This window comes from Lutjanus erythropterus, chromosome 17 (genome assembly GCF_056507025.1).
Source record: "Lutjanus erythropterus isolate fLutEry1 chromosome 17, fLutEry1.hap2, whole genome shotgun sequence".
Classification (NCBI taxonomy): domain Eukaryota; kingdom Metazoa; phylum Chordata; class Actinopteri; order Lutjaniformes; family Lutjanidae; genus Lutjanus; species Lutjanus erythropterus.
The window spans coordinates 20,521,892-20,659,860 of record NC_139333.1 but is presented as its reverse complement, the minus strand read 5'-3'; the positions used below and the strand labels follow the sequence as shown (position 1 = coordinate 20,659,860).

Genomic DNA, 137,969 nt, shown 5'->3' with positions numbered 1-137,969 from the left:
AGAAACGCAGGAATGAGATACTAAAGCTTCTGTCACATCTACAAGCCACAACCCAGATGATCCACCTTCAGTCCCCTATCACTATTCTCCAGAGATTTACATCTGACATTTGGCACTTTTACTCACAAGATGGGTCTGTTCTGAACTGGAACCAATGTTCCATGAGGGAGGGTACAACTCAGTATGACGAAACTCTTTCAAAATGTCTGTGAAGTCCTGCCTTCCCCCTGGGGCTTAGAAAGACTCTATCCAGTCTCTACTTAATCTACACTGCACTTCATCGAGATGTGAGGGACTCTTTTCCTTCAGACGGGTCACAATGAAGCAGACAAACAGCTGGTCCTTTGTCTGCATCTCAGTATACATGCACATTGCGCACACTGAGTATAAAATATCGAAGCGCTGTTGATTGAACAATGCAAACGGGTGGTGAAAATGATTGCAGTTCACAAGTCCACAGTTAAACAAGGCAGGCACCTTCAGGACGTATGCAGGATTAGGGCGATGGCGTTGACCATTGCCCCAGTCTTAACCTTTCTCAGGCGAAACCAAGACACTCAGTTACATTGGTGGCAGCGGTGTTTCTTTCCTGCGGGCTGCTGTTTGTGTGTTCTTGGTATTTACACAAATATCCTCTTAGCCTCCTAATTATAGCCGGCTGGCTAACTTTGTTTCAAGCTTCAGAGGCTGAACACAACAAAGTCTCTCCTGCCAGGGATATGAGAGTTGGTCCGTCTCCTCCCTTCACTGGTGACAGGAGTTATATCAGCTGAGTGAGACAGAGGTTGCTGTCAGAGCCACGGTGGGAAGCGGTGTGGAGCAAGTTGGCTGCTCTGTTAAAGGACCTTCTCTGATCTTCAGAGAGCAGCCTAATGATCAGATTTTTGTTTTGTAGTCCGGACAAAAGTGCACCCAAGGTTATTGTTTCATGTGAAGCAGAGCAGAGAGATGAGTGAGGCCCAGAGTTTGCTTGTGAAATATGAATGGAATCCAGCCTGGCAGGAAAAATGAGGGTTATGGACGGGTGACACCGAGCAGTGTGCTTGTGTCCTGTGCATGCTTTGACCCTACACTCTGCAGACACCTGCATCTTACTCAACAGGGGAGTGACAGGCCATAGGCTCTGTGAGGATCTGGGAACACCAAGGTCCAGGCTTTGACAGCCTCAGCCAAACCTGAAGATGCTCCTGTAAAGCTACTTGATTTTCCTCGCCACACACTCGGTTCCTGGTCCACTCGAGCATGTGGTGTAAAGCTGGCTTCAAAGACTGGTGTGTGTGTTCCACTACAATTCCTCACACCAAGAAGGTCAAGAGGGGCTCATCTGGACTGGATAGCTGCTCTTGTTCTGACTTTCTTCTCATTTGTTATCTCTCCTCGTGTCCCCTCTCTCCTCCTGCTCCCTTTGTCTCTTTCTCAGCCAGCCCATTTGTATTCATTTCCTCAGATGATCAGAATCAGATAGCGCTACTTAGCGAGGATGTAATCAAAGTACTGTGCTTGAAATGAACTTCAGATAAAGTAGAAGTGAAGAAGAGAATAAATAAAAGCTCTGTATACAGTTAATGTGCACAGAATAAGGTGCCAGCTTGAGAATTATGACTGATGCAGTGCTGGGATAGGATAGGCAATTCATTTTTTCCTGTACCACCACAGATAAATCAGAGAAAACACGTTGGTCTCATCTGCACATCGCTCATATTAATGGGCCTTTTGCATTAAGTTTATGACATCTGAGTGCACTGATAAAACACACGCGTGTCTTAAAGGGCAAATGAAACACACTCCTTAAAGAGTAATGTGCAGTGACCATCTTCTCTTTCTCCATGTGCCTCTTTCAGTTCACACCAGTGGGAATATACAGTACGTATACACTGTATATCTGTGCCTCTACACAAGGGAAGTAACATGACACTGAACAAAGCCTGAAAAAACTTGTCATTAAAGCAGGATTTGTCAGCCTGATTAGAATCAGAATAACTTCACAGTTTGTATGCGGGGTGATAAGTAAAATGTGTGTTTGGTTAGTTAACACAGGTAAATACAGGATTGCAGACACTAACTGCTGTGTATTTGCCAGTCAGAGGTCACTGCAATTTAACATCAAGACTAAATTAATTGGTTTTCAATTTATCACTTGTCAAAAGTTAATTAAATGTGAGTTCACTCTATTGATTATTTCTGAAGGCCGGAAGTGAGTGTAAATCTGCTACTTCTTCTTGGCAAAGTGAAGTTATTTGCTGTAATATTTGAGTGACTTCACTACACCAGTAAGACCTGCAGTGGAGATGGGTGGACCACCACCCTGAAGAAAGAACATTGCTCATATGAACTAAATTTACCTGCATTTTAATATGTATTCTATTGAATGAATCTGACTGTATAATTGCATTCTGTATGATCAAAAGTTGGCTTTCCTTTTCATCACCAGTTCGACTCATTTTCTATTTTTAATTATTTGAATGAAGGATATCATGATGCATGTATGTAATAAAGCTCTAAAGTATATCTTTGTTCGATCGTATTATAATTGATGTCTGAATATTCTAACAGTGTCTGTTTGGCTTTAAGGGTAGATTGATTTGGTACTAGACCTTCATCAGTCCTGACAATTTGCAGATTTTTTTTTTTTTTTGATGAATTGTTTTATTTATAAAATGTTAGAAAATTGTGAAAAAATGCAAGTAGTAATTTCCAGCTGCCTAAGGAGATGTATTCAGATTGCTTTTTATTCGACCAACAGTCCCAAACCCAAAGATATTCAGTTTACTATCATTACAAACACAAGTGTAAAATTCTCATGTATCAGAGGCTGAGAGTGCTGTACCTTTGCTGTGGCCTTAAAGAGGGGTTAGGCTGGGGTCATCTTCCTCAAAATGTTAGAAAACAGTTATGAAATGTTACCTGATACTTTCGAAGAATGAAGAAACTGGTTTACTTGTTTCTTCTTTTCGATCAGACAGAAACTTCTGGGGCTGCAGTACAATATCTACCACATTTCTTTTAATTTGTCTCATACTGTCACAAGCAGTGCGTGTGGAAAAGTTCCTTCAGCCTTGGCCAAAACCTGCGTACAAGTACCTTGTGAAATGCCAAAAGTATAGCTTAGGGGGAAGTTTATGTTTCAGTCAGTGCACACCAGACTTTGGACTCTTTCACACAGCAACATACTGGCGTACATTACATGCCCATGTTTTGATCTAGTTTATAAGATGAATGGTTAACTTTGTTATTGAGAGAACGGGATGTCAGAGGCATTCAGTCACCTCAAAGTCAGCTGCCAAATTGCATTGCAGTGAATGTTTTTTCCTGGTAAGACTGAGATTTGCACTTTACCCTGTTTTGTAGTTGAATATTGATTGACTATTGACTAACTGATTTGATATCATCATTGTTTATGCAAACATGAGGACAGGACTGAACTTGTACTTAATGCTTGACTGAATGCATATTTATTGACAGGGATGTTTTGGACACAGAAAGAAATGTCTGATTATGTTTTTGTTTTCTCCCTCTTTTCTCCCTCTTTTCTCCAGAAAGCCCCTCAAGACCCAAATGTTGCAGCTTTCACGGTGGAGCCCATTCAGAGGGAAGCTGGGGTGGTGGTGCCCGACCCGGGCTACCTGACCAAAGTCAGAGAACTTTGCACCAAATATAACGTGAGTCTAAAAAAAACAACAAAAATGTCATTAATCTGTGTCTGAGCTTAGAAAACTCCCCAAAGACATTGTGACAAGGCATCAAACAGTTCAAAGGTACAGTACTGAATTATTTCTGACAGCATCCCTGTTGAAAATCAATATTTGGTAAGGTAAAAATCTCTTTTAATAGGCTTTAGTTTTACAGATGACTTATGACCTGGTCAACTTAATTTCTCTGAAGTGTTTAAAATAAATCCAGAGTTGCATTTATCTGGTAAATCCACCTTTAAATACACAATTTCTCTGAACGATTTCTATCTATCTACAAATGGCCATCTTTATGTAAAGGATATTAGAGCATTACTTGAATTTATTATGTAATTCTGGTCTTTCTGAATGCAGAATTTGTTCATTTACTATAAATTAGTAACAGGAACCTGAGAGCCTAGTCCACAGGGAGTCTTTGTGCTAGTCAGACTGGTTCAAATTAACAAATTAAAACTGAGCTGTATTAAAAATGTAATACATTGCAGTTTGTAGTGGATTTTTCCTTAAAGGCGCTTTTCTACATGTAGGAAAAGATTCTTTACAAGTCAAATGAAGCATCTAACTTTATTTGATCTGATCTTGAATCTGATCTTTATTCAAACAATCCCCACCCCCTGGCTATGACACATTGAAAGTATGCTAATGCCTTCATGGCAAACAACCGCTAGTCAAATGCACACTTGATGACATAATTACCCTGAAACAAGCTGTGCAAATGTGTCGATGTCATCCAGGGGGATGTCACAATATGTTGAATATCGTGCTAAAAAAATTATTATTATATTCTATATTCTATTATATTCTGAAATGTCTTGTTTTGTGACTTCACCTCTCAGCACCATGGAGGTTCCATCGTGGTTTTATCATATTTTGAGTTTTTGGTATCATTACATCCCTGGTAACTACAGGCAACCTGCATTATTATAAGTAATTTGAGTATCTGTACATTGTTTCATTGAACTATTAGATAAATGTTTTATCTCCTAAAAGTACAAAGCACACAGCAAACAAAGCATTCAGGTGTGTCCTCTTATCACACTGGCAAATACTTGTTCGATGTACCACTAGATGGTGCTGTGATCTTACTGAAATGAAACTAAGGTTAGGCGCATAAACCAGACAGGGTGTACAAACATGTATTAGGAAGGAGTTAAATGCAAAATAACAGGAAGAGATGCAGGGATGAGAAACCAAAGGTTCTTACTGAAAAACTGACGTATGTAGTCACTGTCAAACCTACAAGGCACAACCTGGATGATCAATCTTTATGCCTGTCTCACAGTCCTCCTGAGATTGGACATATTTGACACTTGTCACACCCACAAGACGAGCTGTTCCCAACTGTGGATCTTGTGGCAACAACCTCAGGGTAGTTGACTGAGACAGTTGAAGGCTTTCTGCCCCCTGAGTGCTGACCTTCAGCCAGAGCAAACCCTGCTGAACAGACTGCATCCACTTATAATTTCTCTACAGCAACAACAACATATACAGCAGCAGCAGTGGCACTAATAATGAAATATAGGTCTGACTCAAGTCATGGTATCAGATGAAGATTTCATCACCAATAAATATATGTTGTGGACATGAACTGAGAATGCGAGACGGATAAAAAAAAAGATAAATTTGATGTGAAATAGGGACTTGCTGGCAAAGCCTCATCGAGTCGTTGTTGTATAACAAACTCAAACTGTGAGATCAGTTCTCATTAGTCAGCAGTAATTAACACAACCACATGGTCTCCCATTTTCTCATTCGCTGCTTATCTAAAACCAGAAGTTGTTTAGAGAAAGTTATGCGTTAGACGGCCAGTATTTCATTTTCAAACAGATGTACAAGAAAACATATCGCATGCTGTTAAGGATCAATAAAATCCACTCTTAATTAGTTTAATGCTTCGCACTTTTAATGGCGTACTCCTGGCCAACTCCTCATTAAAGGCTTTGTATTGAGTGGATTTTTTTTGGAGGGGTGCTTTTATTTATCCATAGAAGGCCTGACTGTGCTACACTTTCTGCAGCTTTCATCCACATCGTCTGGTGTTCCTCAGTGGATGGGGTTCATCTACTACCAGTTTTTGGCCTTATTCTAGAAAACACAATAAGCTGTTGACAGCCATACACACACTCCGATTCTAGAAAAGTGGAATGACTGGAGATGCTTGAGTCATTCTGTTTTTCTGCGTCAAAATAGTATTTTTTTTTTTTTGTTCAATCGTGCAAACACAGCCTCCCTCTTTTGCTCGACCACCTTCTTGAAAAGGTCTGCATTGCGATATTTGTGCAAATCCTTGACATCCAAGTCTTTTATGATATTCAAAAGCGAGCCTGTTTCTCCTTCCGACCAGAAATGTGAGCTTTGCTTTTGTGCTGGCATGTCTACCCAACCTGGTAAAAACCTCAATTTAGACACATATTCAGACTGTGTGTACATGTCCAAAATAATGCTCCTAAAACCTGAATAATACTGGGATTTTCCACATGTCAGATCCAGAATATGCTGTTTATATGACCTGTATCCTATATAATAGTGTGCGTGTAAACATTATGATTGACAGCTCCTGAAAAAGTCAGTAAGTGGACCATGAAGTGCAAGTAAATTACTTGCATTCAGATATAGAATTTTTTTAGGGTTTTTTCCTATCTGAACTTCACTGAAGTAGAAATATAAAGTAAGATTACATGTAAATAAATAAATATACTTTCCACCACTACAAGCTCTAACCTTCTCTAACCTTCAGGCCACTGCCTAATGATCAGATTTTTGTTTTATCAGTCGGGCTGTCAAAACAAGCCTTGTAGTCCAGGGCGAAAGTGCACCCTGCCTACGATGTAGGACAGGTTATTATTTCATATGAAATGGAGCAGAGAGATGAGCGAGGCCCAGAGTTTGCTTGTGAAATATGAGTGGAATCCAGCCTGGCAGGAGAAATGAGGGTTATCGGTGGGTGACACCGAGCAATGTGCTTGTGTCCTGTGCATGCTTTGATCCTACACTCTGCAGAGAGCTGCATCCCACTCAGGAAGGTGTACCGTATTCCACAAATGAGCTCCAGTTTTGGCAGGGGAGTGACAGGCCACAGGCTCTGCGAGGATCTGTGAACGCCGAGGTCCAGGCTCCGGCAGGGCTTTGACAGCCTCAGCCAAACCTGAAGATGCTCCTGTAAAGCTACTTGATTTTCCTCACCACACACTCGGTGCCAACAGTCAGCCTGGTCCATTCGAGCATGTGGTGTAAGGCTGGCTTCAAAGACTGGTGTGTGTTCCACTACAATTCCTCACACCAAGAAGGTCAAGAGGGGCTCATCTAGACTGGATGGCTGCTCTCGTTCCACTCGTTCAGCCTCTTTGTTCCTCGACTCTTCTTTGTCTTTCTCCTTTTTTCTGTCTGTCCGACTGACTTTCTTCTAATTTGTTATCTCTCCTCGTGTCCCCTCTCTCTTCCTGCTCCCTTTGTCTCTTTCTCAGCCAGCCCATTTGTATTCATTCCTTACATAATGGAGAAATCAGATTGTGGTACTTAGCAAGGATGTAATCAAAGTACTGTGCCTGAAATTTAATTCAGGTAAAGTTGCAGTTAAGAAGAGGATAAATTATAAGGCTCTGTATCCATTAAATGTGCGCAGAATAAGGTGCCAGCCTGAGAATTATGACTGATGCAGTGCTGGGATAGGATAAGCTATTCATTTTTTTCCTGCACCACCACAGATAAATCAGAGAAAACACGTTGGGCTCGCCTGCCAGTGCTCATATTAATGGGCCTTTTGCATTAAGTTTATGACATCTGAGTGCACTGATAAAATACATGTGCATCTTAAAGGGCAAATGACACATAATCCTTACAGATCCTTACGGAGTAATGTGCACTGACCATTTTTCTTTTCCTCCGTGTGCCTCTTTCAGTTGTACATAGTATATATATATATATATATTTATTGATCAAGCGCAGCAAGGTCCTCAAAAGGACATGTCCCTCCCTGCAGATCTGAGGCAAACTTGGCTAGTATGACTGACCTCATTTATTGAAGGACATGTTTGCAGTCCTTACGAATTTTTAGAAAGGCAAACACACCACGGTTGTAGGAGTTAAAGTCTCACAACATTATAAATCTTTAGTTATTTTTCATCACTACATGATGTAAGAGAGTTTTCTTATGCAAACAAAACATCACAGGTGCCATATACAGACTAGAATTACTGCCTCGCGGTTGTATGCTTCTGGCATCCAGTCAGGGTTCAGTTTATATCTGTCTGTCAAGACTCATTTAATATATGTTTTGTTTTTTTAAATGGATGTCATCACTATATTGACATGTAGGATTCCAGTGAGAAACATGGCGTCTTCTCCTCATCATTTCATCATCATCATTTTATCCTGTTAGACATTTGTCATAATTTGTGTGAATTCTCAAATTGTGCAAGTGGACTGAAAATTTCAAGAATTTCCTCCCAGGGGTTCCTGAGGTATTGCATTCATGATAACAGGATGGACGTGAAGTCACAGTGACCTTTTAGCGAGCCGTTCCAGAGCTGCAGTATCGAACTCACAAGGATGGGGGGACATGAGGTCGCGACGACTTTGATGGACAACCCAAAAACATAATGCCTCTGGCCACGGCTGTAGCCTGACTAACTATGCAGAATTCCTCTCAAGTAAGTATTCGTGTAAAATACTAATGCATCAAAACAGAAATATCAGAATAAATACAGACAAATCATTATGTTTGACATACAGACTAATCACATATTAGAAGAAGTCCAATCTTTTATAGGGTACAAAAAGTGAGAAATGAATAACAAAAAATAAATAAATAAATAAATACAAAGATATGAATAAAAGAATCAGAACACCTGACATATGGTACAGACAAGACACACTCACTGCAATTAAACTATCATTTATATGTACCAGACTCTTTTTTTGTTTTGTGAAATACACCATACAGGTGAAATCACCTGTAGTGAAGCTAAATTTAAAAAAAGTGAAATATTTTACCCAAATTTACATTAATGTATTTTCTTTTTAGGTCATTTACATGTTCCCATAGAAAATTATGATGCACATTTAATTTCCATAGAGAGCAAAATGAAACTGGGTGTCATCACGCCGCACTGATCATGCAAGAAGCCGCATAAATCACAGTGAAGAGTATCTGATGCATTACATTTCTGTGTGCATCTCTGGCCCCCGTGGCACTGAATGCAAAATGCCTGGCAGTAACTCTACTATATGCAAGAGGGGAATGACTCATCTACCTGTTGTTCACGTCTCTGGGCATCCTCTCTTCACTTTCCATTAGAAAATAAACTCAATTACAAATTCATTTAATTTTATTATCCACAGCCGGGAACATTGCCGTCTGGGTTTTTGATTGGAAAGACATAATTAGAGTCAATGGACTACCACTGGTTGAGCTTCGCTTCACTATAATGAATGAAGAAAGATTCACAGCAGAGGTAAGAGACGACTAAAACCAAGACCCTGGGCGGTGAGTCTGCTGCCAGAGTGTGATTAATGCGACTGATTTTCAAATTCGTGTGAGCCAGCTCTATCAATGTTTCCAAAACGCCTAAAAGAAATGAAACATATGCACGAGATGCCAGGATGCAACGAGTGGATGTCAGCGCTTCGAAATCATCAGTGGAACTGTGAGCGTGATCACAGTCAGGGTGGGTTGCAGTAGCCTGCATTAACTTGAAACACTATTGAACCAGGATTTTTAGCCATGCTAGCAGCATCATGTTAGGGATCGGTCAGTCTCTACTTAAATATCTGACTAATAAATGGATTGCCGTGAAGTTTTGTATAGACATCATGTTGTCATGAGGATAAAACCTACGCGCAATGACTCTGCCAGGCCCTGACCTGCGTAGCACCACCAGTATTTAGTGAAATTAGGTAGAAGCATTCACATCCCCCTCAAGATGATTTCTTATAACTGTGATGATCCCTTAACCTACCATTTAGTGCCACCATTAAGTTAAAAATATGTTTTTTTTTGTGCTAATTAGAATATATTTGCAAAACAGCTGAGGTAGCGTGACTTATAGATGCTTGCATCTTGGTGATGAATAGAGCAGAGTGGCTGAGTTCCCTGCATAAATCAAGGCGAGGTTTGATGTTGATTCTAAATATTTAGGATGGAGCAGTTTCTGAAAAGAGTTTGTCATAGAAAATTGGAATTGTGGTTAATTGTGGGAGTTTCAAATTTCTTGTTAAAGCCACATGCAGCTAACACAGGCATTGCTGTGTGTCTTTCAAATAGTTTTATTCAAATATGTTGACTCCACGGTCTTTTGTCAGTTAGTGTGTGACAGACATGAGACCACAGCGACCTTGACCTTTGACCGCCAAAATCTAATCAATTCAAACTTAGGTCCAAGGGGAGCTTGTGCCAAACTTGAAGGAATTCCCTCAAGGCGTTGTTGAGATATCTTGTTCACGACAAGGGGACATAGGTACAACCCCTCCAGCCACAGCCATTGCCAGTGTGGAGGCATAAAAATCAATAATAGCAACTTTTAATGTGATATAATTACGTAAACGTTCTTTTAGGTAAAGGACGATTCATCCTACAGTCAGTTTGTACTAGTCCAATAGGAGGTACGAGGCCCACATGTAGCGACCACGACATTGAGACCGCAGTAAAATGAGGACACGCCACCACTAGTGGCCATAAAATATGCCTATGGGTATTTGGAAGACACATAAGCCGCAGACAGCACCAGTCACAGTGGCTTTGCCTTTTTGCCGCCTTCTTGTCTCTACACGTCAATCAAAGTGGCAGTGGTCAGTTGAGACAGTACAAAAACTGATGCCCTGTGAGGACTTGGCTTTACGCTACAGACTGACCACAACAGCTGCAAACAAAGCCTCAGTGTTTACGGAGTTCATGGCTGAGGCTAGGGAAGAGGAGGAGGCAGCAGGAAGGAGGAGGCGGGCAAGAGGAGAAGAGATCTCAGCTTCCACTGCTGGGGGGGAAAAAAAATGACCAGGGGAAATGGGACCATAATGGTGCCCACAGGAATTCAAGTCTTAGGCCTAAAAACATGGAGCTGTCATTCTGCACATCCTGGGAGAGGATTCAGGCACAGTTTACGTAACAAAGGAGAAACTGTGTGACACCTGGGGGAAGGAGAGGAGGGAAAACGGAGGAGGGCAGATGAGAGGGATAAATTGCCCCTGTACTTAGGGTGCTTGTTCCATCAACAATAGGATGGGAAGAACTGGGCTGTGTGTAGCTCTGGTCCAAGGTGGTGAATCAAAAGAAAAAAATGTGTTTGTGTGTAAGGAAGCAGAAGCAGGAGGACTCTTCCCAGGAAGACTGGCAACCTAAAGTATCACGCAGTGACAAGGAGACTACAAGCTTGGATTGGGCAAGCTGCCACAGAAGCTCTCAGTGTCATAAAGGATAAATCATGACACTAAGCATCACTGTGGCTCTCTTCGTCTGATGCAGCACTAGTTCCCTGCGAACAGCGAAGCTCGGCAAACATGAAATGTCACTTTTTAACTTCAGCAGCTTCTGTCAACGTCTTTCACGATGGAAGCCATCAAAGGTGCATTAATGCCGGCGTATTTAATGTTAGCATGGTGCAACACCGTGTAAAAAAAGGCTGCCCTTGGCCCAAGGGCGGAGGGCTCTCCTCTCATCATCAGGCTGAGGTGAAATGAATCAGCACTGTTGTTCCTGTTCATTGTCTGAGCTAATTAATTACTAATGAGGGCTGTCAAATTTCATTTTTGAAACCCACTCATCTACTGTAAGTAAAGTGGAATTAATGACTGCGGACTGTCTGGTGTTTCTGGTCAGAGACAGTACATAAACTGAGGCTGGTCGCTCATTTATTTTCATAACCGCAGGGCTTTCAATGTTTTTCAGCCATGTGGGGGCTAGTAGGGTGTTTTTATTTGGTCCAGACCAAAAGAAAAAAGCGCTACATCATTCTATTTTATTTCTGCTCCTGTCCCATGAACTTTTTCAAACAAACCAAGTTTTAAACCGCAGTAAGTTTTGATGACTGATGTGTATATTTATACTCTTTGCTGAGAAAAAGAGTTCACAAGGAAACAAAGCAATATTAGTAATATTAGACTGCAAATAGACTGCATGTTATGAATAAGGATTAACTGGTAGAGACAGGATGAAAAGCAAGCAAAACAGTTATTAATCAGGGAAAATAACAGTGCTAAATGATTTGCTAAAATATATGTAGCCTATATATGACTTATATAATATACGTCTTCTGAAGACATTTCATGGTCAGTAGATGGATTTAGCTTTTGAAATCATGCTAAAATCACATATCTGCTATCATAAAATCCTGGGGATGTTTCAGTTGCAGGTTTTACAAGTTTCTAGCCACGCACTACATGCACTTCTAAATTTCCTTCATGTGTTTTTCTTTATGTATTTTATGTGTGAAATAAATAAAGCAAAGCTAAAGCAAGACTGTATTATAATGCAAAATTATTACAAACACCTTAAATCAACATGCCTCTGACACACATAAACACCAACCACAAATTATAGGTTTCACAAGGGCAGCACACCCCATTTAGAGCAGACTCGATATTAGAAACACCTCGCAGCATAACCACACAAATTATAGCCTGTGAAACGCCTTTTTGAAATGATTTCGACCAAAGCTGAAGAGTGACGGTATATTAGACTGCATCTGTTCATAGGTGCACCTAATAAACTGTTCTTAACTGTTCTGTGGATTGTAGGCTAATCAAAAGTCAGTGTCTTACAAGGACTATTTCCTGCACGTATTCCTGCTCCAGTTTAATATGGTATTATAGATGACATTATTTATCCATCAAATTGGGTGTAACACTGTTGTAATTTTGTTACCAGCAGAGTATATTTGTCAGAGCTGTGTAGGATGTAAAATGAGCAGTGACATCCTGCAGCAGACAGAGGCTCAACCAGAGAGTGATGCTTTAATTAAAAGCTATATGTCATTTCCTCAAAAGCAATCCCTCTTGACACATGGTAGGTAGGAAGGAGCAGACACACACGCACACACACACACATTCCCACACACGAAAATGATTACAGGAGTGGCTGACATGGAAATGACAACCCCGTCTCCTCCTTAGTTTGTCAAAACATGACAAAGTGTGTGACATTCCTCACACACGCGGCTGAACGTGCGGGACTCCATTTGCAGACGGAGGAAGTTGCCAGTTATTGTTAGACTGGAACACATTCAAATCACAATTTTATTCCTCGTTCGTCTTCCTGTATTCAAATCAAATCCCTCGCGGGGAGACGCTGATGAATACAATCACACAGTCACTCGGAAAATTCTGTCATTACAGCTTCCCCTGACTTTTTAACTTTCAATTCTGGCTCATGCTCCTCCTGAATTCAAAGATGTTCTGCTGAGCTTTGATCCTTAAGTGTCCTCCACAATCCTGCTGATGCTGCACATTCAGACCTCACGGTATGTTAGCAGCACACTAGCCTCCTTCCACTGGGAAAATTTAAAGCAGTCCCCTCTGCCTCATACTTCTCCTCCGTACCACAGCTACATGCCCCGGGGCTATCAGCACAACTGGCTCTGACAGCCCAGCACTAGACCTGGTGATGCTACAGTACGACGACACAATATCCGCCTGTCTTTGCAACAGCCTGGGGACGGATTACCCACTATGCAGTATGTTGACTCTTCTGAGTTCACAAAAATCCTCCCGTTTTCATTAGAAATTACCCTCTGAGGTGGAATCTGCAGTGTCCCAGTAAGCATTTATTTGGTCAAAAGACAACTGGAAGTAAAACTGGGCTAAAAGTTGACTGAAAAGACATCTAGGTCACATAAACTGTTATCTCAAAAGCATTTACAAGAGTATATTTAAATATGAAGTGGTTCACATTTGCATGTCGAGATTCAGAGATGCTGTTGCAGTGACCCAGATGTTTAACAAAACTTTCCAACCAAATATACCCAAGTTTTAACTTGACTGTCTAGACTGTCGACATGTAAGTCACCAAATCCATGTGTTTTAGGGATGCTCTCCATTAAAGGGACAGTTTGGTATCATTTAATGCCGGGGTTGTGTGAGTTATCAGTAGAAAATTACATGGCAGCTGACACGTCCTCAGGTTGGTTTTGGGCACCTGAACTGAAGCTACGCAATGTACTGCAAGTCGATCTCGCCAAATCAACCAAACTCCAGTGATGAGATTAATCATTTTACCCCCACAGAACACTGGAGCTGCATCAGTCGGTTAGTTTGTTTGTGTTACTGTGTGGCCCAGAATCTGAACCATCCTTTCAAAACACTGCAGTCACACAATAACACAAAGACACAAACAGTTTTGAGTTAGACAATGTGAAAAAATTGTCAGCATCTAACTGAACAAACCCAGTGATGTGTGCATGCTTGTTAATGTTTTCAATATAATTAGTTTACCATAACGCTGCAGTGGACAGACAAGTAAAACAACTAAATAATGTCTTAGAAAGTATCAGATGTCAGAGAAAGATTACCTAGAGACAGGGGTGTTTCCACACTTTTTGACTGGGGTGGCCTGAGTGGGGCGCTGACTTATGCAGGGGTGGTGCAATTGTATGCACACACACCCAAATGCACACCATAATGCACCATTTCTAATATCTACTTGAATAACTAACATTACAGTATCTTGTAGCTTCTTACATTCCTCTATATAGATTTTTTATTTATTTATTTATTTTTTAAAAAACACTACCTCTTTCCTCAGGCTGTCTCTGAATACTTTTGTTTTCATCACTCATTATTTAAGTGAATTAACCTTGTGAAAATTAAATGAAGGCTACATTCTAAGGAAAGCAATGCACGTTTAAAAATACTCAAACAGTTGGTTGAGACTAAGCTCCTGCCTCTCACTGGACAGATAAGTAATAATACGTGAGGATAATTTTTCGGCAGCTGGGGTGGCTAGTAAGGTTTCAGGGGTGGCCAGTGCCCCCATGCCCCACCTCTAGAAACGCCCCTGCCTAGACATTCAATATGTCAGGATATGCCACGTATTTCTTTAATTTTTTTGTGTGTAGCGACGCCGATCATTGATTAGCAAAGACACAATGTACAGTAATTATTCACCTGACTGGCCACAGGATTTGGGCTTCGAATAATAAAATAGCGATATGGTCTTCTTATTTTATGTTTAAACTGGCAAAGACCTCAAATTTGTATTGACAGACAGTCAAATTAGAGTGGTTGACTTCATGCAAAAAGGGGTGGAAGTATTACTTAGGAGCAAAGTACCTCGACGGGTTGCTCTCATCCAAGTACCTCATGCCTACAGTACAAAAATCAAAACTGTCCCTTTACCCACCAGGGTTTCTCTCTCAGACTCTCTCAATACTTCTCCACTGGAACTGGTTAGAACATGTCTAGCTTGAAATCACTGACCTTTTTGTTAACTGCAATTTAATGGGGTGATTAGGTCTACTTCGCTCTATTTTCAAAGTATACATCCATCTTCCTAAAAGTGTTGACACTGCAATAACCCTGCCTTTCAGCAGGCTCCTCACAATACCCGTTTGCTTACCAGCAAAGCACCAAACAAGCACAGCCTTGACATTTTCGTGCACCACCTCATGAAATCCATAAATTCTGTGTATTTATGATTGGGCTGCCCGGTGCTCATAATGAGACTCGTGAAATGTTTGCCTGGCAACACTTTGACCTGCTGACCAAAGGAAAACATACAGTACAGCAGTTATTCAAGTGGTGATGTCACGCCGAGGTATTTACTCGGATTGGTTCTTTCCATGTGCATTAGCGTTATGTAAGACTCAATGAAAATGCCACTCAGAAAACATAAAACCTTGACAGTACAATGACAGATCTGTGCCTGTTTATTTTCAGTAGTCTTCCTGAGGCAGACGTAGCCTGCGGCGACGGTGGTAGGAGACCGCCCTTCACAGAAGAGTGACAGCATTGGCTGTTTGTTCACTTAAAGCTCCACAAATCAATAGTTTCTATATTAACAATTGATTGGATGTCTACATGTGATGTCAAAAGGAACTGGCAGTCCCACTAAGTAGGGCTGTTTAGCCTCTTTTAGCTTGATGGTTATTGTTGGACCGACAAAACATGTGACTTCTACATGGGAGAGCACGGTTCACACCTCATCACCTGTCTTCTTTTGACCGAGACACGGATCTGCCCCTTACCTTATATTTTTTGGCTAAAGTTATCACTATATTGATGATACAGATATGATTTCAGTGAATACATTGTTGAAGTGACAGCTAACGTGGCTAACGTATAGCTTGACATCTTGCCTCATTTAGTATTCAAGGATCATGAATATGTAAATAGTCACAGACCTCTCCGCCCCCCCCAACCCCCACCCCCCTGAAGCTGCACCTGGCTTCTCCTCTGTTTTGCTAGCTAATCACGGTAACTAGCTACATCTGGGTCCCCTATTGTGCAGGGCATCGGTGCTAATGATCCGTGTAGTGCCACCCCCTTGATTAATGGGGTTGGTTGCTTAGGTTAAATGCCGTCATACACCCAGCATGACTGAATACCATTTTTGAGACAGCCTTTGCTCGCCGCAGTTTCAAAGCAACAGTGTTTATTACATATTTCGCTCCTGATATGTCTTTTAGTATATGATTTTCACTGAAGGGGTCTTTAAATTATGGGAAAAACCTATTTTGAGGTTACAGTGACCTTTGACCTTTGAGTCAAAGTCTCATCTATTTAGTGTCGAACTGTGAAAATGGTGATAATCTCCCATTCTGTTCCTGATACGGTGTTATGGCCAAAAAACTGTATTTGCGGGATGCTGTGATGTCACAGTGAAGTTGACCTATGACCTTTTGGGTGAAAAACAAAGAATAACTTCAATGTTATATCCCCATTTGACATCTACATATGTGAAATTTTGTTACCGCATCAGTTTTTCTTCTTGACCTTTGAGTGAAAAGTGTCACCAGTTCACACCAGTTAGACCAACTGTGAAATATGGTCATTAATTATTGAGTTATGGCCAAAAATATGTTTTGAGAGGCCACAGTGGCCTCGACCTTTGACCACCAAATTCTAATCAGTTCATCTTTGAGTCCAAGTGGACATTTGTGCCAAATTTGAAGAAATTCCCTCATGTTGCTCCGGAGATATCACGTTCTCAAGAAAGGGACAGACATTCGATCTCTCTCTCTGAGATTGAAGTCACAAATTTATGAGAAAAAGTAGGGTTTTTATTTTTTGGTAAAAGAAACACATTTCTTCACTACATTATAAACAAAACAACATACAGATTTTGATAAGGTTATAGCTTTAAAAGAACTACAACGCAGCTGTACAACTATCGCTGGTTACTTATATGGCCAATATATCTTAAATTTTTTTTTCTTTTAAATTTATGACTTTAATCTTGCTTTTTTCCACAATATTGCCCCAGTCACCCAGCTCCATAATTCTTTATTTTTTTTTTTATTATTTTTTAACAACAATGGTCCTAACACACCATTGTAAAGGTCTTTATAGACATTAAGCATAGAGGTGTCAGATAAAAAAAATGTTTATATATGCCTATATAAAAAATTTTTGGTGCTACATGTCAAATGAGTCATTTTGGAGGGCACTGACAAATGACCTATTTTATTTAAAGTAATATTAAGATTTGTTGGGTGTTATGTCATTTTCAGGCTGAATGCGAAGCAAATTTGAGAGCCGGCTCAGTCACTGAAAAAGTCAATAAAAAGGTGCATGAGGATGCAAACAGATGTTCTAGACAGGATGAATTGAGGCATCTGTGCAAGCTGAAAATGTTTTGGTAAGAAAAAAGTGTTTCCCCGAGGCTGTTTGATAAGAGACAAGAGGCAGAGGGAGAGGAGTCCGGAGGGAAATAAGAAGAAGAACGGGAGTTCTTTGTAAATTTTCAGATCAATCGGCGTCTGAGCTGTCACACTCCCACATACACACACACACTCGCTCCGGCTAATGTCTGCACAGTCAGTTCATTGCCTCTTTGTGGTGAACAATCTGGCAGTCCGGCGGTCAAATTCGCCCAATCAGCCAGGGTGGAATTTCCCTCTGAAGACACATTAAAGCCAACTTTCAGACCTCAGCAGAGTCATCAGCAATCAGACACTTAAGAGACAGACTCCTACGCTGTTGCATATTGGCCGGTCATCTCCCTGCATTGTGGCCAGTCACCTTTCTGACACAGTTCAGCGGTTTGTCTGGGCAGACAGGGAGGCTCTGTAATGTTTCATAATCAAGCTTATCCATCCGAGCGTGGCGAGCAGCTGGACTGAGCTGATATTAGTATGCCCCTGGTGTGGTTTGGTGACAGAAGCTGGAGCTCTTGCTACCCCCCTCCCCCCCCCCCACCCTCATTGCACGGTGTCAGATGGAGAATTTTATGTGGCAGAGGGTGGAATGAAATGCGCGGGCCCTCTCCAGCAAACTTGGAATGGCTTTGTAGCTTTTACTGTTTTTGAGATAACTGATGGTCAAAGCACACGTCAGTCTGAGCCGGGGAATACTGGCTCAGACAGCTTGTTTGCAGATGCAAATGTGATCTGATTTGTGGGAAGCCAAACACAAAATTGGACCACAGGTTGACTATAAAAGATGGACAGAGATTTCAAATGAAAAAAAAAAACGTGTGATTCTAAATCTAGTCCCTGACAGCGAGTGTGGAAAAAGCAGGTGGGCTGCTGGTGTGGAGCTGTAATCTGACAGGCTGTGATAAAATCAGGTTTGGCATTTGGATTGCTGTACCTGGAACAGCTTTCTCTTCCCTCCACCGTGACAGATGCTGCAATTAGTGATAGTGACGACTGCCAACTGCTGACACGGCTTTGTATCACCCGCCCGCCTCCACTCTGTTTGTACCTTTTTTGGGGAGGGAATCATTAGCTTATCTCGACACCTGGTTTCCAACAGAGAACAGCCAATCACAGGGGCAAGACAGGTATTCTCATCCAGTGGGAAACAGCTTGACAGAAGTCGATTTTTTAGGACCAGACTCTTAATCCAAGGCCAGTACGCTTCTTAAACATGCAGACTGCACCACAGTCATGGAAAATACTTGTGTCCAGTTTGTTGGTAGGTGTCTGTTAAAACTGTATAACAGGATACCTGTGTTTACCTTCGTGTACCTGCCAGGAAATAAGGCTGGGACGATACACATACCTCCTGATTCATGATACTCGGATGCTGACTGGATACATATTCCATTCTGAAATATTCCAATTTGATATTACAAATTTTTAACCTTTTTTAAACCCTTTAGGCACATTACTGTTTGCTTTTTTAAGAGCAGATTATGTGGAAATGTTGAATGAAACACTCCGAGAGATTGCATGTCATGATTCTTGTCTACAAAAACAATGCACATCACATGTCAGTAAGTCTTTGAGTTTTATTTCAGCAGCATCATGGATATCCTGCATATAAAAGTAATAAATTAAATACTTTTTGAAGTAAACTTTAACAGTTCCTCCTCATCTAGCTGGTGCCATAAGAAAATAATAATCAATAATTTTTTACCAGTGTCTGCTTCATGCTACCAGTCAACTCTCACTGGTGAAATATACTGGTGAAATGAAACATTTTTGACAGCTTAATCACAAACAATCTTTTAGCTTGTGTTAAGTGGACATTAAGCACTATAATACACTCCAAAGTGTCCTTGTCCTTGTGTGGCATTCTTTGCCTCCTCCTCACCTGTTATTTTCACATCTTGTCATGAATTATTGCTTACAAAACTCAACCTTCAACAATATTAAATAGTTGTAATTTTATCTGTCCACTAATGCTTTGTGTGGAGGATTCAGTAGTAGCTAATGATAACGTCAAAGGGGGAATAAAGGGAGGCAAGATAATTATAATAATCTTTGTTTTCAGATTTGGGCTTTTAAATGTCATTCTATGAATGCTATATTACAGCTGTGTTGAGAATGAAGAAGCACACAATAACAGTTACACGCCTTTTTCAGCCTAACACCAGTAATTTTCAGGAAAGGGCAGTGCCTGAGACAGGAAAGAAAGTAAAACCAAAAGAAGACCAATGACCATAACGCTTTCTACAAAAATACTGTTGTCGTACCAAATGGGTCATGGTTGAATTTGCATATACAGCTGCTGCAAGAAAATACCCAGCCAGTGATATCATAATTTTAAAAGCAATGTACTTGCCTTTTAAAACTTAAAAAAAAACAAAACGTTTTTATGAGACAGCTAGGAGAGAACATTGATCATGGTGGAAATCTGTTGCACATTACAATACTTTAAAGTTCTGTGTTTCCAATGCTATGCTGAAAAAATGCTAATTAGGTTTAGTGACTAATTCCCCACAAAATCTGTTTTGTAAAGGCCTATTTTTTTTTATCAGCTGGGAACACCTGTCCTCATAAACTTGCAGATTCACTCACAAAACAAAAGAGTCAATCACTATATTTAGAATTCTACAGCAGTTGTGCAACAGAAACCAAAACCCATCATGCAGAATTTACACGGGCTGCACAACAACACCGTGTAACAATATAATTGTACTTGAATATCACAGTGAACGTACAGGAAAACTCACCAGAACAAACTTACTGTTGTGTCTCACAAAGCTCACTTTCAAGTCGGTATCCTGAATCTGAACACATTCCAAGAGCTGGGGGAAAAAAAACCACAGGACCAAAATGGCCCTACAGTGGAAAACCTTTTTTTCCCCCCTGCTTCTCTTCTTGTCCATCCATTAGTAGTGAATTCATTGGTTGCCAAGTCAGGCCCTGAACTCCAGATAGATAACAGGTAATGTTATCCACCTTGACATTTCCCGAGTAAAATGCAATCTCTGGAATTTAAGCTACATTTCTTCCAACACAGGCTCTCTACCAATCCTGTTTTCCCTCCTCTTTTATATTGATTTAATGCGGAGACAAGAGCGGTAAAAGGCAGGGATAGAGGAGGGAGACGCGCCATCATAGAAGCAAGGCTTTCTAAAACATGTTTTCGCTGCATAAGGGCGGGGCTTCTAGTGACAGAACATGATATTCTACATGATATTTTGTGGTGTTACTGCGTGCAAGAGAGGCTGCGTAGAAGAGAAAGGACTGGGTCAGTGGCTGCGTGAACATTATTGTCTGCCGTGATGAGCTGCAGAAAAAGATGAACAAGGACTAGTGCTGTTTCCATTCACTCTTTTTTCAAGAACACACACACTGGGGAAGGGCGAGGAACGTCTTTCACATCAACCCTTGTAGATATTGAGAGTTGTATAGTCAATGCAAATGTTGCAGTTTTTGTTGTTTTTGCAAGCTGTGAATAACTCTCGTTGGACTGATGCTTATCTCTTCTTTTTTTTAACCCAAAAGCACAGGGGAATGGAAAGAAATACAATTTCCAAGAGTACAAAGAACTTGTCAAAGTCCTTGGAGGGAAAGAGAAAAGAAAGCAGCCGAGCTTGTGTGGGCAGCATTAGTGCAACATCCATCCCTGGTGAAGGGGGTGGACCGTGGAGGACCCCAGCTCTTTGTTAGGATGTGAAGGATGGACAATGCCTCTACTGTGTGCTGAGAGCAGGAGCCATGCCGCTGCTGGTTCCATAAGACTGCCAAAGCTTGTTACAATTATGCCTTTCTTTTGTCATGAGCTGTCTTTTTCTATGATCTTCCCCTGTGTCCCCCGTGTTTGTCTTTCTCACTCTTCCCCCCCCTTAAAGACTTTTTGCCCTTTTAAAATCTCACCTTTCACACCGATGGTTTTTCTCGACACCTCTCCTCAATCGCAGACCTCTCCAACCTGACAAAGCCTGCAGTAATCCACTGGGGACGTCTGCAAACACCCAATCATCCTACAGTAAATGCCAATACTGTTTTTTCAAATTGATGAATAAGATGCCGTGCTTTAGGAATAGGTGGTGTGATTATAAATGTATAACTGACCACGCATTTTCTCTGCTAATATGTTTTACCTTTGCAGAGATGTAGATTTGACACTTGAATATAATTCAGACCTCAAAAAATGAGAACTTAAGACTGAATTTACTTGGACTTGTCTTAAATTCCTTGAGACTTGACTTGTCCTCAAGAATTGGATTTGGCTTGGGCATGTCTCAAGTCTTGAATGATGTGCAACTTGACTTTGTTCCATAAGATCTGAGACTAAACTTGGACTTGACTTAACTGACTTGACACTTGAAATGGATTTGGCTCCAGATTTAATTTGAAATGTTTTAGAAATAGATTAATTAATTTGCGGCGACCTGACACAATTAAAACGTGATAACTTAACTCTTGACTTGGTCTCATCTACAAAGATACGTTTTGACTTGTCTTAAAGGTACCGCTCACCCTCAAATCAAAAATACCCATTTTCCCCTCTGGCCCATAGTACTATTTATACATCTAGATTTTTTTAGCTGTGAATTGCAGAGTTTTGGAGATGTCTAACTTCTCTCCAATATAATGGGATGAAAAGAAAAAATTGAAAAATTACTTGTGACTTGACGTGGACTTTTCTTGAATTAAATAAGACTAGATTGGAGGTGTCATGAATGATTTAACACTTGATTTGGACCTGTCTGAAACTGTAAGTTTTGGCTTCGCCTTGTCTAAAATCTAACTTGGATTTAAATGACTCGAACTATAACTGTCTCAAATAATTACAGCTTCTACTTAGACTTGTCTTGAATTACTTGAGACACGTAAACCCACAATGACTTGAGACCCTGCTTGGACTTACCTCAAAAGACATGACACCTGACTTTAAACCTGTCTCCGATTACTGGAATTTAATTTGAGATACAACTTTTCCCCAAAAAAACCTTTAAAGCAGCCCTGGAACACAGAGCGCTCTGGTTTTACATGTTGATAGAAGTCAGGCTGTGGATTTATTTACTTCATACACAGCCGCAATTCTCTGAAGAGTAGGGAAAAAAAAAAAAAAACGAAGTAGCATGTATAGTGTATAAAATGAGGTAGCTGCGCTTGTGCTTTTAGATGCACTTGATGTACTAATGAAAAAAGGATACATAAAATACTTCACATAAATGTAGAAGCAGCCAGCTGTGGAATATGGCAGCCATTAAAGTAGAGAGGGTATTTTTTATTGAACAAAGCCAGGACGACCGCTGAGGAGAGCTTCGTTTTACTTCAAGAAACTTTTAGAAACAACCCTCGAGTCTCATATTCAGCACACTATAAAATGTGAGTAGCTCTCCGTGGGAAGAAAGATGAGGATATGAGGAAGGCATGTGTGGATACCGGTGTGTGTTTGTATAGCGTAATGAAGGCATCGAGATCAATGACTTGTGTATCTCTCTCTTGCAATCTAAAAAAATAGTGTACATTTAATTGAGTTAGTGAAATGAAATGCCTTTGCAATATGCATCATATTGATTTTACGCCGCTGTATTCGGCCTGAGTGGCTTGTTTGTTTAAAATTAAAACAAAGACAAAACGGCCAGATGCCTCAAAGACGGAGCAGGCAATGGAGTTGTCTGTGAATCTGCTTTGTCATCGCTAAGGATCATTTGAATAGAGCTGCAGGCAAATAGTTTGTTTTGATGAGAAAAACCAGAGGATGAACAAAGGAGTGAGGACAAGGACACAGGGTTTATTGTGAGAGTCAAATGCAGTTAAATTCCTTAATTTCTGAGCTTTTCATTTATGTTAAGACTATTGACTGATACAGCTGTGTCACACAAGACACTCGCTCAAAGAGAGTTTGTGCAACTTTTTTTTTCCCTCCTCTGCCATGCTAAAGGAATCCGTGTTGCCTTCCAGACGCCTCAGGACATGAATATTGCATTCAGTTCAACCCCAAACACTGACATTATTTATGAAGGCAATCATCATCAGCCGTGAAGCGAGCCCTGTCTGCCTGCACCGAGCAGCTGACCTCCAACAGTCTTTTTTGTGTTTCAAACTGAAGCTCTTTGTGGGTTAATACAGCAGGGATTCAATCGACACATTAGCATGTATTTTTCTTATATTTGTCACAAAGCGTCAATTTATGTGATTGCACCTCCTGTGGTGGTTAATGATCTGCAACGTGTACATTTTCCCATCATCCTCGGCCGTGTTATTACGTCCCGTTTCTGCGCGGTTTCTCCCCCTCAGCAGTTTGATGAAGATCTCACCTCTTCCCCAGACTGTCTCTGTGTCTTCATTGTGTGGTTGATGAGGCTGTCAAAGAGACAGTGTCTGGCCAAGTGATGAGACGAGACAAGGGCGATGACTCGGCCCAGTCAGTCTCACCTGCAGCCCCTGGCAAAGTCAGGATGTGTGTATGTGTGTGTGTGTGTGTCTGTGTGACTCATGTGTGTTTGAATCTGTATGATGGAAACCTCAGGTACTCGCTTTTATCTAAACCCTTCAAAATCACTGTGGAGAACAATTACTGGGCTTCAGCCAGATAATTAGCTGTCGGTGCTACTTAAAATGCAGTCGGTAAGTATTTGGACATCCACACATTTTTTGTTGCACGCTGGCTCTGGTTCCTTTCACAGAGGACTTTAAGTGAAACCAAAGAACGGGTAAAACGTTGACCTTCAGCTGTACATTGAAGGTGCTTACATTCATATTGGATAAACAGCGTTGTAACTGTTGCCCTATTATTGCCCTAATGAACTGTCCAAAAATTATAGACCTGGTTAAAGGAGCAATCTGCAGCAGTACACGTCCAAAAAGCCATATAGGATTGTACCCCAAAAACAGAGTTGTAGTTCCTTCATAATAAATATGCACAGATGATTAGTTATATTAAAAAACAATAGAGTGAAAATATAGAACAAAATAAATACATACATAATCCTGTAGTGCATTTTATGAGTTTGTGCAGGTTAAATGTAAGCAGCAGCAACAAGACAGTGATGATAAAGTAGTTGATATCCTGATATTAAAAGTTCAATATCTGGGAAACATCGTCTATCAAACTTGTCTGAGCTTGAGCACGAAGCAACAGAGATGTAAAACACAAAGTCCTCCTCCGCTCGTCCTGCAGGTTTATTTTAGTTTTATTAAATAGGTTGAATCCCCATTTGATATACAGCCAGTGAAACGAATCCTTTGCAGCCTCAAGGAAGCTAAGGCAGGCTGCAGGGACGCTGCAGGAGCGCAGGACGAGTGCGACATTGCAATTTGACAACAACAAGCGACGACAAGTCCTACACAAGTTGAACAGCTGTTTATAAGTGTCAGTTGTCCGTCAATGTAAAGCTAAGCCTGGTGTACGAAAAACAAAATCCCACTGCTCTGAAAATACACACTCTGCCATTTGAGTTCAGTGACTGCCTGTTTCACTGCCTGCCAGACTTCATTAACATATCGCTCAATTTAATCATTAAAAGTATCTACTCTTTCTAAAAGATTAATAATGACTCATAAACAGACATTTATGAATTACAGATTACTTCTTTAACTATGTATTAACAGAACTACGCTTGACATTCTGCTCACCCAACGAAGGAGGATGAAGAAAACATAGAAGCAAAAAGACAAAGAAGAAGTAAAAGAGCAAAACAAAGTAGAAGAAGAAACAGAAGCAGAAACAGAATTGCAGTCCAAACACTGCTGGCCAACATATTGCTGGCCAGTTTTAGCTTCTTGCAGACATTCTGCATATACTACAGTGTATATCCCTGGCATCAAGAGGCTGCAGTACAGAAATGCCAAAAATATGTTTGAGATAATTTAGAATCAGTATTACATTACACAGAACACTGGTAAGTTTATTTTTCAACTGCAAAATGTCCAGCTCAGTAGCCATGTCCAACATGTTCTCACTCCCAGCTCACCAAATATGGCAGCATGGTTAGTGGACATACGCTTCAAACTGTGATGCTGTGGATCCCCGTCCAGTGTCAGTTTAAAATGCAGGGCTCCACGGTCAAGTAATTATGAATTGTCCAGGTGGACTTTTGAAACAAAGCACAAAAACTACTCAGGTTGTCACACATGTCGAGCAGGATACCCAGAAAAAACAAGACTGAGTCCAAAAATGATGACTGGAGGCAGAGTTGGTGTAGTTTTAAAAGTTCTCATGAGCAGAATAAAAACCCAGAAAGGCTCTCCAGTGGGCGTGCAGACATAGGTGTGAACCAGAGAAGTAGTAGACCCAGAAGAAAACCCTCAAGTAATGAAACACAAATACAAAGAAAAATAGTGGCAAGAGGCAAGGACGCTCAACAAGAAGGATTAAGTGGCAAAGAAAAGAGGGAAAGACACATGAATAAACACACAAGAAAGGCTAATCAGGGACAGGTGAAATCGGTCAGTAATCAAAAAAATGGATAAACAGACAAAGACAGGAAGAAACACAGCAGAAAAAAGAGCAAAGCTGGTTCACACTTGGAGAAGAAACAAGAAACAACTAAACCAAATCCCAAAACCATGACAGGCATGAGTTAAGAAAACAATGACGCAATGCAACACAATGCAACAATAGCGAATGAACTGGAACATAAGTTATATACATAAGTAAGAAATGTAACTTACATAATGTCTTAAAAAAAAGTCAACAGTGACTCTTGGTTTCATACAGGACACACACCACGGCCTCCTGGATGAAAATTCTGTGTTTGTTTGACAAACTGGCAAAGAACCAGTTGGGTATGTTTGGGCAAAGAGCACGTTTTGGATTCTAATATTTGACACGATGCAACCCACACAAGTCACATATGCATGTAAGTAACATAAAGTTGCATAAATATATAATGTCTTAAAAAGAAGTCAGTGTTGGGAAAATAACTTTGGGATCCCACTGTCAGAAAAGGAATGGGACATTTTCTAGGGTTCATTCCTCCTCTATATGCTCTATGTTCTTGTATAACCAAACTGAAGTTCATATGGACACTTTAAACCCTTATTTATAATTTCTAAGCAGCGTATAACATTATAATTTTTATATCACATTATAATGTAGTTCTAAGCAGACACAAGGACATTTTAAACCTTTATTAATGTACAGCATTTTCAACAATTTAAACTTCTAGGAGGATATATTTTATATAATAACGCTGAAGTATATATACCAGACAGCATCTAGTTATGGATGCTTTACAGGGTGAGTTGAAGTGTTGCTGTATAAGGAATGTGTTTATATTAAAAATTAAACCATTAGCTGATTATCATTTAAAACTCTCAATACCATATAAAAAATCAAGCTGTAATAATAATAAATGGCATTTCAGGAAGAAGATGCAACTAAATCTGAAAGTATCAGATCCTCAGACGAGGAGTTTGATAGTTCAGGTCGGTGTTTCATTTCGAATCTAATATGTTGCAGTACAGAGAGTCAAAAACAACGGAAAATGTGTTATCGTCCAAATTCCTCCGGACTGCACTGTATGAGCAAAGTAGGTCAGGAGAAATGAAAAGTGGAGCTGGGGAGGATGGTTGGTGTGAAGTGATGAATAGAAGGGAGTTGAGCTCAGTATGAGTCATCATGGGTGGTGAGGTGGTAGGCAAACAGCCGTCCTGTGTCAATAATGAAGGAGGGACTCTGTGAGGAGCGGAGCCATCATGAGGCAATCTGTGAATTATCAATTCACGGCAGCTCACAAATGAAACGGAAAATTTAAATACGCTCTCACCTTTAGAGAGGGACGAGTGACACCGAGAGGTAAAGATGAACTTTGCTTAATTCCCACAGCTTGAAAGCAACACACACACACACACAAACACAGACAGCACAAAAGCGTCTCGCTAAAACCTCCTTATTGACTTTAGGTTGTTAAGGTGCCACACTAGCTTTCACTGTAAATAGCCCACCAGGGTCGAACGCCTCTCCTAATGAGCATCTGCACCACTGTCAGCACCACAGTACACGTTTGATGGCAAACATTGTAATGCATTATTCTGTTCAAGTAGAGAAACAACAAACAATGTCGGGGGAAAAAAAAAAAAAAAGAAAGAAGAAGTCCAGGACATGCAATCAGGCCCTGCAAATCCAGAGCATGAATAAAACATTAGCAGAGCAGGAAGACTTTGCATTGTGAAGTCTCTCCGTGGACTTTTTACTGTACACAGAGAAAGTCTAGCAGGCAGTGGGTGATAATGCACAACGGGACACTTTATGAGCAGTTCATTTTTGCTCTGCAGGTACTCTGCTATTCATGCAAACTCACCACGACAGTTACACAGTGGCTTGCAGACTAGTCTGTAAATATGGCATACTGAGAGATTTTGTGACTGCACTGTCTAAGCTTAGCCTCCTGTGGATATTATTATTAGACTTGAAAACCTATTTTATAATCAGCTTCTTACCATGAATGATGGGATCCTGCATGAAACCACTATTTTTTTTTGCCAAGGTTAGAGCAGTTAGGGGTATTTAACAAAAGACAAATTTCTATATTTGTGTCTTTGACTGTACTTTTTTTTTTTTTTACCTGGTTGGAAGTGGGCAGGGCTATGTTTTCTAGTAGAGATGTTCCTAATGACTAATTTCTCTCTCAGTGAAACCAAAATTTAAATTTAGACTTGTCGACCAGTCTGAAAATAAGAAAACACTCAGGGGCGGTAAACAATGTCATGACAGCACACATAAAAATCCTGGACCTGTGTCATATATTTTGTTGAATTTTGTTCTTAAATTATCCCAGATGTTTCCAACAGTGGTCAAACCCAGAGAAACCCATTATCTTTTCAAGGAAACAGTGTGTTTTCTATTAGCAGCTAGTTGCTACAACCGAGACAACACAGGATACATTGGATACGTCAGAGCTGCTGGTTGTATGAGATGTCGTCTTTGTCCTACTTTCATATACATGCAACATAAAACAGGACAAAATTAATTTTTTTGAAAAAGGAAAAATGTGTGAAGAAACAACATTATAATGAGGTACTCTAGCACTGCAGAGATGTCCTGGCCTAAAAATCATGTCCTCCAGATGAAAGAAAACATGTTTATTTGGTACAGACGCTAACAAATATCACATCATCATGATTTTAATATTTTTAAAAAATGAAAATTGTGATGCAAAAATTATGCATTGAATATTGCTAAATTCAATCAAAATAATTGCAATATGATTTTTTTTTTTTACCATATTGTGCAGCCCCAGTAACAGCAGACACCAGTGCATTTAAAGAAAAAAAAGTCAGATGTCAATCCTCTTGATGAAGAGTCTGTTTTGTTTTTCCCACAGCCCCAAAAACAATTCAGTCCAATCCAAGTCACAATCACAAAAGAAAGACAACAGAAAAAGTCTGCTCCAACCAGACCAAATCAGGAAATAAAGATTGAAACAACAGCGTCTGTATTCGCAGTTCAATCACAGAGATTAAATACAATATATACGTGTGTACTCATGGTACCTTTGGTCAGTCAGTCAGTCAGTAATTTAGTCAGTCAGGTTTGGAACGTCGGCCTTCTGGAAACTCCTGGAGAAACTCTGACTGGGAAATACACAGTCCACTGGGTTATTCCTCCTCCTGACACAGACTTCTACTCACAACGAGCTGGCAGCAATAATGCAAACTCTGAAACACAATCTGAGTTAAAGCTGGCATGTCTCTCTTCAACTGACCATAAAAATACTGATAATTACTTTAAGCAGCTAGTATTTCTGCAGACTAGCAATGGTAGCCATGTTTAATTAACTACACAACTAATCACGTGTCTACTGTTGAAACTCCTAATGAATGTTACTTAGAGGAATCATTTGTACTATTTTCCTAAAATGTATAGAGTGATATTACATAGTCCCTTTCAGTCATCACCTACGACCCAGTAGAAGTGTGTGTTGGTGGCTGTATCTGCAGAGACTCTACCTGTATTTCCTTATTTTTTCTCATTATTTTGCTGTGCTCAGGACATTTCACCATCCCAAAATGTTAGTATTTGACATCCTGATGTGTTTACAGCTCACAGAAATCCTCCTGACTCTACCTTTAAGGATGTTTTTTCCAATTTTTAACTTTCACTGTTGCCTAGCTAGTCGTGGATATTTATAGTTATAGATAAATGCTCATGATGTTACCACAAAGTTTTAACCTCTGATCTTTTTTTAATTGGTATGGTCTCCTGAGAAGTGTTTTTTTGTGAGTTTTGGCATTAAAGTTATATTGAATGCGCCAACACACGCAAAGAGAAAGAAAAATGAAAAACCTCAAAAGGAATTCAGTATGAAAACACTCCATTTCCACAAAGAGAAAACTCTGAATTAAAATTCGCCAGTTTAATTTGTTAAAATGTGAATCTGTGCCCACATTACTTTATCCAACTCTCTCTCTTTGCCATGTTTTTACATGGTGCATTACACCCAGACTTCATGGAATTTCAGCCACAATTTTCATCTAAAATAAGTCAGATTTTCAACCAGATGTATGATTTAATGACCTCTGGCATGACAAACATCATCAGATGGTGGGAACCCTGGTGACATGATGAAATATGAAAGTGGAACTGTGGCCCGTGGGTGCTCTCTTGACCGTCTGTCGCTCCATGAAGGTGCCACGACTCTATCTGCAATTTTCCTCCAGCCCCGTGAAATCTATGAGAAGTTTGCTTTTCCACTCAGCCTGCCTGCACCTTGGTGACAGGCCTACCCAGAGTTTACATCCACGAGGGGCCCCGGGGTTTTCATATTACAACATCAGAAATTCCTGCGGCCTTGTTGCACAGTACTCCGACTGTTCACAGCTCCTGCCAAGTCCATAGTAACAGACAAGCCTATATTTAGCCGTGTTTACGGGCTGTTGGAAAACGCTTAAAATAGTTTGGAGGGAGACACTTCTCTAATGCAGCCCCACAGGGGTCCATGAAGGATTGGGAATATCTAAACTGCACAAACACAGCACTTATTGTGCTGCAACTGAATCTTGGCACTGGAACATGGACATTTTCAGTTTACCTGAAAGTCTGAGGGAGCTGTGAAGAAGTCCAGAATCTAAATTGAAAATTTATTAAAACCTCATTGAATCATTTAGTCCCTAAAGGTTGTCAAAGAGGATTTTTCCTGCTTTGCTAGTGGATACAGGAGCTTTTTAGCCCGTGGCTATGGGCTCAACTCCAGCCAAAACGCTGTGGACTTTTAATGCAGCCTTTGCCCCGCTCCTCTTATCTAACCACTTCAGCTCTCCAACCTCGTCCAGAGGGAAGACTGTAGCTTAAAAAAAACAGTTTGGTGCCAGGCCAGCTCAATACCTACAGGAAACAATGACTGACAGTCCTCAACATCAAAGGTTTAACCCCGAGTTAGCTTGATGCAAGAGGTTCAGAGACACAAGAGGAGGAACATCAAAACTCCAGGGTCTCTAGCCTGCACACACAGCTCAGATGAATGTCAACCATCTTTCTACATTTTAGATGAGACTTTGAACGGCATGCGCAATCAAAGGCTCAAAGGGAATTATAATATCATGAAAGACACCCGAGCTGCACCTCCAACAATATACTGTACATTACTGTTGAATTTTTAACCCTCACATTTACAATTGCTTTGAGAACAAACCCCATTTTGAGCTTCTTTTTAAACTTGGCATCAGAATGTAACACAGCAGCAACACGTTGTCTCCATCGCTATCCTGGGTGATCTTAAGTATATGTTTATAGCCTGTTGTGAAATGATCCATGAATAACGAAGCATTTGAAATGAAATGTTGTGCAAACAAAGCACTAAAGATGTTGGAACTTGTGAGCGAGTGAGCAGAGGCAGTAAAATTACACACATTCCTCATTCAAGTAGAAGAGCAGATACTTGTGTAAAAAGAAGAGTCTAGTATAAGAAGAAGTATTGACTCAACTTCTTTATACAAGTAAAAGAGAAAACGTACAGGCTCTGAAATGCATAGAAGTAAAAAGTTGCCCACTGAAGGACTTTTCTATTGTCTGTTTTTGTGCAAAGGTAAACGAACCTCACTGTTTATCCCCGGCATTTTATCTCGTCTTTTACATCATTTTTGTATTGTCACTGCTTGTTACATAATTTTCAACTTGTTATGACTTAATATATTTTTGGGGCTTTTTCTGCCTTTAATTGGGAAAGGAACGCTGAAGTTATGACAGGAAAGGGGGAGAGAGAGTCTCAGCCTCAGTAAACGAGGTTCATGCTCTACCAGCTGAGCTACCAGGGCGCCTCTTTTTATGCCTTTTACATCTATTTCGTCTTTTTTGTTTTGTTAAGTCATTTTTTCATTTTGTTACATCTTGTTATGTCATTCTCTCTTGTTGCATCGATTCTTGTATAACCTTGGGTGTGCACTTATTTTGCTAACCATTTGTTTTTGTTAAAATATTGAATGGGTGTAGATAAGGCCCAGGGTCAGAACATCCTGCCATCAAACAGAGGGATGGACACACACACACACACACCTCATATCAAACGGACACATGCATGCATTTAAGCACACACACTACATGTTATGTCTGTTGTGTGTGATATGCACTAACGGATGCACCAAAGATTTGTAATTTCTGTGTGTTATTGTCTCCATTTAGCTTGAAATTGGTCTTGACATTGGGAAGGGGGCACACAATGATACAAAATACAAATAAGTAGAAAGTACAGATATTTGTGCTGAAAAGTAGTGAGTAAGAGTAAAAGGTTGTTATAAAATATATACTCAGGTAAAGCACCTGGAAACAGTACTTAGTTATGACCCACCTCTGTGCATGAGCAATAAAACTCTGCAGCTGAAGTGTGCAAGGAATCAGAAGATTGCTGGAAGCTGAGATAATGATGTGGCATCCGCAGATAAACTGGTGGTTTGAGCCAGTAACAGAAATTCCCACTATTGTAAACATGGGCGCACATCGACGCTATATTTAGACTGAATTCCATAGAGTCTGTTTAGATTATGCCAGCTCTTTGTTGATATTATGGATACATATCACAGCCAGGTTTTCCACGAACGGACAGAAAAATGTAATCTGTCCATCTCGGCGCCGACAATTTTCTTGACAGTCCATTCCAGTCTACTGATCCGCGCCTAAATAGAAAATCTCTCCCAGTCTAAGCATGGTGTCCACAACCGTGGGGCTGCAGACCACCTGCTTCATACACTCGGCAATAACCTTTAACCAGCTGCAAAATCCACAACTAGTAAACATCGAAACTCAGCCTGAAAATTGTTTTTCCACCTGCAGGAGCCATAAGGAGGTGGAAATTCAGGCGTGCACAGATATTGGGAGCAGAAAGGTGGAATGGTTTTTTAGGGATTGCGTTGGACTCAGGGTGGCATGGTGGTCCTGGCTTCGTGACCCCTGTGTGTGATGGTGTGATGGTGTGAGGGGACTTTTCAGACAGCGCCTAATATCTAGCCAGCTGGAACAGGTTCCCAGAGCGTTCTTGGCTTGTTCACGCTGCTGTTGACAGTGAAGGCAGCGCCCTGATTGCTTCCCTCCTTCCCTTCATCCCCTCCCTCCCTCCTTGTAGCACTTTGGACCTGAATAGCTGATCCCGTGAAGCGCCGAGATGCTGATTATGCTGAGCAACGCGTGCTGGGAGAGCACCAATTACCCTGATGTGCCTTTTCATGTTTGCACATTGTTGAGCAGCACATCGGCTGGGGTCCCAGGTGTCCACAACAGCGCACATGTCTGGAGAGGCTGCCAGTGACAGCAGAGGTGACTTTCTCTGAAGGATGACAGGGAACGATGGACAGCACAGTCAGGACTGTCACAGGAAACATCATGAATATGAATAGTAGAGCGGAAATGTAGAGAACAGCCACATGAAACAGGCGCAAGCCAACTGTCGCCTCCCCTTCACAGAGTCAGGAAAATATTAAAGAGGAAAAGCAGTGTTTAAATAATCTATGAAAACATTTCTTAGGGGTGAGTCTATTTGTTTCTTTTTTGTTTCATTAACAACCTGCACACAGTGTTGGAACAGAAAAAGTCAATGAAAACTGTCTGGTTTTGCTAGAAGACAAATTTCAGGCAGGATAATAAAGACTGAGGTTTTGAATGAGCACTTAGATCATTTTTATAGCTTTGGCACTTTTGACTTTAATTAATGGGTATTGTATTGTATCGTCAGCATGTGGTACTGAGTGGTACAAAGTATCAACGTTTTGATACTTTTGACGACCTTATAAAATCTGAAAGTTGCCCTTCTCATTTTCCCACAGAGTAAAAATTCAAAATGAATTAACAAAGATATAAACACAGAAAAATTTAATAATTTTAAAGGTGTAGTTCAAAGATTTTAGAAAAACCTGTTTATTCCTACTGTTTATTCCTACTTTTCCTAAACGTACCCAAGTAGTTTTTGTACAAAAACCTAACCAAACTGACTGAAAACTAAAAACAATTTCTGATTTTGATCCAGTCATCCACCATAAGCTCCTTGCTAATTTCTCACAGCCACTAATATCTACACTTGTGCTCAATAATGTGAGCCCGCCATTTTGCACCGTCACGTTTCTACAGTGGCCCAGAACAGACAAACCAAATGCAGACTTAAGATGCACCCTTTTGCGTTTTTTCGTGAGTTCTATATGCTTGATAGGGGAGGGTGAGGCAAGTTGGTTGCAATCCATAATCTCACCAATAGATGCCACTAAATCCTACACACTAGTTCTTTAACATTGCACAGTATTTAAGTTGGGAAACTTGCAAGGCACATTAAAAGAAAGAATTTTAAAAACCAATGCAACTGAGGCCCAAATCCATGATTTTAAATTCCTAGTATGGATCAATCTACAAAAAGACTGAATCCTATTTTTCCCATAATGCAACTCAATACCAGGGCTAAGCAATTTTGAAAAAATATTATATTAGTGAGTATTTTCACTAATACAATTAAATAATAAAAATAGGGCTTGCAATAAGAGAGGAATTTGTGATTATCATTTCCACTGAAATGATATAATAATGATTCTGATGTCTTTTTTGTGATGATCTGTACCAAATAAAATATTATGTGTAGGCATGGACAATTCTGCAACATGACAATATTTAATTTTAAATGTTTTTTTGCTACACATTTTGCCTAACAAATGATGCGCCTACTGCAGTTTGAAAATGGCAGTCGGTCATACTGCGATTTTGATAAAATTTTGATTAATTGTTGAGCCCTAATCAGTACCGTCTTTTGTTTAGACTTCCCCTGACTCATAAATGCATAACTTTCAAACTCCACGCTGTAGTTTGTAACAAAAAAACACTTTATACAACTGTTTTCACAGGCCGATTAGTATAAACCATGACAACTAATCATGCATAAAACTGTTGAAATGCCCCTTTAATCAATAATCAGAAGGCTTGTCCGTTAATATTTCCTCAATCTTCCATTTTATCCAGGGGTTAAAATCCTGCTTCAAGTACTAATATCATCTTCACACATTAGCATTAACCCCACATCACAATTTGGTTTAATGTGAACGGCTGCAATAAATAGATGACCTCATCTCAACTGTGCACCAGCGCTCTGACCTTTGAGGTCCTCTGTGCTGTTAATAGCCTCACTGGCAGCGAGCTGATGCAGCTTCTCGCGTTCCCCTTAGCAGAAGAGAGGAAACATGCGAAAGGAAGCAAACTGCAGCATTTAAATTCAGAAGTGGTAGGCTGTAATTTATTTATTTTTTTCTGTAGCTGTATGCTAAGCTGCCAGATAACTGCATTCAATTTTGTGCATTAAATCGTTTAGTATCCATCTCAGAAAAATGGCAAACTGTAATGCTTTTATGCAGCTTTATATAATGAATACAGGAAATTACAAGTTGATATGTGTACATTAGGAGGAACGAAAAAAAAAAGTCTGTCACATTTTTTATCCCTGTTAAAGTCCTCTAATACCATAAGCTTAGGCTGAGTCACAGTATGCATTTGTGCAGTTACTGAAATAATCATATTCCCATTTGTTAGAATCAACAAAGAGAGCACACATACTGTAAGACTAAAAGGATTTATGGTCACACTTTATTTTATAGTACACTAATAAGCTGTTACAAACTGTTTGTTTGTATCAAATTAGACAAAAACTAGAAATAAAATGTTCATTATTAGACAGTAGTTATACCCCGATTAGACACAATACATCCATGGGTGCACTAATATGCTGCAACAAGCAGTATTTTGTATCAAAGTAGATGAAAACTAGAAATAATATGTTCTTTATTAGACAGTATTGACCCTCATTAGACTTTCTTTGGGGGTCATCTGGGGCAACAATGGAGCTGTACTGTAAACTAAAGTGTATTGTTTCCCACTGTTAGATCCTTATTAATTTGCACGGCAAACTGTCTTGTCATGACAGTGTGAACAGTACAAATCACATGAAATCTGATCTTTTCAAATCAGATTTGGGCCACTTTCATTTGTGCTCCTACATCAGTTACAGGTCTGATTTTTTGGAATGCGACCTCTGTGAACAGTCAAATTGGAAATCATACGACTTATGTCCTACTCGTGCATCTGAAGTGTCTTGAAAGACTTGTGGAGAGATGCTGACAGATGTAGTTAAAAGTAGTCCCCCGACAACATGCAATTTTTGGATGAAATCTCTTTCTGTGCAGCCAATACCGCCACTCCTGCTCCGACTCTGCATCCACACATGAGTTCAGGACGGTGACCATTTCACACTGGAATCTGATAAGGGCTGCATTTAAAAGATAGTGTGAACGGCCAAGCTAAAGATGAGAGGTGTAAGCAATAAATCAGAATGAGCTCTAAGGCTTGCAGTGTGAACACAGCCTCAGAGAGAAATACAGACACATAACAGCAGAACTGTACTGTAAAGTGACATATAGACATGGGTCTAATAAAGTGTCTAATAATAATACTAAATACATATTATTCCTGGCTTTTTGTTTAATTTGATATTAAATGCGGCTTGTTACGTCTTATTAGAGCCCCGTAAAATAAAACGTGACCATATTTTCTATAATAGGTCCAAACCTGTTCGTATCTGATAATGTCTCTGTGGACAATTCATCTCAAAAATTGATTTGTTATTGTCTCCACAGGTCACAATTTCAATCAGATAGTTCAGGTGTTCAGTATGTGAAGCAGGTCCACAGCGCCGGTTTGACTTTGGGTTATAAAGCCAATGATTTGCTTCAAGGCTTGTTTGAAAAAATATCAATTTAATTTTTTGAGGCCGCTGGAGGATGTGCAGGCGTGGAGCTCTGCGGTGCTTCCCAGAGGGATCCAGCCCATAATGCCTCTATCTCACCTCCCGGGCTGAAAAACAATCATGTGTGAGCTGGAGGTCTCTCCAAGTGTCTGCCTCCAATAATAGCACCTGCCCCTGTCTGCTGGAGGCGTGCGAGCGACCGCGGCGGCCATGTTCGAGGGTTTTACAGGAACACTTTTTGCCATCACCGATTCCAGCAGGAAAAGGCTGAAATGCTCGAACAGAGCCCTGAGCTCAGGCAGTGTTATCACTGTCTGAAGTTATGAAAAAGACATACATGCATGTTTCCATTAGCGGCGTCACAATATACCAGTATTGATGATGATTCTGACATTTAAAAAATGGAACATTGATGTTCATGTTAATAATACATATAATATGTAAATAATCCAAGCCCTCTTAAACATGTATGCTGTTAAATCAGTTACAGTTACGGTTACATAAGCTCTCTCTGCCTCCCTTTGCTTGTATTTTATTAAAAAGAGCTAAAATGCACAGTAGAGGTTCATCTGATAGACTTTACTCTCACTGGCAACCGTTAATCATCTATTCTGATCAGCTGCCTGCCAGTGAAATCTTACAGTAGTGACATGTCCCAGTCCTGTTTGGTGTGTGTGAGTGTTTCGCTGCACGTTCATCACCCAGTCCCACCATTCACGGATACACACATGCATGGATGTAGGTGCTAAATCATTGTAACTAATGTACTTATATATTTTACTTTTTTTCTGTCTCTTTTTATTTGTACATCTATTCATTTTAATTAAAGATACTTCTTACATCCCTATCTATTTTTCTTTTGTCTTTTTTTTTTTTTTTTTTACTACAATTTACTATGGCACCATTGTCAAGTTCTATTGTCACTTATTTACCTTTGCTGCTATCTTTATTGCTATCTATACTACCAACCAGGTCCTTTGCTGAGGGTGGAGGAATAAGAGGGTCCTGGGCTGGGAAGGAAAAGTCCTTGTGGGCTATTTCTTTGTGCTGTGCAACATTCTTCTTTAATACTGTGTTGTTTAAAAAAAAGTTAAGACAGTGATGATTATGATTATTATTCTTGTCAAAATTCATGTAGATATCATAATAATATTGTTAATGTGAATTCTTTTGGCCGTAATGGTCGTGTAGTGAGAATCTGAAATTGTGACAGCCCTACTTTGTACTTTTAAAGCAGCTATAATTGATATTTTTGCAATAACAAGAGGTCACATGACTACCTGTATGTCAAAGGGTTGGATTTTCAGATTTTCTTCACTCTCGCCGCTCTCATTGGCCTTGTTTTTTCTGGCCCAGCTGGCAGCTGTTTTTAGTGACAAAGCTCCAAAAGCTGACTGCACACTACCTGCCCAACACTAGCTGGTGACTATGACGAGGTAATGAAGAAAAAAGAGGCACATTTAGCCTTATATTTCCCCCATGATTTGGTGGAGACCAAAATAGAGCTAAAAGAGGAGTGGAAATTGGACTTACGTTCATCAAGTGGGGAAAAAAAACATGACTCCAAATGAATGGTCCATATCTGCAGCAGTGTTTTTCCAACCATTATCTGGGAGGGTGTGGGTGTTCCTGTATAAAAGCTTCCCAACAACTTTATTAATTTGGCTCATAACTGAAGATGGACAGGCGTCAACCCCACACATCTGAAATTCAGGCCAAAATATCTGTGTTTTTAAAACGTACCCAAACCTTTTTCTGGCAGCAGCGCCGAGGATGCTGGAAGCTCTGCTGCTGGGTTTTTTATCACAGTTTTCATGAAATGTCCCCAGTGACAAATTACCATTCTTTCAACATTTGGGCTGGACCTTTCTACTTAAATTCAAATACAACTGGAAAAAGTGCTCAGAACAACCTGTCCAAATCCAAAGAAGAGAACGAGGGATTAGAAATAATGAATGTACATTGACTTTTTTGTAAAAAAAAAAAAAAAAAAAGTTTTGAGTGGATTACTGGGACATTGGGAAAGAGTCTGCTGGTAATATGTTTTTACATATAATAAGGTTTTATGCTTATGATGCTTTGTTTAGAGCCTGTTCCATTGCCACCAAGTGTCCAAAAAATAAATTGGTACATCTTTAATACTACATTGTACTTATTATAAAGATGTTTTTGCCATGACAACTTAATAAGGTGATAATATTTTACAGAATGCATTTGTATTTTGTCATCCTTATGTACCCAGTGATGTTTTTATCGGCTGCTGTAGTGATAAAGAGCTCGGTAAGGTGCAACAAAGGCCCCTGTCTGGATTTGAGGATGATTCAGTTATGTACATTTCCACTATCCTCACTCTTTTCATTCTCTAAGCTTTCTGTTGGAGTAGAGACCTGTGACGGTGAGTGGCAGAGTGACTTGAAAGCTTTATCTACAGAAGAAGAAGCAGAGGCAGGGACCACGACATTAAGGTATTCTAAAAAAAAAAAAAAAGTTTCCATAAGCCTGTATGGATGGTGTTTGCTATTTTTCAGTATGCCAACTTTTCCACCTCAGCCAAGCGAAAAAACATTTGATTCTCTCTTTCTTTCTTTTGTAATTTCCACTTTTTTTTTAATACTCAAATTGAATATGCGCACTGAAACAGGTGAATGTACCTCCAGTCTTCTGCACCAGCTCTCTGCTGGCTAGGTCTCTGTTTACCTTCTGAATACAAATGGAAACGTTCCAGTTTGATTCAGGCATGGTTACAATCAGGAGGTTATATTCGGCGCCGAAGCCACTCAAATGAAAAGCTGGGAGTCATACTGTCATTGAGGAGCATCTTCTAGTATTCATTAAAGGTGAGCAGCAGCGTCTGAGGAATGTGAAATCAAGGCTTGGGTATTGACTGTGCTGCTGCTTAAAGCGAAAAAAACAGTACAAGTTAATTTAGGCTGCATCATTAATCAGAGAAATTGGTTTGATTAAAGATTTCAGGTCGGGAGTGTGAGGCTGATAGATGATAGTTTTTTAAAGGTCAAAGATCAGCAATCCCATGTGTGATATTTAGCTATAAACAGAATAAGCAAACACGAGGGATTATCCACAATTAGGGATGAATCCTCATGAATATTCATGAGCGGAGGTTGTAAGTGTAACAGAATCTGCCTCTTTATCAGCTCCATGCAGATACTTACCTGGGGCTTTTTAGGGACTCAGAAGCCTCTTTTGATCTTCGTCGGTATCTCCTTCAATTTATCTTTCCTCAAACTTTCACTTTGACAGAGATTCCTCTGGCCGATTATTTTATATAAATCACGCGGACACTGCAGGGGCCTCATTTATAAAACAGACTTAATTTTGATCTCAAATGTGCAATATGTAAATGTTGCTGCCAGCGGTCGCTCTGCCATTAAATCAATAACAAAAGACGTAGTTGGAGGACTTTTTGAGGTAGCGTGGGATCATGGGAGTTGTTATCTTCACTTTCAAACAACCACCATAGCTGATGAAAGTCTTCCTATGACTCAGGGAGAAGTCATGGTCAGGAACAAGGAAATATTAACGTTTTATTCACATTATGTTTAGTCACTTTTTTTTTACAACTTGCAAGTAGTGAGCAGAGGTTAGCAGGAATCACAGTTACCATGGAAAAATTATGGATTTCTCTGTTTGAACATTGTTAGAAATATTTCAGACCATGTAAGTGCACAACTCAATAAACTACAGTTGATGGTTGCTGATCAGTGAAAAGACGGTTTTTGTGAGTTTTATTTTGTTTCACTCTGTTGAGTTTAAATGAAGCCCGTTTTATGGAGTTAACAAGGCGATTTAAGAGAGAAACTTGATTTCAAAAGGTGATTGGTTTTATATTTGTCTGGGAATGTTTCCTTTCCTGTTTATTTTGTCACGGCGCCCAAACATCCCCCAGCTTTGGTTTTATCACGTCTAACCATAGTTTTCCAAATTTGGACTTCTATTTCAACTCTAGCACCAAACAACACAGACAGATTACATTTTAGCTTGAGTATGTGACCTACTACTCTGTGTTTGCCTCCAGTCTTTCCTTTGTTTTGTCACCAGCTAACACTGTGATGCAATCATGGCTTTGGCCTAAAAAGAGTCTCTTTAGTCCACTAAATGAGACGTGTTTCCCGGCTTCTTCTCTATCATTGCTGTGTTTTCGTCTTCCAAAATGTTTGCTTTTCTCTTTTCCCGTATTTATGCAAACATTATATAAGGGAATATTCATGATCGCACACCTCAAGCAATGTATGAGCAATATTTATCGAACTCATTGAAGTATTTACTTGTTTAAAAGCACGTAGACGTGAGAAATGACAAATGAAATTCGGAGAAACGGAACAATATCTGCCACCATCTAATCTCGCTCTGACATCCTGTGTGTGTGACAGCTGTAACGAAGCATGTGGCCTCTTCGCAGAGCAGGATGAGACGTAAGAAGTGTCCATATTTCAAACACTCTGCAGATGTTTTCCAGCTCGCTAACTTGATTCATAAACAAGCAAGTCCGTCGATCCAACAATTTGTCTCCTGCTCAAACTGCTTCCTTGTCATGTCCAATAATTTTGTTTTTGGAATTGCATAAGCGCTCTTGCCATTACATCTGCACAACACAACACTGACCTTTTCTCGGATAAATGAGCAGGAAACTCTGCGTAGATGTTCTGAGACATTCTGTGCCGACTGCTCAAAAACTTGGCCACCTAAGAGGGCATCAGCGCTGACCAGAAACCAGTTTCCAGTGAAATGTGGCCTTCATACTTTCCACATTAAAGAAACATGAGCATAGAGAAATGTTCAAATCCACATCTTCTTATAGTTGGAATCGTACTGACAGGCAAGAGAGTCCCTCGCAGGTCTGTATGCGGTCCCGTACGCCCGAGATGATATTTCCATTAACGCACCATAACAGGCCACGGCAGCACAGTTGAAGACGCTGATCGATCCCACACTCTGATGTTCTCTATCAAAGGGAAGAAAGCTGGGACGCGGCCGTTACACTGCATGTAATAACGTATGGTTGCCTCAGTTACAGCTTATGCATTTATAAACAAGAAAGTGGGTTTTCTTACCAATACTCCCCATAGTTCATTCTGTTTGAAGTGTCAGAGCTTGTTCTGTTGGTGGTCAAAGAAAAAGCATCAGTCCCCTAAAGGATCTGCTGTCTCGTTCGATGGGTCTGTCATTTGAAAAGTGAATTCTATCACCGGACTATACTTTTATGACTTTCCTTCTATTTTTAGATGTATTTTAAACTTGTAACCATTGTTTCAAGAGTCAGGCCTTTCTTTTAATTTGTTTTCTGTTTTAATTTTGTTTTCTGTTCTGCTATTTAACACTAGAATTGCAAGAATTACATAACTACTAGAATGGCCAGCTGTCATTTTAACCTTTGACTTTCAAACTCTGATAAATACCAGACTAGGAGATTAATACATTTATCGTGTTAGTTTATCTTTTTTAAAAAAACGTGAAATTGGTTTATAAATGTATCAAGCCATCATATGTAGTAAACCATAATGATTACATATATTTGCAGCTGTATTTATCTGCAGGATAATAACCATCAGTGATCTGATTCAAATTTTAGATTAATCTTGAATTTCTCAGAGTGAGAAACAGTTACATGTTATTTGTAATAAATAAGGGTACTTTGTTTCAAAATTTGAGAGCTTTAATGCAAAAAATTTAAAGGTGCTGGAAAAAAAAAAAAAAACTCAGCACCATCCCTAGTCTCCCATACTTCATTTTAAATTGATTGTTTGTATTTTAATGTCAGGAAATTGAAGAAATTGAGACCACTTGTTAAGTTTTATTAACAGCTAAGCAACTAAGATGCATCTCCAACTGTGCAGGCAGTAACAACATTACTGAGGCAATTTCTGTGTGGTCAATATGACCGCCTATGGTTGGAATAGGTAAGAATAATGACGTTTGCTTTGCCTTTTGTGTAATTTACACAAAATATATTTTTTAATTCAGCAAAACACACCGCCAAACTGCGATTAGTCGGCTACATGATTAAACGTTGCCATCCTCACTAGTCGGCACCAGAAATAGTAGTCGGTTGAACTATTTAGCAATATTTTATTCATGCACAATGTCAGTTAGCTGTTGCCTCTAAGGTGCTATGCAGACTCCTGCCACTAGCTGGGGCTGCAGCCTGATCAGACGGCAGCCCCTCTCGTCCAGTGCGCACGCCACGATGACTTACCCAACCCCAGGTGTTTTTATCAGCAAAGTGGGGCAGATGACAGCTTGTAAAACCAGTGTGGCTTGGCAGTGTTTTGATACAGTCAAAGGAAATAAGGTTGAATGTAGGCTGTGACATAATAAACAGGTACATAACCACTCAACTGGAGCAATGTGTGACCACATTCAGCATAGACACAGACGTTTACCTGCAAGCAGAGCAGCCGCTGCTGCTGGCGCTGCTAACGTTAGCCACACTGTGTGGCAGGCCGGCAGCTAACATCAGCACCAGGTAAACAATGTTGTTTACCCTCAGACACTGTGATCCTGTTTGGTCTGAAAAGGCGAAGCATTTAGTGAGTTGTTGTCATGTTTTGTGGGTTAACATGCAATGTTTGTATAGCCACACATTTCATCAGCATTTAAAATATGATTTGGTGAATGTAGACTATGACTAATGGCTTCAAATGGCTCTTAATACATACAGTATTTTTTTGGACAGTGTTCAACTTTATCAATTAATAAATTGTGCTCAATTTAAATTTTTCAAGTGTTTTCTTCTTCTCAATTAAGTTATCCTTAGAAATAAATGAAAATATGAATGGGTTAATAAAGAATTATGAGTTTAATAAACTCAAAAAAAGAAGAAAATTCACCAGTAGTCAACAATTTTAAGTTAGTAAAACTTCTACATAGATTTTAAGTAGTCACTACTCATTATAATTAATTAATTTGAGTATTTGGGTTTACAGTGTTCAGTGAAGCTGTTCTCTGGTAGTTATGAAAAAGATTCTGTTTCTGTTATGAGAAGTCTTCACTTTTTTGACATGTGGTGACACTTATTTATCTGTGAGTCTATGTATTACCACACCATCCCTTTTGAAATCCGCTCTATTTTCCTGACTTTAAAACATGTTTTGAACAGTGTCCTTGCTTCTAACAAGTGCCTTTATTTGCCATGATTCTTTTTAGCCTCTGATCCATGCACATTATTTTTTTTTTATCTGTTTCTTGTATCTTGGCATGTTTTTGTGACTTTTTGTTTTATGTGTCTTGCATTTTGATATGTTTCTGAGATGTACGTTTTTTTTTATTTTACTACCGTTTGCTGTCTACACCTTTTTTTTTTTTTTGCTCCCCTTTTGAACAGGACTCCTTGGCAAAGATATTGTATCTCAATTGGCCCTTCTTGGTTAAATAAAGGGTCTAGAGGACAAAAAGTCTTGCATTATCTTAAATGGTTGCACTTGATTTAGTTTAGAAGAGGCTGAAGTTATTAGGCAGAAGGTTTGTTTGTTGTACATTAGACCCTGTATTGTGTGACTGTGGAAGTCAACGGATTCTGCACCAAGAACATGTCACAAGGCTAAGACAAAAACACTTAAATTTTTATATGATACCAACACCATTTGTCACAATCTTAGACTGATCATTTTCAAAATCATAATCGATTTTTAGGGAAAAAAGTATTGGGAAATCAGATTAATAACATATTTTACAAAAGCAATTTTTCAAGTGATAAAAATGATAATAAAGTAAATTATTGTCATCTTGTTTTAGTTCAGCTTCCTTATAACTTTTAGGTTGTGTTGTTTTTAAATGTTTGAGGTTACTTGTGTTGTTGCTGTGTGGCACTTTCCTGACACAAAGAGTGAATCATCTGTATTTTTATCTACAGGTGAAAGGTTAACACCCAAACATCACACCACATTAAGTTTCATTTCTGCCATTCTCCTTGGGTGTATTAAACTCTCACCAGTCTGATGCAGAAGTGTGTGTCTGAGCGCAGCTGCATGCTTGGTTTGTGCTGTTAACTGGCACAAACATCTTGCGAAAGCACTGAAAACCTTTAGAGGTGATGATAGTTTTTTTTAATATGAGTCAATACCAAATCAATAGCTTGCGAGTATTAACGCTGCAGAATCGATCCGCCCATCCCTTTAGTGTGACATATACAATGTGCACTGTGAGCCTGACCAATGAGAGCAGCAGATCTTTTGTGCACAAATATAAGGGTGAAGAGAAAGAGGTCCCTCCAGCCTGTTTACCTTTGCACGTCATGCAAATTATAACAGACCGCATGCAGGTTATGATTGGTCGGGGTTCAAGATGCAGTCTGACATGTCTCTCGCCAAGTCATGGCAGGAATTTAAGGTCTCACTCGGCTGCATAAATAAATATATAGCAAATTAAAACCCTAAAATACTTAAAAATCCAACCTACTTCACCAGAGTAATACCACATGCGTGTACTTTAGCTTGACTCATCAATGAGGATTGAAAAAAACATGTTTTTAACTGCACTTCACGAGACACAACATCTCACATTATTGTACTGCCTTTCTGCTGCTGCTTCTTCTGCACAAAATCATTTCTGTGATCTCTGTAAAATGTGGCTGTCTTTGCTCATCTTTGGTTTTGGTTGCAGGTTAATTCACAGCGTCTTCTTGTAAACAAAAATGAATTATTCCCCAGCAGCAGTTATATGCATCAGGATAAGAATCTCAGAGAGATCAACTGCCAAGCACACAGCGGAAATGACATCTAAACCAGTGTTTGGTGATAAACAGCAGAAAACAAAGAAGATTGCTTCTGCAGCGCTGAGGCGGGAGATGTAACAGATGTGGTTTCGGTTCAGGGCTCAGTTCATCATACATAATTCGAGTAATATCAGTAGTAGAGTAATGAGCTCTCTTAAAACCACTGAAGTGCTGACAAACAGCTTTAATGTGCATGTATATGTAAACTGAGTCACTCTCGGATGGAAAACGTGCGGCGGTTGTGGAGAGTTTGAGCCCGCTCTGCCTGTGTTGTGGGACGCAGAGCTGAGCCCACTTTGAACTTTATGCCCCAGTTTCTCACAGTCAGACACAGCAGGCATCGTCCCACTGTTCCCCCATGAAAGCGGCTCGGACCGGCCATTATCCGGCAATAAAGCCTTTGGCTACGCTGTATGGTGGCCAAAGCCCCGGGGGATGAGATAAGACGTGAGGGTGGATTTGGCTCTCAAAGCTGTAAATCTTTTTTACATGCCCTCCCCCCGGCTCATGTTGGAGGCTGTTGCTGTCTGAGCTAATTGGTTGAAAGGGCTCTCAGCTCGGAGCTATGAAAAGAAAATGAGCGGCGGAATCTGATTGGCTTTGCCTACACATACAGAAGAGGAGTCCGGAAAATGACAAAAGTATGAAACAGGGGAGCTTAGAAGTTAAAGAACAATAACAAGGCTTCAACAATATATCCTGATACAAAACAGAGAAGGAAGAGTTCAACATTCTGGGAAATATTTGTCTTCCTTTATACATAAGAAGAATATATATCTGTTTTTCCAAGGGTTATTTTGCAAACATGCTGGATCCATTGACAAATGTCAAGTTGATGGATTCAGTTTCATTTTCTGTGGAGCGCAGGAGTCTGGCTGCATAGTGCATGATGGATAAGGCATAGGCAGACCAGTCACCATATGCTAGTGTGCATGAACAGGACTTATCCCCAACATTAAACAAGAGTCTGCGACAGGCTTGAAATGACACTGAGCTGGATTCTGTGTATCTGCACCATTGGATTGATCTGTATGTTAAATCTGAAGCTAGGAGTAGCAGAGTCATGCTGGCTGTAACTGTGTCGTGGCTGGCTAGTCCAGATTCACACTGCTTCCTGAAATACAGCGAGCGAGCAAAGCTGAGCTGATGGAGCACAAAAAATTTACTAGTGATATTGCAGCAATCCTTCTTCTTGCAGATTTTTCCCTCTGCAAATTAGTAAGTTAAGTAACCAAGTTATTTCTTAATACCTAACATATTTTTCTTATGTCAGTCTTGTGTCTGTGTATTTGGGGGACAGTTAACTTATTTACTCCCAAAAGCTCCCTGTTTTCTATCCAAACCTTCCACGTAAAACGGGTGCTGTGGTTTATTTAAGATGCGCCACTTCTCAGCCTCGTAAATTAGTCTCTCTTCGTCATGTTGACTGCTGTCTGGAGGGGAAACATCAAGGACGTCAGGATTTCGTCCAAGTAAAAATGATTGGTGAAGTAAGAGGGCAGAATTTTGCAAAAGTAGAACCGGGGTGAGCGGCTTCACATCACTTAGCCTGTTCACTGACGCAAGGAGCAGGTTAGGACATCTTCAATCTGATGTTCATTCACATTACTTCCAGTTCCGAAACAGTGTCAGACCAAATGCACAGAGGTTAGGGTGGTATTGATCTAACTCTTGGCAAGGGAGTAAAAAAAAGCAAAAATGTCAAACTATTCCTTTGCTAAATCCAATCAGTTCATACTCCCAAAAAATACAGCCTAATCAATTAACACTGTGTAGCTGAAAATATTTAAATTTGAGTTTGTGGTTGTCTTAGGGCTTTATGACTCAGCGTCTCGAAGAAGAAGAAACAAGAGGGAACATTTCAAAAAAGTACTGCAGGTCCTGGTAAGTGTGAAACCAATCAGAGTACAAGCTGTACCACAAACACCTCAGATACACTCTGCAGGTACACTGTACACTGCTAACCTCTTAAAAGCTACAGTCTGTACAGTCATCAGGATGTCTGTTTGCACCACATAAATCCAGACTGCACAATCAGTCCTCCAGTCAACTTTGTGTGAATAAAGTATGTTTAATCTGAACATATCTGAAGCATCTCAACTGCTGCCCAGTGATAGGCTTAAAGTCTTAGAATAAATCAGTCTGCAAAGATTTTTAAATTTGTTTGCGGACGATTTAGACGCTGGCTCTTTACACCAGGACTTCTTCATATAAACAGTTATCTAGGTTTTCGTAAATTAAATTGCATATAAAAAGTATGTAGAAAGATTCGATTTAAACCTAAGTACCAAAAAAAATAAAAAATAAAGAGATAATGGCAACAATTTTAATCAGAGCAGGAAGTGTGCAAGAAGCTGTGTTTTGGAAACAGCAGCTTGGAGGGGAATAATGACCTTGGCCATGTGCCCATGTCTGTTTCAGTCAGCAGACTGTGTGCTGCTGCTGTGAGTGCTGCTGCTACAACACCTGAATGAGTGTGAAACAGCAAGCCATCACAATAATGCTCGAGAGAGACGAGGTCTCTGTGTGTGTGTGTGTGTGTGTGTGTCGATGTGTGTGTGTGGATTTGTAGGTGTTGGTACAGCATTGATTTGAAGCTTGCAGCCAGTTCTGAGAAACAGATTCATAAAATCTTATCTCTGAATTACTCGCTCCGACTTGAAATAAGCCAACAAGTCAGAATGAAACGAGACAAGTCGTTTGCGATGATGAGAAGCCCGAGTAACCCCCCGTGGCGGTTTCTAATTTGAGCTGTTTTTAATTATCAGCCACAGGGGAGTCACATCTGTCAGAGGTCATTGTCTCTGACTTAACTTCGGCTGTGATTTTGCATTTTGACCACAGAAAATGGGAACAAAACTGATGCAATGAATGGGGGTACAACATTTTCTTAAATTATGTGTCTTTTGTGCTGAAATGATGAAGTCAATTAATCGAAATAAAACAAACGGCTAACAAAGACACGATTTATTACAAAAATTACACATTTTCACCTGTTTTTCCTTGTTTGTGAGTTGCATTTGTTTGGGTTTTTAAAGCTATACAAGGACTTTCATGTTGTGTTGATTCTGGAGATGCCTGTGAACACAATCAGAAGTGACAGGTTTGAGATACGGGATTACTTTGCATCATTTGGTAATTATGAATCTTAGGGAACAAAAATCACATTGGGGGTTCCTCAAGGGTCCATTCTTGTGCCTCTTCTATTTAACATCTACAAGCTCCCCCTTGCTCAGATTATCCAATATTATAACATCTCAGTGGTAATTTTGACAAGAATTTTAAATTTTAGTGAGTTTTAGTCACATTTTAGCCGTTTTAGTTTTACTCACAATTTTATACTGTCATTTTAATCAGAGAGGTTGTTTCTTCTCTTTCTTTTCTTTTCTTTTCTTCCCACCTGAGAGGCCGCTGGTGAAGATCAGCACACACTTTGCTAGATTGACTAGTGCTGATTATCGTGATCTAATTAGGTCGTCCTCCCAACTATTTCATCTCGTCTTTATTATTCAAGGCAGAATGAACATGAAATTCATCATAAATTTTGTTTCAAATATATTTTTAATTTACATCGTTGTCACAATGCAGTCATGAAATAAAAGTCCGTCAACAAATACTTATCGTCACTGACATTTACTGAATAAGTGCATCGAACAAATCAATGAGTGGATGTGGCAGGTGACTGAGATAATTGTTTTTGGCTCTAAAGAGCAAGGAAGTCAGCTCTCACCTTGAATCCATGACACTAAAATCTACAGATCAAGCCAGAAATCTTGGCGTGGTTATGGTCTCGGACCCAAATTTCAACAGCCACTTAAAGACAATTACAAAATCAGTCTACTACCACCTTAAAAACATAGCAGGAATTGAAGGACTAAGCAAGACAGAAAAACTTGTGTGTATTTTCAGTGGGCTGGACTATTGTCATGGTGTCTTCACAGGTCTTAAAAAAATTAATTAATGTTTAAATGTTTTCTTAATGTCTTATATTTATTTCTATGTGACTATTTCTACGTCCCTGTAAGACACACTGAATTGCCTTGTGTCTGAATGGTGTTATTTAAATAAACTTACCTTGCATTGCCTTGCGTTTTCATTGCCATGATAACAAAACATAATGTCAAACATAAATTATCTAAAGAAAAATTGTGCTGCTTCTGCTGCTTCTTTAACTGCCTAATGGCATTAGAGACATCGGTATTAAATTAAAGATGATAAATCATAACCAGCTAAAAACTCTCGCAAGTAGGTTGAAGTGTTGAATAAGAAAAAGGAATTTAAAGACGTCACGCCGCCGCATTTTAAGGATTGAATGATTAATCAATCAGCAGCAGAACTATCAACAGATGAATCATTAATGACAATAATCATTAGTTTCAGTCCTAATCTTGTTTACTCCTCAGTTCAGTCAGTAGTGTCCTGCCTAACCATATTTTCCATTTCACAGTTGCAAATGAGCAAATCCGTATTTTTTTTTTTGCCAATTTTGTCTGATGAACACTTTGTGTCCACCTTCCATTTCCTCTCCCTCTTTCTCTTGATACCAGTATTTTCCATTTCACAGGTGCAGGCGAGCACAATACGTATTTTTGCCAATTTTTTTTTTCTTTTTGTGATGAATACTCTGTGTCCACTTTCCATTTCCTTTCACTCTTTTCTCTTAACTCCTGCCTGATCCTCCCATCCCTCCTGCTCGATATATTCTCCCAGTTGTGAATGAATGGGACTCAGTGTTAATGGAGGATGTGAAGTCACCCCCTTGGCAGAGGAACACAGGTTGGCACCTGGACGGAGCAGCTGTCTCGCTGTTTGTGACTGACAGATTGCAGCTTGGGAACCCGGACAAGCAGCCACACAGCCGGGCAGACGGCAACCTGGACGCCGGCCATTCAATTAATCTCCACCATCATCAGCCTCACAGCCATTTTGAGTCAGCCGCTGCTCCGGTGCAGATTTACTCACCTGTGTTCCTACTCCAGACCAGTGGAGTGGAGCCCAGTCAGACAGTATCACCCTTTTCCATTTCTACAACCGAGGAGAAGCGCAGACGCACGTCCAAACGGTTTGACGATTCAGCTGGAATGCTGAATTATACGCAGGGCTGTGTGTCTCTCTAATTTAATAGATCAACATTTGACAGGCCTCATAACTTAAGTCCAGCAAGATGTATTTCTCCTGTAATGTGATCAACTAATCTGTTGCACAGAGGTTGACTTTGGCTCTTGAATGAATATGAATGGCTGTATTTTCTTGAATCGTTAACCTCAAGACTCTTTCTTTCGTTGAATGTGCCTTTTGCCTATAATCTAAAGTTACAGTGCATGGCTCCATGAATGCATTACTGTCTGTCAGCCTGCTGACCCAAGTCACTTTTCATTTGTCTTGGCATGTTTAATTCAAACACCGACGAAGTGTGTTGAGGTTTAAGCTAAATTTTAGAGTGCTGAAACAATTAATGGATTAGTTCAGATCGGAAAAAACAACATTTTTTTGTTGAATTTTTTGCTTATCTAATGTGAGGGTCCACGTAACACTTGTCAATTAAACTCCTCATATGGAAAAAAGTAAAAAATAACAAAACATTAAAAAATATTTTGTTTATCAGATCAATGTAGAGCTACACTGAAAAAATATTATGTTGAATTCACTTTTTTAAGGCAAGAAGTTGCATCAAATAAATTTATCTAAATCCAGATAATTTCAGCTTAAATATATATATATTATTAGCTTAAGTATTTTGATTAATATTTACTGTATTTTTTATGTTAAGTGTACTGAAATGAATTATGTACATTTAAATCAATTAAATTGTTTAATCTACTTAAATATTCTTAGTTATTATTAATATATATTATTATATATATATATATTATTATTATTATTATTATTAATATAACTTTCAATTAATTCGATATTCAGGCAAATAAATTAAACCAAACATTTTTTAACTCTTACTTTATTTTCATGATCCAAGACAAGATACAAGACATTTTTTTGCAAAGAAGAGTGTCAGTGATTCACATTTTTACAACAAAATGTCTGTTTTTTAAAAATAGTGCAGGCCCAGGTAATTGCATACTGTGAGTCAGGAGGTATCGGTGCTATATATGTCTGTATAGATCCTCCAACAGCTTACTGATGTATTATCTAATCAAGTGCGGAGGTGATCACACATGACTTGGGTCTTTAGTCTTAGCCGGGGAACTACAAAAGGTAGTTCAGGTTCAGTTCAGGTAGGCGGGAACTGTGTCAGTTGTTCTTTTGTAGGTGAGTGTCAGGGTTTTGTATTTGATGCAGGGAGAGAGTGGAAGCTAGTGTGGCGATCTGAACGGTGTGGTGATGGGCTGACTTTGGGCTGGTTGAAAACCAGACGTGTTGCGGCATTCTGGATCATCTGCAGAGGTTTGAACGTACATACGTTTTGAAGATATTAGCTCAACTTCTGATTGGCATTTTTCTCTTTGGCACAGTGGTTCCCAAACTGGGGGTCAGGTGCCCCTGGGGGGGCCAAGAGCAACTGCAGCAGGGTGTGGATGACCAGGGGAGAAATATAGAGTGAAACAAAGTTAAATGAATATGATTTATGTGGAGAAATAAACAAAGAAGAGTTTGCTGGTGCTATCATGCTGGCCTTTATTTCACTCAAACTCATCCTGAATATTTTTTTTTATCAGTTCTTTCCTCAATTATTGTTAATGATTGATAATAATTGTGAAGTGGCTGGGCGTGAACTTTTTCGGCTTCTAAAGGGGAACATGCCAGAAAAAGTTTGGGAACCACTGCACTAGCACAATAATTGCTAATGAAAATAAGCACTATTCATTACTCTAAAATGTTTAAATCAGCGCTGCTATTGTGATGAAAATCATAATATATATTTAGTTTTGTTTCACAAAAGGCAATAAATAAAAGTTTACTTTTTCCCTTTGTGTCAAGTACTCATGTCCCTTTAGGAAGAACCCAAGCTCGTCCAATTTTATGCGCTGCTGTGCTCAATAGACTCAGCACCTGCTCTCACTTTACTCATCATTTGGAGATATAACAGCTCGCTGTGCCTCATAAGTACACACGGTCCACTGTAATGGAAGTTATCTTCATGCTCAATCTGCATATTGCATTTTCCTTGAGAAATTCATGGGCTTTATGACCTTATGCTCTTTGAGAATCTCTTGTGATCACAGAGCTAAAAAATCCAATTTGGTTTCCGCGTGCAGGCTATGAAGTTTAATGAAATGGTTGCTGTTAGCCACTCTGCTGGGGTATCTCTGCATGCTTGAGTTCAGAGAGGCATCACGCAGCATGTTAACCAGTCAGAACCGTGTTAATTTTGCCATGGTTAAACGTGGAGGTGAGCAGTCATCATGCCTTAAATTATACAATGCACGGTGCAAATCTTTTGCATTAATCTAATTATCTGTATTTGATCTGTGACCGGAACACCAACGAGGTCTTGTGCCTGTGAAATCAACTTTAATGACACTTATTTGCATGGAAATGGATATTGATTGGCAGGAATAGCCACACATCTATACCACTGCTGTGCCACTGAAAACATTTCTCATTCACTTCTTACTCTGTTCTCTCAGGGAGGACAGCAATCACCACGATAAAAACGTGATTTTGAAGCTAAAACTCTACAACAGAGTGCGGCGCCTCCTCCGAGCATGACTTCCACCAGCGGGACAGGGGTATGCAAAGGTGAGGATATCAAAACCGGATACGGTATCAAACTGTTTCATATGAAGCAGAGGAAATGTGATCCCCTGTGGTGCACACGCCACAACACTGTGCACAAGATTTGAAGTGAGCTGAATGAAAAATAACGTGCATCCACACTCTGGCACACAGCAATGTAGTGCAGAATTCACAACTCGGCATTACTTCAAAAGCCTCTATGTGGTCTCCCTCACTTCAAACATAAACATCACAAAAATATACTCCTCAAGCTGCGTCTGTGGTGACTGAACCGAGAGCATGGGGCTGCTGTTGCCTGTCAAACAAGAAGAAAGAATTATGCTGAACCAATGGCGCTAAATAATACAGATTTGACTGACAGGTTTCCATTACTCTAATAATTACTCCGTCTTAGAGACTAGTTTATTTACCTGACCGTGCCATTTAAAAATCTCATTAAATCCCCACAAAATGCAAATGGGAGCAAATGATACGTACTTCTATTTACCTCCAGCCATCTTTCAGTTCGTGTTTGTGTCTCGGTTCCTATTTGAATTCCTTTGTCGGCTCATTAAAACCTTCAATCCCAAACCAGTGAGGTTTGTTTCCTGGCGTGTTTAAAATTTTCCTCAGGAAGAGACGAAGTGCTGGAAGAAGAATGTCCACTGAAATACTGTTTATTTCCCATGTTTGTCTTACAAGAATGTGGAAATGTGAATATTTCCTGCGAAAACATGTTTCTCCAATATACCCTGGCAATAACCTACAGAAATGGCATTTCCAATAACATTATAATCCCATTAGCAAAGCCCTGGTGCCAATTATTATAGGATATGACAATAATATATATATATATATGAAACCATGCAACGTTTGCAGAATAAATGCATTCGTAACCACGGAAACTGCCAAGGAGCATTGTAAATACACAGGGATAATATTTGAGTGGTGAATGCCAGGAAAACAAGACATTATCTTTGCTAAGTTATACATTTAGTCAACCCATCCCCATACTGACTGCTGTCTGCACTGTCTGTATTGTACTTTGGAAACTGAAATGTGCTTTTCTCTCTCAGCAAACACGCAATTAAAATCTTGAAAGAGAGCGATGTTCAAGGTTAAGACGCCGACAATTAGACCGTTTCTATTCAGCGAACTTCTGAGGCTTGATAAATACATCAGTGTAAATGGACAAATGAACGGGCAGGCCTTCAGTTTTCTGCGATACGTCAAACACCACAAAGCCTCTTCATCACTTCATTTTAAAGCAAAGAAACAGTCAGGGTGATGATGTGTTTTGGCACAATGTTTGGGTCTGAAAAGTTGTGTGTGGGTGTGGTTGTGAATGAGACGCTGAAAAGAAGGATACTTTGGCTGAGGGCTGCAACAAATCATTGCTTTCTCTTGTGATGGATCTAGCAGTTATTAGTTTGTTTTGACTTATTGTTCAGTTTATGAAATGTCAGACCATAATAACATCCTTCAGTTTCTCTGGGCCCAAAATGATGTCTTCAAATTCCTTGTTTTGTCCAACCGAATATCCAGAACCCAACAAAATTTGATTTACAACAAAGAAAAGCAGCATATCCAGGCATTTCTGTTTGATAAAAATCTCAATATTCACAACATACATTTATTTTCAGTATCAGTTAAAGCAACATTATGCAAGAACTGGTATTTTTTTGCAATTTGTTATCCCACATGCATTTTTCTGATTACATTACTCAGTGAGTCGACAACTTTGCAGTGCAACAACACAAAACATGGCAAACCAGCTAATATTACTTACTGGTCCAGCAGCAGGGAAGGCAATTTGGCATCTGTCTTGCAGTCTTTTATTTTGTGAAACTCTCTGCAACATTTAAAATTTAGTTGCTCTCTCTTTTTCTCATTTTAACATCTTCCATCAATGTCCTCTTTGGTCTCTTTGCCTCTGCTATGATATCCATAGAGGCTGCTGAGCCCAGGTCTAAATCAGTCGTCCGGTCACTCGGCTCCTGTGCCGTTCCAGCACCTCTCCCTGTCAGTATAAAGCCATGGCTAACTGAGCTAACTAGCTAATGGAAGCTACAGTTAGCAGTTATTTTGGCAGTACGTAAAGCTATCTGTCCATCAGAAAACTCCATAAATCACCAAGAGTTGAGACAGACCAGTTGCAGAACCTCAAAGGGAAAACACAAAAAACATTTTCTTCTTAAAATATGAACCAGTTTCACCAGAATCAGTGTGTGACATAGTGCCGTCAGACATAACGCACTCAGATCATAACCACAGCTGAAGTCACATAGTACAAGAACAGGCGTGCGGGGTGCAGAGTGGGGATGACAGAGGCACCACTGTCCCCATTACGAGTCTGTGTAGCATCAAAATTAATTCGAAGCTGTTATTTTAAGAAAAAAAATGTTACACAACGTTGCTTTAATCTGCTGCTTATTTCCTCAATTAACTTTTCAGTCTATAATATGCTACAAAACGCCATTTACAATTATTGAATTACTGTCACGTCTTGCTTGTTTTGTCTGACCAACAGTCCAAACCCTACATAAATTCAATTTACAGTTAGTTTTGACAAATGACAGGGTGAATCCTAATGTCTGAGCAGCTGTAACCAGAGAAACTTCACTTTTGCTAGAAAAACAATGTAAACACTTAATCTATGATCAAAATAGCTGCACATTAATTTTCTTTCAATGCAGTAGGCTAATTGAAAACTAATTGTTGTTATCTACTAATTGTCTTGGTACCTGTATTTTTCTTTCAGCTTGTACGCATGCATTATTCTGTGTTGTGTGACATTATTGTGTTGTATACCCTTGGGGAGTGTGTATATATGTCTATTTCTGGAAGCTGCATGTAGGTGTGCCGTTATGGGAAAATGGGTGGTGACCCTGCCTGGTAAGCTGATGTATGACATCCTCTCCAGCACTACAGGATTCAGCTCAATTGGCTGTCTCCAGACACAGGATCTCTTCAAGAAAATAAATAAATAAATTCTCACAAGAAGCAGCCTCAATCACAAACAGGCCCCCATAAATCAAATGTGTATTTCAAGGAGAAAACTCGTCTGGTTTCCCTCCAACAGCTCTTTGGGCTCAGCTTAGTTTACGCGTGATGCAGTTTATTGATTTTATTGACTATTTCAACAGAAATATTACATTTTTCCGTTCATCCACGGATGTGAAAAGAGCAGCCTCCTAAGCACAGAGAGGTATGACGGAGACGATGGAGTGTGGCAGCCTCGATCGAAATTCCCGTTTGCCGAAGTGCTGAGGCAGCACTGTTCTCCGTGGAGTCAGGTACTGATGTCTCCCTCTGATTGTTGAGTGAAATATCTTACAGAGATTACAGCAGATTAACACAGGCAATCATGTTTTCCCTTTTGATCTGTGCTAAGGACACGCATCGGCTTCAGTCATCTGAACTTAGAGGAACCCTTTGGTCTAAGAAGAACAGCGGTGCACTGGGGGTGGTAAATTTAGCCTGCTCTGTGTCAAGCCATAGGGAGACTTTGCATAATTTATTCACATGATGTTAGTGCATATCAAACCAGACTTGAAAAAATGATGAGTTAATTTAAAGTTTCCCTCCAGACACGTTTTAAAGTACGTAAAAATACTCTGCTATGATTAATATTTAGTTTAACATGGTTAAACTAAAAGATATTTTAAAAAAAATTAAAGGTGCTGGAAGCAAATGCACTCTTTGTTCTTCACTGAGAACTTCACACATTCACCAGTAAAAGAGCAGTGTCTATTAAAGCTATAATATAAAACATTTCCACATTAAAATGTCTACAAATACTAGAGATGTATTTGTTTGAGTTTTGTTCTTATACCAAATGTTTCCAACAATCTTCAAACGCAGAGAAATCTATAATTTATCCTGCTGGCCATTGCTAGATAGTTGCTATAATTTCCAGCAAAACATGCAATAGATCGGATACATCAGACAGTGAGGAAAGAAGTTGGTGCATGCGACTAAATGTAACGTGAATAAAACTTAAATATTACTTTGTCCATGAACATGATTTGATTTATGGTAGTTGTTTAAGCCACTTCACACATCATAAAGCTTTGTCTTTTGTTACTGTTTTAATGTGACAGAGACCCATAGTGGCAACGTTTACATATTGTGCATTTAAGATGGCAGTGGCGTACACAGCTAATGCTAACTCTCCTTATCTGTACTGACTAGCCAGCTCTGTATTCGAGGTTTCAGGTTTCTTTGCTTGCATTTCATATTTGTTACAAACCAAATCTGTCTTTCCCGGGGAACACTTGAATCTCAGATTTTAGAACACAGACATCTCCGTCTTCCTTAAGGCAAAATAAAAACATGTCGCTAGTGACAAACTCAATAAGTCAGTAGAGTCAAGATCAGACATTTTAGGGGACATAAACATAAGAAAACACATTGTTGTCTCTTCCACTAGATCTGAGAATTTAGTTCCCATCAGATGAAAACTGACCAAAAATATTGTCTTTTAGATGCTGCATTTATATAGTACTAACTTGTTTTGCCAAATAGACTTTGAGAGGAATGTCGAGGGGCAAGAGCTTGTGAGAACATTCCAGTACTGTGTTTCTGTACTGCATTTAAGTCATAGGAAGGTGGTGGGATGTGCATGGTGGGTGTATGATGGTAAGGTTTAGTCAACAAACGCTCTTTGGTTAAAAGACTGCTCCATCGATTTAGCATTGCTCTCATATAACACTGTCAGACTCAGATTAGATTAATCTTTTAAAAAATGATCAAAATCGATGCAGCAGAAACAGAGATATCTCCTTTTTCATGCCATGTAGTCTCCTTCCCTGTCAAAACCTGATGCCTAACTTGACACTTGACCGCTGACAGCTCCGTTGGAGATTTGGGTCTGTTATGCTAGTAGGAGAAAATGTAACCTGGAGCTGTTAGCCTCAAGCAAAGAAGAGATGGCTACAGAAGTCTTGTAAATTCACTTCTTTCTAACCTCACACCGCAAACTTTTAAACTTGTAGACTCGAGCTGCCAACGATGCTTTGCCCCAAATAACATCACAATGTTATTTTTTTTTTTTTTAGATTTTGCCCCCTGAATTTGGTGGAATTGTCCTTTAATTCTATATCATACATATATAGCATATGATATGAAAAATCTTGATATTGGTGAATGTTAATATCATTTCATGTTTTAGTCGCTGCTAAAGGATATGTGGAGAAGAAATTCAATATCTTGAAACTTTATATTTGTGACCTGATTTTCATCTTCAGTAGGAATAAATGAGCTCATGGCTGAGAGCCAGAGACAGGGTAGGGAAGTCAGACAGTATTGAGAAACAGATTAACACACTGATGGTTTGGAATTGTTTATGAGATTTGTCGATGGTAAGAAAAATACAGAATAAAAGCCCTTAACGGTGAGCACCTTGCATCACCCTCCACTTCGAAGCGAGAAGAAGAACTTTGCTCTAAATGCAGCAGGCTGTATCTGGACCCAGTGTCTCGGTGTGTCTGTTTGGTGCTACTGCAGAAACATGGTGGTGTAACATGGCCTCCATGGAAGAAGACCAGTGCCATAAATGCAATATGAGAACCTAGATCGGGGACTGCCGCTCAGCCCCGCTTCCAATTTTTCCAAGTGGCCATTTGTGGTATTGCGGCCAAAAATTCCCCTGTGGCCCAAAAAGCATTTTCACCAAAAGCCACCATTACAAAACAGATGTCTGTGAAACTGTTGATAAGAAAAGTTGAGAAAAGTGCTTAAAAATCTCTGATCATGGGCAGGGGAGAGGGGACGAACACTACTGCGCACATTCAGTAGGCTGAATAACCACGAAGTAAACCGAGAGGCTAAAAAACTTTCTGTGAGTTCGCGCCAGGCGAATAGTTCTCATTGGACTAAACGGGTGTCATCTTTGTGTGCTGTATTTACTTCATTATAATACATCCATTCTGTAGAATAAGCAGCTCATTCTCTAGTGATTTTACGCTAATAAAAACATATTCTGCTAATAAATCTCCACAGATCTTACACACCGAGTCTTTAAATGCTAATTACATTTAACATCAATATATAAATAAAAATAATTAAAAAGATTTAAAGTTAGAGTTTCATTTGATATAGATATGAAACTTGTGTTGTAGTATTTTTTCAGTATTGACTTTCAGGCAGAGTGAGTTTTTTTCAGCAGTATGTTTATCAGTTAAAGATGAATAAAGCCATTTTTCTATCTGAAATTGCACTCCACGGTCTTTGTTCAGCTCTTATAATGGTGCTGAATGGCTTGTACAAATATCATTAGGGTCACACTGTAATCGCCGTGCAGCCTTGACACACACACACACACACACACACACACACACACACACACACACACACAACATGGAATAAAAGAGATGAGTAATTCTCTGGCTGGAAAGAACCGCACGGCAACAGCTGCCTGAGCTGCTAGGACTTAAAAACTTAGCAACAAACACATTTGCACGGAGGACAAAATAAAGACATTTCATCCCCTTTTCATTACCAAAAATATCGGAAACATATTGTATTCCCGGGAAATAGTGAATCATTCGGTGAGGTCAGCTTCACTCTTTCTTATATGATTTTATCAGACATCTTTTCCACCCCCTCTCACTAACAGGCATGTGTTAAAGCTATTATTTCTAATCTCATTTGACTGTCCTGCTGGGTCCTTTGCAACATATTAAACTCTTCCCATTTTGCAGAATCCAAGAAAACTCAGAGAAACTGTTGTAGAGCTGACTGTGGTGTGCTGTTCGTACAAATACTCCTTAACAGAAGAACTGTGAGGGGGGGGGGGGGGGTTTCGCTCTGCTCAGAGACTCTTTGCTGAGTTTCCTTTTCTTGATTCAAGCGGGAATGCAGCTCCCTGCCGCCAATCCAGGTGAGATAAGAACTAAAATATCACAAATCCTGGGATGGATGTTACTCTCAGGAACAACAACAGGTTTGTTACGGTGAATTGGCTTGAAAAGAAAAGAGCTGAGATAAAAAGCTTTTCTGAAACACTTTACAATAAGGTGTGCAAAAAATTTGAGTGGTTATCAGAGAACGAATGAGGAACTAACTGAGTAATGAGGGACTACTTAGTAACTACACAGTATAATGCATCACATTACTTGAAGGAACATAAAAAGGTAAGTAATCAGTGATAGACTACTTAATAACTTCTCAGTATTATGTAGCATTTTACATGAAAAAAAAAGGTAATTCCTGATTTGTTCCTTGTTTGTTTCTTAACTAATCATTCAAATATTTCATTAAAATCATATAATCTAATTTAATAATTAAAAAAAATGATGAAGGGTTACTTATTAACTAATTGTTCACTTGCAGTTGTTACCTGGAAACTGCAAAGTGTTATCAGGTTTTCAATTTAATTTCATGTTACTCCAGTTTCAAGGACAGACTGTATGAAACCAGACACGACCAATCTTCAGAGACTATTTTGTGGTTCTTTGATCAAATTTGGAGGCTTACAAGTCAAGTAGTGCAGTGGAGAGCTGCAATGGTATGAATTAGACTTGCTTGCCACCAATACTGTGCAGCGACGACGCTGATTTGATAGTTGCAGTAATGCGTAACACTTAGAGGTAAAAATTTCAAGCCTGCTGCAAAATATTAGACGAACACTTTCATCTTTGCTGTCTCTGAGAAAGCAATATTAGAATGTGTGTGACGAAATGAAGCAATTGAATGCTACGGCAAAACTGAATTACCTGAGGTTCTCGTCCAAATATCTGGTAATTCACTTCAGTGGAATTGGCTCGAAGGTGAAAAAATTGACAGGAGGGTTTCAGGAACAAGCTCACACACAGGAACTCATGTATTTCCTCCCGCTGCCCTCTTAACGTGTGTGATGAAACAAACGCAGGTATGCAATTTTCTAAGCTCAGAGCACACAGAGAGTGAAAAATAAAAAAAAAAAAAACCCAAACAATATCAGCGACTTTTTGGCGTTTGTTGTCTTTTCAGTTATTTCCACGGGGCTTTAATGGAGGCAGAGGCTGAGTGTTGCTGAGAGGCATGTCTGACTGCAGACGTGGGGCACACTGCTGCAGGCACGGTGACTCATATGTTCTGGATGGCTTGCTGAGGAGACAACCAGCCATTGCGCAATCACTTCATCACCAACATCATCATCATCATCACTATCATCACCATCATCATCATCATCACTGTTGTTGCCATCAGAGGCTCTGAGGAGTCGATTAGATTGAGATCATCCCCGTGTGAGATATACAGCAGGCGGACACAAAAATTCATATTGTGAGAAGATGAGATGTTGTTTATTGTAATAAAATCAGACACATATACTGGCAATAATGCACGGTGGGGGCTTGTAACTACGTACATTTACTCAAGTACTGTACTTAAATAAAATACCATAAAACTGAACTTGAGTATTTTCATCTTGTTTAATTTTCTACTTGTACTCCACTACATTTATCTGACACCTTTAGTTGTGTGTAATGTAACAATATGTCAAACATTGTGATATTGTGACAACATTACATGGTCAATTATTTTGTTTTTATTAATTTTATTTTACTTTATAAAAGGGGAGCTACTGACTGCTGCATTGTTTTTGTTTTGCAGTTGTACATGCATAAATGAAAAAATCATTGCCAAAGATTTTTCCTGCTGATTTTTTGCCAGTCTCTAGGTTGCTTTTATTTTAGTTTGTTAAAGAAGTAAAGCAGAAACATTTTAACTTAAAGGAAAAAAACAAAACAAAACAATGATTGTAAAAAATCGGGTCATTATTGCAAAATAAACCCCACAGGATGGTGCAAGGGGTTTATTTTGCAATAATGACCCACTCACTATAGATGATCCCTTACATATAACAGTAACAGACAGCTACTTTTAATACATACATTTTCCTGATTATAATTTTTTATAGTGTTTTTACTAAAACAACATTTTAGATGCTGGACTTTTACTTGGAAAATTGTGGCATTAGGACTTGTATTTATGAAAAGGATCTGAATACTTCCTCCATCAGTTTCAAACTAGCATTTAGAAAACGGCATCTGAAGGCTTAATGGTAGCCATTATGATGCTTGTGTTTGATGATGATGACACTTGTGATGATGATGATGATGACTGACTCAGCAACAGACCCATGATGGCATCACTGAAACACGATGGAGATAACATTTTTCCTAGCTGAGCACACTGGTAGTAAAAACCACCTTTTGCAGACAGGAATGCGGCCGCATGCGGCTACACCATGGTCAAGCTTTCATTTATTGTCTGAATGTCTCATGATGAATCATCTCCCACGTCTCTGGGTCCACAAGTCTCCCTGTTGGACTTCATCACACAAGAGCTGGGGGTAGGCAGATAGTCTCTGTCTGCTCCTGGGACGCCAGTGGATAAACACCCACATTCTCAAATCAATCTCAAATTATTGCCTTTTGCTTTCCCTGGTAATTGCAGTGCACTCTGTTATTATATTTCTTTGTCTGGGAGGCAAACACCTTGTTATTGTCTAAATTTTCTAATATTGAGCTCTGGCAGTTATATTGTAGACACCACTGACTCACCACAAGGTTAAAGCACAGCAAAGGAAACCTATCAAACACACAGACATAATGTAGCCTACTATAAATCCTTCTTTGCCTTAATGGATTGAATAACCAGCCAGTGAGCAGCAGCTGTCTCAGAGGTCTCCGTCTCCGTCCCCTCCCCCACTAACCCCCCCCCCCCTTTAACCAACCCCTCTACACCCTCTGAGGAGTGAGCACCACAATAATACACTGATGGCCCAACAGAGACCTCAGCAATAATGTTTTTATAGTGTTTTGCATTTATTCAGTTCCTGCAGAGATATATAGCACAGGTGAGCTTAAAGGATCAGTTCACCCAATTTAGAAAAGGCATATTTTCTTATTTACTGAAAGAGATATTAAGCCATGCACATGGTTCATGGTCAACAAATCCTACAAAAAGATCAAAACCAACAAAGAAAAAATTCTGCCAACAATATTGCCTGTGCAGCCAAAGCCTTATTCCTCTGTGCCGCATACCTTCGCTATGCAGTTTCCAGCTGTTTTAAGAAATTAGTTACACTTTTTAAAAAAATTAAACTACAATCTCCCCCAGGCTGAGGAAGTATATAAATGCTGACTTGTATTTGTATGCAGAGGCTCTACACAGAGCCTGCGTCATAACCTACACAAGTGGCCTGCACCATTGTGAGCATTTATACTTGTGCGCCGGTGTTTCTGTGTCGCTCTACAAGTATTTAAGCATCAAAATGCCAGTTGGCCATGAGGTTTCTATAAGACTGTATCAAGTGTCTTTGCTGAAAGAATTGGATCATGTTGCAGTTGGAGTTAATAAATGTTGAACAACAGTTTCTTTTACTGAAATTACTGCAATGCAGAAAAGTGAGTAGACATTGGAGGAGGAGGTATGTGTGACCATTGAACTGATCAAGACAGAAGGAGAATGATTTTTTGTGTTCGTCTGGCCACTGAGAGACATGGGCGAGGAAACCTAACAATCATAGTTGTTGAGGTCTGCGGTCTGTGACATATAGTTACATTTCTGGGAAGGCGAACGTCAGGCTATACGGTATAGGGTACAAAGCTTTGCTGTACCTACATTTTTTCTCAACATTAAAAATAAAGACTATCACCAGATTTCTCAAGAGTGAAGAATAACTTGTCTTTCCAGAAACAGTATCGTTACCCTAAATAATCCATATCAAACAGTTTTAATGGCATTAGAGCTGTCTTTAAGTGATTTACTGATGAATATATTATACAGTTTCTACCATCTCCATAAACACGTCTTATATATGGGTTGTTAGGTCGTGATTGTTATATTATTTTGCTGCGCATATAAAGTGTATGTTTAAAGCATGTAGTGAAAAAAATAAAAATGTGATCATGCACTTTCTACTAATGGAACAGTCTAGGAGGAATAGTTATTTAATTAGCGGGAGATGGATATGACATGCAACAAAGGTCCCTGGCAGGAATCCAACTGGGAATGCTGGCAGCTTTATGGCATGCATCTCAACCACTATAGCCACTGGGACGTCCTTTGAATTCTGTTAGTGCAATCTTTCAGCAGACCTACTGCGAGTGCTACAAATGAAATTCCATTTACCTCCAATGTCTTTGCATGGAATCAGAAGTCTGAAATGGGTGTCTAAAATCCTGGGCAAATAAAACCCAAGAATCTTATTAAAATAAGTTAAACAAAAAATGTAAATTTAATTTTCATCAAACCACATTTTATATTCAGTATTCCAATGTTAAGTGCAAGAGTTGACTTCTAAAAACTGTCAGCAGAGGAAGAAAGCTGCAAATGCAAATCCTTTTCATCTAAGCTTTTTTTTGGCAGATGCTACCTGTTGTTGAGTAGCTAATTTGGCTATTTGCACCCCAGATGAAACAGCCAGTGTGGCTTTCTACACCTGGGTGTATATAGCTTAACACAGCAGAGACAAGGACCCATGTGTCAGTAGCAATAACACTATTTGGACCCAGGGTGTAAATAGCCAATGTGGCTATTTAGTAGCCAATGATGCTACTTGTACCCGGGGTGTAAATAGCTAATGTGGCTATTTGCACCAGGGGTGGAATAGCCAATGTGGGAATTTCCACCCAAGTATACATGCTAGCACGGCAGATGCAAGAACCCAGGTGTCCATAGTTAAGATGCTACTTGCACAATAGCCACATTAACTATTTACACCCACATGGCACAGACAAACCATATTTTACTAAACCTAAGTCGTTTTGTTTCCTAAATCTAACCAAGTACTTTTGTTGCCTAAACGTAACCAAACTGCAACTGCAAATTTAAAACAATAATTTAAAAACTGTAAATAAGTCAACTAAGTCTAAAATCTTTGTTAACACTGACTTATAATTTCTCTTTAGACTTAATTCTAGTCACCCAGGACAGGACACAAACACAGCTCCCCTGCATTCATCCTTCGCCACCTCAAATTCACAGAAAAATGTCCCTCCCGGTTGTGTATAGCTGAATGGCACAGCTGGTCTCTGATTCCAGCTTCTAAAATGGGAATATTTTCTGGTTTCTTATGACGGTGAACTGGATGTCTTTGGATTGTGGTCAAAACAAGACATTCAAGGATGTCATCTTGGGCACTGGGAAACACTGATTCACATTTTTCTGACACTCTGCTGAGAAAAAGTTTGACAACCTCGTGAGAAAATATGATATTTGTGTGAACTGACCCTTTAAACGTCCGTTTTATGATGTTTATTCCTATGAAATTCTAATAAGAGGCAGCTTTCCCGTTTGTGCGGAGATTACAGTCCTACAGCTCTTCTGATGAAGGGACCCCTGCTTGCTCCCTCCCCCTTTTTTGCTCCCAGTCACCCCTCACCCTTTTACCACCCCGCCACAGAGAGACAGAGACAGACAGAGAGAGAGAGTCTGACTCCCACCGTCCACATCGGAAGCTCGGAGAGAGACGCAGAAGAGAAAGAGAGGCTGTCACAAGCGCACAGACGCGCCACAACTTGTTCACATGTAACCGGCAGCGGAGAGAGAGAGAGAGAGAGAAAGAGGGGGAAAAAGAAATTATTCCGCGGACTTATAAATGCCATTAATCTCGTGACCGGTGGCCGGAATGGAAATACACGAGCCGGCGACGAGAAGTTGTTTGATCCGGGTGGTCGTGTGAGCACCGCAGGCTGCAAGAGGAAGAAACTCATGGTAGGTTTTCTTTTATTTAACAGTGTTATTTCTCTGCTGTGTGCGTTTTGATTTCTGTCAGTGCTTTCGTTTCCTTATTTTCTGTCTGTTTTTTTTGGGTTGCGAAATCGTCGCTGAAGTTCATGCCCTCGGTTCGCAGGCGGTGTCTGCGAGGCGAGCGGCTGCAGAAATGGAAAAGTTTGTTTTTTGTGGTGATCTGACTGTGTGTGTGCGCTGTATAAAACCGGAGACATCGCCGATATAACGGGCTCCTTTCAGCGGAGCGGCGCCCGCTGCCCGTAGAGAATGAATGGGTCACTATGTATTCTAATCTAACTCCAGAGTTCACTCAGTTTTCCTCGGTTTTTAAGGAGCAGAAAGAGCTGCTGCTTGTAGAGTCAACAGCGGGTCGTGGAGGAATATCAGAGAGGTTACAATCAATCATTAAATACAATCGGGGAAATCTAATCTCATCGCCGCCACTTCTACAGGGTTGTTTTTAGTCCAAACTGCACTAAATCATATTTTTGTGTGGTTGTGTGTGTGGGGATATTTGTCTTCCATTCATGAGATGCACGCTCTTCAACCGTGAGAGCCAAAACAAAAGGATTTCCCGCTGACCAATGGGAGCAGGGGAAGCCTCAGGAGGGACGGAGTGGTCCTCTCTTCTCTTTGTCCTATACCTGAGACAGCAAACAGACCACATACTGCTGCTGCTGCTGCGAGGCAAACATGACACTGACTGGGGATGTTGGACAGATGGACAGGACAGAGAGAAATGTTCTGCTTCGCTTGATTTTGCTTTTGGTATCAGTTTTGGCTGAAATTCTGCACACACGCGATGCACCTTATAGTTCCTGGTCTGATCATCAGATGTTATGAAGACTGGGTTCATCACAACACGAGGATTTTAAACTTTGATACAACGCATGATACCTCTTTCAATACAACAGCAAAAAGAAAAAAAAGGCCTTGGAACACAAAATAATTTTTTGTAATTAACAATCTACAATCAGTGCTTTTGCAGAAAAAAAAAAAAACACTTAACAGTCTGGTTTTGCTATATGCTGCGAGCCAAATTTCAGACTGAACTGAGGTCTTAAATTAATTTTTTTAAAATAGGTTTGGTACTTCTGATACTGTAAGTAATTTAGATTTTTTATTGTTTTAAACATGGGATTAAAAATGTATCAACACTCCAATGCTTTTAACAACCTGTAAGGTGAAATATTTAATATATTTACCGTGCTAAGTAATAAAATAACCATGATAGCTCATCAGCGTTTAAGGAAGAATGTGAAGTTAAAATACTGGCATCTCTGACAACAACGCTGCAGCCACCATTTTGGTCTAGAACGTCTGTTTTTGTTTGCCTGTTTTCTATTTATTTACTTTACAATAGGGGTGACACAACAATATTAAATAAAAAATCGATCAAAATTAGCTTTCGGCTTGAAAAATTGAACTGAAAGGCTGAATGATCGATTCTCACAGTATTTTTTTTTCTTCCCTACTTGCAGTGTCTGGCGTGTGCAGCTCAACACCATTTAATTCTTTTTAAGGAGGAATTTGAGAATGTAAGTGACAGGTCTCAGGACATAAAACTAATGATCTGTTGATGTTTACAAATCAAGACTTCATAGTCTGTCAGTGCTAAGAAAAAAAAAGTTAAATCGAAAAATCAAATTGTACATTTGAGAACCTTGACACCCCTATGTGGTGCTCATACTTCTGACAACCTTAAAAGAGAAATAAGTTATATTTTTACTGGTATTAAATCATAAAAGGATCACGATTTGTCACCAGAGATCAAGGAAACATGCTAAGTTGAAATACCACTTCTCCAACAACACGCTACAATGAGCAGGTTTTCTGAAATTCTCATGCTGTGTTTGCATGTTTCACATTTATTCATTTTACATAGAGTCAAAATTGATGCTGAATGTTTGCCAAATGAGTAAGCATGTGTTAATGAGTTGTAAGAAATCATTAATAATATTTAAGAAGGAGCAGATGTTTTTAATGGTTAAACTGAGTAATATATTAATGGAGTTTGGCGGGCAGAAGGCAGGAAGTCACTGAACTCCAACTTCAGATTGCGTATTTTCAGAGCAGTGGGCTTTTGTTCTCAGGATAACAGGCTTAGCTTTACACTGACAGACGACTGACAGCTGATCAACTCACAGTGTAAGACTCGTGGTTGCTCGTCATTGTCGGAGTATAATGTTGTGCTGGTCTTGCCCGTGCACAGGTTTAGTGTTCCTGCAACCTAGAGGCAACCTGCGAGAGCTTTGAGTCCGGGGAAGAGGATGGAAACAGGGTGGAAACAATTCGCTTCAATCATAAAGCGTATGTTCAAAAGTGCTTCAGCCTATTTAATATACTGTCTATGGCTCCGTCTCCAACATTGAACGCCAGGTTTTTACATATTGCTTCTGTAATGAAGTCTCGTTCAGGATCTGAGGTGCCTTCAAAGTATCTGCTAATTAAACTTCCAAAACTTCACACCACTGCATCCTTAATTGACTTCTAACCATTTAGAGATTCTGTTCTCGCGGCTGCATTTAAATGCATCTGAAGACATAAACATCTCCAGCGCACTACGCCGTTACAATATGGATTCATGTGTGGCCTGACGAGTTTTGGTTAATGGTTAAGACATGCCCCCTCAGGGTGCATCACATCATTTTAACCTCCTCCCTCTCCCCCTCATTACTTTCAAGTTGAATAAGTTAATGTGCAGAGTAACACAAGGGTTTTTAATTACTGTACTTGAGCTTTCAATTAGGCACATGGTAGCTGCTTGCCAGCACATTAGCCACAAGAGTTTCAGACAGAAAGTTAAGCGCATGGGAGAAAAGGACCGAACTTTGTGGAGAGCACTAATGCTGGAGCAGATAATCGATTAGTCGGATGAGAGAAAATTAATCAATTTAAATGTCTTGAGTCTTTTATCAAGCAAAAAAACCCAAGTTTTTTAGAAATATGGTGATTTACTACTTTTCTCTGATTTGTATCATTGAAAATGGAACATTTTTGGGTTTTGAACTGTTGAAGGGATAGTTCAGATTTTTTTTTTAAGTGGGGTTGTATGAGGCTCTTATTCATAGTCGGTGTATTAGCTACAGTAGATGGCTAGAAGAAGCAGTAGAAGTAGTGTGTAGGAAAAAATGTGTAGGAAGCTGAGCAAAGTACTGCTGTGGACCTAAAAAAAAAGTGCACCTAGAAAAAAAATCAACATCAGTTTAGGTGTAAGCTATATTTAGAGTATTTCAGGGTTCAATGTTAATGTGGGTCATACATCTACCTGCCTGAAGTCAATTTTTACTTGATACAATTAATAAACAACAACAAAGTCTGAAGTTAATTGTCATATTTAATCTCGGGCGGCAACCTCTATAAAATGTCTGAAAGTAGTTAAAAATGCCCATCCCGGTTTTTCACAGTTCAAGGTGATGTCTTTGTATGTCTAGTTTTGTCAGATTAAAACCCCAAAATAATCACTTTAATATGACAGTTAAGGAGGAAAATAGGACATTTTTATATATGAGAGGTGGAAAACATTTTCTGCCATTTTGCATGAAAATTAATCAACTATGAAAATGGTTAAATAGTTTAGTTTAATTCTTTTTATTTTTTTTTAAACCATATGCCCGGTTGGGCAAGTGAGTTGGCAGATTTCCTATCCCGACATTGCCTTTTATTTGCCCCGTGCAAGTGGGCGATCCTTATAATTGAGCCCTGTATTTTCACTGCTTGACCTTACATCAGCCAGCCTTCTCCAACATGAAACAACCATTAAATATTGCTCTCTCCAAACCGTGAGACTGCGTGAGGTGTTCTGCGAGGTAAAATGACTGATTTCATAAATGGAGTCTGGTTTGTTTGAAGAGGGTGATATTTGGCTTATATAACAATGGTTTCCTGTTGGAAAAGCCTGTCTGATGGCAAGGTTAAGTGGTAATAATATTCTAAATATAGCAAACACAAGTGATAAAGTGATATAGGTTTTTTCTTTGGTGCGCCCATTTTTCGGTGTCTACTGTAGATAATATACTGACTATGGAAAGTACCTCATACAAGCCCACTTCAATAAATCTTTGGCTGTGCGAACTTTGCGCTTGGCATTTTTCACATTTTTATCATGTTTTATTTTAGGCTAAACTCACAAGCACTTAATCCAGAAACTATGAAAATAATTATTACTTGCAGACGTGAAAATCACTCACAGTTTCAGAGCTCATTTCATTTCATAGCGATGCATGTATAATGATAACATGGCATGGCTAGACACATACACTGTGTGTGTGTGTGTGTGTGTGTGTGTGTGTGTGTGTGTGTGCTGTATCAGGAGTGTGTGGCAGTGTGCTTACAAGTTGACACAGAGTCTGTGTGGGAAGCGGAGACGTAGGCGTAGTAAATGTGGCGGGGAATCTCTTTCTCGCTGCAATATATTATTATACAGCGAGTGGGATGGATGATTAGAATGATTTAAATGCCACGACAGGGTGTAGCGCGCGTGGCCTCTAGCAGCCACTCCGTTTTGTTGGAGCTCATTTCATCTCTCCCACCGCCACAGATTTCCATGGAGTGACTTGAAGCACTTTGATGAATTACTCTGTCCGGGATAAGTTGAGCTATAATATTTCTGGCTGATCGTCGTTGATTTAGATGCAGCGTTAACTTCGTTCTTTGTTGTGTGGTTGATGAAGTATTCATTTAGAGGAACTTAAAGTAAATAAACAATGAATCACGCTGCCACGCGTTGTCTAATCTGCATGTGAAGCAGGGCTTTGTGCAAAGAGACAGAACTATGAGTGAACAATGTTTATGTCATAAGTCCTTATCAATTATGAGAAAGCAAGATGTTTCATGCTTTCAACCAGACTTTGATTACATATAAATGTCATCACAGCAGGAAGTGCAGCTCTTAGGAGGAATTTTTCATTAAAGATTTCAGTGATAATGCTTCTTTTAGTAAAAAAACACCCGTAGACTCTTAATTATTGCAATAAAGACAATGATTCCTTTGTTATTGAAATCTTTGGTGGAGATTTCTCCAGGGAGGGGAGTTCAATTGAAATGGCTGAGGGAATCTCAAGGAACTCGGTTCAAATGGCCTTTTGAAGAACACTTCATCATGAAAACTGGGGAGAATTTGGCAGCAAACGTGTGCAGGACTGGTGCCCTTTTCAGATTCATGGATTTTAAAGGGATAGTTTGGATTGTTTGATGTGGGGTTATGTACTTAACAATAGTCAATGTATAGATGCAGGCTGGCATGGCCCCAGTCAGGAGAGGCAGAGACGGGCCCCAGCATGGAAGCTAAGGAATTAACTGCTGTGGATGTGGTCAGCAACACAACACAGTTTAGCCACTTAAAAAAAAAATCAATATCACTTTAAGTGTAAACTATATTTAGCATATTTTCACCACTTTGCTGTCAGGCAGCATTTTCTGACACCACCGTTAAATAAGCCAAATATCACTCCAACCAAACTACATAGATGATATCAATTATTTTACCACACAGAACAGAGGAGTTGCTGCGTTTCCACTGCCTCTATCTGTTAGTTTGTTTGTGTTATTGTGTGCCTGTGGTGTTTTAAAAGTTTAGTTCAGATTCACCAAAGTCTCACAATAACACAAAAAAAACGTACACATCGAGGCAGCAGTAGACCAACAACTCTCTCTCTCGTTCTTACAGGTAAAATAACTGGGTTCGCCTATGGAGTTTGGTTGATTTGAAAAGGGCAAAATTTGGTTTATGCAACAGTGGTTTCCCATCATAAAAGGCCGTCTGGTGACAAAATAAAGCATTGAAAATATTTGAAATATATCACACATTTAAACTGATGTCCATTTTTTAAGGTGGACGTTTTTAGTAGCTAAAATACATTTTGTTGTCACATCAGTTCATTGCTTAGCTTTCATGCTGGTGCTCCTCTCTGCTTCCTCAAACTGGGGGCGTGCTGACCGCCATCTAATCCGAACAATCCCTTTAAGGTCATTAGACGCTGACAGTGATAAAACATAATCCTCATGTTTGTAGAAATGTGGAACCACAGACTGGATTAGCATGAGTCAGAAGATGGAAAAAAGTGTTCCTTTAAAGCAGTTTTTTAAAATCATTTGTTCCCATGTTGGTACAGGATTGTCTTTGTGTAATTTGCAACAACATGCACAGTGAATCTGTGTGCAGCGGAGCAGCTTTTATTAGCCCAGACAATTGGGTCCAAATGAAGACTTTTATGTGAATTGTTCAGCCATCCTGCATTTAGTGTCACACAGAGTCAACACACTGCCACTCTTGTTTATTCACACAGTTTTCATTTTCAAAAAGGAGAGCGGCGTCTTTATTGCCATCCGTAAATCTTCATGAATGCGCATATTTGGAGATAGATTAATAGATTGTCAAGGCCCCGGCTGTGTTGTGATTCATCAACTTTAACTAGAAATCAAAGGCAATGATAATTGTGCTGCCTGGCCTGACTCGCTGCCAGCTTCCGCTTGTTCCACTTTGTCTTTTGTGAGAACACAAGCTTGTCTGGGACATTTTGCACCAGACGGGACAACTGACCGTCCCAGAGCCTCAGTGTCTCATCCCAACAACCTCCGACCAAGTCCTTTAGATACCCCGCGTGCCTGCGTTTTCCCATTGACTCACACATTCTGGCCCTGCTCTGATAACTCTGACACCTCTTTTTTTTTTCCCTCCTGTTCTTTGGGATACGTCTCCTTTTTCAGTCTGAGAGCCTGAAGCGGCGCTCTGTGTTTCTCAAATGAAGCATTTGACCTCGCTTTTTAGGGGTCTTTTATTTCAGTCACTGCTGCAGGGAGCTTAGTGTCAAGTGTACATCAGGGGCCGCTGTGTGCTGCTCAATAGGCCTCCTCTGGGGCACGGGGGCACACAGACTGACCATATGGGCCCTCAACCCATATGTGTGCAGGGAACATTAACACAGTTGGCCTTCCCCAGTACATTTCTTCTTCTTACCCACCACATTTTGATTCTAAAACGTATGTTCACAAATTCAGAATTTGCATGGGTGCCGGAAATCCTTGAAAGCACTTTTAATTTTAATTTTAATGTGGCAATTTTATGTACCATATTGCTTTTTCATTATATATAAGCACAAATCCTATGGCCAGTCAGGAAAACAATTGTTATATTGATGCTGATCAATCAGCATCAATATAAAAGGAAAAGTAGAGTCTCAGTAAGAGTCTTTTCTGATTTGTTTCGATCTACAGGCACAATCGTCACACGTCATTTACTCAGTAACATCATTACCTAACCTGTGATAAAGTGTTTGCTGCAGACGAACACGTATTGACTGGCTCGGGTCCCGCAATTTACCATTTTCATCATCTTGTAAACTGTTTTTTTTTTTACTGTTTGACATGCAAAATGCAATGCAGCAGCTTTTAGGCACCGTGCCACTTGTTTTTTTTTTTCAGTTTAGTGCCGGCACTTTTACAGCACTTGTTTTCACCCAAAAGGGGTCAGCGTCATTCTGATAACTGGGAAGTGATGTATACCTGCTCTCATGTATGGTCTCTGTAGTCCTTCAGTACGTTACTGGTTAGTGCTGAAATATTAGTCAAATAACAAAAAAAAAAAAAAAAAAAATTTAGAACATTTTTGATAACCAATTATGCCCTCGAAGTACTTTAAAAACCAAAAATGCTCTATATTTGGTGGTTCCAGCTTGTCTAATGTGAGGATTTGCTTTTTCACTGTAAATTGAACATTTTAGAGTTTTAGACAGTTGATTGGACAAAACAAGCAATTTTAAGAAGTCACCTTGGGCTTTGGGAAATTGTGATGAGCATTTTTCTTTTTTTTTTTTAGAGACTAAACGGTTAATAGAAAAACTGTCATAGCGGATACATCTACTTCATCAGTATGCAGATGGAGTTAGTGCAACAACATAAACAAACCGACTGTCAGATACTGTTTTGTTCACTGTGTCTATTTAAAAGCTCGAGTCCTAGGCCATTCAGCAGCCTATCAAAACATGTCAGCTCTTAAAGATGCCATCTTTAGCTTCACGCCTGTCGCCAGTAACCCTTTGTTGCATAAATGTTTCATAGACAGACTGGTGTTTTTGTGAGCTCGCATCTAAGTGACAGCAGGCTCCAGTTTTAGACTGAATGATCTGTACTGGAGACGGCATCCGGCTGCTTTCCAGCTGCGCTCGAAATAATGCTGCATGCAGGGGCCCGTGATGGATGGATCCTCCAATGAAGTTATGTTATGTATTCCTGATGAGAGCAGTGGATCACCGGACAGGATTTATGTGGCCGTGGAGGAGCAACCACTCTGGAAGATGCTGTCTGTCTGAAGCTGCGGTCCGAGGCTATTTGTCATCATGACTGATGGGCTTCCAGTGATTAAGCTAACACGCTGACAGACATTAATCTGCTTTATCTCTTGAATGACTTGCATGGAGGTTTTTCTCCAGTGTTATTGGCTCTAGTAAACACGGGGACGCGTGGCGCATCTTGCATGCTTCATTGTCTTTGCGGTAGTGGTCAATTTTGTCACAGTCTGTTTAAGAGTCATTTTAACTGGCCTTACGATCATTACATGCAGCACTTGAGGCATTTATAAGTCAGATACCTCCTTTTAAAAATGTCACACGTAAAAATCTGCCTGTTAATTCAAACCACACATGCTACATTGGTTTTAAGATGCTGAATTTTCAGCTCCACATTGAGACTTTCACCTGTGATTTGTCTCTCTATGTGAAATTACAATTAAAAAGATGAAAATATTGTTTATAAGCTGCCATATGTATTGTCAAGTAAAAGAAAATCTTACTGTATATGAGGCATAATTGCAACATGATGTGAGAACACAACATAAAAACAACAGCTCACACATCAGAGCCAACATGTTTTCAAAAAGCGTGCAACTTTTTATTTACATATCTGAATCTGTAGGACGCTTTCCTGCAACGAAGTGAGACACCGTGCATAATGTGCACGTCGTACTGGGACTTTGAGGTGCTGAGTAAGAAGGTAAATCTGGCATCTCAGAGTTCCTATGTGCTGCTGCCAAGTTGGGGGTCATTGCTTGTATTAATGACGCATGGGAAACTAAACTGGCTTTTATTTCCCTCACCATCTGTACCCAGTTGTGCTGTATAGATGAAGTCTGGCAAATGAGAACAACCCCCTTTTGCAGCTCGTGGTTTGATTTATGGGGGCTGTATGGTGTGGGGATAACATTACTTATGCAGAGAAAATTGTGTGTTTACAATTATGTAAATATCCTAGTTTACTGAATACATCACATGGTCTTATCTCTTCATTATTAGCATTAAAATAGTTAATGTATGGTTAAGGCTCAAGGCTGATCTTGGTTTTCAGCTGAATTTTCTAGAAGCGTGAGGTGAAAAGGCGATTAGGGTAGTTAAAAACGCTTCATGCCCGGTTGCCGCAATTTCCATTAAAATTTGTGCTCCTCGGAGTCATAAAGCTGCCATCAGATGATAAGAAATTTGCTCTTTGTTCACTGCGAGGTCGGGCGCAGAGACTCCCTGAGGCAAAGTGCAGCGCAGGTATACATCGTGTCTGCTTGACGTAGTTTACGCACACAAACAACTATGCTAAAGTTAGCTTAGCTAAGTTAATAAACTACAAGGTTATTCACAAATTTGGTAGCCCCACCGGACTGTTGACATTTCACCATGCATTGCTTTTCCTGCAGGATAAGGGTCTGTTTTTAGTGTTGTGTTGCAGAGTTTGGCGAAACAAGGAATTTGAGTTTAGCTTCCATTACTTTCTACCTCCCCCGGGTCACCTCTGGATATGTCACATACAGCTGTTACCTCATCGGGACAAAGTTTAAATAATTTGAACTTTGAGCGTAGCGCTCGGTGGCCATTCCCAGCAGAGCACTATGCCAAAGATAGTGCTTCTTCCTAGTTAGGTGCCACCACTCTCCCCATAGGAAAACGGTGGCACAGCCAGTGCAGAGCGGTTTTACCACTGATAATTAATGGGTACCTTTACTCAGTCAAATCTAATCACTCGGACATACACTATGTGTTTTAGATTCAGTGTGACTTGCACTTTTTGAGGATATCATTACCTCTGATGTCCTTAATGAATTAACCATAAATCCATTAAGAAGTTCTAGAAAAAAAAAGACTGAATTTGCTCCGAATTTGCCTGAGAATCATCGTGTTTTTAAGGTTTCTACAAGAACAAAAGTAATCCACTAATAGTTGTTTGTACATTTATGGTACACTGCAAACAGGAACTACTAAGAGCTAATTCAGCATTCCTTTAATGGGACGCCAAATGGTCCTCTACAGCTAGCTAATTGTATTTCCTGTTTACAAATCCCAAAGCATTGTGGGAACTTTAATTAAATGATAAATGGACTGCATTTTATACATCGCTTTTGCAGTCTATCAGCCACTCAAAGCACTTTACAGCTACATGTCACATTCACGCATTTACGCACTAATGGTTGTTCAGTATCTTGCTCAAGGACACTTCGATATGCAGACTGCTGGAAATCAAACCACCAACCTTCTTAATGTTCCAAAACACAGAACATGATTAGGGATGAGGATGGACAGTCGGACATACAAAGCTCATGTGCCCTTTCCGACCAACAGTCAACGCTAATTTCTTTCAACCATGACCCTGAGCTTTCTTTAACCTTAATCAAGTAGTTTCAGTTGGTGGCAGGCCAGAAATGCTCATAGGAATAGGTTTTGTAATGACGGTTTTGGAAAACAATTTATTTCATAGTTTAAGGCATGCTGGTAAGTGAGGGCAAGAAAGAAGGAAAAACGGGGAGAAAAGGCAAATTAGCACCAAAGTGCTCCCAAGTTAAGTTTAAATCAAAAGAAATAATTAAATTACAGGGAGGTTGTGCATCCAGATTTCTGTATTATAGATTTTTTTCCTCCAGCTTTCACACATTTTAATTAAACACTGATACATTTACAGAGAGAAACAAAAAAAAAAAATCATGATTCTGTTTTCTCACACATGACTTTTAAAATCTATATTTAGGCAGCCACTGGGTCATGGATGCTTTCATGTGTTGCCATGGAATCCCTTAGGTTAGCAGAAAGCCCCAGTATTAGTGGTTGTGTGTGTGTGTGTGTGTGTGTGTAGACAGTATCTATCTTCCAGATGTCACTCTAATGGGCCTCAACACAGACCTGTGGGGACCTTGACAATGTACAGCACTGGGGAGAGGTGTGTTCATTTTCCAATTACCTCCGGCTACTCCTTTTAAATGAGCAACTGTGAAACCTTTCAATACCACAGACATTTCTCACCGCACTGTGGGCCTTTTTTTTTTCAATTTCTGTTTACACCGTCTTCCAAGCAGTGTAGCCGAATGTATGGTTTAGGTGGTGATTGTGAGTGCAAGCAGCAGCAGCAGCGGCAGCCACGGGGCTCATTTAACCAAAGCGAGAGGCGGCGTCTTAACTCTCTCAGACTCGTAAACAAAAAAAAAAAAACTTGCACGCACTCGCCACCTCGCTGCACGTCTGCTGGAGTTCAAAGGTCAACATCGAGTTCCGTTTACCAGACAGCCTCGAAATGTCCAGCAGGAGCGTCAGACGCACCTGCAGGGCTGTTTGCATTTTTCAGGCTTCTTGGCAGCGAGGAGGAGACACACTCCGACCTGGCCCGGGTCACAAGGAATTTGTACAAATGTTATTTTCATCGCTGCAGCTATCATTTTGTGGGATTATCCCTGCCAAGTTAATTTGGAGCTGGAGTTTCATATCTGTGCAGGCAGCCTGCTGCCAGTATGAACCTTTGGCGAACCGGGGAAATTCTTTACACTCTGCAAGATAGATGTGCTGTTGTAGTAAGAGCATCTCTCCCCCTCCCTCAATTTATCAAGACATGGCCAAGCAGGTAGACAGAGGTGGCAAAAGTACACACATTCTTTACTCAAATGGAAGTACAGATAGTTCTGTAAAAAAAAAAAAGGTAAACAGTGTGAAAAGTAGAAGTACTGATTCAAAAAGTACAGGCACTGAAATATACTCAAAGTATAAAAGTAGAAAGTAGCCCTCTGAAGGACTTTTCTACTGGCTGTTTCTGTGCAAAGCTAAATGAATCACACCTTTTCTCCATGGTTGAGTCTAACCTCTCTGGCTGTTTTCTCTCATCACGTCGTTTTCGTCTTGTTCCATCTTTTAGAGAATTTTTCAGCTTGTTACACCTTTTTTTTCTTGTTAGGTCTTTTATGTTGTTCTCATTATGTCTTGTTATGTTCCTTTCATCTTGTTACAACAGTTTTTGCATTGTTATGATGTTTTTGTTTTGTTACGTCATTTTTTAGCTTGACATGTCCAGCAGGAGTGTCAGATGCACCTGTTTGCATTTTTTCAGCTTGTTATGTCTTTTTTGTTTTGTTAGATCTTTTATATCGTTCTCTTCTCATTACATCTTTTGTTGTTTTCATGTTGTTACGTCTTTTACGTTTCAACTTGTCACGACATTTTCGACATTTTTTTTTGCCTTGTTACGATGTTTTTCATCTCGTTACATCATTTTTTGGCTTGAAATGTCCAGCTTGGAGCGTCAGATGCATCTGTAGGGCTGCATTTGTTTTGGGTTGTTAGGTCTTTTATGTTGTTTCCTGCTTGTTACATCTTGTTATGCCGTTTTTGTCTTGTTATGTCTTTCATTTTTCATCTCCTTACAACTTTCAGGTTGTTTTTTGTCATGTTACATCATATTCGTCTTTTTATCTTGTTTTCATCTCGTCACATCTTGGTATGTTGTTTTCATCTTGTTACGTCATTTACACTTTGTTATGTCTTTTTCTTCTTCTTACATTTGTCATGTATGATATGCATTGATTAATACACCAATGAATCGTGATGTGTAATTGGCCCATCCATTTAGGCTGAAGTCAGTTTTGATGCAGGGAAGGTGATGCAATGGGTTGCAAAATAAAAGCAATCAATAATTTCCCTAAAATGCATTAAAACCTCACTAACGAGCCTGTTTTTAAAATATAAAGAAATGTAAAGAACATACAGATATTTGTGATCAAATATAGGGAGTAAAGAAAAAGTAAAGTAAAGTATTTGCACTTGTTACTTCCAACCTCTGCAGGTAGACTGCTGTTTTTCTTTGCTACAACCTACTTCAAAAGCATACTGAATAGGATAGATGTATTATTCTGATTTATGCTAAACCTCACCCTCAAATTACAGTGCAAGTGATCCTTTTCTGTGAGAGAGAGAGGTTGAACATATTGGCAACCCTTAAAAATTAAGATACCGTGCAATTAATCCTCCATATTAAAAGGAGACCTCTTTATGCTCACCCTTAATTTGGAGAATTAACCTGCCTGCCTGTCTGTTAAGCCTGGAGAATTTGTCCGAGCCTTCATTATTGTGGAGTCACATGCATAATGTAGCAGGCAGAAGATAAAGCACAGCATCTTATAAGTTGAAAATCCACAGGCCGAGTTAATATTATGGATCCGTTGGGATGCCCTCGAGTAGCCTCCCTAAAACTCTTTGCATCAGGCCCGCTCCCGAGCGGTGGAGGAGTAAGCCAGCCGACTCAGTAATAGCCTACGTTTTGTTAATTCACACGTTTTCTTGGCAGTCATAGGCTAACACTCAATCCGTGCACATATCCCTATATCTGGCAGGAGGCTCAGCGCAGTTAGAGATGAAACTCTGACTGTTAACTAGGTGTGAAACGCCACAGCACAGGATTACTATACGTCTGCCCGAGAACCTTAAGAAAGCGGGGAATTAAAGACGAAAACGGGAGGAACATCACAGCCTGTGGTGCTTCTCCTCATCGTCGCACATAGTCACAGATGGAAAGCCGGAGTCTTTAATAACTTGGCTGACTTTTTCACAGTTCACTGAGTGGAGGTGGTGCCTTGCTGGGCGGCAACAGCGTCCAAGTTGAATCTGCAACGAAAAAGGAGCTGAATTTTTGCAGATTGCGCCGAGTTGCTCCCGGAATCCTCACGACTGCAGGATTTTAAAGAAGGCTTCTCAAGTTTTCCTCTAGTCATAGGGTGATTAGTAAACAAGTTTGTTAGATGGAAGTTGAGAGAACAGCAAAGGGACAGCTCAACTGGAAAGAGAGTTTCTCTTAAGCCTTATTTGATTTAACAAATGAGCTCCTCTTACTTTCCTTACTTAGTCATCCAGTCCTCAGTGAGTTCAACTTATCCGAGTCCAGGGTACCATCATCATCATCTTCTGTCTGCAAGGCAACTGCTGAAGGTTTTAAAATATATGGGTCTACAGAGAACAATGAATTATGAGCATCATAAAACATCCCAAATGTCCCTTTCATTCTTTAGTGATAAATTAAAGACTAGTAACACCTCTACACATTACACATTCATCACACAACCATTGTGTTAACCTGACGAATTATGTGTAGTAGCGACATTTAATTCGGGATTTTTATATAATCACACCGTTGACTGCTAACAAGCTGTAAACTGTTTGATAATTAGGCTTAAGTGTGATGGATTTAAAACCATTAAATTATGATTTAATTAAATTCCCCAAGCTGGAGCTGCTGAAAAATAAGTCACCATTGAGAATAATGTCAGCAGTGTTAGGTGAAAACCTTTTATCTCCACTTTTAATGACTTTCGTTTCTTTGTTGGATTCCTCAATCAATCAACTCTATCAATCTATTCATCATTCCTAAATGTGGTGCCAAAGCTTCTGAAAACCAACAGAACAAGTCTTTAACACAAGGGCAGGTTTTTTTAAGTTGTTTCTGTCTCTGTAAAACAGTGATTCGCGGATAAATCTAAGGCCTTGTTCAGACTGCCAGCCCAAATACATTTCTTGTCATATACAGATTGCATCCTGATTGATTTCTTTTAGAAGAAAAAAAGATTCTTGTAAATCAGATCAAAGCCACATTTGGAGTGTTGTTGTTAATCGTCATATTTTATCTTTACCTCCTCAAGTCTCTAAAAAAAAAATCTACATAAAAGAAGGAAGAATCATCCTTTGAAGAAACGGGTTACAGCCTGTGGACTTGTGCAATGAGCGATGATAAGTCACAAGGTTTGTTTTAAGTCAGGGTTCTTAAAGTTCTAATGACCGACTGCCAATTTAGGGAACCAGCAAGATTTTCACCTTGAGTGGTTTTTCAATGGCGTCCAGATGACTTGCAGGCGATCTTTCCCTTTCATCACTTCGATGTTTGTTGCATGTTTTTGGCCACTCAGACTTTTAAATTCAGTGTTTAATGCCTTCTGTTGGGAACAGAACACATTCTGCGCACTTAGATCTATGCTTTGAATGTCTCATCTTCATTGGCTTTCATGATATTCCCATTGAGTGTTTACCAAAATACATACTGTATTTATATATTGCACAGATGTGTCATGAAGGCGCATTTTAGTAGCGGTTTACCAAGATGAAGTGCGGTGTGATTCCAGAGCATGGAAGTGTTTACAGATGTGTCCTACAAATGTCAAACGTGTCAATGCGCAATAACATGTGGATGGAAAAACACCCTACAACAGCAATATTGTTGTAAATGTAAATATAGTCTTGAAACCACAACATTTTTCTCCTCTTTTTAAACAAGTCTTACGGTTTTTCCCCTCGATTTTTCTGTGAGCCAATTTTAATCGGAGCCATTTATGCCGCACTGTGGGCTCAGAGCCATTCCTCTGGAAACAGTAAACATTCCCATTGGATTAATTACCAACTGCTTTTCCCCAGGTCCGTCTGCTTCTTGTGGAAACGGAAGATTAACAGTAGATTGAACTTTGGTCCACATGTAGAGGGCCCGCCTGTCGGCTCTCATAAAGAGAGAGAGGAGGTGAGGAGGAGTGGGCGTCGGTAGAGTGTTGAACGAGTAAAGAGGTGGTCGTCTGAAGGAGGACGAGGTCAGATTAGGTTAAGGGCCAAATTCTTGCGTCTTCAGTCGTTTCGTTGCTGTTTTTATGCGTCCACACCAGCGATAATCAAGGTTTTCAGGGCCCTGCGTCTGTACGTCCATCCATCTGTCTCATTCTTGTGAACTCACAGAGGCGTTATGTTTTCAGGTTTTCTGTCTGTCCATCCATCCCATTCTTGTGAACACTGTATCTCAAGAATGCCTTGACGGAATTTCCTCAAATTTGGCACAAACATCCACTTGGACTCAAGCGTGAACTCATTCAATTTTGGCGGTCACTGTGAACTCACATCTGTCCCATTCTTGTGAACTCAATTCTTCAGGTACACCTGGACGGAATTTCAAACTCGGCACAAATGTCCCCTTGGACTCACGAATGAACTTTGAATTTTGAGGTCAAAGGTCATTAGGACCTCGCAAAGCACATTTTTATCTGTAACTCAAGAATTCATGCTCTAATTATGACACACACATCTAATAGGATAAAATTAAGTAATAACATTTCATATCCAAAAGGTCAACTTCACTGTGACATCATAATGTCCAGCCCTTTATCAGTCCTCACTTCACTAGAATCATACTGTACATGTCATGATCATTTCCATTTTACCAAAAATTACACTTAACACCTTTTATTAAAATCCTTCAAAATATTCACTGCATACATTATAGTTGTCTGGACAGATATGGATATTAACTGCAACCAAACTGGTTGGCGAAGACATACAACCGTCAGGCAGTAATTCTAGTTTTATGTGTAAAAATGTAGTGATGTAATCCCAAGATTTACACTTTAACTTTTTAGTTGGACTGTTGGTGGGAAGCCTTGTTGTTTATCCACCTACTAGTCGCTAATGGTGCTTGATATAAATGCTACAGGCTGCAGTTGCCGCCCACATTATTGGCGATTTAAAGCACAAGAGATGAACCTCAAGGGGATGAGAAGCCGATTGGCACATATTTCACAAATGCCAAAAACATCGAGTCCTCCTACACAGCACCGAGCGTCCATGAATCGAGAGTGATATTTCACGACTTCTCATTCACTTTGCTTTTTTTTTTTTCTCTCCCACAACTTACTCACAATACGTTTCTGCCAGTCAAAGTGCTTTAACGCCGTCTCCTCTGTCTTTTATTTCAACCTACATTCAAAAAACTGTCAGCAAGGCAGATTAATATTTCACAAACAAAGAATATGATCAACATCAAGGGAGAAAAACATCTGACCGCTGACACAAAAAGCCAGACAAAAGATAAAATGAAGAAGCTGAATTAAAGTGACTGGAAGATCACTGTGAGAAAGATCTTATATAAAACAGGAGGAGGAAAAATATGGAAATAATACACACAAGGCTGTCTCCAGAATTATTTGAATCCATCGGGGTATAAATTTTCTAAAGTTAGATAATAAGTTACAGACACATCACATCTTAGTTCATCCTGATACATTATTCATCGGAAGCTGCTGTGTGAACACAGCACTGTTTTGCATATGCCCCTCAAACTTGAAGCTCCTTTTCATTCACACAAGAAATTCTTGATTGTTTATTGTGTTAAAAGATGCGGCTCCTCAAATAAAATTACCATCGTTTATTCATAATTTGACGTAAAGAGCGCCTCCATCCCAGATAAGACACGCCACCTCTCACCTTTCCTCTTATCTCAGAATTATCATTTTTCAGTCCCAATTTAGCCTCATTGTGGAGACCAGAGCAGCCTGTGTTCTTTACAAGATATCCATTACCGCAATCAATAATTTAAATGGCAGCCATTGTTTTTCTGCACTTTTTAATAACACCATCATAAGCACTTATCTACCTCAGAAGCGGCACTGGCTGTGGGAGGCTGCCAGTGAAATTAAAATAATGAATAAAAGATAAGACAGACGAAAAGTGCTGAACTGGGACTCCAGCATGAGATCCCAGCTGAGCAGCAGTTATGAATCCAGGGCAGAGGCCACGTTTCTCGCCGCCCTTTCGCAGCAGTGAAAGTGTCCAAAAGGCTGCGTTGATAATTTGACCCGGCGGCTCCTCGGTTGGGTCACGGTCGGGTCCTCTGGTCTCCTGGGGGGGCCTGCTGCCTGACTTCCTGGAGATTAGATTCTGATCTTTGGTCAACAGCGTGTGTGATCTGGGGGAATGTGACGGATGACTTCTCCCCGGGGTTATATTACAAATGAATCCACTCTCAGCCACAGTTAATACTGATCTTCTCTTCCTTGCTTGTGTTGCATGGTTGTGATTTACATGATGAGATTGGGCTGCGGCCCCTTGGGGGCACTGAAGAAGGAAGCGACATATTTCACAGGTCATAGGGCTCCTGCTCGCTCTATTATCAGTGGGCTTTGTGGTACATTGTAGGGATGCAGCACGATGCAATCCTATTTCCAGATGTTTCCCTTGTACTCCCAAGATATCGTAAGGATTAATTTCACGCATCACTGCCTTGCTTTGGTCCTCGCTTCATTTACTCCAACAAATTATGCTTTTTCCAATTGATTTCATTTATCTAAATAGATACTCCATAATTAAGGGTCACAATTTGTATTTCCATCATGTATTTATTATGAGCATTTACTCATGATTCAAATGGTATAGAAATAATCAATAATACATAAATCTGGGTAAGAATTAGGCTAAAAAAATAAAATTTAAAGCAAAAACAGGAGGATTTCAGCTACAGTCAACTGCAGTTGACATCTTCTTGCAGCAGGAAACATGAAGTTTGAGTCTGTGGTGGACCTTAAATTTAGTTTGAGTTACAGAGTGCCGTACGGATGACATATTTTTGTATGCATCTGGTTCCCTCCACAAAAAGCCAATTGGGATTTTTTGGCTCAGTGTGGAAAATAAGCTACTAAAATACTTGCATGTTTTATTCAGCAAAATAATCTTCATAAATGAATGCCACTTTAATGACCTTTTAAGCGTATACGCAATCACCACAATTCACAAGTGGGGTATTTAAAGATTTGAAAGCATTTTATGTTGTAGAACAAAACATGAAAAACTCTTAAGCTTGTGTTAAACTACAGACCTTGTTTCAGGCATCTAACCAAAAACAAACCCTATTGACTTTGAGAAGAGAGAACTGGAACACGAAGTGCAAAAATGTGGACTTATTTCTTTGTTTTTCTGTTTGTGTGTTTCCTGAAGCACTATGATATTAATAAAATGAAACCTTTTTTCCATACCGTTTATAGTCATTTTTATGCAGTTGCCATGTAATGCATTTATACAGTATGTGGTTGTTATTTCATTGGTGTTAGCGGAGGCCTCCATTCCCACACAGGATTCAGATTACATTCACATGCACAGGGGATAAACAAAGCATGCATGTAATCCATCTTAATTTTATCTAACTGATAAGAACATCCTTGTTTACTGTTCGCTGCCTGTATTTAGTTACTTCTAATGGAAACCGAACACTTCACATTAAAAGCATCCAATTGACAAAATGAATGGTTTTTATCGTGAAGCAGCCACAGGATGCACAGCATATTAGGCACCGCAGTTAGCACTGAACGTTATTGCTCATCAAAAATGTATCTGCAAAAAAGACAGTAATTTTTATAGTTTTTTGGAAAGGAGTAAATGGAACAAGCAAGCATTTAGATAAAGAGTTGCAGGTGACAAGAACACTTCCTCAACAAGGCGAATGACTTTACTGCATCCTGTGTGAAACTACCTGCAACGTATGCAGCATGGAATCACGTCACTGTTGCAATTATTTTTGCTGACTTATTTAGTATAAAAATGTGAGTTTGTTTGGTAGCACTGTAAATAGATACACCAGCTGCTCTTCTGTTGCATTTCTGACAAAGCAGTTTCAGAACCCAGTGGCTATTGATTTATCCTCTGGGAGCAACGTCCAATGTTTCGGGGTTTCTGGTGTATCCAGTGGATATCCGGGCCAAGTCCTCCTCTTTATATGCTGGTCATTGTTTACAGTCTGATCAGCAACTTGACGCATGAGAATGGAGTTGGAGATTAGAGATGACGAACCTCTACAAACAAATATCTACATATGAATACAGATACTTTTTTAAAAAATATATGTAAAAAATAAAAATAATCTACTTTTGTTTTATAATAAAATTTAATATTTTGTAAATATGAGTTTATGGAGAGAGCTTTATCCCTTTAAGATCGCCCTGACAAATTAAAATAGCCTTCATACTTCATACTGAGGCGGTGTCAGTGTCTTCAGTAGCTATTTATCACCATCCCTCCTTAGCCAATCACAAGGTGACACTCATGGCTGTGCCACCCTGGCAGTGGCCTCGCGCTGAACTTTAATTATTGTGAGTGGCCTGGTGGAAAAAAAACATTTTTTTCTCCAGCTGACAAAGCGCTGACGCATCCTTTGTTCCTCCTTCTGATGGCTTCTATCAAAGTCTTACCATGACAGCACTTCCTGTGTTTTTGGTGGACTTCAACCAAAATCCACTTCCCCTCCAATGGAAATGTCACAGGGTCACGGCAGAGGAAGAGGATGAGCGGATGGTTTCCCACGAGCGAACATACATTAAATGCGTGTTTACAGCCCTTCAGCTTGTATCGGCTTTATCAGCTCATCAGCCGTTTGTCTAGAAAAAGCCAAAGTCTGCAGGCTGTCCTGACATTCTGCTTACAGTCTGAAGTCATTAGCTGTTTACTGTATTCTTCAGTTTTTTGCTTATTTGCTTTAGAGGATCTTTGAGCAGTGCTTAAGGGGGAAATTGGCTTAATAATGCTGTGAGGATGGGCTTGTTCCTGAGTGACAAACTGTGTCTTCAGTCCGACAGTGGACGGCTGAAATCAGTCTGTGAGAGTAGGTCGAGAGTACTCCTGGGCAGCTGCACACAAGGACTCTGTGGACAGAATGTGCCGTTCTATTCTCAAGGTCTCCCAAGTGTCTCCATCGCAGTGTTTTCAGTCCACTCCGTCATTCTGTGCTCTTGCTTTATATTCCGACACACCTTGAATGTAGCAGAAGAACCAAGCTCGCCTGCTTTGTGTCTTTTCTGTGGTTCTGTGGTTTGTGGAGGCGAGCTTGCAGCAGCAGATTGATGTTTATGCTGTGCACATTCCACTTGTGATAATCTGTTTTTTTTTTTTTTTGCGACTGTCACAGATAACAGACGCTACAGGAAAATTCCATGTTAGTGTCTATATAGGGAAGGAACAACACTGTATTACTTTACACACAGGTCTGCACAATGAATCGGGGATAATCGCTTGTTTACATTATGTTCTCTTGTTTGTCAGTCAGCATTACATAACCTTCTCTGCTCCCCACACTGTCTTTAATGTTTGCAGTGCAAACTGCAACTAGAGAGTGTGAATATGTCTACTCTCTTTGTCCAATGATATCTTGATTTCCTCTTTCATCTTTATGTCATTTTATTCTCAAATAAGACACTTTCAGAGGCAAGCTTACTGAATTACACTAAAATGCTTCAGAAGAAAAGAACATTTAGCAAACACATGTTGTAGAGATGGAAAATATGCTTCCTGGCTAGAAAACGCCAACACGTCCTCATGCCTAAATGACAGAATAGGTCGATTGTCAATGACTCCCAAAAAACAATATATGAGCATTGGACAGGACCAGCAACAGGCAAACCGGATCTTAAAGGAGAAATCTGTAATATATTTACTGTATCATAAAATGACCATGATATGTTGTCAGGGATTAAGGAAACATGCCAAGTTGAAATACTTGCTTCTCTGACAACGACTCTACAGCTGCTGCGTTTTCTTTTTAATTCTGTTTCTATTCCGGGCAGGAAAAACTCTTAGTTTGCCTGTTTGATGTTAATTAGAGATAAAAATTAATGCAGAATGTTTGCTGAATGAGTAATTGTCCATTTATGAGTTGTAAGAACCCATTAATAATCTTTTGGAAGGAATACATGTTTATAAAGGTTAAACTGAGCAATATGTAAATGGAGTCTCCCTGAACTCCGACACCAGAGTTGAATTTTTGTACCCGTCTGTTATCCTGAAGGCTTTTCAGGATAACAGGCTTAGCTTTACATTGGCAGACAGATATAAACAGCTGATAAACTAACGATGTAGAACTCACATCTGCTTGTTATTGTATACAATTTATGTTGTATGTTCTGCTCGTGTTCCTGCAGCCTGCCTGAGTTTCGCATCTTGGGAGGAAGGGGTGGGCTAAAAAAACTCACTTCAACCACAGATTGTATATTAAATGGAGATTCAACCTATTTTTGTGGGGGTTTAAGCACCAAAGCTACTTCGTTAGATCAGGTTAAGATCATGGTTTAGGCTAAATAAGTATCATATTTCAGAGGTTACTTACAAAATGTAGCTTGTGTAATTTTAAATAAACTTTAAATAAGTCAACGGTGACTTTAAGTTTCACACAGGATGTGAACCCTGGGCTCCTGGGGGAACCATTCCTTCCCACACAGACTCTCTCGCTCTTTATATTGCTCATATAATAATCACTATTAGACTATAATTACTACTGCCACTAGAAGTTGCTGCTTAACTGTTTTGTTTCAAAGTACAGGGGTTATGGTCAGACCCATAATACATTTTCCATACCATTATTTTGCATTTTAATTTAAACACAAGCAAGTATTTGTAATCTGTAACAAAGTATTTTTGATGTATCACCCCTTTTCTGCAGTGATTAATTTGTGTTTGAGGATTTAACCATTTTTCATCCACTCTTCGTCTTAATGTGGATCAGACTTGCTTAAGCTTATCGGCTCACTTCCACTGCGTCCCGGCCTCCAACACAGCCTCTAATCTGCCTGTTGCTCCCTGCAGATAAGTGAAGTTTAAGCTGTCATGCTATGTAAACAGCACTGAATAATAAAAGATACCCTGACATATGAGTAGACTTCCCTCCTCTGGTCCTCTGAGGGCAGACAAATATACTGAGGCAAATTGTCTCAGAGAGTGTCTTTAAGAGTTCTCTGCACCATTTTTCAAAGAGAAAACAAGCAGGAAGCTTTTGAGTTCCTCTGCAAATGGGATGCTGTTATGCCCAATACAAAAAAAAGGGGGCCTTTTAATCTTCTCCGGCAGTCGAAAATGAAGACAACAACACAGGTCCGTGGAGGTCTCTGAGGATAACTAAGATATTTTAACAATTTTCTGTGATAGGGAGCAGCGAGTTCTCTGTAGTCTGAGAGAGCGAGCCGGCGGTTTGCTTTGAATCAAAACAAAAAGGGCATTTCGGGGGCCCATCAGCAGGCCAGGCAATTAATTTCCACCATTTGAAATACCAGAGAGCTGAGGAAGTAGGACAGTGAGCTCTCCACCGCTCAGACTGCTTCTCCAGCCAGGTATAATGATCGCTCGTTGCTGTGGTTTGAGGAATGAGTGATTATAGGGCTGTGGAGTGTTTTTGTCATTCCTATTGTCTGAGAGCATAGCACTATGGAATATGACCACAATCATGGACAGCAGTGCAGGAAAAATAGATCAATATTCCTACCCTGCAAGTCTACCATGTTTTTGTCGCCGTTTTTGTCCTCACAGTCAAATCTTCATGTTCACAGCGTGAGAAAAGCTGTGACCAGTTTGAAATCTGATTTGCACCTTTTTTGAACCTTTTCAGATTCCTACGGGTTTTATTTAGAACCGAGAACCCCCTTTACATTCCAAGGGTTTTTTTCTAGAACCCACCCACGGAGTTCTACTGCAAACCCTTTTATATTCCAAAGGTTTTATTTAGAACCCACCCAGGGGTTCTGCTGAAGAGCCTTTTTATATTATGATAAAAGAAGGATTTCAACAAGCCTTGAACAACCAAATAAGGTTCTTAATGGAAAATTGAGTCTTACGAAGAACCCTTGACAAACCAAAAAAGTGTAGGAGCAAATAGTTGTAGGCAGAACCTCAGCCCCTCAGAAAGAACCCCTTTGGAACCCTTATTTCTAGGAGCGTTGTGAAGAACAATAGAATTCATATGGTGCTTTTATAAACAACAATGAAAAGATAATCTGTCCATCTACATTGCAGCTTTTCACAGAAACAATCAATCATCCCACCCTGACAGACAGCAATAAACACAAAGAGAGGAACTGTTAAGCAAAGAGGAAAAAAGATGCACAAGAGAACAGCAATTAGCTGCCAGCGTGTGAGATTGGTTGGTTTTCCCAGCGTGGAGATGGACAGCTCGCAGCGGAGTAGACGGCAGACTTTAAACAAATCTGCCTGATTGCCTGTTTCACTGATCTGTCTGTGAATGACAGGGTAGACAGTATGGAGAGGTCTCCCTCTGATGAGTTATTAGGGCCGAGGCAATTCCATTTGCACCACACAGGGAGGGAGCCATCAGCACAGCATGCAGGCCATTACCACTGATGCCAGTGTCTTTGAAGTTAATTACAATCATTATGAATTTGAGTTATCTGTGTGGTTAATGTGTTTGATCTTTCCAGTCAGATGACACTTATACTTTTTGACTTGCAGACTCCCTAAATGAGCGATATTTCCACGTGTAACCCAGAAAGGGTTTATAATTTGTACTTTGTAATATTATTAATTATATTATTAATTATATATTATTAATTATTAGTTAGTAGTAAATCATTCAAGCTTTATAGACGAGTAACAAGTTAATCTCTGTAAACAGAATCTGTTTTGGTTTGGGGAAGCATTCTAATTTCTGGTTTGTAGTCTGTTTGTTGTCCAAGGAGTATTGACCAGATTCATTCATTGATCACATTTGAACAGGGTTTGGCTGCAGGTAAACAGTTTGTGAACACATAAGCCAAAATATAATCTCCGATACTATTGGTCATCGCCTGACGATCTATTAGCTCTGTTTTTTTGCATTTCTATGCAGATATCTGTTTATAGAGATTAACCTCCGACTCCATTCTCGCATCTCAAGTTGCTAATCAGGCTGTAAACAATGGCTTTCACACAAAGAGGAAGCCTCGGCCCAGACATCATTTATCCGGATATCAGCTGGCTACGCCAAAAGCCCTGAGACATTGGCCTTTCCCTCCCGAGGCTAAATCGTTGTCAGACAATAGCCGACGGGTTCGAGGCTGGTAACAAGTCAGTGGTGAGAGCAGCTTTCGGATTTCTGGGTTGTGAAAAATCATTTCGGCTGCTGTTTATCCTACTCGAGCACATTGGTTTTCAAGCTGGGGCCCAGGAAACAACATGGGTCCTTGCGTGGGTTATAGAGGGTCACCAGTAAAAGGAAGACTAGAATATTAACTTTTATCACATGTTTTTGAAAGAAACAGGGGAATAAATAGGGTTGGCTTATTGATTCTAGTTCAATCATTGCTTGACTGTGAAGACTTCATTATCTTAACACCAAAAAAAAAGAAAAATCTGACAAAAAACTCTTAAATTGCAAAATGTGCACCTATTGTGAGGTCCCTTGACATGAAAAAAACCCTGCTCTAGCATAATATATCTTTTTTGCTCATCTTGCAGAATATATTACTCGGTCTTAAAGTATAAATTAAAGTTAATTATTAGTAGTGTCAATTATTAGCTTATTGAACAGTTTATTGACCAGTCAGTGTCCACCAGAGAGGACTGGAAAGCTGATTGTTATATTGTAAGATGTTCAAGATCGGTTGTTACTCCTGCCAATTGAGGTTAAGTTTTTGGTTTTTGGTTCAACATAATCAAAATAAGCCTATTTTAGGGTTTTTATGGCAAAACCATGCAGATTGTCTTCATCTGAGACACCAATGTCCTGTCTTAAAATATGATGCAGGATACTTTATAATTTTGGAAATATATTCAGACAAATAAAACATATATAGTGGTTGCTCTTGCCAACATATCCCTCTCATAGATGACTAGAATTATTGGCCTTGGCTGAGGTCTGCAAGTGTCCTTCTAGTTTATAAAAAAGAAATTACTGATTTTTTTAAACTCATAAATATCAATATTGGATTGGCCCGAGAGGTCCAGTGTCTGTAGTCAGGACGTCCTCACAACAATAAATACTGACCAATAGATCAAAACATTTTCAAAATTGCGTATGTCGATACTGGCCTCAAAAATCCAGTATCTGCTCTCAATAGTACAAAAGCCACCACTAACATTAAATAAGTCAAAGAGTCAAGAATATACACCAGTCAAAGAGTTTTTACCCCTCAATAAAGCTATAACTTACAAATTACATATTTACAATCAATATATTAGGAAAAGGCATTTTTTCTCTCCCAGGCAGTGGTCAGACGCATGTTGGGGGCAGAAATAAACGTGGTAAACATCCATTTCTCATGTGCAAAATGTTCAAATCCACACTTTTTTTACTATTATTTGAAGGCCTGTCAGCTGGAAAGGTAGATGATGCAACCTCGTGTCCTCTTTGTCCACTGCCCTCCAGCTATATTTCTGTTTGAGTTAAGCTATTTCATCATGTTTGATGGACAGGAGCAGCATATTTGCTTTATGAATAGAGCAGATCTGTCAAGCTGCCAGTCGCCCACTGCTACAGTTAGCTGACTGATTGATTTAGATGCGAAGTCCCTTGAGAGTGACATTCTCTTGTCAATGACACACTCTCTTTTTCCTCTTTTTTTCTTTTCATCTCTACTCTCTTTTTACCTCTCTCTCTCTCCATCTTTAACCCCCATGCCCTCTTCTTACTTCCGTCTATGTTAAATAACCTTGAGCACCAGAACCCATTGACTTCAGCTTGGATGAAGGACAGACAGTCAATAAGTGATAATGGCATTGCGACTACAGATGAGCGAATATGCTCATCGATAGCAGACAGTGGGCTTGTTAGGAGTGCAACCCTGAAATGCCATCCTACTTTTAGCACTTTGATTACACAGCGTATAGTGTCCTTCTCTCTGGTGGAGAGAACGTTTGACCTGCAGCAATTACATTTCTGTTAAAAGCAAACCTCTTGGTCTTTTTGAAGCTTTTAATCATTTTGGAAAATTTGAGAATATGTCAAAATGGGAACCTACACCATTACAGGCTATTTAAAAAACAAGAAGGACAGGAGCACTGCTTGTTCTGGTGAACTGTTACGCAAGACGAGCACTGATACACCATCTGCGACGTGTAGGCAAACTTTAATTGAAGTAGCTATCGTAATTTAAAATCCATTACTCTCATTCCTTTTTCTCCCTCGTTTCGGGAAGTGATAAAAATAATCCCGCTCCAAAAGATAGGTTCATTTTCCGGCTAAAAGCGAAAACATGTTAATATCTGACTGCAGTGGATCCTTTATTCTTCAGTGCCGAATGAAGATGCAGACAGAAAAACTTCTTGAGGGATGGGAAATCGGTCTTTTCAGAGCAGGAGGCTCGTTATTTCTCCACCTGTCTCCTGGAGAGACTGTTGCTGCAGCGTGATGCTGAGGGCCCAGCTGGGGGTAAATGACATTGCTTGAGCAGGTAGGCAGGCGCTCTCCAGCCGTCCTCTTATCAGCTCTTGCGAATACAGAAATTGTGTGAAGGGTGTGGGCGATGGGCGGTGGTGGGGAGACGGGGGTGCAGACAATATCAGGAGCCATTTGAGGAGGAGCGATGACTCACTTCCGTAGTGCGCCTTATCTTATGATGTATGCGAACAGGAGCAGGTCGAAGGTATAGCATACGTCAACTTCATGGCTGTATCCAAGTGGTTTCAAGTGGGAAGGTGTGAAACATTACCAAAGACTTCAGCCATATTCCCCCACATCCCACTCATCCTTTGAAAAGTGTCCTAGACCCTCTGTTCCCTGGGCTCTGTTGGCTTTTTGTCATTATGCTGTATTGTATTCACTGCCATCATGTTGGCTCAGCTCCAGACACAAAGGAAGCCTCAAGGATAAAACTAGACATTGCTGCAGCAGGAGCATTATCATTAAAGATCCCCAATTCTTTCACCCTTTAGACATTGGCCCTCCTTTTATCTGTGGGCGACTGTTGATCCATGTGACTTCACAGTGAGGAATACCATTTTCTGATAATATAATCCCTTCTCCGGTCCAGGCTGGGTATCTCTTATATTCGTGTCTCTCCCCAGGAGAGTCTGACACGCAGCCTCATAGTTTCTGGGCTGAATGCATCCCTCGTCCTTATCGCTCCCTCCATATTGTGACTCCCATGCACAGGGAGGATGGCAGGATGGACTGTGCGAGTGTGCTGCCGTGCACACTTTATTTTTTGAAACAGGAAGTGAAAGAGGAAGTTAATTTAACCCTGCATCACCTGACTGTTGCACAATAATTGGTCACATTCAACGTTATATCAGATTTTCTGAGAAATTACATTTGTTACTTCTTAGAGGGGCTTTCCTGACTAATTTTCCTGGAACTTATCAACCCAATCAGTGTAATGTTACTGGAAACCAAGGTATGACAATACCGCAAAATGATATTAATCACATTACTGAAGAAAAAAGAAAAATTATGACTTGAAAAAAATCCTCTTTATTGAATTATAAATCTGATGTATACAGCATTTTTTGCTTGTTAAAAATGTAGTTTTCCTTTCAAGTTAAAGTGCTTCTGCATCCTTTTTGTAATAAAATAAAACGAAATACAAGTATCCATCCATCACCTAAGCATGTGCAATCATGTCTTTGACAATGATGGAATAAAAATAAAAATAATAAAATAAAATAAAATAATTAGCCATGTAATATTGTGGTGGATATTGCCACAGTCCAGCACAGTATTGAGACATTTTTATGCTCAATATTCAATATATTGTTGTATCCCAAGTACTTAAGTAACTCGCTAGAAGCTTGCACCTCAGCTGCATCATGCTTCCTGTCCCTGCCTGGACCTGCTGTGCTCAACATCCTCGAAGTCAGAGTCCTGATCAGAGCCTCTGTAAATCACCTTGGTACTGTATTCCCTGCTGTCGAACTGGCCTACATCAGTCTTAGAGGTTGTGTCCCAGTCTAACTGAGCTAACTAGCTAATGGCAGCTACAGCACAGTTAGCAGCAGCGCACCAGTGATTTTGGTGTTACAAGACAAAAAGGTCAGTCCCCTGATACTTTCGTACTGGGCCAAACAGCAAACTCCTGAGTAGAGTTTGAGGATATCTTTTATCCTGTGACTGGCGGACTAAAGAAGACTTGGTTGCCTGTGGGCGTGTTCCCACCAGCTGTTTTTAGTCCTATTGAACTGTACCCTGGAACATTTACGCCTGGTTCATTAGAATTAATGCCAGAAGTGTACCATTGTATGCATTATTTCATTGATTAAAAAAACATTTTCTTCTCCTGACTTGCTACCAAAATGTGGACTCACAATTAAGTTAAAAATGCCTTAAGTATTAAGTTATTTAATACCTGCTGTCTTATGAGACGTTCATATGCCCGGTCCCCAAAAGTCTGCCGATATCCACTCCAGATCAGCATCAACAACAACGTTTGTTGTTTTTTTTACCTACCAATTGTATGATCAATAATAGAACCAACATTTCTATTAAGTGACTAATCTTTTGACAATTTTTGGACTGAGTTTTGCCTTCGTGAACGCAAGCCAGACCAGTTGTAAAATTTAAGTAATGTATCATCCTCACATTGGTTTGATTCAGAAACTGGACCTTTAGGTGTGAACCCACACCAAAGACGATTTACTCAACTCCCTAATTTTTAGTGCGATTTCACATAAATTTGTCAACATTCAGAGCAGACCACTCTTCTTAACTGTTTCTGTACTATCAATTTAGTTTGCTGCTTTTCAGCCTGAGGTTATATTGCTTCAGCTGCAGGTTTAATTATTTACCTGCTATCATAAAGAAGCATTATTTTGTCTTTGGGAGATACAAAGGGATGAGTTGACATTCTCCTCAGGTAGAAAATGTACATTGAAACTAAAATGGAAAGAATTTCAATCAGCGCCCGGCCTTGATAGCAACCTGGCTCCCATTGAAGCAGATACACAAATGCAAGTCAGCACATTAACAGGATGTGAATGTGACTCAGAGAACCTCCACTCCACAGAAAAGTGTAGGTGGTTACAAAGGGCTATTTTAAATATTTCTACGGTTTTAGAAGTTGCTGCCTCAGAGAGTGAGTCAATCTTGACAGATGGTCATCTCTTTCTTCTCCCCTTTCTAGGCAGATGTCATTGGATGATGTGGGCTGCTCTCCACAACGCAACATGGATATCAACAGTAGACCATTCCCCCAACCCGAAACCTCCTGTCTGGCTTGCTCCTGCTCCATAACACCTCCCTGTGTTTGAGCTGTGACACCTGGAACTTGCAGGCTGTTGACACCATGACGCAGATGGACTACAAGTACAGCCTGCTGGGCTCCACAGTGGACGACTACCGCAAGAGGCCCTTGCTCCTTCAGGTGGACGACACGCCGATGAACCTGTTCGCCATCCTGGAGGTGAAGCGGGAACTTCCCAGGCGCTGGAGCACCCTGGGGTGCTTCCGCAAGATCCGGGTCTACAGCTTCCTGTTCGGCCTGGCCGTCATGTTCTTCATCATGGCTTCTTACATCCTGACAGGAGACAAGAAGGGTCTCCTCCTCACCCCTTCGCCCTACCACTTCAACAGCCTGGTCAGTCCGGGACCTTTTGCCTTCAACCTCTCTTCGGTTAAGGACTACGCACATATCAAACTGGTGGTCAAGTCCATCGCATCTAAGGTGGAATTTCGCAGCAGTCGACAGCTCCCGGAGCTCAAGGCACTGGTTAACAGTGAGCCACATGTGAGTATAGCCAAAATATATTTGTCTTATGCCCAAAGGTGGGAGGTAACTAAGTATAAACACTTCATTACTATACTTTTTTATTGTTACTCCCTACATTATAACACAAATTTCTGTACTTTCTTCTGCTTATGTTTTCAAAACAGGCCTGTTTTGAGGGGAATTATTGGTTATTTTTTATTTTGCAACACATAGAAAAGACAATTTCTTGGTGTATCCATCAAAAAAACACATAACAAGTTGAAAGACAGAGCAGACATAGAGGGAGAATCAGCAGCGGAGAAAAGGTGAGGTTCTGTTAGCTTAGCACAGAAACAGCCTGTAGAAATGTCCTTCAGAGGGATACTTTTTACTTTTATTCTTCTACTACAGCAGAGCCTGTACCTTTTCACTTTTATTTGAGCAAAGATGTTGAATCAGTACTTCTACTTTTCTTTTTTTTTCTACACATGCATCTGTCCTTCTACTTGAGTAAAGAATGTGTGTATATGTCTCATTTAATGTATTCAACATTTGATTTTGTTATCAGATCGATTGCTATAATGAATACCTAAGAGCTTTACAGTGTAAATGTTATCTCTCTATTTTAATCACATAACAAACACGGCTCAGCATGATATTGATCTCTCTTTTAATTGACAATCACAGATGTGTCTTGAAGCGTAATTAAATGCTAAGTGAAAAGGTGATTCAAATCAGTATTCGTGCCTACATGCGGCCTACACAGGGTTCAATACGGCCACGCTGTAGCAATTCTCCACCGGTTGCAGCTCCTAATTTAATTTATAAAGAGATAAAACTGCTCTGAAAACCTTGTATAAGACTTCATGTCACACCAGATAATTGCATATGTCTCTACCAACTTTTTTTTTTTGCAGCAGGGATTTAAAGCTCAAAGTCATCTCACAGTCTTCCAACACATTGGCCCCGTGGCTTTCTTGCAGTGTCCGTCTCACCTCAAAGCCTGGTTCAATTAATTGTTAATCCTAATGATAATGGCTTGTGCCGGGGCTATTTGCAACATAACTAATTTCTTATTGAACCAGCTAATGAATAGGAGAGTGTGGCCGCGGGACAATCAATACGGCATCTGTGGATGGATCCGGCATTAATTGTCCTTAAAGTAGCTGTGTCTCACAGTCTCACAGTGACATGGCCCTTTGTTGTGTTTGATCACCAGCAAACACTCAGTAATAGAACATTTATGCCTTTATTTTTTATTTTTCACTTGAGTCAAGCACATTGGATTTGAAAAGAAACAATTAAACTATAACGTTTATGTGTTATTTATGTGATTTATGTGCACATTAGTGTGCAAAATAGCTGATGGCAATCGGGGGACCCCCTACCTTTTGCTCCAGTGTAATGCTGAAGTCTCACACAGACTCAATATGCAACAAGCCTGTATTTATCACAATTCTTTATCAGCAAACAAAGGCTCAAGATCGAGAAAATATTCTGCTACTTTAAAAATGAATGGACCACAGAGGCCTTGGTTAACCTTTTGAAAGTGAAATCAAAGTTTGCAAGAAATAAACGTTTGCTTTTTCATTGACTTGATGTGTATCGAGTCCATATTTTCAACTGAGTGCAACCCTGATGTCAAACCAGAAAAAAATCCACTGCTTTGCAGGACAGAGTTACTAGAAAGAACCAGGTTTTCAAAGGCAACATAAGAGGAAACACCACAACAATATTTTTCTGTATTCATGCTTGTGAATAACCTTTTTATGGCAGTGCATCATGACAGTGATCCAAGCTTGAGTTTATTTATGGTTAAAGAGAGGAATCTTCTTGACTGGCCAAGTCGGAAACAAGGAAAAAGTGAAGATGGCTGCCGTACAGGCCCGGCAGAGCATCAGCTTTAAAAATACCAAGGTCGTCTGAGGTCACTTATAATGTAGCCGTCAGACACTCACTGAATGAAAAGGATTTGACAATAAATATTCAAAAGTATAACTCATCTAATTGCTTTCTGTCTCCTAGAGCTGAAGGACTTTGTATAAAAATAGCTACTATTCCCACACTGTTCATCTGACTTGGGTGTAAACAATCTGAAATAAAAAGTCCCTGACGTTCAGAGCCAACACAACAAAAATATAATTTCTAAACACTGTCTGGCTGCACTCTATGTGCATGTATATGTGCACTCGCTTGTGTCAATGTGTCTATGCATCTAAAGCCAATTTACTGCAAGTCGGCTCCTCTAGAGACTCTATCCTCCTGCACACGCTTGTTGAGTATGTGTGGTTGGATCCCACACAGATGGTGTTTTCCTACACCTGCCAAAACAGTGGCCCTCACACAATAAAGTTTTTAAATTGTTTAAACAAACCTCTAGCTCGTGAAATGACTGGGATGTATTCATCTTCCATCATGCAGTCTTTGCAGTGATAATATCCAGGATTTCTTTGCAGTGTTTTTACATGCAGCTTGCTTTCTTTGCCTTTACAGATGTTTTCTGTTGTCCCCCGCAAATTCCTGCCTGGTGTCAAGAACCCCTGCTGGTATGAGGAATACACTGGGAATATCACTTCGGACCCATACAGGACAAACTTGTATGCACGCTACTCAAGGCGCTTCCGGACGGTGTTTCAGCACTTGAGGAACATTTTCCGAGAACACTTGTTACACCGTGACGGGAGACTCTACCGCATGCGGTGCCTTCCTTATTTCTATATCATTGGCCAACCAAAGTGTGGCACGACGGACCTGTATGACAGACTGAGGCTGCACCCCGATGTCAAGTTCACCACTTTCAAAGAGCCACACTGGTGGACCCGCAAGAGGTTTGGTGAGTAAAGAAAACATAGTGATCCTTACCATAATGTTGTCAGACACTTATAATAAACCTGCCAGTGGCAAAAAAAGAAGCAGTGTCACCTGCCCTGCGTGCCCCACTAGTAAAGCGGCTGCCAGCATGTCACTTGCGTATGCACTTGTGCGTTTTTGTCAGCTTCTATCCGTTTTATCATGTTATTGTGATGCACACTGACTGACAGAGGAAGAAAAAGCAACTGCTCGATTGCAAGAACCAGTCAACTTAGGGGTCTCCGATTGATGATTCGAATCTTCGACTTTCAGGGGCCAGCCCTAGACAATTTGATAAAATTTGTTGTGGTGAAGGCCTCCAGGCTGGTACACAATAATGACAGCCTGAGAGCGTTAAAAGTGTGAAATGTGACTCTGTACAGTATATCATTTTGGCGCAGCCATACCTCATGGGGCTTCAGAAAAGCAGTCAGTGACAGGCTTGAAAGGGTCTCAGCCCTAAAGGCAGCCCCGTCTGTTTCGTGAGCACAATTAAAGTTCTCTCCTGTATTCTCGCTGTCATCATGTTGTTAAGATCAGTGGATTGTGGTAACTAAATTTCAGAATTACTAAACATTACAGTAGTTAATTGGGGGTGACAACTTCACATTACGTCAAACTAAAGATTTATCTACATCAAATTACACCAAAAACTGTTTGTTTGTTAAATGTGAAACTTAGCTGGATGTGAGCTCTGAATGTGACATGAATTAAGTGTCTCTGATGCACGCAGTTCAATCTCCCAATGCAATTAACAGAGTGATGAATATTCAAGACCCATCTTGTGCCGTGCATGAGAATTAAAGTTAAACTGTTTATTTTCTACCTGAGAGTTGTTAGCCTCGAATTTACAGCTCTAATGGCGTATTTAACTACTTTATTGCCTTTGCCATTCAACAGTTTGAATGCCAGTCGCCTTTCTTTTCCCCTCTGTGTGCTTTTACACCATCATCCACCTCTTACCAGTGCGACTTCCTCATCTCGATACGTTGATGCTTGGGCTCATGCGGTGATGGTGCTCATTAACGGCTCAACTAGGCCTATGCGGAGAAGGATCTAGACTGACTCTACTTCACCATCATCGGTGACATAGATTTGTCTCTGTGGTAGAAACCACTTGAAAAGAACACGTGAAGAATACAGCCTCCTCACAAGCTTTGAACCCACATGTGTGGGTGCACTGTTTCCTGTACTTGTTTAGCAAACGTTAACATTGCACTCGTTCCTTACAACACATCTCACCACCGTGCACTCTGCTTCCTTCAGCTCCTAGTTGTTGTTTAATTTTACAGCTTTCTGACTGCTCCCTCTTTGCACACCATGAATTTTATACTCTCATTTAAAAGAGTAACTGAGCAATCATACATTTATTTAATTAGAAAGCAAATCATTTCATTTTATGAGGGAGCTGTTGCATATTTTACAAACCGTTTGAGGCATATTTCAGGATGTTATTCCTCTCTAGTTTTAGGAAGTATTTGCCAATTTAGCTGGTGGAGACATTATCACGCAATCACTGGCTTGTTTCACTTCATTTTTTTAGACACACACAACCTACTGCCACAATCCTGGCTTACACTGTTGGTTGTCATGGAGTTTGAACAGGTGGTAATATGTCATTTTCTCAAACAAAGAGATAAACCCTCAAACTGCGCGTGGAGAGGTAAGAGATGCCTCACAGCAGACATCTGGTCGTATGGCGGTTCTGTCATCTGAATGTGTGGATGCCATCGTGTCTTTCTCTCCACCATGTGCATCTGTGATGTTAAAAGAACCACCACAGATGGGATTAAAAGCCAGTGCGAGATCTGGGAGTGAGACTTTATTTGAGTGAACAGAAAACCCTCTGTATTAAAGGGAAAATTCACCACTTTTTATGTGGATGTCTGATGAGGAAAAACAATCTTCACTTCAAAACTCATATTCTTACTTGCATATATGAGTTTAATACAGCACATATCTGTCGACAGATCTTGGTAGAGCGTATAAACATGGGCACAGTTCAAGCTGCTTTAAATCATCATCATCATGAAATCTGAGTACTACTTTCTACTACTACTTTTCTGCAGAAAACAAAAACAGGCCGGTGCACCATTAGTATTTTGCTGAAGCCGGACTAGGTTTAGGGTGATGAACATCTTGGAAGATGCACTGATGCACTGTACTATTGCTATCAAGCTAACTAAACAATTGCTTTGGTTCTCTGCACAGCTGAAAGATGAACATTAACTGATATGTTGATGTCATGATATGTTAGGATGAAATTGGTTAGTTCTAGTTCACATAAGCACCTGTCATATTTTGTTATACAAGAGGAAAAAGTGAATGGATTTTCCACGATTTTGTTATAAAAATACATAGCAGTGCATATTTTGGATTTTTTCTTGTGGCATATATTTTTAAATAGATGCACAACAAAACTGAGGATGTGATCTAACAGGGTTAAAGAGGCAATTTTCATTTTATCTGGAGTTTAAAGTAACATTACATCACTTTTATACAGTAGGTCTCCTGTCAGTGGTATCAGACAAGAACGCACCAGATAATATTAGCAACTCTTCAATGTCATTTCTCAGTTAAGGTCAAGAAAGCCGTTAAGAATTTATCCAAGGCCAACATATCTGTAGCTCCAGACACCCGGAGTCTGCTCAGTAAGTGTGCCATGAGTGAAGGACAGTGAAATTCTTCAGAAAAGTCCGATCAATGTTAAACTAAATGTAGTTTTTTGAAGCAACAGAGAAAGTGTCTATTGCTATATTGCAACTTGTTGTCCTCCTAGCTCATCAAATACTGACACCGCATTGTCACATGCCTCCGCATCTCATATTGATGCACAAAGCACCCTTTAGCGGCTGTATGAGATGCTGCCAGAAAGACTTTTAACACGTTTGATGTTGTGCAATGGTTACAGTTGTGTTAGGTTAAGACACAAAAACTACTTGGTTAAGTTTAGGAAAAGATAATCCTTTGAATTAAAATAAGTAGAGCTGTTCCAATACCATTTTTTCCTTCCCCACACAGATACCTGAACTAGGGGTGGGGGAAATTTCCGATTCTTAGATGCATCGCGATTCGGACGTGGACGAATCTGAATCGATTCACAAACGTCCAAATTTCGATTATTTAAATCTGTTAATTAAAGTGATACAGAAGCTTCTAAATAATGTGGAACTAAGAAGCGCGGTACGCGTCATCGCCGGGACACTTTGGGACGCGCACCTGGAGCGACACGCGCACAGCGGAAAACAAACATGGCCGACCGGCAGCCACCTCGCCATGAGGTCCGAACAGCTCCTTCTAATTTAAAAGCAGCCGTGTGGAAACACTTCGGCTTCTACAACGTCGACGGCGGAAGCGAACTGGACAAGAGCCACGTTATATGTAAGTTGTGTCGAGCTAAAATAAAATACTTTGGCAACACAACAAACATGAGAAGCCGTAACTCGATTCCACCCGACGGAGGAGTCGGGGAGACGGCAGGCTGCTGTTGCTGCGGCTACTAGTGGCTACTGTTGGTACTTTCCAGTTTGCACATATTTCCAATAGTTTAATAAAATATAATCGAAATGAATTCTTATTACAAATGCGCTGTTTTTAAAAATTGCAAGTGACGAATGCTTATTCAGTGAGACAAAAAGAAATGTGTTTGTGAAAAAGTGCATCAATATACATAAAGATGCATCAATAATCGTTTTATAATCGAATCGTAGCCCCTGAATCGTAATCGTAATCGAATCGGCAGGTGCCCAAAGATTCCCACCCCTAACCTGAACTGTGCATACTGATCCAATACCAGTGTGTTAACAAAAAATCTTGTGTTTTTTTTCCATAGAACATGACTTCACCATCCTAGGAGAAAAATTACATAGGGGATGCTTCTGGAAAGTAGCAGGGTCTTGTTTTGGTGCATAGATTTGTGTACTCGCTGATACAGATACTAGTATTTTAGGCAGTATTGCAGGTTCAAATACTGGTATTGTAAAAACCCTAAAAATAAGTATGTTACATCATATCATGTGATGTATGTGAAGCAAGATGAAAGACAAAAGCCACATGACACAATGTCCTGTGTTTGCTTGACTCATCCATCCACCCCACCTCCTCCATATGACTTTCTTCCTTTTAATACATCAAAAGCCCAGTGTGTTTCATACAACCACTAAAGAGTTCCTTGTGCATCTGTATGAGTTGCAGAGGGGTGTTCTTCCTGATCAGCTCTGTCACAGTTAAGTAGTTGAGGAAGATCTACGGGCTTTTTCAGCTTGGATTTGTAATCTCTGCCTCTGGGTAGCCAGTGGGCACGCCACATGCACATTTTTGTCACCTAACACTCCGTTTTGGCCAATAAAGAATTAGCTAGGAAAAGGGAAGCCACGGGGCTTACTGCAGGCACACTTGCACAAAGCCAAGGGTATACTTAAAAAGCCTTATTAGTTAGGGCATATCAAGGTTAAAAATCACTAAATGGTGCTGAGCGGTTTTGCCTCTTTAGGGCATGGCTGGGAAGAGGAGTCAACCACAGTTGTGATTCCTCATATAGACAATTAAGTAGCCAGGTGGCCAAACTACATCCACATACACCCGGTATATTTTTAAAGCACTAGCTAGGCTATAGGCTAGAATGGTGATACAGAAGTATCAGAGTATCACAGAGTATTCCTTCAGTCGACTACATTTACCATCAACACTGACTGGACATCCACATAAAAACAAGTCAAACCCTTGCTTCACCTGCAGAGGCTTTGTTGCGTTGCTCCATCGGTTTCATTTGCTGCCTTTTTCCTAATGACACTTAAAAAAAGCAACTTCAGTGTGTTTTCCTCTTAGATATTTTTAAGTCAAATTCATATATGATAATTAGTGTCCAGGCCGCAGTAACAGTTTTAAAGAAGCAAAGATTCTAAATCCGTCTCATGTTTTTGCTCCCAAAAGAGGGTGAATCACCATTTTCAGTACCTACATGCTTTTTGTTTTCCTTATGACCGAAACAGCCATTAAGACTCATGAATAATGGAGGATCTTCGGCGGCTCGAGAGGCAGGCATGAGGAGTGTGAGTCCAGAGTGTGTGTTGAAGAAAATAGTGGTAGGAAAATAAATGTGAAGAGCGGCAGTTAAACTGTGGGGCAGCGATCTGTTCAAAGTCAGCTGTGATTATGAAACGGAAAGCAGATTAGATAATGACTTTATACCGAGTTGAAAGACGCTAGCATACAGTGTGTGGATAATCTCATAATTCTCCTTTAAGAGCAGACGCTGTACTATCTCATCAGCGCAGCGTGAGGACTCCATTTTTTAATAGCGGTTTCTCACTGTGGATGAGCGCCATTCTTCTGCTTAGCAAATGACTGATACATTTTGTTTCGCCTGGAGCCATCCGTCTAAAAATTACTTAATGATTTCAATAATTTCACCCGCGGTTTTGGCATAGAAACTACTTGTTGAAGGAGCGAGATACAGTATTGGCTACATTTTTTGAAAATTTCATCCAAATTCTCGCCACACATATCAAAGGAGGCTTAACTGTCGCAGCCAAAGCGATCCTTTTGAAGTTCATCCAGTTGCTGACTATGCCCCTAATCCCTCTAAGACTCACAAAACCTAACTGGTGGATTGATCAGTCAGCATGCAATACTTATTTTAATGTGTTGTGTTCAGTTTGAGTTGATAATTACTTGAACCTCATAAAGCTGCGGGATGTGGATGAGTTGTTTGGCTTAATTTGTCTGCCTCGTGCTTGTGTTTTCTGCAGGCTCTGATGTTGCGTAGCAGCAAATGCTGATGCTGTATCCCAAGGACATAGGTCTCTCTCTGTTATTGTCTCCCCCCATCCTTTCATCTTTACACTCTGAGAAACAAAGGTGCTTTAAAGGGTTTTATCTAGAGCATGTTCAGGGGGTTCTACTGGGAACCTTTTTTGTTGCAAGGGGTTTATCTAGTACACACACATGGAGATTCTACCAGGAACTTTTTTATATCACAATAATTTAATCTAGAACACACTCATGTGGTTCTACCAAGAAGCTTTTTGTATTACAAGAATTTTATCAAGTACAAACTTTAGGGTTCTGCCGAGAACCTTTTTATATTCATAAAGTTTTATCTAGCACAAACTCGGGGTTTTATCTAGAACATACTACTGAGGACCTTTTTTACATTCCAAGGGTTTTATCTAGAACTTGTTCATGGGGTTCTACTGAAAACCTTTTTTTATTGCAAGGGTTTTATCTAGTACACACATGGAGATTCTACCAAATTTTTTTTTATATATTACAAAGGTTTTATCTAGAACACACTCATGGGGTTCTACCAAGAACCTTTTTATATTACAAGAATTTTATCGTGTACAAACTCAAGGGTTCTACCAAGAACCTTTTTATATTCAAAAGGTTTTATCTAATACAAACTCTACTGAGAACCATTTTAATATTACAAGGGTTTTATCTAGAACACGTTCAGGCGGTTCTACTGAGGACCTTGTTATATTCCAAGGGTTTTGTCTAGAACATACTCAGGCGATTCTGCCAAGAACCTTTTTATATTCCAAGGATCTGATCTAGAACACACTCAAGAAGGTTCTACTGAGAAATCGTTTCTATTATTGTACAAAAAACCCTTGAGGAGCCCTTGATGAATGAGTTCTTCAAGGACTTCAACAATTCTTGAGGAACTCTTTCTTCTAAAAAGAGTTCTTTCTGGAACTCTTATTCTTATGAAGAACACCAGATGACCTGTTTCTTCAAAAAAAAAGGGTTCTTCAGAAGCAAATGTTTCTAGGTAGAACCTCAGCTGTTTAGAATAACCTTTTTGGAACCCTTATTTCTAAGTGTGCCGCCACTTCCCTTTTCTTTCCCTCTCTCCTTCCCCTCTGGTGTTGCACTTAAAGCCATGCTCTGGTAATCAGCACTTTTCTCTTAAGACATCCTCTGAGAACGCTCTGAATTCAAATGGTCTTGTTTTGTATTTATTTATTTCATTCCCCTCAAGGCTCCACTCATCCGACGCTCTGAAAAGGTGATTTGATGCGATCCGTGCCACATAACTTTCTTAGAGGAGCGGTTTGAATCTTAATCAGACGTGTTTGCCGTATACAGTAACCCATCAAGAAACACAGGGTATTTGAAAACCGTGTGACGCTTCATTCATATCAAAAAGCAAAAGGAATGGGGAGAAAAAGGAAAAAAGAAAAAGCCCTGCAGTGAGACATACCAGTGTCATCACACCTCGTACAAGTGTAACCGTTCTGGATTAATAATGATTCCGGCTGGGTGTTTGGAGGGTTTACCAGAGTTTTCTAATCATGTTTTCCCTGCTAACTAGAGAAAGGTGTTTTACTGCGACACCATCAAAGCGTCACAGAAAGGAACAGACGCCCGAGCTACCTCATTATCCTTATGCTGCATGGATACTCCTAAAGTCCTACACTGAATCTCCACAATTGCCTTGTAAATTGCAATTATGCCACAGACCACAGCAGCTCAGATGGAAAACACATTTGCTAACCCCTGCATTTAAAGCATTAACTTGACAAGCATTAACTGGAAAAACTGGAAACCGAGCGGGGACAGTATTCCCCGCTGATTTTGGATTGGATCTGAACTTGGATTTTATTAGGTCACCCTGCAGTCAGGACAACACAGAAGCCCTAATAACCTCCTTTGGTCTGATCACAGAAACACATGCGAGAGGAGAGAGCAGGCAGGGATAAAAACAAGCTTGATGGATACACACCCATCTGAGTGCTACAGCTCCCCACCCAAACTAGGTCTAATCTCAATATTTATAGCCTCATAAAGAGAAACTTGTTAATCTTTCTCCACTCTCAATGAACTATAAGCTGTGATATCTTGCCAACGAAATTAAACATGCACCCCTTGAAGTGTATCTACCATCCCTGTCTTCTCCCTCCATCAGGTATCATCCGCCTGAGCGAGGGCTTTCATGATCGATACCCTGTGGAAGACTACCTGGACTTGTTCGATCAGGCTGCTTACCAGATCCAGGGCAACCTCACAGCAAATGCCAGTGGAAACCCCAGCCAACCTAACATCATCATAGGTAAGTGAAATTACAGCCCTCTCACACCAATGATGAATATTGTATGATTAAGTCATTCGTAATCACTTGTAGATTGTGGTTCATCAGTGAAGCTTTGAGGTAATTCACTAGTTAAAACTAATAGTAGCCAAGTAACCAATGGCCTCTGCAGAGGATAAACGTACGATCATGTCACTGATGTTGAAAGCAAACAAAAATAAGGTGAGCAATGGTTAAAGACTATATGCAATAAATATTTTGTTGGTGCTTTACTTGGATTGCCCATCAATGATAATGGCTGCTGTAACTGGTGACAAAAAGTGTTGCGTCACTGCTTGCGGTGTCTTTATAGATGCTGGTAATCCCCCGTCTTGACAAAAAATAAGCCATCCAACTTTCCATCTCAGCTGTATTAAGGGCTCCAGTGTACATAGTTTATACAGCCTTCAAAGTCTGCTCACATGTTTTGAAATGGGTAATGGCTTGCTGTGGTTGCAAGTTGTCTGGTGGTTTGGAGAGATTTGATATCTTTTTTCCTGGAAAGTTAACGGAGGAGAAGTACTTGTTTTCTTGATGGTGCAGCCCCTGACTGGTGGCGATGCTCCTTTTGGTTACACTCATATGGTAGGTTTTTACTGTGTTCATGCATAAACAACTGTATAGGCAGAAGTATGTCTTTTCTCCACATAAACTTTTACTGGAATCATGTCAATAAGTATACACTCGCTAGTTTTGAACCAGGACCTTCAGTGGTTAAGCTGTATTTCCACTACATAGTTCAAATCGACTCGACTGTTCCTTTCGGTACTTGTACTTCGTTTTGCAGATGGTACTCCCTCGGAGCTGATCGTCTTTGCTTTTGCTGCTTTGGTCTTGAGAAGCTGCAGCTTTTATTCACAAACTGTACATTTGCTGCCAGACTGACAACTTCAGTGCTCACCTTTTTCCTCTGCTCGCTGCATTCACATCACTTTTTGCCACTTGCTCAACCTCAACCTCACACACACACTCAAAAAGGAGCTATACTACTCTCATAACAGAGGCTATGATGGGATGGTTTTGCAGGCTGCCATTTTTAGTGAATAAAAAAATATTGTTGGTAGATAGATGGTAGCTTGGCCATTAAAAATGCTGAGCTTGTGCAGGATGTTCAGTGTTGCAAGACCAGTCAGTGGTCTGCTGTGTTTTTACATCATCTTTTAGTATCAGTTCAGTTCAGGTGGCTTGGGAAAAAAAACCAAGGTACTATCAGTAAAGAAAAACAAAAAATAAGCATGTTGAGTTGTACCATACAGTGGAAATAAGATAAATAAGGTACTTCAGAAATAGCATTTCTAGATAGTAGGTTACAGCTGCCATTTCATGATGTCAGATCCACATTTCCACAACTCTATATCCACGGTTAACCAATATATTAAAATCAAAAGGATTTAGATCTGGATCAGAGCAAAAGAAAAAAAAGTGTGATTTGGAATAAAGACGAGCTGAGACCCAAAAGACTCATGTAAAATTCACAAATCAACCCCTGACGGTCATCCAACCCCAATCTAACCCTGAGCCACGTTTTTTAATTCTATTTCTATGATTAACTCTAGTCTTAATATTATCTGTAACCCAGACGTGAAATATCAAACACACCTCTTCACACCACACAGGCAAACCAAAGCACGATCTGAAACTCAGCACATCTTTGAGTGGCACGCTATGATGGGAAGTTGCTCACCAGCGTACCTCTATTCAAATAGAGAACAGCTAATCTGTTACAGAAGATATAAATCTGAAGAATTACAGAGGACAGCTAAGAGAACAATGTAGAAATGATGATTACATCTTGCTAATCAGATCACCAGGCAGCTTGAGTTGCACAAACATTTCCTGTTCAGCGTAATCTCTGCCTTCCTGTTCTGTCGGAGTCGCATCATGTCAGAGGACGGTTTCAGCCCTCCTCCCTTTGCTGTATCGTATTAGTTACTCAGGTCATGTATCAGCGATCTGTGATGTGTGTGTGGAACGTGCACTGACAGTGCTCTGTTGCCCCCTGTCAGGCTGCAGCCAATAGCATTTGGCTCGTTGCGACCTGACACTTGCCTGGAACTTCACTTGTAATCTTGCCTCCAATATTACAAAGCTGCTATCAACGCAGCAGGTAGCAAGGCTGAAGCACAGAGCTGCTCTGAAGCAGCCGCTCTCGCCGCAGCGAGCGACTGTGATTTTTAAGAGAGCTTGTGACTCAGCCCTGAAGAGAGTCTCTAACAGCTTAATAATACTGGACTTCCTTCTGCTTCACTTAGCCACTTGACTGAAGTGCCGCAGAAAGGGATCGTTGTTCTTTTTGTATCGGGACAGCAATAATATCCGCAGAGGGGTGGAGAAGTCTTCCAAACCTCCGTCCTCTCTTCTATCTGCATATCCTGCTCCCAGCGCCTCTGCTTCCATCCGTCTCTGGCTTTTCCCGTCGTCCAAACACGCTCTCAAAGAACTGCTCAGCTGCGAAGAAAAACTGATTTAAGTTTTCAACAATAGCCTTTTCACACTGGACTGAGTTGGTGCATTGAGCGCAGCTTAGCATGCCGCCCTGTTTTGTTTCCCTCTTTAAATAAATAATCCCTGTAAGAGGGGGGGAGTGTGCCAAAGCCCCGCTCAGTATTCACACCATGCCCTGGGAGAGCCCAGCAAGGTGCAGGCCTGTGGCCAGGATCTTGGGCCTCTGACTCTCTTCAAACCGCCGGCCAACACCAGAGGCACGCCGGTCTGGCTCTGCCATTTGTTTGCCCTATTACAGCCTCACCCCGTGGAGCAAAATAAGCCCTTTTAATGGACACCGAGACCCTGAAATAGACCTGATCACAGTGTGTATCATTTTAGGCATAACAGCATTAGCAGCGATCCTGTTTCACTCTCACCGTTGTCATCACAGAAAATAGGTCCTGGCTATCATCCCTTTCTCGGAGGAAGGGAGGCAGATAAGGCCCACGTTGTGTTCCCTCCAAATACATCACAGCTTCACTTTGCAGATAAGAGGATAATGAAGGCACAGACAGCCTAATGAATCCTGGATATCATTTCTCAGCACAGCCTGATAAAGTTTCTGCTCTCAAATTGTTTGAGAAACGACGTCCTCCGACTCGTTATAAGCACCAGTTCTGTCACTGTGTGGATTGCAGTCATTCCACAGTTTTTGCTTGCAGCTGGAGGTGTGATTACTCTTGCTTTGTTTGTTTGTGCGCTGGCTTTAGAATCTTTCATTTTATTGACTTGTTGCATGTGTGTTGGGAGCATGCTGTGTCTGCTAGTTCCAGCCTCGATTTAGAGGCAATTAGATGAAGAAGTTGAAACAAACTTCCGTTTATTAGCGGCTTATCATGTTTTTCGGAGGCAACATATTGGCAAGTGTTTATACTGATTAATAAAAACAAATAAAACTGAAAATCAGATAAAACATAAAGCAAGACTCTAGGTGAATACTGGATCTTAAAAATAACTCAGCTGTTCAACTACTGATTATTCCCTTAGATACTTTTAGGAACTTTGGAGCATAATCAGCCATTCATTTCTCTGCAAATCCCTCTTCCTTTTCTGTACTGCCAATGTCACAAGAGAGTCTTGTTTACTGTAAATTAAATGCAAGCAGGAAACATAACTTTTCAAAGCATGAAGACATAATATGCAGTCAGGGTGCAAAATTATTATTTTTTTGTCCACCAGCCAAACAGCTAATTAATGGTCAAAATTTCCCGGCCACTCAGTAGATCATCATTGTTTTGTTTTGTGTGGCTGGTGAGTGAAGTAATTCTACCAGCCACTTGAATATTTACCAGCATTTGGCCGGCAGCAGGTGCTAATTTTGGTGCTTGTATGCAAATGAAAACTGGTTTAAACTACAACTGCCACAAACTATCTTCATTGTTAAAATCTGCAGATTATTTTCTGGATTGATCTATTAATTAATCAGTTCCAATCCGCTTCGACACTTACACAGTTTTTTGTAAAAGTTTCTGTGTCAGTTGATGTTGATGCACAGCTAGTCAGAGTTTTCACCATCTGAAAAGCTTTTTTAGTTTGTGTATTGTAACTTGTGTATCAGCCTCTTCCAACTATTGTGGGGTGCTGTAGGATTGTGGCTTGTGACATACAAATGTGCTGCAGGTAGTGCTGAAAGACAGCGCTCATTTCCCATGGTGCATTGTTGAGAGTTTGACTCATGTTGTCATTTTTGTGCTGGTTTACGGTTTTGCGTGAGGCAGCTGCTATATTTCTGAAATAATCATACTGCAATTGAGTGATGTTGCAATTGTGATGTGATTTACAATTAGTGGAAACATTTTTGAATTACAAATTTAATTTTCACTGAACGAAAATTAAAATCATGACGATGTAAAATTTGTTGGGGCGTGTAAAAAACCAAGAATGTTTTTTTTTTTGTCACACATTTTTCCTTTATCAAAAAAATGCAGCTTCTGTAATCTGATATAACATTTTTGGATTAGGTTAAAAACATTAGTCTGATGTTCCTGCTGTATTTATTTTATGTACTGTGTTGCTTTGTTAGCGTCTTATATAAACCACCCTGAGCGACACCTCACCGCTGTTCGCATTAACTGCTAGTGAGGGAAACTCAAGGTGTCTTTTTCTTGAGTCTGTGGCCCAACACGTAAGTCAGGTCTCCAACATAACGTTAGTGAAAGCACAAACTGTGCATTTTAGATGAATGAGATGTGTACACTTTGAAATAACATCATGGCGGACGGAAACATTCAGTATTGCTGCCATTACGTAAGTGACGCAGGGGCTTTCTACCCAGAAGTAACCATAAACAAACATTGTGGTTGGTTCTATAAAAACTGAAACAATGAGCCTTGAATATATCCAAAACAAGCACCAAATAGTGAGAAAAACTATGGAAATGCGTATGTGTGTGTTTTGTTTTGATTCCATAATTGCATGTGTTTGACGGTGAAGGTCTGTGTGCATGCTTTTGGTTGAACCACTGTGGGTGTGTTTTGCAGGAGAAGCCAGCGCGTCCACCATGTGGGATAACAACGCCTGGGTGTATTTCTATGACAACACCACAGAAGGAGAGCCTCCCTTCCTTATCCAGGACTTCGTCCACGCCCTGCAGCCTGATGCACGCTTCATCGTCATGCTCAGGGACCCAGTGGAAAGGTGGGAGTAATCTCTGTTTCACTGCCTCCCACTGCATATCTTCACTGAAAATGCCAGCAACCAGGCAAATGCAGTTCTGACACGCACGCCGGCACCTTTGAGTCTCCATCATAACTGTTTACACTGCAGTTACAGACAGATACTTTGCTTGTTTATAGAAAACAAAGGAGCTATTGTCACAGAAGATGTGTTGCCTTTTCCTCAGTCTGGCTGTCAAAAAAGTTTCATTATGACATCTTTATCAGAGTGTGGAGAGCTTACTGCTGAACGCCTGAGAGGCATTCTGTTTAAACTGCGATTACTTTGCTGTAAATGTTGATTTTTACTTCAGAGAGTGTCTGAACAGGCTCTATAATTGCTTTTGTCCTATTGAAATGTGTTATTGATATTACTCCATATTCACTCTTATTAAACTATTCTTCAGTAAAGTACAGCAATCTGCTGAAATGAGTCATATGATGGTTTTTTTCATACCCGCTTTTTCAAATATTGTTCATTCAGTCTTATAGAAACTGATCCCATTCTGAATACCCAGTCCTGCAAGTATATTAGTATTGTTGTTGGCACGCTAGATTGGTACCGTTCACAGTCTCTCCGTTTATCCATAAATCCCATTCTCTGCACATCCACATTGTTGCAACAGCTATCCCGTCATCCAAACAAGGATTTATATTTATCAAAGTCTGTAAGTTCTCTTGCCATTATTACTTTTTGTTTCCCCGGGTGATCCGTTCGGCTTATCACACTTTGCAGTTCCTCGTCTATGCTGCTGTAATTTTGTTTTGCTTTTTAAGGATGCCTGTCTGGCTGTATCAGTTCTTACTTAGATGCTCATTCAGGTACAGTGCAGTACCCTGCAGCTTTCCGGCCTGCCTCAATAAATAAGTTTTGAATTTTCTGTTCACGAAGTGGATAGTTGAGTTCTATTTAGGACTGCAGTCGACTCACAATTTGGCTGTTTGATGTGCAGCGTTTTATTGAACTGCCAGGTTTTTGAATGGGGTTTGGCGGGACATTCAGGGTGACAGCGGCGCTCTCGTAATACAATGAACAAGCCAAGTTAGCCCGCCAAACTAATGTGAAATAACTACACTGATGCCAGATAGGAAATGTGCCACAACAATTTTTTCAGAGAGATATCAAACAAAAGCCAAAGACAACTGTATTAAGTTACTGTGAGCTGCAAAGCCACCACTTCTAGGTAGAAGGGAGAAGGTAACATTACCTCAGAATCTTACTGGGCAAGACCTCTCTTCCTCTGGGCAATGACTGCTCAACTTTTAAGAATCTCAATCAACTGAGGGGTCTCTGACTTTTTATTCAAATCATCAGCTTTCAGGGGACAGCGCAAGTTTCATTGTCAAAGTCAAACAAACTGTACTGAGCAGAAATTGCCTGGTTTATTCAAACTTTTGCTTTCAAAAGCACTGAATTACCTGCTCCTCAAAAGTAATTAATGGCAGCGTCCTCACCTTCTTCTCCTCTGGCAGCAACCATGGCACAGGTCCAATGTCTGGTATCAAGTCCGCCTACAGTCAATAAATCATCCATGTGAGACTGTTGCTCCAGATCTGTCATTTTTTGTCCTTCGCCTTGATATGAGTTCATGTTCCTCATCTACTAGTCTAAGCAGTTGTGTTTGTTGGTTAGCCACCCGATGGATCAAGAATAAGGATTGCCTGATTGTCCAGGGCACATAAAATGCCATGTTGGGCTAGTACATCTAGCAATACAATTGTTTGCCCAAGCAAGTGATAAAGACAAATTAAACACATGCTTTTTCTGGAGCTGATGATGGAAGTATCTAAGAAGTAAGCCATCTCGCTTCCTTCTTATGTCAGCTGGAGTTGCACACATGTGCAGCACCAGTCAGGTTTACGCAACAAATTAGCGGCGAAGATGGCAACAAAGTTTATGAGCTGAAGCACAAGCAAGTGTTTCAATTAACCTGGAAACAGGAGTTTAGTGGGAAGTTTGAGGCACAGTGGATAAAACAGGATCATTTTTCAGAGGCACAGAAACACAAGTTTCTGACCAATTTGCCTGACAGGGCAAGTGAAAAAAACACATTGAACGCTGAACTCTGCCTACTTAACTCCTCTGACAATAAGTTCAGAGACTTTCTGATCTCCTCCATCTCATCCTCAGATGGGTTTTCTTCTTTATCATTTCTGTTTTCAGCTCCAACTTTAAAATATGTCACAGCAAACTTTCAAGGACTTCAAACTTTTGAGGAATTGGGTTTAGGCTTGTCGCAGCGATTCTTTCTCAACTCAGAGAAGCTGAAGCCGAAAATTTCATGGGAAAAAAGCGTCAACGGTGCTGGCCTGCAAACACAATACAGGATGTTATGACAGTTGCTTGGCTGTTTCCATGCAATATGTTCCTGTAAGTGAAACAGAAATTTCTCCCAAATTTTGTCTCCACTTTGTACTGCTGTAAACATTTTCTGATCTGTCAAAACTGCAGTCACGCTTTGTTTATTATGGTTAAACTACTGTGATCAGTGCTTGTGTTGCTGAGGGAAACAGAGCATTTTGATGCAAGACAAGTATCTGAAAAACAATGATTTCTATGTCTTCTTTTACAAAAGTGAGATTTCAGAGTCCATCTCATGTTCAAATTTGTTCACAGATCATCTGTGTTGTCTTGCAGGCTCTACTCTGACTACCTTTACTTTGGAATTGCCAACAAGTCTGCAGAGGATTTCCACGAGAAGGTGTCAGAGTCGCTGCAGTTATTCGAGGGGTGCCTTACGGAGTACACAATGCGCTCCTGTGTGTACAACACTACTGTCAACAATGCCATGCCAGTGAGTATACCCTCCCTCCCCCCCGCTTTTGTCTCGCAGCCCTGCTGTACGCCGGACTTCAGCGGCCGGCGTATTAGCTGGTGGGAAGAAAGAAACAGAAAAGGAGTGAAAAAGACAGATGGAGTGAAATCCACACTTCATTAGCACATGCTAAAGCTTGCAGGACAGACTTTATGAAAGGGATTGGCACGACTGTCGAGCCACCAAGCGGTGCAGCATGTAGAACCTGTCTTTGTCTTTACCAGTGGTGTGAACTTCCTTCTTACTCACAAAGCAGACCAAGTCTTAGTGTCAGCCGGTGCAGGGCCCCAGTGTTGGGCCCCAGTCCAGCTTTTCCCACAGTGCCCTGGGGCAGACTGGCTGATAGGGGGAGGAGGAGGTTGGCCCGTCCTCTTTTGGCCCCCCCCCCAGGCTGCCTTATATTCAGGACTCCTCAAATCCAACTGCCACAGACAAGCTTTATGGCCCTCTGGGAGCATGCTCACTCTGTGCCGCTGGCCTAATTGTCCATCCACTAATATCTCCTCAGAGTTATTAGACCATGTGAAAAGCATTACAGCTGTCCTTACAGCAGTCCCTCATGCCTGTGGCTCCTCGATAAAAGTTTCAGAGCTCAGATTAGAGTTGAGGGAGAAAAGACGAATAAACATGAGCATGAGAACGCGATTGGCCTTCACTGTTGTTCCAAATTGATTTAACAAAGGAAGAGTTGCTGGCCTGGCTTGTAATCATTTATTCTGAATGGTCTTTCAGTTTTGCTAAAGAGGCAAAAGGACACAGCGATAATTCCTTTTTCCCAGTAACAAGGTGTTTTGTTTATGCGCACTGTTCTGCAATGAACTGTCACATGGAAATCTCAAAATCCGTTTCGACAACAATTAGGCTGCCACGAAATGCTCCGGTGAAATCTCACAAAAGATAAGTGGCTAATTTTTTGGGGGGGATTGTTAATAAATTTTTGTTATCGTTCAATCCACGAAATGTCAGAAAATATTCCCAGTGCCCAAGCTGACATTTTCAAATTGCTTGCTTTGTCCGACAGACCAAAATCCAAAGGTATTCAATACACAGTTACATAAAACAGAGAAAAGCAACAGATCCTCACACTGATGAGTCACAATAATTGGCTGAAACTAAGGTTGGGCGATACATTAAAATCCAACCAGCCGCTGTCAGCCCAACAGCTTGTGATTGCCGATCTATTGTTGTGTTACTGTAAGCAACGTGGGTGGATGAAAAGGAATAAATTAGTCCAACACATTCTGGGTTTTACTCATAACTTTAGTGAAGTCTGAACACGACTCAATCAACTCGTTACACCTGCTTGAATCCCGATCAGTTCTTTTTCTCCCTCCTCGCTCTCCCTTCTTCTTCATTATCCCACATGATGCAACAGCTCCGACTACCGGTAATAACTCATACCAGAATATCAGCTTAAGCTGACTATAGACAATGGATGTAAACCAGAATATTAACCAAACATTACTCTAAATACTAGATAGGTGTAGACAAGATTGTATATAGCAATTCAGTGATAATGACCTGAACAAATGTTTAAAACTGTAATTATGTGCACAGATCACAATTTTACTCTGACATTAAGTTTGTTACATCCATTAAATAACCAAAATAAACTCACAAAATGCCAACAAAGGAAATTCTTACACCAACTTTCCTTAGAGACAACAGAAAAACACAGCCGTGCACTTTCCGAATTCAAGTTTCTCTCTTGCGCAGATCTGTGATGAGCTTAATTGCCTCGATACCTTCGTAAAAAACACACTTCATTTAAACTCGACTCACAGAAACAAAATAAAACTCATCTTGGTCAGTCTTTCCATTGTTCAAACAATCAACAGCTCTTGTTTGGTTAAAATAAATCCTTAATTCACAGCGTTAGATGTGAAAATATTCTGGCTCTGCAGGCTGTTTTCCTTTCAGTCATTTTTTGGCTCAGTGGGTGTGTACTGTACCGCTGAATAAGAGTGTGTAGCTGAGCAGCGTCTCTTACTGATGCAGACCATTCAATTAGCAAAATTAAATGACAAAAATAGGCCTCCAAAAAATAAGCAGTATAAAGCAGTATAAAGTAGACCCTGACTCATATGGAATTAATAGAGATCAATTTTACAGCAGAAAATTACTCAAATTGTCGCTATGGTGGCTGATTTTGAGGAGAAATGTTTGAGCTGGAATAAATATAGATCTTTTCTCTTTAAATGTATTACACAGGCTATCTTATTTAACATGTTAAATACTTCAACATATACATAAACCAAGCAATTGTAGAAAAGCACACTGAGAAAGTATAGAGTAAATAAAACTAAAATTAACAGCTAAATAAACATCAGTACTGTACAGTATCAGTCAACTGCTGAATACTGTCAGTCACGTAGAGGCCGGTTGTAAAACAAGAAGCATTTACACCTGCCTGACAGCTCCTCTTGTTCTCATAAATCTTCCCCACTAAATCTAAATCACTCCAATCATTGTTTTCTGCATTATATGTTCTGTCAAAAAGAGGCGGGCTCTAGTATAAAGTGAGCATCTGGTCCACGGACAGGTGGTGATGCAGGTTTCTGATTCTAGGGGAAAACTCCAACTTTCACAAGTCCCTCAACCTCATGCCACATTATACCAGCACATGTTAACATGCCCACACGGTGCCTGGCATCACCAAGCTGAATGCACGGAGAAGATAAAAGAGAAAGCTGTTTCCTTCCCCTCCCCCACCCCCCTGTTCATTAGCCTAAAGAAGTTTAACCATGCATACACTACTGTGTCCCTCCACTGAGGGGGACGTTTCTTTGTCTCACGTTGATTACCCTGTTTTGTGTCCTCCAGGTCAGATTGCAGGTTGGCGTGTACATTGTGTACTTAATGGACTGGCTGACCGTCTTCAGCAGGGAACAAATTCTGGTCCTGAGATTGGAAGACCACGCCTCTAATAGGAAATACACAATGCACAAAGTCTTTGATTTCCTCAACCTGGGTGAGCAAGCAACACATCCTCCTAACATAATGACCTTGTCTGCGCTGTAATTATTCCCCCAGGGACTCCGATCGATACATTACAAAAGAAATCGCTAAACACAATTAGGGATGTGTACTGTTAAATGCATGTCACTGGCTGTGATTATCAGCAGTATGGATGCACCGATATGAAGTGGGTGGTATTTAAATGAGTTCGATATCAGCCATTGACATTTTAAAATGGCATGTCAACAACATGATTAAAATTTGCACAAGCCTGTGCAGAAAGCTCTGCAATTTAAAAACTCACATGTAGTCCTAAACACACTGAGAGAGAAAGATCTGAGAAATTGCATAAGAAATAATAATTCTTAATATTTTATTGATGCACAACCCTGGTTAACTGTTGCATCTAAGATGTTGCACAGCCGCCTGCCACTAGCAGGAGCTGCAGCCCTGGCAGACGGCAGCCCCACCTCTCAGATGTGGTAAACCAGCAAGGTGCGAAGTTGGGCAGATAATATCTCACACAACCAGTGCGGTGTGACAGTATTTTGATCTAGAAGCGTGTATGGGGGCTGTTTCAAAATAAACTGTTACATAACCACTCAACCAGAGCAATGCACAAAAGCATGCAGGACGGACATGTGGAAGCTGACCTGCAAGGAGAGATGGTGCTAGCACTGCTAATGTTAGCCACACAGTGCTGACTCATCAGTTCAGCAAACAAAAGTTAATGGAATATATTGAGCCTGAATACACGGTGCCGTGCCGCAAAATTATCACATCCATCCAAAGAATGATGGCAGCATAAAATATGGTATGGTTATTAGAGTGTGGTTAATAATAATTGAATGCTTTGACTTGCTGTCTACAGCGCATTCCAGCCACAAATGTTTGCATTATGTAGAGCCGAGAGGGTTTGTCAACAAAGTGCATGTATCAAACTAGAAAATTCTGTTGATTTTCAAGTGCTTCGGTCTTGCACAGCCCTCTAGCTTAGAAAGGAATATTACATTTGTACATCTAAACTTCTTATAAGCTTTCATTCTTTACCAAAGTTCCCAACCTTTCCTTGGAGTATAAAGTACATCGCTGTTAGTAACAGACCAGTGTTTATGTGCTACAGTCAAATACAGTTTTGCCCTGTAGTCTTGAATCTGCCTTACTTCTGTCTTACTGGTTCATCCCACATTTTAATTGCCCCAAAGCTCAGTCTTGGCTCTTCAAAGAGCTGCCAACATCAGCCAAGGTGCGATTACCTCCCAGAGCATCCAATCTTCTGCTCAGAGCACTGCTGATACACACAGGCGTTTCACAGTCCTCTGCTGTATTTTACCCCATTTGTTTAGTGTTGCGGCAAAGTCTGATGGGCCCAGAGAGAAGGTGTGTGAAAGACGCTGTTTTTGTGTGTTTTACAGGGCCACTGACAAAAGAAATAGAGTCAGAGATCACAAGAAGTCCAGCATCAAACACCAGGAGGCCGGCTGACAAAAACCTGGGACCCATGCTGCCCATCACTAAAGAGATCTTGCGGGATTTCTACATGCCCTTCAACGAGAAACTGGCCAAAGTGCTGCGGAATGACTCCTTTCTCTGGGAGAACAACTCTAAACTCTGAACAACCCACCTCCCTCCTTCACTTCAGTAAAAAGAAAAACCACTGATGTGTCAGCCAGCTCCTTCGTTTGAGTTTCATCTCTCTCGGGTGCCCATGAAAATCAATGTTTTTTTTTTTATTTAAATTATTTTTTAAGTTATAAAAGCAGAGATGAATCAAAGATAGAAAATAGCACAAGAGAGTGTGGTGATTTTGTGGTGTGTGCGCGTGTGCGTAGGTGTGTATGTGCGAGTGAGTGAATCCAAGAGAGAAAGAGATGTTGGCAGGCCTTGATTGTTTCTTTTTTTGTGACCAGATGTACAAAATTAAATAGTGAATTCAAAGATATTAAAGCAGAGTCCTGTCTTGTCTTTTTAAAGTTTGGTTTGGGTTTAATTAAAAGATAGTCTGCCTCAGAGCGCTGAAGAGATGAGACCTACTGTAATAGTATTTGTCCTTTTTGTCCGATGCCACTGGAACATATCCAAGCAGATAAAAGACGTACTTGTGCCTTGATCATAATGCAGAGTCTCCTATACAGTACAGGCATTATACAACATGATGATCCCTCAGTCAGTTGGAACAGAAACTCAACTATTCTAGTCTCATTAAAATGTAATTTATAACATATCAAAAGACTCTAAGTGGGGTAAAGTGTTGAAAATTACTTAAATTGGTTGTGCTACATGTTAAAAAACTCCATGACCTACATGAGACAAAAAACTTTGAGGTGTTAATTTGGCAGTCACAATATTTTGTAATTAATATGAAAGTGCTAATTTGTTTAAATTAGAGCTCAACTGATGCTGGATTTCTGGGGTTAATACTGATATTAGGGAGGTAAAAAAAAAAATCTGATAGCTATATCTGCCAATATTTTTTAGTCCAAATGACATCAAGGCACTGAAACAGTTAACTTGGTATGTCTAGTGGTTATAAATAATAAATGTTCAAAAGCAGATACTGAACAATGTGAATTAAGGATCAAATATACATAAATGCCGCCTACAAAACAAAAAAAAAAAAGTCACTCATAACAAACTGAGACTAACCTACACTTTGGGTAAAATGACTGGACTAATATAGTGGGAACAAACTAATTGGAATCGTTTGAGAGTGGAACACCAGAATTTAGTGAAACAACAGCACCATCTACTGGTCAACACCTGTGGTTGCAATCTAAAAATTGGCCCCTCCAACACTGCTGCTGTTGATAATAGATGGAGCTCAGGCCCAATAGAGCTCAGCAAAGGCTAAAATAGACATCAAATCGAATGAATGCTGTCATAAAGTCTGTCATGTACTTTGATATTAAACAAATTTAAAGGAGATTAAAGGAGCATTTGGTGGCAACTGCACATCCAAAATGAGCACAGTGAGTTGGAGCCATGGACTGTATATTAAATAAGTTGAAATTCTATTTAATATCTGTGGTTATCTGGAGTTAAAGTGAGTTATTTCCCCCCCGACCTCCTTCTCTCCAGATGTGCAGAAGCTTAGGCGGGCTGCAGGAACACTGCAGGAGCGCGAAATGAACACATTGCAAACAGAAAATAACAAGTGACTGAGTTTTTCCACTATAAAATCATCTGCTGGTATCTAACCGTCACGTGTTTGTCAATGCACATATTGCTTAATTTAACATTTATAAACAGCTTCTCCTTCTAAAAGATTATGCAACCATTCTGCATTAATTTGAACTTTGGACACCATAGCTGTAGTGTCATAAGAGAATCCAGTATTTCAACTTAGCATATTTCCTTAGTCTCTGATGACACATTGTGGTAATTTTACGATTTATTACAGTAAGTATAGTACAGATTCCTGCTTTAAATGAATCTAAATTACATTTCTTCCCAGGCTGAAGTTGAGTGAGCCAGTTAGCTGAAAAGCAGCTGTGTAATTACTCTGATCAAGCCTTCATTATAATTCCCTCTCCTTCTGCTGAAAAGTCACAAAATATTGAATAATTACCAGTTAGTAAAAAGCTGCATTAAAATATTTCAGATTAGATTTGAGGCTATTAAATCCAGCAAATTAATTGAAAGCAATTGAAACAAAGACTTCTGAACACATTAGACACAGCTGCCCAGGAGGGAAAAGATAACACTGAACAAAGCTGCAATTATATGTGTTTAAAACACTTTCAAGCACTGCTGAGCAATTTTAATTATGAAAATATGACATATTGAAATGCTGTATGTGCTGAGATTGGAACATACCCTCTCTCTACACCAGAGGGCAGACAGTACTTGCCAATATACAGTTGCGACCTGGACGTCAAGCACTTTGTAAGTTTAAGCAAAAGTAAAATGAGAACATTTCTATAGCATCAACATGATCCAAATGATTTAGTGTGCTTTAAACACATGAACCTGCATACATTTTAAACAAGAAAAGGGAGAAAAAAAAAAAATCAACCTGTCAGTAGTCGTGTCTGTTTTCTGGCAGCTCCTAAGTTTTCCTCCCGAGCCTTCACATCAAGACAAACTGACCCAAATACCACTGGAAAACCTTTAATAATTAAGAGGAAACCTGCAATCACACAGATTTATTGAACAACACGAGATCCCAGGGAAAGCAGCTCTTCCACTGTAAATACCAGCAGCTTTGACTACTTCCTCCTCACTGAAATCAAGACAATCTGCCTGGGGGAACAAAAAAAAAAGTGACTGCAAATAATTTGCATATTTTGTTTGGAGTTGGATGGTCCATCTGGCCGGCTGAAGAGGTTCTGCTTCAATGGGAGCTTCCAACCAACTTCAATTTCCTTGGAATTCACAAGCTTCTTTCATCCCGGTCTGCGCTGTATCAGAATACAGTGACTGACAGGAAGCTGGACAACTAGCGCCACCGAGAAAAAAGCAGAGACATCTTGGAACACACGTTTAGCGCTACCTCACATTTCTTTGCATTGTATGTGTGCTGAAGTTTGGCCTCAGAATCCCATAATTAAAACTTGGGAAATGATAGTACTCTAGCTGTCTGTTGGACAAAATCATAATTCAGTCATCCAACTTGCATGGAACAAATTTATGGTGGTGATACAGTGTTGATATATGGCACGAGGACACTCCAAAGCCCAGCACAACAGAACTTGGCGGAGTTTACAAAATGCTATATGAGCAGCAGAAGCTATAACAGTAACAACAAGAGGCAAAGCAGAGTTTGCAGAAAAAGCCAAGCGGGAGCAGCAAAATAGAGCAAAGGGCACGTCAGACTATGAGAGAAATATAGCATCTGGTGAGCATCTTCAGTGTGCAGAGCAGGGCACCAGCCTCAGAGTCGCTGTTGCCAAACAAAACACCTCCAACCATTGTGGGAAGTAAACTGTCCTGGATTGAGACGGATAAGTCTAAATCCAGTAATACAGCTCATATGCAGCAACAACACATGTGACATCTAGAGCTCAGTAACTCAATAACTCAATAACAACAGCTCAGTACTAACGGTAATCAGCGTATGGTTGCTACTCGTGGTCAAGTCAAAGTAAAATCCCAGCACTTTTCAATTATTTTCATTTGGATTTTCAAGCTTTTCCAGCAACTCTCAACTGTGTAAATAACATTTATTTGTCATTTATATGACGTTTTTATACGCTTTAAGATTTCATTTATTCATCACATTAAATCACATGTTCTTGAACTATAAGAAAGAAAACCATTCGGCCAAAGAGCAATTTGCTGGACGTGAATGCTGAGTCAGCATTTAAAACCATATGCTCCACTACAAAAAACATCCTGCTGCGTTTTTTGGCACCTAACTAGTTCCACATTTTTAAATGTAGAAACGTTATTCAAACATAAATTCAAAATATTCATCACAATTAGGATATGGCTGCTATCATTCATTTTTTTAAATATCTTTTTTAATTCAACATTTTCTTTGACATTTTCCCCATTCCATGTGTGTATGATGAAATGTTCAAAATTGCCACACTTTCACAATTTGTCAAAGTTTTTCTACTAATAACTATTCATTCATACTTCACTCTTTAGTTCAGTATCAGCCTTTCAACAAACATTCAAACATTCCATATCTTTTGTAGATTCTTATTATTCAGCTTTTCAAGCCAGCGATGCAGTTTAGCTTCAGCTTTTCAACAGCCAGCAGTCACACCTGCAATCTCTTCAGAAATTTCCTTCACTAGTTCTGAAAGCAATGCAATCACAATTACAAGCACTTTTCCAAAATCCAAGCACTTTTCAAACCTTGAAAAACAAACCCCAAAACATTAAAAGTCAAGTGTTTCCAAGGATTTCCAGCACTCCTATCACTCATACTGACACTGCATTGAAAATCATAAAACAGCAGCTCAGCAGCTAGAACTATGACATAAATAGTAAGAAAACTGTCACCTAAATCCTGTGGCTGTGTGATGAAAAGTCATGCTGAGTCTTCCATCTCATCAATATTAAACAGAAATAATTATATAAATGGACTGTGTGCACTACAACTAAGAGCTAATACAAATTACTCTCAATTACAGTGAGCCAATAGAGCAGTGGTTCTCTAGTAGGAGTCTGGGGATCTGAGCGGTCCATGCCACTTTACCAGGCTGCCATTCAATTAAATTATCATGACGTATATAAAAAATGTTTTAGAGCTGCACCAATTAATCATTAAACCACTTATTAAATTAATCACCAACTATTTTGATAATTTATTAATCGATTTGAGTAATTTTTAAGAAAGAATTCTCTAATTCCAGCATCTTAAATGTGAATATTTTCTGGTTACTCCTTTATGACTGTAAACTGATTATCTTTGGGTTGTGGGCAAAACAAGTCATGTGAGGACGTCATCTTGGGATTTGGGAAACACTGATTGATTGATATTTTTCACCATTTTCGGACATTTTAGAGCAAACAACTAATCAATTAATTGAGAAAATAATCAACAGATTAATGAAAATAACCATTAGTTGCAACCCTAAAATAGATTATTACAAAAGGCTTCATAGTTAAATGAGTAGTATTTAAATTTTTTAACAGTGTAATCCAGCTAAAAAGGTAGTTTGACACACTTTTTGCCTTGAACAATTGGTTATTAGTTATGTATGGGGTTGGGATATATTTTTTATCTTGTAAGGCGTCATGCCTAAGAAATAATTGGGAACCTCTGCAATAGAGAGCAGGCAGGAAATATCCAGAAAAAAAAGCCCACAAGAACAATGTACAAACAAACGTCCCTATTCACCATCATAAATCAACAGCATGAAAACATTGCACTCTACGTTTCAAACAACAACCAAAACAAGTCCAGATATTACAAGCAGAACAAATAATTCACAGTTAATAGCCCGTGAAAATACATCACAGAAATACTATGGCAGCAACATAAAAGCAGGAGCTGTCAGCATGGAGACAACAAACAGCAAGCAAGAAGATGTGAGGGACAACAATGAAACAGCCTGCAGTGCTGTTAGCAGCCCCACTTACTAATACAGCTAACCAGGCACAAAACCAAGCCGAGACATCCAGTAATATTAGCATTAGCAGCATGAACTTACCCTGCTGAAGTGATGAAGTGATTCCTGGTGTTTTGTCAGGCATCTCAGCAGCTGTAAATCCTTTGGGAACAGAATCAACATGGTCAAAACTTCCAGGTTAGTTTACTCAACATGTAATGTTCTGATGCAGTCTGATCAATTTGCTCAAAGTAAGAGTGCCTAGGTGTTACAGGTTAAGTATGGCAGAGTATTAGGGACACATTAAAGGGGAACAAACTGAGAGGGAGGAGATTATTTTAGGGCCCAAGCACCATTTACTTTCATTACTTTGTTACCTGCACAGGTTCATTTAATTTGCAGTCAACCATGCCCAAACAATTGACATTACACACTTTGTTTGATTTATAAACTTGCTGATTTGATTTGATCTTTTCCTGTTTAAACATAGTGCTCCCATTCTCACACTGCAGGGTTAAACTGGCACTTTTCTGTTATATTAATCAGTTGGCTCTTTGTCTTTGGGTTACCATGCTTGTTGAGGGTGATCTCTTCCTGGTTTAGCAAAAGGTGTGTCTGAGGACTGAGGGGGAGTTGACTTCTTCTTCTTCTTTTTGTTTTATGGTGGGTGGCAACCAGCTTTTAGGTGCATTACCGCCACCTACAATGTTGGATGGTCGGTGTCCTTCGTGTTTTCCTCGTGTGTTATTTAGTTTGGTAAATTCAAACATTATTTAACTGTATGAAATGTTTTTGAGCATTAATGTTAGAGGTGACAAATGGAGGCTAACACATTTTTACCCCTGTAGCTTTCCTAAATGTTATTTCGGCTCCAGACTTCACCCACGTGTGTATAAAGCCTTTGTCCAGTCCGCACAAGGCAGACTTTGTCATACTCTATTGTTTAGTGTCATTCAGTTCCTTTGAAGTGTAGAATTAAGTGTGTGTCTCTCCTGATTATCACTGCCAGTATAAATATACTGTACATATATAAATATGTTCTCCACGGTCTCCTGTAATCCACAATGTTCACATCTCCCTGTAGCAGGTTTATACCTTAAATATATCATGTATTGTTGGAACGGATGTGACCAAACCTCATTCTTGGTATAATGTCCTCCTCCTTTCTACTTCTATTGATTTCTCTCATTTCTCCTACTTTCCTTTGAACGCTGTAGTAGTATCGGCCCTCATTTCCTCTATTCCATTCTTCTGTGGGATGAATATCATATCATTATTCGAAACAGGGAAAAAAAGCTTTAAGACGAACACACTTTATTAATCTCCCTTGGGGAAAATTAGTTTTTTTTTTCATTTCATTGTTAATTATTTCACACACGTGTAGGCCTGTATACACACATGCACATGCACTTTGTGGGAGAGGTGGTAGAGTGACGGAACTGAAACTGAAACTTTGTAAATGGCGATCTGAAACTTTTGCTGTACATTTGCACCCATATTGCAGACTGGTCTTTCAGAGCCGAGTTTACAGCAACCACTTTTCAGAGATCTGCACACAAAGTTGGGAGCTTGCGAGCCACATGATTTCTGGCAGAGCTGATCTGAGGTGCTGTGTTATGTTACTGCTAATCCAACTCAAATATGTCCTACTGCTGCTGTTTCACAATAAGAGCATGTAATTAGTAAAACAAAAGATTACTTTATTTGTAAGTCGTCTCAGGAAATATAATGATTTTGTCTATAAGCTTAGCTTTACCACTATTATTTAGAGGTGTGTCTAAAAAATTAGGCATTTTTTTGCATTTGTTGACGGCAGATCACTTTGAAATATTGAAGATGAGTTATTGATCGAATGGCATGAGTGATATGAATATTAGATGCTCTGTCGTCCTTGTTGCTGTATGGGTCCTTCTTGCTTGAACCTGTATGGAGGCAGGGCGTTTCAGGTCACATTCATGGGATCCACAGCAGGATGTTGGACGTGGCTGGGAAAAACTTTGTCCACAGGTCCATTTCCCCTCTGTCAGCTTGGATAAGCTTTGAAGCAAGGCTTTAGCGGAGAGGCCTTTTTCTCCAATGTTTTTCCCACCACTTTTCACTCCTCATCAAGCCTCTCTTAACTCCTTTTCCTTCCCATCGTACTTAGGCCCTTCGTCAGACTAAACTTTAATGAAATTCCATTGCGGTGTGGAACTTCTTAATGTGAAGGATGTTTGTTACTGGTCTCTTAACTTGCATCCCGAAGTTTAAGACCTACAACCATCACGGTCAGGCCAGAAAATGCTGTCGAGACCACCAACAAAGTGTCGATCACTCCGTCTCCTGCTCGTAACTCTCCCATGATCCTTCCAAACTAAGCTGAGTGAAAACGAAAAACCCTCTTTTGAATCACGGCTCTGTGTCTCAGTGTTGTCAGTGATTAATGGAACGTTTCTTGAGATAACAAGAAAGAAAGATCTGGATAAACAAGTTTATGCAACAAACATTTGCAATCCATCATACTGATTGAGTGCTCTGATAGCCTGCCAGTTATGTTTGAAGAGGTTGTGTGAGGCCCAGTCGTGCCCACTGATGATGAGTGAGCGAGGAATGCAGGAAACAAACACCACACTGTAATCTCAATTGGGTGAGATTTGAAGAGAAAATGAGAAATATAGTGATTATTCTCTTTTATATCACACAGTAATCCCAAAGTAAGCTGAGGATATTAGGCAGAAGAGTCCTCCAAGTCCTGTTCAGCTCTCTCTGCTAACATTTGTGGGATGTTAAGGGTTCAGCCAAAAACATCTGTTTGTGATATACACTGCTATGCAGTTTTATCTCTTTTGGACACATATTGTAGAAATAGTCCCTGGCAAGGCCAGTGATTACTGATTGCCCTGCTTATTTCTTCACACAGTCTACCATGCTAAGCTAAGACACTGTTGTGATTTTCCATGCTCTTGTAAAGATCGCTGCCCAGGCTCTTTGAATTGGTTATACCTCCAAAGTCGAGGGAAGCAAACAGCTTTAGGAATGTTTTCAGCCTCAAGAATTCCTTTTCATGAATGTCCGCCCACTAATTATTAGTCCTAATGGTTCTGCTTAGCATTGGGAAGTTTCCATCAGACAAAACCATTAAAGGGATAGTTCTGATTATCTGAACTGGGGTTGTACGAGGTACATATCAATAGTGAATGTATTAGCTACAGTAGATGGCAGCTGGGAGAAGCAGCAGGAGCCTCAGCCTTTTCCAATGGAAAAAAACACCATTACATAACCCAAATATTGCTCTCTACCAAGCACCCACCTTGGAAAACAAGGGCACTGGCTGGTCTCCAACTGCCTCAGTTGGTTAGATATTTAAAACACAATAACACAAACTATCTGACCAACTGAGGCAGCATTAGACCAGCAACTCCAGTTTTCTAAATCACTGAGAGGAGTCTGGTGGCTTTAGAGAGAGTGAGTTTTGGCTTATACAACAGCAGTTTCACATCAGAAGACTGTATGACAGTAGATAAGTGAACACTATTTTAACTGATATTGATATTTTTTTGGTGGACCATTTTTGTAAGTGGCAAAAATGTGTTTTGCTGCTGAACCCATCACAGCAGTACATTTCTTAGATTCTGTGCTGGTGCTCCTCCCTGCTTTTCCAAACTGTGTCGACCACCATTTTACCTCCTCCAGCTTGTCAGCTCCGCATCGCAGCTGGGGGCGAGTCGGTTTACTTTTAGCTGGGCTCAAAACTTAGCTGGAAACTAGCCTTTAGTGGTCCAGACCGCTCTGCACAGACAGACGGAGGTGAGGCATTGAGGTACCCCTCACAAAACAGACACTTTATTTGCCTTTCCACAGCAAACACAGTTCAAAGCTTTACCACTGCTACACTGCAACCATGAGCTTATCTGCACTCCTGATTACTATCACTCATTGTCTGTAGCACATAAGTTATCATGTATTCTTCATTCCCACACATGAGAACATGGTCACATGAGAGACATGCTTCCTGCAGACCGCAGGACTAGGGGCTAATCTACTGTGCGTAATACACTGACTATTGATAAGTACATCATACATCTTCACTTTAAATATCCCAAAGTATCTCTTCAACAATGGAGACTAAACCAGATGTTTCTTCTTTGTGTTTTTTCTGTCATTCCTCTTGCCTCTTGTGCCCTTGCAGTTGTGTCATTGTTCAGCAAGGTTCAATGAATCCAGGGTCATTGCTCTGCATTAGGTCTCGCCTCAGACTCCAGCCAAGCTTTTCCCAGCAGGGACAGAACGAAATTCTAATGTGGTTACATCTGTGCCTGGGCGGACCGCTGCCTCACAGCAGCAAAACTGCCAGATGTCTTTCAGGGTGCCCGTAGAACATGCAACACTGCTTTGCTGTCAATATCCTGAACACAGCTGCATCATCCAATCCTTGGTGATGTACTGAAGAAATCCTCGGTGATTCAGAGACAGATGACCTCCTCATACTGTCATCACTGTGTCAACAAAGTCCTTGGTAGTGATTTCTACTTTCCTGAGACAAAACAGGGGAAGCTAAATCTAGCATCATCTTTATTACATTTGATTGTGCCCATATGCAAATTCCTGCTTCCATCAGGAATCTCTTGCCATTCAAATTAAATACCGTCCCTGTTATTAGATTCCAACATCTGGCCTGTTTTGGTCACATCCAGCTGGAACCTGTCCCAGCCACAGTGAATGTGGACAAAGAATTAGAAACACAGGTGTTCAGGAAGGGAGCGTTTTCAGGGAGGAAACTGAGGGCGGCCGTGGTGAAACGCGTCGGGATCCAGGCCACCGTGTAGCAAGACTGACATTGTTACCGAGCAGCTTGAGGTCTACTGGTGTGATGAATAGATAAAGGGCTTTTTCATCACCCAGAGGTCTCCAAAGGGGAGACATTGTCAGCAGCCTCTCCAAACCACAAACAACAATAAATTGTCCAAAATTGCAGGATTGTGACAAACGTAATAGTTTCTGCAGGGATCATAAGAAGAAAGCAGAAAACCATGAAAGCAGGCTGTAGCCACAGTAAAAGACAGATGTCCAAAGTACTTTTTGTCTCAATTGACCTGAATAAACAGCTTACTGTGCACTTTGACAAGTTATTGTTCACATACCAGTGAACCTGCCTTTTTATTTCAAAAAGAAAAAAGACTGAATTATATAGATTAATGACTTAAATTGTCCAGTGTGTAAAATTCATGAGGGTTTCATGAAATGATGAGTATGTTCTCTCAGTATATAATACCCTGAAAATAAGAAACATGTTTTTGTTACATTAATATGAGCTGTTTATATCTACAGAGGGCATCAGTCCTCTTCTATGGATTCTAAATGTTTTCCGTCATGTTCCTACAGATAGGGATTTCCCATTTTCCATGGGGTTTGCACCCATTGTAGGTACTATTATATGCTTTGAGGAAGGAAGAAGGAATGTGTCTGCAATCTGCAAGCTCACCACCAGATGCCACTGAATCCTACACACTGTAAAACCTGCATTTACAGATATTTTTTGCCACTAGGGGCAGCTGAAACAGGCTGTAAATACAACACAGATACACTGTATCACCTTTATGGGGTTGACTTGCAAACATTTTACGCAACTAACAGGTACGTAGCAACATTAGCAGCCATATGGAGTCATGTTTCTGGCCTCCACCATCTCCTGAGGGAAATAACTGGGTGTTTATAGCTGCTAATTTCTCCATTTTGTTCATCATGTAGCATACTGTGGGTTTATAGACCCTTTCCACTGAAAACAGGGTGTATAAGAACAGTGGTGGGGTGTAACTAAGTGCATCAAGTACTGTAAATACAATTTTGAGATACTTTACTTGAGTATTTCCATGTTCTGCTACTTTATACTCCCAGTCGACAACACTTCAGAGGCAAATCTTTTTTATTGCACGACATTTATTTGATGAATTTAGTGTTGAGTTACTTTGCAGACTCAGTTTATTAATACAGAAAAGATCTGATGAAAAACATATGATGTATTATCACAGATTCAATTCCACAGCAGTTTATAAGGCAATTAAAATGAGTTCCAACTGTAGCTGCAGCATGAAAGTGATAAACACATTAATCCATCAATAATTATAATCCACAAATAGAATAAATATTATTCTGAAATTGGCCATTCTGCTCTTTTACTTCTGGTATTTATATATAAATATAATATAATACTTTTCAGCTTTACTTAAATAAGATTTTGAATGCAGGACTTTTACTATCATAGTATTTTTACACTGTCACTCTCTTCTTACACTGTTATATATTGTTTTGCACAAACCATAGCATGAAAATAGTAACCACAGGCTGGTGAGCCATGTATACATAAGTTCCACTTGATATAACTCAAACATTTCTCAAACTCTTTCTCAGTATCATGCACTAATTCAGCACTGGCTGTACTTTTGAGGTTTTTCTCTCTTTAGTAGAAATGTTTCCAGAAGTGTAATTTCACAAAATATCAGGTTTGACGCTGCTTTGATTCTGTATTACACAAAGAAAAGAAAGAAAAACATCCCACCGTGCTACACTAATCAGGATAAGGTATAAAATGTCTGCAAAAACAGAATCTAATGAAACTGGATCAGCTGAACCTGCTTCAAATCAACTGACAGAGAGCAGTTTTAATATCTGATCTCGACCTTTACTTGCAAAACATCTGCCGTGATCCGCTACTTTAATAATCAAGTCCTAGCACCGGACATATTGACCTTCGATAAAAAAGTGGCTTGTGTCTTACTCTTGACTGGCAAAACAGGTTGGGATCGCTCGGCTCCAAGAGGGAAACCAGGAAAACATAAGCTGACACAGACCTCCAGACTTGAAGCATGCTGCTCTGCATGTGTGTCGGTCTAGCAAATTGACTATCGCCACGTCTCACACAGTTTCCATGGACACAGGAGAAATATTGCTAAGCTCCAACACCAGCCTCTTACCTTCTTGTCTGATCATACAGTGATGAGAAAGCCGAGCTTGGAAGTGTGCAACCAGAACTATGGAGAAACAGATTGATTTTTTTTAGTGTTTAAAAATACAGAGCATTGCAAGTAATGTGAAGTGACATGCCTTTCAAGCCTCCACATAAAAATCTAGGACAAACAGTCCAATGGGCCCTGATGAGCAAACCCCAAGTCCAAAGAAGTTTGGACACTATGTAAAACGTAAATAAAAACACAATAAGATGATTTGCAAATACTTTTCAACCTATATTCAGTTGAATACAGTACAAAGAAAAGATATTTAATGCTCAAACTTTATTGTTTTCTGTAAAAATACACTCTGAATTTGAAGCCTGCAGCACATTCCTAGATAACACACACAAAAAAAACCCAAATCATCAGCAGCTCTTGTGCTCTGTGAAATCAAATTAGTGTTGTTGCTTAAGGAGTCTGGTCGCTCTGGAGAGAGTGATATTTGGCTTATATAATGGCGAATTCCCCTCTTGAAAAGACTGTCTGACAGCAAGGTAAATCAATGAAAATATCCCACATAAAATGTACACTTTACCTGATTTTTTTGGGAGGGGTTTTACCTTTTGTTACTGACCCTGTCCACTGCAGTACAGTGCTTTTCTTCCGTGCTGTGACTCCTCTCTGCTTCTCCAAACTGGGGGTATGTTGACCACCATCTGCTTTAAGTAATACTCTGACCATGGATAAATACTTCACACAATCCCACTTCAAATAATCCGAACTATTCCTTTACAGTCAAACACTGACAGCACCAATGTCATCCTTGTGCCAGTTTAAGGTGAACCAAAATCCAGCTTGCAGATGTTGCTTCCCTGCCTGTCTGAATATCAATTATGCCAAGAGTTGAGATTCATCCATTATGAAATGCACATGCTTTAAAGTAGTAAATCCAAGGTTGTAATATGCCACGTTTTGGATCCATAAACATGTCACATTACATTTCAGTGGACATATAAATAAAGAAATAAATAAGAGAAGGCGTGTTTGTCCCTGTCCACCGGTGGCATACCTGTTTGTCCTCAGTGATTCATTCAAAATATTGGCCATGAGCCAGTTTGACACTCTGAAGGTTGTATTTGATGGATGATCCCAAAATGTGTGTGGATGCATTCATTTTTGTCTGAATGTGAGATTACATACATTAATCAGACTCTCCCATCATGCCAAAAGCAAAGAGCTCCACATTTTAAGCCACTCTGGACCCATTACTAACTTTAATTCGTGTGATGTTTAAAAAGTGGTGTGTGATATTGCATTTGCCTTTGTTTTTCTCACTTTAAGTAAAAAAAAAAAAAGTCATTAACTACATGTTGTTTGTCAGGGAAAATGTCACCTTCCTGTATGCTGCTGAACAGTACATTCGACATTATTCTTTCCACCCTCTGATTCTTTGTCCCAAGCCAGTCCCCGTTTCATCAATTACAAGGTGCCAAGGCAGCAGCAGGGAGGTATTTGCCACTGAGCCTCTAACCTGTCACTCTGGGCACTGATGTCCAATTAATGAGAATTCAGCCGGGGATTTTCCTTCCCTCTTAAGAGATTATGGAGAGAGGCAGGAGCCATCACTCTCACACCTTGGGTGTTCTTCACCGAGAGAGACAGCTATTGTCACAACATCCCTGCCTCAAGCTGCTCTGCTCCACGGCTTGATAAGCGACTGTTTGATCTGCCCGTTTCAGACCCTTGCAGGTATTTTAATTCTGGCTGTTTCAGATGGCAGGTTTAGGAAATTATTCCACGCTTTAATGATTGTTGACTAATGTCTAAGTAACTTCTAAACTACAGTACATGCAGCCTGTGAAAGTCATGTGTGTGGCGGCATAGATCACTCTAGAACCAGTGGGAGATAAATATGGTCCATAAATAAGGTTTCTCTTTAGGGGTTTAGTTGATTTTAGTAGTAGTAGTAGTGATGTATTTATGGGGCCTTTATCAAAGCAAACAAGGGACACGTGAAGAAAAAGAACACAAAATAAAAGTGTGGGAAGGAAATGTAGTAGGTAAAAGCAAGACTGTAGAAAAAAGAAGAAATTTGAGCACAGATTTTAAGGAAGACACACAAACCATGTGAGCTCTGAGGCAGATAGATAAACCTATGTTTATGTTTCCCTAACAAACAGCTTATTGTGGTCATGAAAATAAGAACTGTCCTCTCTCAGAAGAAGAATGTGGAAGCAGTGCAACGTTGTCAAAGTATAAAACCTCCATGGGTGGGTGGTTGGCCAGTGGGTGGCTCATTTGACTTTGGTCTCCTACCAACAGTCAACATGATGGTTTCCTCTTAAACCATTACCATAAACTTTCAACCTTATTGCCAGATGACAGCGTCAATTCTCTATTATGTTCAATTAAAATATATTTTCAAGTCCCATTCCAACATTTTTAAAAATCTGCAATACTTGGTAACTATAGTACAGCTCTGGTTAGGGTATAGTTGCGTTTGGAAACAAACACAAAGACTGTGGTTAAGGTAAATGTTAATTGCAGGTCTTTGACGGGATGCAGACTCTGGGCTCCTGCACAAAAGCAAATGCATAAAAGTCAAATGAACTACATGCCCATCCACCCCAGCCTACACATTGCAGTAGTCTGTCTGGCTGCACCTCAAGAGCAGAAGCATCAAACCAATGAAATACAGTGCAATTAAAGCATTTTCCTATGTAAATAAGGTAAAAAATTCTTCAGGTGATCTTTAGTAGCCATGGCCCCTGCCAAGCAGACTCCTGGTCACTACAGCTGCTCACAAGAGTACACTTTCTACTGGTGGTGTCAGGAAGCCCCATCAAGCAAAAGCAGCTCCCAGGCAGGTGTTTTCTCTCTGTTTTAGGACAGACAGAAATCATAGGTTTCTTTTACTGATATCTTCACAGTTGTAGGGACAAAATATATGAAAAACATTAAAATGTCTGCAGAAAGCAAGTTACAAAACATTCTTAAACCTTATATTGTAAATTCTCACTAAACCAACTGTATAGATGCATCTTTTGTGTAGTTTGACTTTCATGTACTTGATAAAAAAAAAACATTACATTTTTTTATGTATTCTGAAGGCCTGGTTCTGGTACATGGCCTTGTCTGTCTTGCTACAGAAAGTTGCCATCAGATGTAAATGCTAAATTGTCCAATATGGACTTGATTCCCAAGGATTCTGTGCTGAGTTTCTCCTAACCTTGTGATTTTAGTTGCTTAAACTTAATGACAGACTTTAACCATTGAGGTGGCAGATTACAAAATGCCAAATTGAAGTAAAATGACTTGTTGGAGTTGCCAGAGGGGGCCCTGCCCAACGATCTCAGAAAAGTTTTAAAAATGCCTTGGTAACCAGTATAAAAATGCTAATTGGGATAGGGTTTCTGCAGCATTTTAAACTGAAGGCAGGAAAGATATTTATGACTGAGGGCAAAATAAAGTGAGTTACAGCCGTCTGAACAGGAAGTAATTAATGCCTGGATGACTTTTTGAGACCTATAAAAGAAAGTAATGGATAGATTTTGTAGACGGTGAAAACATAACTGGACAACTGAACTTATTTGAGAATGAGAGTTAAGAACTGGTCCTTCCTAGAAACGAACGTCTGCGTCACAAAGCTCATTCAATCCCTGTGGCCTCAGGCCACAACAAACACACACAGCCAAACACAGCCAAATCTGACACATTACCATCTTTAAATAGTGACAGGCTGACTGAAAGATGCTTGTGTTCAGGTGCTGTTTTACAAATCCTGAACCACTCCGTAAAGTAATGACTCATGTTCTGTCGACCTGTCTCCAGAGGCATCGCAGCTACGGTGTAGTCATGCATTCAGAGAAATCTGACACTCCGATTCGAGGTGTGCAGGGAGGGAGGATATTTCGTGTCTCAAAGCCTTTGAGGTAAAACGCCACATCTCATCCCTCCTTCCGTTTCCTCGCTCCTTCCTCCTCCCCGACACATCAGGATGGGTGTAGTCTCGATGTGGAGTGGGCGAACAGCGAATGCCTGCCTGTGCCAACCCGAGCATGGAGTCTTCCAGCCTCGAGCTGTCCACCCACTCCAGATCCTGTTCTTGTGTGATTAGCCTGCAGCTTCTGCCTCCTTTAACCACCGTTCAGGAGCTCCTACACTCTCAGGTGTTAAGTTCCATACCACCTTTTTGCACTTTTCTGTATGCAATATCCATCCACATCAGTTATGTGTAATGAAGCGGTACATTTAAATTGGGCAGCGTCCAGATGGGGCACTGGGCTTGTTAAGGGATTATTATCTTTGCCTTATTTTGTCTTGCCTCAGGTTGATGAAATGTCAAAAGCTGTACTTATTAGTTGTGCGAATGGCTCCATGAAATCCCACTTCTCCTTATGACTAAACCTTTTAAGCCTAAGGCTAGACACTTCTTTGCTTAGCAATAACTCCAAATGTTTCTTAAATGCCAGAGATAACACATTGGGATCCTTGTGATTTTACAATTTAACTTAAAGATAAATCTTTGTAGCTGAAAAAATATGGTTTTAATCAGGAGTTTGTCAGTTTGACTGCTGGCTTTGGGATTTGTTATTGTCTTCTTCGGCTGCTGTAGTCATGCTTGTGTGTGTGCAACAGAGAGAAAAGGAGAGAAAGAGCTTCATGAGGAACAGACAGCGCTGATGTGATGAGCTGTGACACACGGGGCATCGCTCCATCCCTGCGTTGGAACATGCCTCGACGCTCCACGGAGAGTTTGTTCTGTTAAATTTCAGCCGCTTGTTTAATGTGTAAATTACTGCGGAGTCCAAACAGGTCTTGGCTGAGACAAGAACAGCCTGAGCAAATGAGGCAGCTTGAAGAGGGGGAGCAACAAGTTAATTATCTTTCCCGGTAAAGGGATATCATGACTTTGAACACATTAAGCACTGTTTTACTAAACTAACAGCTGTACACCCCGTGTGATTTACTGTTTAAACTGCTACTGATCATTTTGGAATGCACATTTTGTGCCAGTTTTGAACTTTAAAACCACCCTTAAATGCAAGTCCAGGCATTTTACACCAAACTGCAACATAAACAGTGCATTTTGTGTCCTGAATGTGTTCTGAATGAGAGAAAAACAAAGTCTTAAATACAAAATATGTAAATTATGCCACTAGGGCTCTTGCACATTAAAACAATAACAAAAGATGTAGTTTGATGACATGGTGAAGTAGCGTGGGATCATGCTTGTCATTGTTGTTTTCTTCACTTTTGAACAACCACCGCCATCTGACATGACTCAGGCAGAAACATGTTCATGGAGGAGGTAATGTTAAGGTTTTATTCATGTTACGTTTAGTCCAGTCCTTCCTCACTGTTTGATGTATCCAACATATACCGTGTTTTCCTGGAAATTATAGCAACGTTATAGCACTTTCCTCCATAACATATAAAACATTGGAGAAGCTCCAAATGGTGGTTCAAATGTGTTTTTAACCTTATCCTGGTACCACTTTTGTTTTCTACAAAATTGATAAATTTGTATAATTGTAAGCCAACATAAATCACTTATCCATATAACCTCACCCTGACCCTCTAACCCTCGCCCTACCTGAGCAGTGAGGGGTGCAGGACACCTGTCCCAGGAGGGAACTTACCGTACATGGAACCTGAAATGTCTTTACCTACCAAACCCTAACCTAAATAATTAAAAAGCACTTTTATATTACTTTCCAAATATTCATGACTGCCAAACTGGCACCAGTCAACATAAATATTGGCAATGATGAAGACAAACTTAAACTTGTTTGCTTTTAATTGAAACTTTTTATTGTAAAGATATTGCAAGAAAACAAACCCACAAGGTAATTTTGACCCACTTATCCAAGGGTTGAGAATTTCTTTTGCACATCCCCTCTTCTGCATCCAACTCCATATCTCATTTAAAAAACAATTTCTTGTTGATTA

The 137,969-nt window shown here is 40.1% G+C and overlaps 1 protein-coding gene across 2 annotated transcripts; it reads left to right on the top strand.

Annotated features, from left to right (window-relative positions):
- Positions 1-65,464: 65,464 nt before the first annotated feature.
- Positions 65,465-120,034, top strand: chst15b (carbohydrate (N-acetylgalactosamine 4-sulfate 6-O) sulfotransferase 15b). Of its 2 annotated transcripts, none has more exons than XM_084741205.1 (8): positions 65,465-65,779; positions 95,685-96,287; positions 98,742-99,081; positions 107,011-107,154; positions 112,140-112,296; positions 114,952-115,108; positions 117,953-118,100; positions 119,503-120,034. In XM_084741205.1, the coding sequence occupies exons 2-8, from the start codon at positions 95,847-95,849 to the stop codon at positions 119,700-119,702; spliced, it is 1,587 nt and encodes a 528-aa protein (XP_084597331.1). In that variant the 5' UTR covers positions 65,465-65,779; positions 95,685-95,846; the 3' UTR covers positions 119,703-120,034. The 2 variants fall into 2 exon arrangements, with proteins under 2 accessions (XP_084597331.1, XP_084597332.1); XM_084741206.1 differs by lacking the exon at positions 65,465-65,779 and having other exon boundaries at positions 95,689-95,749; positions 96,019-96,287.
- Positions 120,035-137,969: the final 17,935 nt, after the last annotated feature.

Bases quoted from the DNA above. Each gene is read 5' to 3' on its own strand.
- chst15b (XM_084741205.1), top strand. From the start codon at position 95,847: ATGACGCAGATGGACTACAAGTACAGCCTGCTGGGCTCCACAGTGGAC. The intron at 96,288-98,741 runs GTGAGTATAGCC...TTGCCTTTACAG, and splicing joins TGGTTAACAGTGAGCCACAT to ATGTTTTCTGTTGTCCCCCG. The intron at 112,297-114,951 runs GTGGGAGTAATC...GTTGTCTTGCAG, and splicing joins CTCAGGGACCCAGTGGAAAG to GCTCTACTCTGACTACCTTT.